At 42.7% G+C, this 144,179-nt stretch overlaps 4 protein-coding genes across 11 annotated transcripts in view; all 4 read right to left on the minus strand.

The window, feature by feature from the left end:
- The window catches only part of LOC122689577 (melanoma-associated antigen B2-like), a 23,208-nt gene extending 21,000 nt beyond the window's left edge, over positions 1-2,208 (minus strand). Inside the window, exon 1 of the mRNA XM_043896156.1 lies at positions 2,009-2,208. The gene's annotated coding sequence lies outside the window, so the exon portion shown is untranslated. The remainder of the gene's footprint in view (positions 1-2,008) is intronic.
- A 29,930-nt stretch (positions 2,209-32,138) lies between these two features.
- LOC122690688 (melanoma-associated antigen D2-like) lies at positions 32,139-87,067 on the minus strand. 7 transcript variants are annotated; one of them, XM_043897590.1, is made up of 8 exons: positions 86,958-87,067; positions 76,475-76,531; positions 73,394-73,499; positions 71,331-71,423; positions 70,323-70,393; positions 46,719-46,889; positions 35,268-35,324; positions 32,139-34,628 (listed from the first exon to the last, which is right to left on the minus strand). In XM_043897590.1, the coding sequence occupies exon 8, from the start codon at positions 34,565-34,567 to the stop codon at positions 32,615-32,617; it is 1,953 nt and encodes a 650-aa protein (XP_043753525.1). In that variant the 5' UTR covers positions 34,568-34,628; positions 35,268-35,324; positions 46,719-46,889; positions 70,323-70,393; positions 71,331-71,423; positions 73,394-73,499; positions 76,475-76,531; positions 86,958-87,067; the 3' UTR covers positions 32,139-32,614. The 7 variants fall into 7 exon arrangements, with proteins under 7 accessions (XP_043753525.1, XP_043753526.1, XP_043753528.1 ...); XM_043897591.1 differs by having other exon boundaries at positions 71,331-71,644; XM_043897593.1 differs by lacking the exons at positions 46,719-46,889; positions 70,323-70,393; positions 71,331-71,423; positions 73,394-73,499.
- Positions 74,273-75,775, minus strand: LOC122690521 (melanoma-associated antigen B1-like). The gene has a single exon (XM_043897458.1). The coding sequence runs from the start codon at positions 75,773-75,775 to the stop codon at positions 74,273-74,275; it is 1,503 nt and encodes a 500-aa protein (XP_043753393.1).
- Positions 87,068-105,714: 18,647 nt separating the features above from the next.
- LOC122690690 (melanoma-associated antigen B2-like) lies at positions 105,715-117,970 on the minus strand. Of its 2 annotated transcripts, XM_043897597.1 has the most exons (4): positions 117,801-117,970; positions 108,169-108,225; positions 107,140-107,529; positions 105,715-107,109 (listed from the first exon to the last, which is right to left on the minus strand). In XM_043897597.1, exons 3-4 carry the CDS (start codon positions 107,467-107,469, stop codon positions 106,180-106,182), a joined length of 1,260 nt encoding a protein of 419 aa, XP_043753532.1. In that variant the 5' UTR covers positions 107,470-107,529; positions 108,169-108,225; positions 117,801-117,970; the 3' UTR covers positions 105,715-106,179. The 2 variants fall into 2 exon arrangements, with proteins under 2 accessions (XP_043753532.1, XP_043753531.1); XM_043897596.1 differs by having other exon boundaries at positions 105,715-107,529; positions 117,801-117,968.
- Between the last annotated feature and the right edge of the window lie 26,209 nt (positions 117,971-144,179).

A 144,179-nucleotide genomic window follows, 5' to 3' on the forward strand; every position in this document is an offset into this window, starting at 1 on the left:
GAGGACAGGACACATTCCATGCCAGCTTCACGTGATTTCTCTCTGATTTACTCACAATCCCAAAGCACAGTCACACCTGGAAAATACTGCAAGTTTGGTTCTCAACCCCCAAAGGAAAGTCCATATCACGTTTGAGTCATACGAATTTTTTGGTTTCCCAGTGCTTTCATAAAATTTATGTTTATAATGTTTATACTATACTATAGGCTATTAAGTGGGCAATAGCATTATGCCTCAGAATGATATAGATATCTTAAAAACACCTCTTTGCTAAAAGAAAAAAGATGCTAACCATTATCTGAGCCTTCAGTGAGTCCATCATGTTTGCTGCTGAGCGTGTGAACACTGCAAGAATTATCAAAATGTGACACAGATATGAAGTGAGCAAACGGTGTTGGAAACATGGAGCCAAAAGACTTGCTGCAAGCAAGGTCGGCTGACAAACTTTTAATTTGTTAAAGAAAAAGAACAAAGAAAAGAAAAGCAGTACCTGTGAAACACAATAAAGCAAAGTGCAACAGAGTGAAGTGTGCCTATAACTGTCAAGGGCAGTTTCCCATCCCAGGCTTTGTCTTTAAACTTTGGGGCCCACCATGCGAGAACCTGGTCCCTGGTCAGGATTACCGCAGCCTCATCCAGCCCGCCATGCCCTCAACTTATAATTACTTCCCACTGAAGGACTTATATTTTCCCAAGGCCCACCACTACCTTGCATCAGGGAACTCACATTTGACTGCTGTCATGTCACCATTTTCTTTACATGACAGCTGCTTCTCAACTCTATAATTTTATGGTCAGTGGCTAGATCTTTTTCTCAGCTCTCCAAGTACTAGCATGGAGTCTTCTATGAGCAGAGGCTCAATTAATGTTTAGGGAATAAATGAGCCTGTGAGCATGAGGATGAATTTCTTAGAATTTAATTCTACATTTTTGAATTAATGAAGCATACACTGTCATTTATAATTTTGTAAAACACAGACTACAAAAGATGAGGAAACCAAATACTGTCCATCTTACTTTCCCTCTATTACTTGATCCCACATATTTCACTGCTTAATTTTTTCATATTTTCAAGGAAATAACATATTGTAATGCCATGTTACCTTGCACCAGCTGACTAAATAACATGGAAGCTTCCCCATTTGTTTAACACAGCAGAAAAACTCTTATCCTTAAGACCGATAAACAACAGTTAAGTGTGACTGATGTCATTCAGACACTTAGATTATTAGCTTTCATTAAGGGGCAACCTTTGAAAAGCAGCAAGAACATAAAAACACAGATTTTTCTCTAAATTCCTCATACAGAACACAGACTCCAAGGAATTATACACACTGTGCACCCTTAGGGATGCCCAGTTCTATACTACTTATAGAACACTGAATACTGTCTTCAGCCACAAAGTACAGAATTTGCCTAGGCTTCATTAGGCCTGGGAAGAATTGCTGGAGGAACACTGGGACATCACTGGCTTGGGCCCTCTCTTCCTCATCTTTCAAAGCTGTGATACCCAGGATCTCCGATAGCTCACAGAAGGGGTGGGGTGGGGGTGGGGCTGAGGGGGAGTGGGTGGGTGTGGGGAGAAGCCTGATGGGGTGTTCTACAGTCCTCATTCACAGCCCCATCTTCACATCTATCAGAGCCTGACAGTCCTCCCTTTACTGAACTGTGTCCACAAGCCTCCAAACAAAGTTTCACCTCTTACAGTTCGGCAGGGGAGAAGTCCAGGAATTGAGCGCATGGGTGCCGCTTTGTGTCGCCATCTTCACTGCCCCATGCCTCGTTAGCACTCGGCGCTCTCCCGGGACTGGACTTAGGGCCTAGGTTTCCTTCATTTACAGAATCAAGTAATCGCTTATTACAGAATGTCTTAGATCAAGATATACGGAAAATCAGCCTAAGAGAATTGTAGGAACCGCCCCCTGCCGATCACAGAGATGAGACTTTGGGCGTACTCTTTGTTACAGGACGGGGGAATGGTCCCTTGAGACCACATTCAGGTCCTCACCTTGCCTTCAGCTCAGTCCTGGGAATCCACTCCTAGCCACACAAATGCACTGAACATCAGTCCGAGCTCTTCCCACCAGCACGGAAGTTTTGCGGAGACACTTCCGGCTATGGCTGCCTTATGCAGGATCTCTGAGGGATGATGACAGGACCAGGGCTCTGTGGGGACCCCGTCATTCACTGTTCAGCGGTCCCTGGGTCATCCTTTAGGGTCCTCACCGTGTCGTCTGTCAGAGCCCGGGACCCTTCGCCCTAGGGACTTGAGTCCTCCAGCCCGCAAACCAAGCCCTCTCCTCTCCGAGTCCCTAGTGGGGAGTCAGGGCACTGCTCTGAGCATCTCTCCTTGACAGGAGGAGCGCCACTCTGTGAGCCTTCCTCCTTGGTGGCAGAGACCCTCTCATTAGCACTGATGGGCCTCATCTTCCCGGTGGTGATGGCCAAGACGCCACCTTCCTAAGAACTGGGGTTTCTATCCTGACAGAAAAATTCCTTTCCTCGCTGAGACCAGACAGAAATGAAGAGGCTTCTCATCTGTATAACTCTGCCTGGAAACTCTGGGGTTAAGAATAGGGGCAGGGGTCTGCAAAGCCTCCTCATTTGTGGGTCTAGTGATACTTCTTTCTTCACTCAGGGGTCTCACCATGATCCTGGCCAGTCCTGGGACCTGACCTTCCAACCTGAGATTCTCCCTCCTCTGAACCAAGGCCATTCTTCTTAGACTCAGATTTTGACCTCACAGAGAACTACAAGGCTTAAGAGGGAATGTCCTGTCTGGGCATTCTAGGCCTGAGGGCAAGTTTGGGCAGGTCTCTGAATGACCTGTATATTAGGGTGGTTGTCTCTCCAGTCCTCACTGATGGGGGCCCAAATTTTGTCTATCTCTTGGATTAAAAGATTCCTGGGGAAAACCACATTCCTGCAAACTCTTGAGCAGTGTCCCTAATGCAAACCTTACAGTTTCATGTCCCAGACTGGACCTGAGATGGGGGAAAATAACACAGAAGGCAGGGGGCAGGATGGGGCATGCTCCCAGAGAAAAATACTGACCACCCTTTGCAAAAGCCAGGGTCAGTCTCTTTTCATGACTTGTTTTAATTGATTTACAGGCATACATTTAAAACATTGTACTGCATGTAATCATGGTTCACAAACACTGTGTTTCATTACAAACTGAAAGTTTATGGTAACCATGCATGGCACCATTTTCCCAACATCATGTGTTCACTTGGGGTCCCTTTTCCACATATTGTTCATTCTTTAAATATTTTAAACTCTTTCCTTATTTTATTTCTTATGGTCCTCTGATAAGTTGTCTTTGTTACTATTGTAACTGTCTTAGATTTGTAAATTAAGATATGTGCAATTTTTAGACATCTTCTAATAAGTGTACAATAAGATTAACAACTTTATAAACACTGGGAATCCCCCAACTTCCTAATGATTTACTTTATAGCAGTTTTCACTTTATTGCAGTGATCTAGAACCCAACTCACCATATCTGAGATATGAGTACAATTTTAAAGGAAAAAAGCCATCCGAGATGGTTTTGTGGTATTCTGATTGAGGTAATCTGACACTGCACAGAGAGACGATCTGACTGTCCCTATCGTCTGTTTCTCTTCCTTATTCCTGTCATTTCCGGAGGTAGCCTTCAAGGCTTTGTGCCTGAAGAAGTGCATTGGAATATATCCAGAGTCCTTACTTTTATCCCAAGATACATTTGAGTGGTAAGGAACACAAGCTCTGCTTTAGGACAAGAGAAGTATAGCAGTGTATGATTTAGAGAAATTCAGAGAGGAGTCTAATTCCAGGCCTCTCAGTCACGAGTGTTCCCCAGCAAGGGCTCACTGCCTGATGCACATGGAAGCCAAGACTATGGAACGGGCTTTGGAGAGAACAACTTTAATCCAAGGTGGAGTAGCAAGAAGACAGGAAGTTGGGCTCTCAAATCTGTCTCCTCAATCCAGAGTTTTGGATAAAATTAAAGGGTTTAGGGGAACTGCAAACTTGGAAGCTAATTGGCTAGTCTTGAATTAGTTCATGTAAGCTATTCATGCTGCTAGAAGCCAAATTGTCCCTATTGAAGGACTTCATACAGTTCTCCCATGGCAACATTCCTACTCTGAGAGTTCCATAGACTGAACCCTCTTGGTTCGGGGTTCATCCTGGAAACTGGCGCTGCTTTATTGCACTTGCATAATGCTGCCTCTAAAAATAACTCAAAAAAGAAAAAAAAACCTCAAGGTTTCATTAATCAATAACCTTTTTTAAGGAGGCAAAACCAGTTTAAACTGGTTAATGCTTTATGTTTCAGTCCCCCCATTTCTTGTTGTACATTCTTCAAGCTTGTGGGAAATCATCTTCATTTTGGTTAGTGATTCTCAAATTCTGTAGAAAATGATAATCCCACGTCCCAAATTTTTGTAACAACAGGACTGGAGTGTTATATAAGCATTGACAAGGTTGGATTAATTGGTATTTAAGAAAGGTGATCATCAGAGGCTTTGTTTCCTTCACATGTGTCTTTACAGGCTATTGCTTTAAATTTGGCATTTTGGTGCCTGGATGGAATTTATTACTACTGGGTCAGCTATCTTGGCTCTTCCTGGCCACTCATCAGTCCTAACTGAGCTCTGCAGTTGACTGACCGACTTCTTCCACTGTAGTGCTCTTTCAAAATTAGTTTACATTTTGGCCAGCAAACAGAGCCTGGACCAACTGCCTTTAACCAATGCTTGCTGCCTCTTCCTAGCCTTCACGGATTGCAGTCGACATCAACCAGCACTCTTATCAGGAACTTGAGGTCTCTGGATGAGGCAGAAATGTTGGCTTCCCCCGGAAAACCCTTGCTTTCATGGGAGCTGTAGGAAGGCCTTCAGGGCTTGTCTTTCTGTGGCTCAGAGTGCTTTGTTCCTTTCTAGGAAGAAAATGGGCAAACTAGAGGCACTGTCCCTTAATTTAGGACCCAATTCCATCTCCTCATTTGGTTTGTGGGAAGAGTTGGCTGTATGAATTCCCTGGAGAAACCACTGAGGAGAATGGACAGTCTCAAGGTGACCAGCTTGGATCTGAGGGTTCACTTAAAGAACCCTGAAAAGTTTTCCATTACATGTGGTTATCAAACTGTAGCTTGAAAGGCACACGTGCTACCCAGCTTCCAAGGAATCTGTCCCGCCAGTTCCAAGACTGGAGCCCATTTGGTCACAGGCTCCTAATGTTTCTGCCACCCCATGTGCTGAGAACAAGCTTGTCTACAAAGAGAGTCCTATGGAAGTTCAGGCTCTGTCTCACTCTCCACATAGAGAAACTTACCTAGTGAGGAGGAGGCTGAGACAGTGATTGCATGACATTGAAGAAAGTGAAAGAGGAAGCTGTCTTAGACTCAGGCAGAGCTGACTTTCAGAGAGCATCTCAGGAGCACACACGTTTAAACACCGATTTCCTCACTTCCTTTCTGCCCATGCTGGGGTTTAATCTTTCTGATAGATGACCAAAATATTTTATCCCTGCAGCAGGGATCACCGACAAGCAAATCTAGATGTCTGGGCAATTTCCAGGGGAAATACATTCACCCCAAGGCCTCTATGCAGCCCATGGCCTTTAGGACCACAACCAATGGCTGTTTTCCTGGTAAAATTTCATTTTTACCACCACACATGCACAAATATATAAAAGTAGCTCAGTACTACCTCCCTGCTATTCTGGCTGATACAGAATAGGACTAGACATTTTAGTATGGAAACACCAGAATGTATCCAATTGTATGAAATTCCTTAGCTGGATTAGGGTGCATTCTTCTGTTGCAGGGAGAGTTTTCCTGTGTTACACTCCCTCATTTTACATTTATGCTGGCACCATAACACGGTAATCAGGGCTGGTTTCATGAAGAATTCTCTCATGTGGAACTCCAAGTATCATAAGAGACTACTACAAACAACTATATGCAAATAAAATGGACAATCTAGAAGAAATGCGCAGATTCTTAGAGAGGTACAATCTTTCAAGACTGAACAAGGAAGAAATAGAGAACGTAAATAGACGATCACAAGTACTGAAACTGAAACAGTGATTTAAAATTTTCCAATAAAATGCCCAGGACCAGATGGCTTCTCAGGTAATTCTATCAAACACTTAGAGATTCTATCAACCTCTTCCAAAAAAAATTACAGAGGAAGGAACACTCCCAAGCACATTCTATGAGACCATCATCACCCTGAGAGCAAAACCAGATAGAGAAGTATACATGAAAAAAAGAAAAGAAAAGAAAATGACAGACCAATATCACTGAAGAACACAGATGGAAAAATCCTGAACGAAATACTAGCGAACCAAAAAAGACAGTCTCTTCAATACATGGTGCCTTGAAAACTGGACAGTTACATGTAAAATAGTGAATTTAGATCATTCTCTAACACCATACACAAAAATAAACTCAAAATGGATCAAAGACTGACACGTAATGCCAGACAGTGTAAAACTCTCAGAGGAAAACCTAGGCAGAACACTGTTTGACATAAGTTGCAGCAGTAATTTTTTCTTTTAGTAAAATGGTTTTTGATCCACCTCCTGGAATAATGAAAATAAAAACAAAAATAAACAGGTGACATTTAATTAAAGTCAACAGCTTCCCCACAGCAAAAGAAACCATAAACAAAAAGAAAACTCACAGAATGAGAGGAAATATTTTCAAACAAAGCAAACAACAGGGGAAAAATCTCCAAATTATATAAATAGCTCATGCACCTCTGTGTCACATAAACAATCCCATCCAAAAATAGGCAGAGTGTATAAACAAACATTCCTTCAAAGAAGACATACAGATGACCAAAAAGCATATGAAAAGATGTTCAGCATCACTAGTTATCAGAGAAATGCAAATGAGAATTACAATGAGGTATCACCTCACACCAGCCAGAATGGTCATCATCCCCAAATCTACAAACAATACATGATGGAGTGTGGAAAAAGGGAAAACTCTTGCCCTCTCGGTGGGAATGCAAATCGACACAGCCACTATGGAGAACATTATGGAAGTTCCTTGAAAAACTAAAGCTAGAGTTACCATATGATTTACCAGTCCCACTCCTGGTACATATCCAGAGAAAACCATGATTCATAAATATACATGCACTCCAATCTTCATTGCAGCTCTATTTACATTAGCCAAGATATGGAAGTAACCTAAATGTCCATCAACAGAGGAATGAAGAAAGCAGATGTCATACACATATACAATGGAATATTATTCAACCATAAGAAAGAATTAATGACATGTGCAGCAACATGGATGGACCTAGGGAATGTCATACTAAGTAAAGTAAGACAGAGAAAGACAAATACCATATGAGATCACTCATAAGTGGAATCTAATTTTAAAAAAAATGACACAAATGAACTTGCTTCCCTGGTGGCTCAGCTAGTAAAGAATCTGCCTGCAATGTGGGAGACCTGGCTTTGATCCCTGGGTTTGGAAGATCCCCTGGAGAAGGGAATGGCTACCCACTCCAGAATCCTGGCCTGGAGAATTCCATGGACTGTAGAGTCCATAGAGTTGCAAAGACTTAGATAAAACAGCAACTTTCATTTCACTTCACAAATAAACTTACTTACAAACTAGAAACTGCCTTATGGATATTGAAAACAAGCTTATGATTACCACTGGAGAAATATGGGGGGAGGGATACTTTAGGAGGCTGAGATAAACCTACACGACTGTCGTGTCTGACTCTGTGACTCCATGGACTGTCGTCCACCAGGACCCTCCGTCCATGGAATTTTCCAGGTCAGAATACTGGAGTGAGTTGCTATTTCCTGCCCTAGGGGATCTTCCTGACCCAGGGGTTGAACCCGCTTCTCTTGTGTCTCCTGCATTGGCAGGTGGATGCTTTAACACGGCGCCACTTGGGAAGCCCACATCTACAACATATATATATATTAACATATATATATATATATATAGCAATAACCAAAAAGCGCCTACTGTATAACACAGGGAATTCTACCCAATGATCTGTAATAATCTGTATGAGAAATGAATCTGAAAATGAGTGAATATGTGTATGTATAACTGAATCACTTTGTTATACACCTGAAACTAACACAACATTTTAAATTAATTATACTCCAATAAAATGAAATAGAAAAATAATACTACCATAACGTCCAGCAATCTGACTCCTGGGCATATATCCTGAGAAAATCATAATTGGAAAAAGGAAAAATCACCCCAATGTAAATTGCAGCAATATTTACAAAACAGATTTATGGTTACCATAGGGGAACTTTGTGGGGAGGGATACATTAGAAACTTGAGATGAACATACACACACAACCAATATAGAAAATAGATAACCGAACAGGACCTCCTATATAACAAAGGGAACTCTACTCAATATTCTGTAATAGCCTATATGGGAAAAGTATCTGGAAAAGATTGAATATATGTGTAACTGAATCACTTTGCTGCACAGCTCAAACTAACACAAGATTGTAAATCAACAAATCTCCAATAAATTAAAAAAAAAAAAGAATATCCATCTGTAACAATACCGCTGTGCTGCCACCTTAGGCAAGGGGGGAAAAACCCCATCACCTCCACAAAGCAATGTTTCCAGTCCAGGAGCAAGGTGTTTTATCTCCCGATTCAGAGGAACCTCATTAATTGCAGGTTTAATAAAGTTTCACCACATTCATCCAATAGCCAACTCCTATTAGCCAATCCTAACACATTAAACAGTCAGACACAGACAAACATAGGCAATTAAATCCAAAGGCCTGGAACCTTAACCCAGTGTTCAGAGCTCTAACCCAATCATTTGAGCACCTCAGTAGCTCTAACCTCTGGCATTGTCCTCTTAGGGTGGGTCTCTAAACCACGACTGTAGCCTTAGGATTCCAATCAGACAGAAGAAACTCTCCTAGGTGGGACTCTAACCCAGAGTGTTGTTGTCGTTCTTCAATCAATCAGTCATGCCTGACTCTGCTTCCCAAAGGACTGCAGCATACCAGGCTTCCTTGTCCTTCACTTTCCCCTCGGGTTTGCTCAAACTCATGTCCATTGAGTCAGTGATGCCATCCAACCGCCTCATCCTCTCTAACACACAGTTCTGATGACATTATTAGACTACAAGCACATTATAATTTCATATAGCACATTTAGTTCCAGGCACATTTTAACAAGTTTACTCACCCCAAAGATGTCTGGTCCAGGAGCTGTTTCCTTCCTTAAAAGTGAAAGGAGCCCAAGAAGCCAGAGGATCCCAGAGCACCATGGCTAGGGAAGAGGAACCCAAGAACAAAGTCTAGACAAACCCAGTATAGGTGGCCACTCAGGGTTGGTGTTGAAGGCCCACCAGGGGCTACAGTGTATCAAGCAGATGGTCACAAGTCCTAAATCTCAACTAGGCTGCCCAAACTCACTGAACATGGGCTCACTGCCCAATGCTCAGAGAAGTCAATACTTATGGCAAGAGCTTTAGAGAAAAGAGCTTTGCTGCAAGGCCAACCAACGCAGGAGGCAAGGTATCAAATCTCTCTTCAATCCAGGAGCCTGGGTGCAATCTAAGGGGTCACAGGAATTTCTAACTTGGAAGCTAATTGGCTAGTCTTGAATTAGTCCATATCAGCAACTCAGGTTACTGAAAGCCAGGTTTTCCTTATTGAAGGACTTCTCACTTCATAAAGTGCCCTCGGGGCAGCATTTCTCTTCTCTGAGTTTTGCAGACTGAAGATCTTGGCTCTGGGGTCATCCTAAGGTCCTCTGTTCCTTTTTGGACACATGTAGTTCTTTCTTTGTATGATGACTCAAGGTGTGATTAATCAACAACCTCAACAATCTATTTTGAGAAGGTAAAACCAGTTTAAGCTGGTCAATTGTTTCACATGCTGTTTCACTAGCCCGCTGAACTCCAGCACATTAACCAAACTCCAAGACCAAGAAAATCACAGTGAACTAAAATGTTGCCTAGCAAGGAGGATCATGTAACATTCACACCAGAGGAGGTAACATAGATTGTGCTTGAGGTAGAACCTTTCCTAGTTGGAAACAACTCAAAGTTCTTAGAATTTTTGTCACTGACCAGTATCTTCCCTCCCAGCTACCCTTTCATCTAAATACCAAGTATTTCCACATATCTCAGTTCAGTTCAGTTGCTCAGTCATGTCCGACTCTTTGCAACCCCATGAATTGCAGCACGCCAGGCCTCCCTGTCCATGTATTTAACTACCAACAAAAAATGGAGATCTTGCCTAGAATTGGCCCAATTACACACAAGAGAAAATAATCAAGTACCTCCTTGAGGAGAGGTCTCTGGCTCCCCCAACCCAGGGTAAAGGTCACCAGTTCAGGAGACTGTGGATTCTCTGAGGCCCTCCATGTGCAGATCTGGCTGTGCTCATCACTCCCACTGTCTCTCGAGCCCACCAGGCAACTTGACTTAAAATGACCGCTCACTGACGGCTCTGCGTTTTCCTAACACTCCAAACCTAGACAGTGTATTAAAAAATGGAGACATCATTTTGCTGAACAGGTCCCTTTAGTCAAAGCTACTGTTTTTCCAGCAGTCGTGTATGGATGTGAGAGTTGGGCCAGAAAGATGGCAGAGCGCTGAAGAATTGATGCTTTCAAACTGTGGTGCTGGAGAAGATTCTTGAGAGTCCCTTGGACAGCAAGGAGACCAAGTCAATCCACCCAAAAGGAAATCAACCCTGAGTATTCACTGGAAGGACTGATTCTGAAGCTGAAGCTCCAATACTTTGGCCACCTGATGCAAAGCGCCAACTCATTGGAAAAGACCCTGATGCTAGGAAAGAAAGATTGGGGGCAGGAGAGGACGGGGCAGCAGAGGACAAGATGGTTGGCAGGCATCACTGACTCAATGGACATGAGCTTGAGAAAACTCTAGGAGACAGTGAAGGGCAGGGAGGACTGTGAGCTACAGTCCACTGGGTCACAAAGAGTCGGACAGGACTGAGCGACTTCACTTTCACTTTCACTTTCAGTGTACTTGATAGGATTGCTTCATGGTAGCTGAGAATATACAGTAATGAATGAATCACTAAAATTTTTTATATCATACACAATTATGGTCATATTTATAATAGAGTACTGATAACATTGTGACTTCAAGAGAAAACACCTGTGATGACAGGCTGATATGGGTTTATGTTTATCCATTTACAAGAGAGAGGTGGGACACAAGAGAGAGGTAGTACAATAATATAGTTCTTTGAAAGTAAATCTTAAAACAGAAAAATGAAAATATTATTACTTTTATATTAAATGTCACTCACCTTCTGCCTATGTAATGGTAGGCTATCCACTTCAATACAAGTCTTGCACGCTATGTTCTACAGGATGATTACTTAGGTGGTGGTGTTGATGACGGTGATGATGACACAGAAGCATCTCATAGAGTCCTTGGTATACAGTTATTGGCTCTTAGCACAAAGACATCACACACATACTCAGCAGATGAGTTGATTACCCATATGGCATGACGATTATTTACTACTCATTGAGTGGAAGTGGATCATCATGAAAGTCTTCATTCCTGACACCTTCTTGCTGAGTAGGCTGAGGAGGAGGAGGAAGAGGAGGGCCTGACCTTGATGAGTGGCACAGATGGAAGACCAGAGGAGGTGGAAGGGAAGGCAGGAGAAGCAGACACACTCAGTGTACCTTTATGGAAATACATTATAATTTTTGTCCAAATATTTTTAGTTTTCATTTCTCTAAAAATGTTTCTGTGTATTATCAGCCATCCTTCCACCACTTGCTTTTGTTTCAGTGCCCAGATCACAGAAGGATCCATGCCATACAAGAGACAGAAGCAGTCTTGAGTCCTCTGAACACTTCTGCCAGATTGTCTAATGTCAACTAGGTTTCTGACACTGCTTCTTCTGCATCTTGTTCCTCATCATCCAGCTCTGGTTCAGAACCACTCATCTCCATCAAGTCATATTCTGTTAATTCCTCTGCCGCTCTCCCAACTTTGCATGCCATATCCACAGTCTCTTTCATGATTTCCTCGACTGACTCTGTCACAAATCCTGTGAAGGCATGCACAACACCTGGACTGTTTTCTTTAGCAGGAATTTATTGATTTGGAATTGCATGTTTTTTCTTTTTTTGGCCACAACAATTGCATCTTCACTCATGGAATCCTTCCAGACTTCATGATGTTCTATCAGGGTTCTCTTCTATACCATTGACAATAGAGTACCCTATGTAAGAAGCCTGAAAGGTCCTTTTGATCCTCTGATCTATAGAGATGGAGCTCTAAGTCCTCTGACTTAGAGATGTTGTGTTTAGAGGAAAGGAGACCACTTTGATTCCTTTGGTGTTGAACTCACGGGGTTCTTGGTGGCCAAGGGCATTATACAATATCAAAAGAATTTTAAAAGGCAGTCCCTTACTGGCAAGGTACTTCCTGAATTCAGGGACAAAGCACTGACAGAAACAATCCCACTCAAGGGTTCATGCTGTCCAGCCTTCTTGTTGTACAACTGAAACACTGGCAGATGGTATTTATTGTTTCCCTTTAAGGCTCAGGGTTAGCAGCTCTAGAGGTTAGGGGAGTCCTGATCATTTGCACAAAACCCTGACGACATTTGCACTAAATCATAAAATGGGCCTATCTCTTTCTGTCTCAAATCCTGGAGCTCAATTCCCTTCCTTACCAATGCATGTACTTTGTGGCATTTCGTTCAGAATGGGGCACTTTGATGTGCCTTAAAACCTGTCCAGACAGGTCTCCTTTCTCCTCAGTGATTTTCTGTTTTAAATCTTATTGGAGTATATTTAATTAACAATGGTGTGTTAGTTTCAGGTATACTGCAAAGTGAAACAGTTATTCATATCCATATATGCATTCTTTTAGAGAGTCTTTGGTCATATGAGTTATCACAGAATATTGAATTTCTGCTCTATACAGTAGATCCTTGTTGGTTATCTACCTTATATACAATAGTGTGTATATGTTTATCCCTCCCTGCCACGTTTTCTCTTGTTTCCTCTTTGGTAACCAGAAGCTTGCCTTTGATATACGTTCAGTCCGTTTCTATTCACTAAAGAAGTTCAGTCGTGTAATTTTTTAAAAAAGAAAACTATATTTCCAGATGAGAACAAGATGGCAGAGGTATAGGTTGATGTGGAGTACATCTCTCTCCACGGATACATCAGGAATACACCTTCAGACACAGAAGTGCATGCAGAACACCAGATGAGAGTGAACAGGAGTACCTGACCATCAGAGAAAATATCTAGAACCATGCAAAACTCGGTAGGAGGAAGGAACTAGGGGGGAAAACAGGAGTGTTAGTAGGACCAGACCTGCCCTCAGCGGGTGGGGGCACTGAAGGAAGGTTTGATTCCAACATCGGGGCAACTGTCTGAGTCAGAGAAGAAACATTAAGGCTGAGAGTGGAACAGCTGATCTGTGGCAGCCTAAATGGAATGAGAACGACAATCCTTGCTGCTGCCACACACACCCCAGACTGGGACACAGGTCCCCTAGAAGGCACAGCGGTTGGGAGCTGGAGTTTAGGGATTGTGGAGCAATCTCATGGCAAGAGCTGCTCTTGACCGTGGAGAGGACAATTGTGGGGATGTGAGAGAGGAGATTGTGGTGGGCAATGCCTGTGGAGGAAAGACAGGCAGCCGTGGAAGCAAGGCGATACTACTGAGTCACATGTAGAGGGTGGCTGCTGCTGCTGCTAAGTCACGTCAGTCATGTCCGACTCTGTGCTACCCCATAGACGGCAGCTCACCAGGCTCCCCGTCCCTGGGATTCTCCAGGCAAGAACACTGGAGTGGGTTTCCATCTCCTTCTCCAATGCATGAAAGTGAAAGGTGAAAGTGAAGTCGCTCAGTGGTTTCCGACTCTTAGCGACCCCATGCACCACAGCCTACCAGGCTCCTCCGTCCATGGGATTTTCCAGGCAAGAGTACTGGAGTGGGATGCCAATTCCTTCTCCGTGTAGAGGGTGGAGCCATCACCATAGCCTCTCTCACCCAACATGCCAGCATCGACAGCTGAAGAATAGAAAGGCTGGCCCATCAAACACCTGACGCACTGGACTACAGAATAGGATCCCACACAGGGTGCCCCTTTAAGTGCCTGACATGCCGATCTACAGAGTAGAGCCCCAGCCCAGCGGGGGGGTGCCCTCTATGTGCCTAATGTGCACAACAGAGAAGGACCACAGCTAAGGGAGCCCTCTAAGTGCCTGAATGGGCAGAGCTACAGAGAAAGACTGGCCAAAGAGGCCTTCTGATCACCAGCTACAAGAGGCTAGAAAGAAGACTCTGATAGGGCCATAACTCCTGCGGCAGAAGCAGTTCGTGTCCCTGCACAATTGGCGCCACCAGGGTCCCCACAACCCAAGGAGCTGCGCCACCTTCACAATCAACCCTCACTGGGCAGAGCTGCCACAGGCACAGAAGTCTTGTGTCTATGCATGTAGGGTTGCTACATTCATGTCCAACTCTTTGCAACCCTGTGGACTGTGGCCTGCCAGGCTTCTCTGCCAGGGAGGGGGGCTCTCCAGGCAAAAATACTGGAGCATATTGGCCAATACTGGTTGCCATACCCTTCTAGAGCACTATATTTCCTGCTGCCCTAGCCACCAACTCCCCTGAGTCCTTGGTGCTGCCAGAACCACTGCGACGCAAGGAGCTGCACCACCTCCACACCCGGCCCTCATTGGGGCAGACCTCAGGCCTCCAGGGCAGCCTCAGGAGTTACCCTAGTGGATGACTCACATGCAGAGGTGGAAATAAAACCACAGGTGAAGCCCAGGGGCAGTGTGGCTAAGGAAGAAGACCCAAAATCTTCCCACCAGCTGTACAAGCTGCAGATGAAATCCACACAATGAACTAGCCAGACTCTGTGTCTCTGGAATATATAAAAGGTCACTGAGAGCTCCCACAAAAGAAAGTGCACTAGTTCTGATAGCTGTGGATATTGGACGCAAGAACACAGAATAGTAGGACCAGATTAGAATCTGAACTGCCCCCAGAGCAGGTCCAGAGACCAGCATAGTGTTGGAGGGCATCCTAGGGAGGTGAGGTGGACTATGAATCCCAGCAAGGGAAAGGACTCTGACAGCAGTGACTCAAGAAAACATTCATTATTCTTATGTTTTGACTTGTTCTGTAGATTCTTTTGGATTTTTTTTCTTTTACTTCCCCCCACCCCCATTGTAGTTTTCAACTTTATTGCCACTATTAAATCTAATTAAGCTTTTGGGTTTTTTTTTTCCAGTTACACTTTTACTGTTGTTATAAACCTCTGCCTCTGCGTTGGGATTTTACAGTTCTGTGGAGTTTTCCTTCTTATTTGCTTTCTTCTTTTTTTTTTTTCTATTTTAATTTTAATTTTTTTTTCTTTTTTTTTTAGTTTAATTTTAATTTTTAAAGCTATTATTATTGATTCTACATGTATGCCTTTGTTTGCTTTTCCCACTGTTCTTTTCTCCTTGCAGTTAATCTTTAATGTATATAAATCTTCTTTTTCTACCTCTATTTAACTTTGCATATCTATTCTTTCTTTCCTTTCCTCTCAACACATTGGTCACTTTTGTTTTCATTGCTTTATTCCCCACTTGCCATCTTGCTTTAGTTCTGTTTTCCAGTTTGTGCTTTAGTAAGCTTGCTTCGTAAATGGTAGATATAATTTTTGGTTTCTTCTGTTTGCTGGGTCAATCTATTGTACTTTATTTTCATTGAACTGTTTTGATTTTGCTTATGGGTTTATATGTATATGTGTATATTCCATTATTTTAATTATTTGCCTGATTTTGTAACAGCCATCTTCCTGGGGTTCATCTTTGGTTTCTTGTTTTTGAGTATTTGTTTTAATCTCATTTAATGCCATAACAAATCACCTGTGGAATCTTTGTTCCTGACAGAGATCAAGCCCGGAACCTTTGGAGTGGGAGTACTGACTCCAAGACCCTAGACAACTGGAGGACTAACCCTGCTGCTGCTGTTGCCGCTAAGTCGCTTCCTCTGTGCGACCCCGTAGCCGGCAGCCCACTACGCTCCCCGGTCCCTGGGATTCTCTGGGCAAGAACACTGGAGTGGGTTGCCATTTCCTTTTCCAATGCATGAAAGTGAAAAGTGAAAATGAAGTCACTCAGTCGTGTCCGACTCTTAGCGACCCATGGACTGCAGCCTACCAGGTTCCTCCATCCATGGGATTTTCCAGGCAAGAGTACTGGGGTGGGGTACCATTGCCTTCTCCAGACTAACCCTAGGGAGTATCAAATAGTGAGAACTCACACAGAAGAAACCACCTGAATACAAGAACCAGCATCACCAAACCACCTGTAGCACCCTGAGCAGGACACCTCATCTAGACAACAAACAAACAAAAAAATACAAACCCAAACATCAGCAGACAGGATTACCAACCTTACTCAGCCTTGCCCATCAGTGGAAAAACAAACAAACAAGAAATCTAAGCACAAAACTCACCATATACAAGGTTACACAAACCTCTGGACCAACATAGGAGGGTATGAATCAAAAGGAAGAAAGAATTCAACCTTGAAGCCTGGGAAAAGGAGACCTCAAACACATTAAGTTAAAAAAAAAGAAAGAAAAAGCAGAGAAATACTACAGAATTGAAGGAACAAAGCAGAAACACAGAAGTCCAAATAAATGAAGAGGAAATTGTCAAACTACCTGAAAAAAATAATTCAGAATAATGAGAGTAAAGATGATCAAAACCCTTGAAAACAACATGGATAAAATTCAAATATCAACCAACAAAGCCCTATAAGAATTAAAGAATTAGCATACTGAAACAAACAACAAAATTACTGAAATTAAAATATGCTGGAAGGAATCAAGAGCAGAATATCTGAAGCAGAACAAGGAATCAGTGAGCTGGAATATAAAATGGTGGAAATACCTTCTGAAGAGCAGAATAAAGTAGAAGGAATGAAAAGAAGTGAGGATAGTCTCAGATACCTCTGGGACAATATCAAACATACCAACAGTCGAATTATAGGGATCCCAGAAGAAGAGAAAAAGAAAGGGTAGGAGAAAAATTTTCAAGAGATTATAGTTGAAAATTTCCCTCACATGGAAACGGAAATAGCCAATCAAGTCCAAGAGGTGTAAAGAGTCCCATACAGGATAAATCCAAGGAGAAACATGCCAAGATACATATTAATCACACTAACAAAGATAAAACAGAAAAAGAGAATATTAAATGCAGTAAGGGAAAAGTAACACGTAACATACAAGGTAAACCCCAAACGTTTAATAGCTGATCTTTCAGCAGAAACGCTGCAGGCCTGACGGGAATGGCAAGATATATTTAAAGTACTGAAACGGGAAAATCTACAACCAAGAGTACTGTACCTGGCAAGGATCTCATTCAAAATTGATGGAGAAATGAAAAGCTTTTCAGACAAGCAAACGTTAAGAGAATTCAGTACCACCAAACCAGCTTTACAACAAGCGTTAAAGGGACTTATACAGTCAAGAAATACAAGAGAAGAAAAAAGATCTACAAAATCAACCCCAAACAATGAAGAAAATGGCAATAGGAACATATATATCAATAATTACCTTAAATGTAAATGGATTAAAGGCTCCAACCAAAAGACACAGACTGGCTGAATGGATACACAAACAAGACCCATATATATGCTGTCTACAAGAAACACACCTCAGACCTAAAGACACATATAGACTGAAAGTGAGAAAATGGAAAATGATTCCATGCAAACGGGAAGCAAAAGAAAGCTAGAGTAGCAATCCTCATGTCAGACCAAATAGACTTTAAAATAATGAAGTTTACAAGAGATAAGAAAGGACACTATATAATGATCAAGGGGTCAATCCAAGAGGAAGACGTAACGATTGTAAATATCTATGCACCCAACATAGGAGCACCTCATACATGAGACAAACACTAACAGACATAAAACGAGAAATTGACAGTAGCACAATCATAGTAGGAGACTTTAACACCCCACTCACACCAATGGACAGATCATCAACAGGAAATTAATAAGGAAGCACAAGTCTTAAATGATAAATTCGATGAGATGGATCTCATTGACATTGTCAGGACATTCCATGCAAATGCAGAAGAATACACCTTCTTCTCAAGGGCACATGGAACATTCTCCAGGATAGACCACATCGTGGTCCAAAAATCAAACCTCAGTAAATTTAGGAAAACTGAAATCATATCAAGCATCTTCTCTGACCACAAAGCTATGAGACTATATATCAATTACAAGAAAAAAGCTGTAAGAAACAATAACACATGGAGATTACACAACACGTAAATATCCAAAAGGTTACTTGAGAAAGCAAAAGAGAAAACAAAACATTTCTAGAAACAAATGACAATGAAAACATGACAACTCAAAACCTATGGGATGCAGCAAAAGTAGTTCTAAGAGGGAAGTTTATAGCAATGCAATCCTACCTCAACAAACAAGAAAAACATCAAACAGACCACCTAACTTTACACCTAGAACAACTGGAAAAGAAGAACAAAAAATTTCCCAACATTAGAAAAAGGAAAGAAATCATAAAGATCAGAGCAGAAATAATTGAAAAAGAATGGAAAGAAACAATAGTAAATGCTAATAAATCTAAAAGCTGGTTCTTTGAGAAGATAAAACTGACAAACCTTTAGCTAGACTCATCAAGAACGAAAGGGAGAAGAATCAAATCAAACAAATTAGAAATGAAAATGAGAGGTTACAACAGATAATGTAGAAATACAAAGGATTATAAGAGGCCATTGAACAACTGTATGGCAATAAAATGGATAACCTGGAAGAAATGGACACATTCTTAGAAAATTCAATCTTCCAAGACTGAAACAGGAAGAAACAGAAATTATGAACCACCCAGTTACAAGCACTGCAATTGAAGCTGTGATAACAAACCTTCCAAAAATCAAAAGCCCAGGACCACATGACTTCACAGGAGAATTGCGTCAAACATTTCGAGAAGAGCTAATGCCTATACTTCTAAAACTCTTTCAAAAAATTGCAGAGCAAAGAACACTTCCAAACTCATTCTCCAAGGCCACTATCACCCTGATACCAAAACCAGAAAAAGACAACACAAAGAAAGAAAACTACAGGCCAATATCAGGGATGAATATAGGTGCAAAAATCCTCAATATAATTTTAGCAAACAGAATTCAGCAACACATCAAAAAGCTCATACACCATGATCAAACTGGGTTTATTTCCGAGAGGCAAGAATTCTTCATTATATGCAAATCAATCAATGTGATACATCATATAAACAAATTGAAAGATAAACACCAATGATAATCTCAAGAGATGCAGAAAAAGCCCTTGACAAAATTCAGCACCCATTTGTGATTAAAACTCGTCAAAAAATGGGCACAGAAGGAACATACCTCAACATAGTAAAGGCCATATATGATAAGTCTACAGCAAATATTACTGTACGTGGTTAAAAACTGAAAGTATTCCCCCTACAATCAGGAACACGGCAAGGGTGTCCACTTTCACCACTATTATTCGACATAGTTCTGGAAGGCCTAGCTCCAGCACTCAGAGAAGACAAAGAAATACAAGGAATCCAGATCAGAAAAGAAGAAGTAAAGCTCTCACTGTTTGCAGATGACATGATACTGTACGTAGAAAACCCTAAAGATACTATCAGAAAATTACGAATACTAATCAGTGAATTTAGCAAAGTTGCAGGATACAAAATCAATACACAGGAATCAGTTGCATTTCTATATACTAACAATGAAAAATCAGAAAGGGAAATCAAGCCATCAATCTCACTTACCATTGCAACAAAAAGAATTAAATATCTAGGAATAAACTTACCTAAGGAGACAAATGACTGTACACAGAAAATAATAAGACACTGATGAGAGAAATCACAGATGACATAAAAAGATGGAGAGACATTCCATGTTCCTGCATAGGAAGAATCAATATTGTGAAAATGACTACATGACCAAACACAACCTACAGATTCAATGTGATACCCATGAAGTCACCAATGGCATTTTTCACAGAACTAGAACAAAACATTTCACAAAGCATATGGAAACATAAAAGACCCCGAAGAGCCAAAGTGGTCTTGAGAAAGAAGTATGGAGATGGAGGAATCCACCTTCCTGACTTCAGATTGTACTACAAAGCTACAGTCATCAAGACAGTATGGTACTGCCACAACAACGGAAATACAGACCAATGGAACAAGATAGAAAGCCCAGCAATAAACCCATGCACCTGTGGGTACCTTGTATTTGACAAAGGATGCAACAATATACAATGGGGCAAAGACAACCTCTTCAATAAATGGTGCTGTGAAAACTGGACAGCTACGTGTAAAAGAATAAAATTAGAACACTTTCTAACACCATAGACAAAGATAAGCTCAAGATGGATTAAAGAACTAAATGTAAGACCAGAAACTATAAAACTCTTAGAAGAAAACATAGGCAGAATTCTCGATGACATAAATCAAAGCAAGATCCTCTATGTCCCACTGCCCGAAGTAAAGGAAATAAAAATAAAAGTAATCAAGTGGGACCTGGTGAAACTCAACAGCTTTTGCACAGCAAAGGAAACTATCAGCAAGGTGAAAAGACAACCCTCAGAATGGGAGAAAATAACAGCAAATGAAACAACTGAGAAAGGATTAATTTTAAAAATACAAAAGCAGCGCACACAACTCTATACCAGAAAAACAAACAACCCAATGAAAAAGTGGAAAAAGACCTAAACAGACATTTCTCCAAAGAAGACATATAGGTGGGTAAGAAACACATGAATAGATGCTCAAAATCACTCATTATTAGAGAAACAGAAATCAAAACTACAATGAGCTATCGCCTCACACTAGTCGGAATGGCCATCAACAAAAAGTCTACAAAAAATAGAGGCTGGAGAGGGTGTGGAGAAAAGCTCTTGCACTGCTGTGGAAATGTAAATTGATACAGCCACTATGAAAGACGATATAAACATTCCTTAAAAACCTAGGAATAAAACCACCATATGACCCAGCAATCCCACTCCCTGGCATAAACCCTGAGGAAACCAAAATTGAAAAGACACATATACCCATTGCTCATTGCAGCACTATCTACAATATCTAGAACATGGAAGCAACCTAGATGTCCATCAACAGATGAATGGATAAAGAAGTTGTGGTACATATACTCAATGGAATATTACTCAGCCATAAAAAGAAACATATTTGAGTCAGTGTTAATGAGGTGGATGAACCTAGAGCCTATTATACAGAGTGAAGTAAGTCAAAGGGAGAAAGATAAATATTTTATTCTAACACATATATACGGAATCTAGAAAAATGGTACTGAAGAATTTATTTACAGGGCAGCAATGGAGACGAACAAAGCTACAGGAGGTGATGGAATTCCAGTTGAGCTATTTCAAATCCTTAAAGATGATGCTGTGAAGGTGCTGCACTCAGTATGCCAGCAAATTTGGAAAACTCACCAGTGGCCACAGGACCAGAAAAGGTCAGTTTTCATTCCAATCCCAAAGAATGCTCAAACTACCACACAGTTGCACTCATCTCACACGCTAGTAAAGTAATGCTCAAAATTCTCCAAGCCAGGCTTCAGCAATACGTGAACCATGAACTTCCATATGTTCAAGCTGGTTTTACAAAAGGCAGAGGAACAAGAGATCAATTTGCCAACATCTGCTGGATATTTGAAAAGCAAGAGAGTTCCAGAAAGACATCTACTTCTGCTTTATTGACTATGCCAAAGCCTTTGACTGTGTGGATCACAATAAAATGTGGAAAATTCTGAAAGAGATGGGAAAACAAGACCCCCTGACCTGCCTCTTGAGAAACCTATATGCAAGTCAGGAAGCAACAGTTAGAAGTGGACATGGAACAACAGACTGGTTCCAAATTGGAAAAGTGGTACATCAAGGCTGTATATTGTCACCCTGCTTCTTTAACTTATATGCAGATTACATCATGAGAAACACTGGGCTGGAAGAAGAACCAGCTGGAATCAAGATTGCCAGGAGAAATATCAATAACCTCTGATATGCAGATGACACCACCCTTATAGCAGAAAGTGAAGAAGAACTGAAGAGCCTCTTGATGAAACTGAAAGAGGAGAGTGAAAAAGCTGGCTTAAAGTTCAACATTCAGAAAACTAAGACCATGGCATCCGGTCCCATCACTTCATGGCAAATAGATGGGGAAACAGTGGAAACAGTGGCTGACTTTCTTTTTCTGGGCTCCAAAATCACTGCAGATGGTGATTGCAGCCATGAAATTAAAAGATGCCCACTCCTTGGAAGGAAAGTTATGACCAACCTAGACATCATATTGAAAAGCAGAGACATGACTTTGTCAAGAAAGGTCCATCTAGTCAAGGCTATGATTTTTCTGGTGGTCATGTACAGATGTGAGATTTGGACTATAAAGAAAGCTGAGCACTGCAGAATTGATGCTTTTGAACTGTGGAGTTGGAGAAAACTCTTGAGAGTCTCTTGGACTTCCAGGAGATCCAACCAGTCTATCCTAAAGGAGAAGAGTCTTGAGTGTTCATTGGTAAGACTGAGTTTGAAGCTGAAAGTCCAATACTTTGGCCACCTGATGCAAAGAGCTGACTCATTTGAAAAGACCCTGATGCCAGGAAAAATTGAGGGCAGGAGGAGAAGGGGGTGACAAGGGATGAGATGGTTGGATGGCATCACTGACTCGATGGACACGGGTTTGGGTGAACTCCAGGAGTTGGTGATGGACAGGGAGTCCTGGCATGCTGCAGTTCATGGAGTTGCAAAGAGTTGGACATGACTGAGCGACCGAACTGAACTGAACTGAATGGAGAAACAGTCATAGAGAATAGACTTATGGGCATGGGGAGAGGGGAGGAGAGGGTGAGATGTATGGAGTGAGTAACATGGAAACTTACATTAATGTGTGCAAAATATATAGCCAATGGGAATTTTCTCTATGTCTCAGGAAGTTAAAATGGGGCTTTGTATCAATCTAGAGGAGTGGGATGAAGAGGAAGATTGGAGTGAGGCTCAAAAGGGAGAGGATATATGTATACCTATGGCTGATTCATGTTGAGGTTGGATAGAAAACAACAAAATTCTGTAAAGAAATTATCCTTCAATTAAAAAAATTATCTTTCCACATGAGTGATGTGATCTCTCTTTTTCTGACTTCACTTAATATGAAAATCTCAAGGATGTCCCGTCTCCACTTTTGCTCAACATGATTTCAGAAATACTAGCTGTAGCAATCAGAGATGAGAAAAATAGAAAGGAATCCAAGTTGGAAAAGAAGTGAAACTGGCACTGGTTGCAGATGACATGATACTAGACATAGAAAAGCCTAAAGATGCTCCCAGAAAACAACTGGAGCTCATCAATGAATTGGTAAATTTGCAGGATACAAAATTAATACCCAGTGATTTTCTTAATGGCATCTGTGAATGCATCTGTTGCCTGTTGATTTTGCGAAAGCTACTTCTCCTATTCTTTTGATAATTTACGTCAATCTTCTTTCTAGTGTTGTCAGGCCATCCCTTGCTGCCATTAAGTTCTCCAGCTCTAGATCCTTCACCCCCGTTTTGCTTTAGGTTGTCATAATGACTTTGGTTTTTCTTCAATCATATTAGAGTCTATAGATATGCCTTGCTTATAGCAATCCTGCACCCACATACAAGCTATATTTTCAATATAAGATAAAAAGATATGTCACAAAAAGCAAAGGTTTTCACACCTGCTGGTGTAGCTGAAGTGATGGCTTCCTAAATTTCATGTTCTTTTTCTTACAGTGGTCCTTATGCTGGATTCATTCATCTTGAAATGGTGGCAACTACAACTGCAGACCCAAACTGTGGTACATAACAAGCAATTCAACTTTTTTGTATAATGTTGTGACTTCCCTCCACTTCTTGAGAGCACTTCCAGCACCACTTGATATGAGTCCTATCATGTTATTCAAGGTTTACAATATCATGGTAAACACAATGAGAACTACCTGAGAACCACTGGTGGTCAGATTTTTGAGATCATAACTTACTACCGAAACTGCTCATCAGGGATTAATAGTGCTATTCACGGTCGATAAGTGTGTGTGGTGTGTGTGTGTGTGCATAACTTTTGATAAATTTAAGCTTTTCATATTTGTGTATATTTTATGGTATTGAGTGATAAAATAGACTAGTCTACATAAATTTTATGCATTCATGATACATTTTTCTTAATCATTTTTTATTGCTAGGCTATGTGATTCACCTGTTTTTTCAAGTCATCCCAAATCTCTGAATCATTTTCAATGTATTTATTGAAAAAAAATTCATCTATATGTGGACCTGCACAGTTCAAATTTGTGTTGTTCAAGGGTCGATTGCATACAAGGAGGTGGCAATGCTGAGCCGTATGATAGTTACATTTGTGATTTTCTGAGGAACCTCCACACTGTTTTCCATAGTGGCTGTGCCAATTTATATTTCCAGCAACTGTGTACAAAGGTTCCCTTTTCTCAACAGCCTTGCCAAAACGTGTTATCACTTGGCTTTTTGATAATAGCTGTGCCAACAGGCATGAGGTGATGTCTTACTGTGGTGTGGATTGTCATCTCCCTGATGGTTAGTGATGCTGAGCTCCTTTTCATATAGCTGCTGGCCATTTGTATGTCTTCTTTGGAAAATGTTTAGGTTCTTTGCTCCTTTTTTTAGTGATTTTCAATTAATTAGTCTGTCATAGAGTTGTCTGAGTTCCTTTTATAAGATATTAATTTATGAGATATATGGCTTGCAAACTTTTTCTCCTATTCCACCTTTTCATTTAGTTGATTGTTTCCATTGCTATACAGAATCTTTTTAATTTGATGTAGTGCCATTTAGTTTTGTTTTCCTTGCCTGTGTTTCTGATCTCAAATTGAGAAACAAAACAAACAAACAAAACTAAAATCCCCAGAACACTGCCAAGACAAATGACAAGGAGTTCTCCCCTATGTTTTCTTCTTCTAAGTGTTTTAAGGTTTCTGGTCTCATTTTCAAGTTTTAAATCCATTTTGCATTTTTTGAGTGATATAAGATATATGATATATATCTTATAAGATATAAGTGATATAAGATATATGACTCCTGTTTAATCCTTTTCATGCAAATATTCAGTTTTCTCGACACTATTGGGTGACTGAGGATACCCTCTTTTTCACTGTGTATTCTTTTTTTTTTTTATTAGTTGGAGGCTAATTACTTCACAACATTTCAGTAGGTTTTGTCATACATTGACATGAATCAGCCATGGAGTTACATGTATTACCCATCCCGATGCCCCCTCCCTCCTCCCTCTCCACCCGATTCCTCTGGGTCTTCCCAGTGCACCAGGCCTGAGCACTTGTCTCATGCATCCCACCTGGGCTGGTGATCTGTTTCACTATAGATAGTATACATGCTGTTCTCCCGAAACATCCCACCCTCGCCTTCTCCCACAGAGTCCAAAAGTCTGTTCTGTACATCTGTGTCTCTTTGTCTGTTTTGCATATAGGGTTATCATTACCATCTTTCTAAATTCCATATATATATGTTAGTATGCTGTAGTGGTCTTTATCTTTCTGGCTTACTTCACTCTGTATAATGGGCTCCAGGTTCATCCATCTCATTAGAACTGATTCAAATGAATTCTTTTCAATGGCTGAGTAATATTCCATGGTGTATATGTACCACAGCTTCCTTAGCCATTCGTCTGCTGATGGGCATCTAGGTTGCTTCCATGTCCTGGCTATTATAAACAGTGCTGCGATGAACATTGGGGTGCACGTGTCTCTTTCAGATCTGGTTTCCTCAGTGTGTATGCCCAGAAGTGGGATTGCTGGGTCATATGGCAGTTCTATTTCCAGTTTTTTAAGAAATCTCCACACGGTTTTCCATAGTGGCTGTACTAGTTTGCAGTCCCACCAACAGTGTAAGAGGGTTCCCTTTTCTCCACACCCTCTCCAGCATTTATTGCTTGTAGACTTTTGGATAGCAGCCATCCTGACTGGCGTGTAATGGTACCTCATTGTGGTTTTGATTCGCATTTCTCTGATAATGAGTGATGTTGAGCATCTTTTCATTCACTGTGTATTCTTAGTGCCTTTGTCAAAGATGACTTGACTTTCTGTGCATGGTTGTATTCCTAGGCTCTATTCTGTTCTATTGGTCTGTGTGTCTATGTATACGCTGGTATCACACTGTCTTGAACAAAGGCAAGAAGTGCCAGGCTTCCACCTTTGCTCGTCTTTCTCAACATTATTTTGTCTATTCAAGGTCTTTTGTGGTTTCAAAAGAATTTTACCATTTCTATTTCTCTGGAAAATTCCAGTGGAATTATGACACACAGTACATTAAGTTTGTAGATCACTTTGGGCAGGATGGATACTTTCACAGTATGGCTTCTTCCAATTCATATACTTGGGGCATCTTTTTATTTGTGTCTTTTCCAACTTCTTCCATCAGTGTCTCGTTGCTTTCAGTGTATAGATATTTCACTTCCTGGATCAAACTTATTTCCAAGTATTTTATTCTTTTTGACACATTTGAAGTAGAACTGTTTTCTTATTTTCTTTTTCAGATAGTTTGTTGCTGGTATTTAGAAACACAACTCATTTTTCTGTGTTATTTTGTGTCCTGCACCTTTCTTGAATGCATTTCTTAGTACTAACAGGACTGAAACTCAAAATACTCACCCCACTGTCACTTCCCCCTACCAGCAATGGTCACAATCGCTCTTGGTACCCAGCTGTACCAGCCCAAGACAGGGGGTGATGCCAAAGAGTCAAATTGCTGTGCTTACACATTTCAAGTGCAGCTGATGTAAATTATATGCTTACCTATGGTACTGCAATTTCTTAATTGGGTTCTAGACCTTCTATAAAGGTATTTTGTTACTTATACAATTTTAAAATCTGGGTTGCTGTGGGGAAACAGGGGCTGGGAATTCCTGTTCCACTGTATTGCAGATGCCACACAATCAAGACCCTTTTCGTTATTTCCTGATATCAACAATTTCACTTAGTCTTCATTCACAATGGTAAGAAACTCCCAATACTCTTGACATGTTATCTTGCTCTGAATCACAAAGAGAGACTCAAGGATTTCCAATTCGTTATAGAAAATACCAAAACTTTTATACTTATACTGAAATGCAGTAATAAATGGGATATACTTTGTTCATAAACACAGATACGGAAGTCAAAGAGACCTTCAATGACAAGGAAGTATATTTCAATACTATGAAAAAGAAAGCCCTAAGCAGAAAGAGATACATCTCCCAGTTACTGAGGTCAAGCAAGAACAAAAAAAGACGTAAAATGTGTTCCCTTAAGCTCCATCTTGGCACTCAATTACTTCAAATACTTCCTTCTCTTTTCAACCTCAAGATGAAGGATCGGTCCTGGATGTCACTATGTGGGAGGAGCAAGAGGACTGAGATCTGGAACGTGCCCTGCTCATGGCAGTAGCACTCTCTCTTAGCTCTCGAGGCCTCTCTACCTCATCCTATGATGGAATTCAGGACCTCCAAGGGCTGACAGCAGGAAGTGGATGCTACAGAACCCCAGCGGTTCTGGGTCGCTATTTCTTTCACTTCTTTGTCAGGGGCTTCACATATATATCAGACAATTCCTACTCTGATCTGAGATAGTCGTCTTTAGACCAAAGGTTTCAAGTCCCTGACAACTATACTGTGACAACAGGGAAAAGAGATGTTCACCTTGAGATCTCTCCCTGGAATCTTCTTATGCCTAATATTCTTGGGGGTGCTTTCCTCAGTCCAGACGTATGGGTGTCCTCCTATAGGCCCTTGCCCCTTTGATTAAAGGCTTCTTGGGAGATGCCACATCCTTGAAAAGCCCCGATCAGTTTCCCTGCTCCAGACCTTGCAGAGAATGAATCGCTGTCCTAGGAGTGATAAGAGATGGGAAATCCATGGCATAAGAAAGGGGGGCCAGGTAGAGACCTGCGAGAGAAACAAAGTGTGGTAACCTGTCCCTTCTCTCCTTCAGCCAGATTTCTCAGGCAACCTCTAATAAATAAACTTTATATTTTAGATCTAACAGAGATTTCTTAATACAAAGAAATGGCTATGTGATGTTCGTTTTGTGAATCCTTGATCTTTTAAGCTTATCTGAAACCTAATATGTAGGCATAGATGATCTTAATACCAGCAAATATTATCTCTTTCTTTCCTCTCTTCATATGTCACACTTGTTATGGCATTATTATTATTATTGCTCTGGCTATGTATTACAATGTAACTGTTTGAACCTAGAGTCTTGCTTCCTTTTGCTTCCAATACATTTCACAATAATGAGAAGAAGGTAATTAAGGGTACAAGGTCAGCTCAGGCTTGCAGGAGTGAGAGGGTGAGCTTTAGAGTAACTCAGATCAGGGGGCTATGCCCATCCCTGTCACTTGAGCAGCCATGGGAAGTTTGTCATGTCATTAAACTCTCTGAGAGAGCCTTGGGCTCTTTAACTCTGAAGGGAGTTTGGCAAGCCCTGCCTGGAAGGACTGGTGGCATGTGGTGGTAACTGTAAAGCATCTGCCACAGTGCCTGGCAGGCACCATATCCCTCCTTTCTCATGACTGGTGGCTGTACTTTCCAACGAAGATCTGGCCTCCCTTAGGCCTGACATAGGGCTTCCCCGGTGGCTCACCAGTAAAGTGTCCGCCTGTGACACAGCAGCTGCAAGAGATGCAGACTCAGTCTCTGGGTCAGGAAATCCCCTGGAGGAGGAAATGGCAACCCACCCCAGAATTCTTCCTTGGGATATCCCATGGACTAAGGAGCCTGGTGGGCCACAGTCCATGGAGTCACAAGAGAGTCCGACATGGCTTAGCAATTCAACAAGAAGGAGGAGGCCTGGTATAAAGATGTGAGGGAGAGCCTTGCCTGACAGTCTTCCCCTGAGCTTTCTAGAACTGACATCAAAGGGCAGGGCATGACTCTCTTTAGTCCCCTCTATTCAGGGATGAGTAGACCCCTCAACCTTCACTTGGACTTCACAATTTGACTTCTGGTGAGGCCTGGGGAATCCCCTCCTTCTTGACCTGAGGCCTACCTCCTCATAGTAAGACCCATACGTCCCTGCGAGCCTGGAGGAGGAGACAGGGTGGCCTTATCTAGCCACCCCTGCCCATAGTCTCACAAGAATGAAAGCTGTGGCAAGCTCCTTGAGGATGACAGACGGTTCCTCTCAGGGTCCCAAGTCAGGGTCCAAAATTTGACTCTTAGCCAAGCCCAAAACTCCCCCCTCTGTTGACATGGGACCGCCACCATCAGACCAAAACCCCAACTTTCCTGCTATTACACAGTCAGAACTGAAGGGGCCCTTGGCCTGACCACTCCACCTGTGGCCTTCTAGTCTGACAGTAGGGAAGATTCTGTGTGGCTATCCTGGTATGTGTGTTTAAACAGTTTTACTGTCCTCACCCTGATTTGGAAATAACCTGGAAATATTCCCTGGTTTGCCTTAAGGCTTCTCCCCTCAGGCCCCCAATTCCCTGAGACCCCCAAGGGAGAAGTGGAATTTGCCTCATCGGGTCACCACAGCTTGTGGTCTTCCGAGGCTAACAGCAGTGGAAGGAATATGTTCTGTCCCCTATTGTTTTGAGACAGATAGTCTTTTCAGTCATCAGGGACCTTACCTTCTGGTACAATCTGGAAATCGTCCTTCTGTTTAGCGTTGGCTGCTCCCATTGACGAGGATGAGGTTCCTTCCCTCCACGAGACGCTCTGGGAGGAAGTGAGTAGGACTCACCACGTCACCAGGCCTAAGTGGCAGAGTCTCAGGCCTGACAGGGACAGTGCCCTCTGTGGATACCTTCCTTCTGGGAGGGATCCTTCGTTGTCAGCCAGTGCCATCAGTTGACTCCTGTTCGGAACTCGGTACCCGACCTCAACTGAATGGGGCCTCCTGCACTAGTCCAAGGACTGTAAGGCCCTGAAGCCATTCGCCTTCAGAAAATGAGGGATAAACCTAGTCTGAAAGTCCTGCCTGTTCCCTCCCAGGGCCCAGTACATTTGCAGGACTTTCTAAGAATTTCTCTGTAGCGGGGTAGTTGCCTGCTGCACTCCTCAGACAAGTTTGTGCCACTCTCATACCTGGCATTTCCACTCTGTCATGAACAGCCAGTCTATGAATGACAGTCCTCACCTCCTTGACACCAACTAGGGAGAAGTCACGGGGCCCTTGAGCTGACCAGCACTTCCCTCTGCTTCCCAGGGCTCACTGAAGATGGGCTAAGTGTAGCCCTGTTGGCTGTTGAGTTGAGGGGCTTTCACGTCCATACCCTGGGTCTTCACTTTGACTCTGCACCCTTCCTGGGGCTGCTCTGCTGATTCCCAAAGTCCCTACTTTCCCGGGACCTGAGTTGAAAGTGATAACCACAGCAGCCCAGATAGTTCTGGACTCCATGGGCTTGCCAACAAGGACAGGTATATCGTTACATGTTCCTACTATGTCGCTGCATCTTTCCATCACCCTCATTCAGGTTTATCACTGTCATTTCTGAGAGACTGATCCTCTCTCCCTTACCAACCTCAGAACTCTGCTCCGAGACCAAGTTTCTTAGGTCTCAGAGGCCTGAAAAATAAGCGAGGCTATGCTTAGTTAGCCTAATAGGTCTGAGATCGCCTGTGACTGAGAGCAGTTGGGAGGGCTGTTCAAGTGAGTCCCCCCATATTCTGGGGTGTTGCTCTCCTCAATCCTCCTACATGGGGTCCTCATCTTGCTTTCTGGGTCTTGGATTAAAGGCTCCTGGGGAAATTCCACATCCCTGCAAACTCTGGAGCCGTACTTGCTCTGCAGTGCTACAGAGAGTGAATGGGTCCTTTTCCCAAGAGTGATAGGAGATGGAGAAGCTACAGCCAAAGGCAGGAGTCCCAGGACAGGTGGTCATCCGTCAGGGAAAAAAAGTACATCAATCTATCTCATCAGCCAGGTGAAGGTTCTCACGTCATTTCTGTTCTGATAGATTTACTTTCTATAGACAAGAGACTGTAGGCATGATATGGAGAGCCCCTGGTCTTCAGAGGTTATCTCACACGGCCAATGCACATGCTAATACTGTCACCGAATATTGTCTCTTTCATTTATCTATGGGTAATGAATAAGGGATACATATTTCTGGTTAAATGCATTTGGAATTCTTACTGCTCTGGCTACACATTCTGATCCAGTAGCTTGAGCACAAGGGCATTCTTTTTTATCACCTAGGACCAATTTTGAAGTATTGAGAAAAACACTGAAATAAAACATACAGGGTGGGGACTTTCCTAGTGGCCCAGTGGCTAGTACCCCAGGCTGTCACTGCAGGGGGCCCAGGTTCGAACCCTGGTCAGGGAAGTAGACCCCACGTGCCGCAAATAAGATCCACCACAGCCAAATAAATAAATAAGTAAAAGGAAATTAAATGTCAAAGATTAAAAGTACTTGTTTAAAAGACAAGACATGGGTATGTCTCAGGACCGTGGATAAAGAACAGTATGTATGCTACAGTAGTTTAGAGCAGGAGTCTAGTCCCAGCTCTTTCATTGACCGGCCTTAAGTATTTTGGCACAAAACCAAACTCTGACTCTACGAGCCTTGGGCTCTCCACTGTGAAGTGAGTTTTATAAACCCTGCCTTGTCAGACTGGTGGAATATATGTATTCATGGAAAGCATCTATCACAGCACCTGCCTCTGTTGTGAAATTACGGGCAATCGCAGTTATTATGATTAACTTGACCTCAGATGTTACATCAGCTGGGTTTCTTTTCTTTTTTTGCATCTATCAGATGTCAGAAACTATGCAGCGTTCTAACTGAAAGAAAAACAAAAGTGACCCCACCTCCCCAATCAGCCAAAATTCTGCTTAGCAATGAAACCAGAGTAATATATTCTCTCCACGCCCTCTTTACCCTGCTTCTTTCTTGCTCTTCTTGAGGTTGAGAGCATCTCAGCCTCTTCCACAGAATGACAGCTTCCCTGGAAACTATAATTGAATGGGCAGACTGGGAGTTTCCTTGACGAAACAGTGCCAGTACAGGCCTGAAAGACTTCTTTGAAGCAGATGCTCAATTAATGTTTGTGTAAAAGAAGAGCCACAAATAAATCATTTGCTATAATTTATATTCTCAAACATTCTTGAAAACCATAAGCAGATCCAAGGATATATCTTATACATTTACAAAATAGGAGACTATAACAGAGAGTAAAGCAAACCAAAAATTGAAGAACTTTCAGCTCTCTATATATCTATGTTCTGAGCTTCTATTAGTGTGGTGTCTTTCACATTTCTAAGGCTATTCTTATCCTAAAGTGATGTTATTCTCATCCGGGATCACAAAAGTGATTTGAGGATTTCCAATATGCATTTCCAAAAACAAAATTCCTACTCATGAATTTGATAAACAGCAAAGTGTGTGTGACCCATGTTATTCAAATACTTGTATCATCAACCTAAATACAACCTAAATCAACTTTTTCAGTTGAAAAAAGAAAGAACTGAAAACTGGGTGGGAGGGGGAAGTCAACAGGACCACAGGATGATGACAGGCTTTTCGAACCACAAAGTGAAGAACAGCCTTCAGACCACACTAGGGGCGAGATGACCGGCTGCATGCGGCCCTAGCGTGGGCACTGGCCGAGACAGAAGGGCCAGCACTGGCTGCAGCAGAAATGCCAGGCATGGCTGAGGCAGGATGCTCAGCCTGGGCTGCAGCAGAAGGGCCATCCCAGACCGAGACAGAAATGCCTGCAGTATCCCAGACAGACGTGCCAGCCCAGCCCGAGGCAGAAGTGCCAACACTGGCTACAGCTCTGGCGCTGGTGCTCTCTACTTCCTCTTCGGAAGACTCCTCAAAATGCTCCAGGAAGGTAGCAGGGACCGTATCATTGACCTTGGCCAAAAACTCCAGGACTTTCATCTTGTTGGATTCCATGAGTGCTTTCCGACCCCACAGGAACTCATAGCGAGGGGGATCGCTGCCTGGCACCTGGCGGTACTCCACGTACTCTTCCCGCACCAGATCTTCTGTGAGGAACTTCCTGGTATCTCCAAAGATGAAGTGCCTTCTTCCATCATAGATGCCCAGAAAATTCAGGATCTTCCAGATCTTCTCCTCAGAGAGGCGGTGGCCATTCAAGTAGATGACACCCAGAAGAGGCATCAGAAGACCATTCTTCGGCAGCCCCCGGTCACCTCTCATAGACTCACTGTCGCTGAGATCTAGGTTGCTCACCAGGATATAGGAGTGACCGTTGGGCCTGACTTCCTTCAGGACCAGGCCAAACACCATCTCTATGTGCTCAGAGGCTCTCCTGAGGATCTCAGGGAATTGCCCCCTGTACCTCTTATTGATTGCCTTCAGCATTTCTGACCTCTTAATGAGCTCCCTCTCCTTATACTTATACAGCATCTTCTGTAGCAACACCTCGACGTTCTTGGTCAGAGGATCTGTGTGAGAGCTCTCAGCAGCAGCTGAGGCCTGGGAGGAATTTTCACCTCCCTGACCTTGGCCCTCGGCACCGACACGAGCTCTTGAGCATGCTGCAGCACCGACACCAGCTCTTGAGCGTGCTGCACCACAGACATCAGCTCTTGAGCGTGCTGCAGCACCGACATCAGCTCTTGAGCGTGCTGCAACGACTTCAGCTCTTGAGCGTGCTGCACCACAGACATCAGCTCTTGAGCATGCTGCAGCACCAACACCAGCTCTTGAGCGTGCTGCACCACAGACATCAGCTATTGAGCGTGCTGCAGCACCGACATCAGCTCTTGAACATGCTGCACCACAGAAATCAGCTCTTGAGCGTGCTGCACCACAGACATTAGCTCTTGAGCGTGCTGCAGCACCAACACCAGCTCTTGAGCGTGCTGCACCACAGACATCAGCTCTTGAGCGTGCTGCAGCACCGACATCAGCTCTTGAGCGTGCTGCACCACAGACATCAGCTCTTGAGCATGCTGCAGCACCGACATCAGCTCTTGAGCGTGCTGCACCACAGACATCAGCTCTTGAGCATGCTGCAGCACCGACATCAGCTCTTGAGCGTGCTGCACCACAGACATCAGCTCTTGAGCGTGCTGCACCACAGACATCAGCTCTTGAGCGTGCTGCACCACAGACATCAGCTCTTGAGCATGCTGCAGCACCGACATCAGCTCTTGAGCGTGCTGCACCACAGACATCAGCTCTTGAGCGTGCTGCACCACAGACATCAGCTCTTGAGCGTGCTGCGGCACCGACACCAGCTCTTGAGCCTGCTGCACCACAGACATCAGCTCTTGAGCGTGCTGCAGCACCGACACCAAATCTTTTGGGTATAGCACCTGCAGCAGCACTGGTGGTGCCTTGGGCTCCCTGAGGCTCCTTCGGGGTGCCAGCAGCTGAGGAGCTTGAGGGAGCACTCTCTAAATCAGGAGGGGAGGAGGAGGTGGTCTCTTCTCCCCTAGAGGTGGTGGCTTGATCATGAAGACCCTGGGTCTCAGCCCGGGCCTGGTGATGTTTCTCATGACCACGAACCTTACTCTTCTGCCTACGGGGCATGATCGCCGTGGACAGGAACTACAGGCAGGAGTCTGGGTCAAAGGACAGGAGATTGGTGCACCTGGAGAATGGAGAATGAGGCGATGTGAGCAACTTAAAATGGGGAGATTCCACCTTGCCTTTATCAAAGGCCGCCTCTGCAGGTGTCCTTGAGGACACTGCCCGAGGAACCCACAAGGCTCTTGTTTTGTGCTCAGCTGTCCCCACAGAATCCCACAGAGGAGGAACAGAGGCCTTCGATTTTCCCTCTGCATCCTCTCAGCCCTGCTTTGGATTTACCGGCATTGCAGTCCTCTCAGCTCATCTTTAGTATTACCATGTCAAGACTTGGCAGAGCCTGGCCACCCTTCCCTCTGCTACTCTGATGCAGACAACTTTAGACCTCCACATCATCCAGAAGCCAAGTGAAGGGATATCTCAGGCCACCTCCCTCTCAAGGCATACCCAGTGCTGAGGGCTCAGTAGGGTTTTTTTCCACCCAGAGTTCACTGGGATCACCATTCATGGTCCATACCTTGGCTCCTTAAAACACTGGGCACGATTCTCTATTTGCTGACTGGTGGCTGCACCTTCAGACTAGACATTTCCCCTCCCCTAGACTTGGTATAAAGCGGTGAAGTAGATGCTCAACCTCACAGCCCTTCCCTGAGATTTCCTGGGCTCAAATCCAAGGGATGGGATAAATGCACTGAGTACTCACTCAGGTTCCTCAATTGGGCTCCTGGCAGAGAAGCTCCTCTTTCTCCTGAATTGATGCCTGTGAGATAGTAAAAGCCAATCAGCCTGTGTCCCAACAGGAGGAAGTAAGATGACCTTATCTTACCAAACACAGTCTTCTAAGAACAGGTGCTATTACAGGCAGGTTGATGTCCCTGTGCTCCCACACAGGATCCCAATTCAAGGTCTATAATATCTTTTTGCTTCTCTTTTCTTCTCTCTCTCTTTTCATAATTAAATTTATTTACTATTAATTGGAGGATAATTGCTTTACAGTATTGTTTTTGTTTCAGCCACACATCAATATGAATCAGCCATAGGTATACTGGATGTCCCCTCCCTCTTGAAGTTTCCTCCTACCTCCCAGCCCATCCCACTCCTCTAAGCTATCACAGAGCACCGGGTTTGAGCTCTCTGTGTCATAGGACTAATTCCCAGTGGCTATCTATTTTACATATGGTAATGTGTGTGTTTTCAATGTTACTCTCTCAGTCTGTCCCTCCCTCTCTTTCCCCCAGTGTCCACAAGCCTGTTCTCTATGTCTGCAAATCCACTGCTGCCCTGCAAATAGGTTCATCAGTACCATCTTTCTAAAAGCCATTTATATGTGTTAATATACAATATTGGCTTTCCTCTTTCTGCCTTAATTCACTCTGCATAGAAAATTAGGACTAAAATTACCACATGGAAAGTGGAGCTAAGATGGCGGAGGAATAGGACGGGGAGACCACTTTCTCACCTACAAATTCATCGAAAGTACATTTGAACGCTGAGCAAACTCCATAATAACTTCTGATCACTAGCAGAGGACATCAGGCGCCCAGAAAAGCAGCCCATTGTCTTTGAAAGGAGGTTGGACATAATAGAAAAGATAAAAAGAGAGACAAAAGAGTTAGGGACGGAGACCCGTCTCGGGAAGGAAGTCTTAATGGAGGAAGTTCTAAACACCAGGAAACCCTCTCCCTTACAGGTATGGGGGAAGTTTTGGAGTCTCAGAGAGCAACCTAACTGGGAGGAAAAATAAATAAAACCCATGGATTACATGCCTAAAAGCAACTTTCAGCATAAAAGTACCCCAGACGCTCGCATCCGCCACCAGCTAGTGGGGGCTGAACGGAGAGGAGCCGGAAGCATTGCTTATGGCAAGAACCGGGCCTGAATGCCCTGTGGGCAATCGGAAGGAGCTAACCTGAGATGGCAACTTAAACTGTGGGATAGCAAGAGAGAGAAAGAAAATTAACCTGCGATAAGCCGTAACTGAAGACATTGCCGGCTGTTGGCAGAACCAAGGAAGGACTGAGCAATTCTGGAGAAGAGCTAACCGGCTGTGGACTGGCCTGTCCCCCGCTGGTGGCAGGGGGCAGTGGGGAGGGGAAAGGGGCAAACCTGGCCCCAGAGACAGCATCCCCTACCAAACTGCAAATAGGTTTCCAGTCTCTAACCAAAGACTTTCTGAGATTCTGGAGGGTTGACACCTGCTGGGAGGGTCGCAGCTAGAGACCAGCTCCCCAGAAGAGACACAAGGGGTGCCGGACAGGCGGAAACTGAGGCTGGGACCGCGGAGGGGAGAAGGTGCACCGCACCCAGGGAGAGTGAGCCCGTCAAGCTCCTGGCTGCCTGAGCTGCTCGGGCTGGGGAAGGCACAAAACGCAGGCGCAACTGTGTCCGCGCTTTTGTGGAGGACCCAAAAACTGGAACCTAAGCAGCTTAGGCCTCAGGAGTGCACGCACCTCAGGGCCTGCTCCCTGTAGAGCAACCTGGAGCCTTAGCACTGTCGATGGGGAAAGCACACACGCCGTGAGCGGGGAGAAACCCAGTGTGGCCGGAAAACCGCGAGTGCTCCCCACACACGCCAGTGATGTGTCTGCAGTGCCCCGCCCCCCTGCCCACAGCACGACTGAACAAGCGAACCTAAACAAGGGACCACCTCCGCCCGTGTGTGTCAGGGCAGAAATTAGACACTGAAGAGACCTGCAAACAGAAGCCAAATAAACAAAAGGGACCGCTTCAGAAGTGACAGGTGCAACAGATTAAAATCCCTGTAGTTAACACTGACTATACTGGAAGGGGTCTATAGATATCGAGAAGTGTAAGCTGGAAAAAGGAGCTATCTGAAACTGAACCGAACCCACACTGCCCGCAACAGCTCCAAAGAAAATCCTAGATATAATTTTACTATTTTTTTAATTAAAAAAATTTTTTTAAATGTTTTTCTTTTCCTTTTTTGGAAATGGCAACCCACTCTAGTATTCTTGCCTGGATAACCCCATGGGGGGAGTAGCACGATAGCCTACAGTCCATGGGGTTGCAAAGAGTCGGACATGACTGAGCGACTTCACTTTCACTGTCTATTACTCCTCTATTACTTCTTAATTTTCATTTGCATAACCCACTAAAACCTTGCAAAAAAAAAGACCCTATTTTTAAAGCAAACTTCATATAGATTTCTTAAATTTTTTGTGTTTTTGTTTTTAATATTTTATTTTTAAGAGTCTAACCTCTACTCTAGATTTTTAATCTTTGTTTTCCAGTGTTTGATATCAATTTTGGACATTGAAGAATCCAATATTCAGTACCCATTTTTACTCAGGAGTGTGATGATTACTCTCTCCCCATTTTGACTCTCCTTTTTCTCTCCCAGATCACCTCTATTTCCTCCATCCCCCTTCTCTTCTCAGTCCAATTCTGTGAATCTCTGTGGGTGTTCTGGGCTACGGAGAACACTTAGGGAACAGAGTACTGCATAGATCTGTCTCTCTCCTCTTGAGTCCCCCTTCTTCTCCTCCTGCTCATCTCTATCTCCTTCCTCCCTCTCCTCTTCTTATTGTAACTCTGTGAACCTCTCTGGGTGTCCCTCATGGTGGAGAATCTTTTCACCATTAACCTAGAAGTTTTATTATCAGTGCTGTACAGTTGGAGAAGTCTTGAGGCTACTGGAAGAATAAGACTGAAATCCAGAGACACGAGACTTAAACCCAAAACCTGAGAACACCAGAGAACTCCTGACTACAGGGAACATTAAGTAATAAGAGATCATCCAAAAGCCTCCATACCTACACTGAAGCCAACCACCACCCAAGAGCCAATAAGATCCAGAGCAAGACATACCACACAAATTCTCCAGCAACGCAGGAACATAGCCCTGAGTGTCGACGTACAGGCTGCCCAAAGTCACGCCAAACCCACAGACCCATCTCACAACTCTCTACTGGACATTCCATGGCACTCCAGAGAGAAGAAATTCAGCTGCACATACCAGAACACCGACGCAAGCTTCCCTAAACAGGAAACCTTGACAAGCCAATCGTCCAACCACACCCACTGGGAGAAACCTCCACAATAAAAAGGAACCACAGACCACCAGAATACAGAAAGGCCACCCCAAACACAGCAATCTAAACAAGATGAAAAGGCAGAGAAATACCCAGCAAGTAAAGAAACATGAAAAATGCCCACCAAGCCAAACAAGAGGAGGAGATAGGGAATCTACCTGAAAAAGGATTTAGAATAATGATAATAAAAATGATCCAAAATCTCGAAAACAGAATGGAGTTACAGATAAATAGCCTGGAGACAAGGATTGAGAAGATGTAAGAAATGTTTCACACGGACCTAGAAGAAATAAAAAAGAGTCAATTAAAAGTGAATAATGCAATAAAGGATATCAAAAACACTCGGGAGGGAATCATCAGTAGAATAACGGAGGCAGAAGATAGGGTAAGTGAGGTAGAAGATAAAGTGGTGGAAATAAGTGAAGCAGAGAGGAAAGAAGAAAAAAGAATCAAAAGAAATGAGGACAACCTCAGGGACGTCTGGGACAATGTGAAACACCCCAACATTCGAATCATAGGAGTCCCAGAAGAAGACGACAAAAAGAAAGGCCATGAGAAAATACTCGAGGAGATAATAGCTGAAAACTTCCCTAAAATGGGGAAGGAAATAGTCACCCAAGTCCAAGAAACCCAGAGAGTCCCAAACAGGATAAACCCAAGGCGAAACACCCCAAGACACATAGTAATCAAATTAACAAAGATCAAACACAAAGAAAAATACTAAAAGCAGCAAGGGAGAAACAACAAATAATACACAAAGGGATTCCCATAAGGATAACAGCTGATCTATCAGTAGAAACTCTTCAGGCCAGAAGGGAATGGCAGGACATACTTAAAGTAATGAAAGAGAGTAATCTACAACCCAGATTACTGTACCCAGCAAGGATCTCATTCAGATATGAAGGAGAATGCAAAAGCTTTAGAGACAAGCAAAGTCTGAGAGAATTCAGCACCACCAAACCAGCTCTTCAGCAAATGCGAAAGGATCTTCTCTAGACAGGAAACACAGAAAGCTTGTATAAATGCGAACCCAAAACAGCAAAGTAAATGGCAACGGGACCATACCTATCAATAATTACCTTAAATGTAAATGGGTTGAATGCCCCAACCAAAAAACTAGGACTGGCTGAATGGATACAAAAACAAGACCCCTATATATGCTGTCTACAAGAGACCCACCTCAAAACAAGGGACACATAAAGACTGAAAGTGAAGGGCTGGAAAAAAATATTTCACACAAACGGAGACCAAAAGAAAGCAGGAGTCGCAATACTCATATCAGATAAAATAGACTTTCAAATAAAGGCTGTGAAAAGAGACAAAGAAGGACACTACATAATGATCAAAGGATCAATCCAAGAAGAAGATATTACAAGTATAAATATATATGCACCCAACATGGAAGCACTGCAATATGTTAGGCAAATACGAATGAGTATGAAAGGGGAAATTAACAATAACACAATAACAGTGGGAGACTTTAATACCCACTCTCATCTATGGATAGATCAACTAAACAGAAAATTAACAAGGAAACACAAACTTTAAATGACACAATGGACCAGCTAGACCTAATTGATATCTATAGGAAATTTCACCCTAAAACAATCAATTTCACATTTTTCTCAAGTGCACACGGAACCTTTTCCAGAACAGATCACATCCTGGGCCATAAATCTAGCTTTGGTAAATTCAAAAAAATTGAAATCTTTCCAGTCATCTTTTCTGACCACAATGCAGTAAGATTAGATCTCAATTACAGGGAAAAAAAAACATTAAAAATTCAGACATATGGAGGCTAAATAACACGCTTCTGAATAACCAACAAATCTTAGAAGAAATCAAAAAAGAAATCAGAATATGCATAGAAATGAATGAAAATGAAAACACAACAACCCAAAACCTATGGGACACTGTAAAAGGAGTGATATGGGGAAGGTTCACAGCAATACAGGCTTACCTGAAGAAACAAGAAAAAAGTTAAATAAACAACCTATGTCTACACCTAAAGCAACTAGAGAAGGAAGAAATGAAGAACCCCAGGGTTAGTAGGATAGAAATCTTAAATATCAGGGCAGAAATAAATGCAAAGAAACTAAAGAGACCATAGCAAAAATCAACAAAGCTAAAACCTGGTTTTTTGAAAAGATAAACAAAATTGACAAACCGTTAGCAAGACTCATTAAGAACCAAAGGGAGAAGAACCAAATCAACAAAATTAGACATGAAAATGGAGAGATCACAACAGACAACACTGAAATACAAAGGATCATAAGAGACTACTACCAGCAGCTCTATGCCAATAAATTGACAACATGGAAGAAATGGACACATTCTTAGAAAAGTATAACTTTCGAAAACTAAACCAGGAAGAAATAGAAGATCTTAACAGAACCATCACAAGCATGGAATCAAAACTGTAATCAGAAATCTTCCAGCAAACAAAAGCCCAGGACCTGATGGCTTCACAGCTGAATGCTACCAAAAATTTAGAGAAGAGCTAACGCCTATCTCACTCCAACACTTCCAGAAAATCGCAGAAGAAGGTAAACTTCCAAGCTCATTCTATGAGGCCACCATCACCCTAATTCCAAAACCAAACATGCCACACAAAAAGAAAACTACAGGCCAATATCACTGATGAACATAGGTGCAAAAATCCTTAACAAAACTCTAGCAAACAGAATCCAACAACATATTAAAAAGATCATACATCATGACCAAGTGGGCTTTATCCCAGGAATGCAAGGATTCTTTAATATCCGCAAATCAATCAATGTAATACACCACATTAACCAATTCAAAGATAAAAACCATATGATTATCTCAATAGATGCAGAAAAAGCCTTTGACAAATTCAACATCCATTTATGATTAAAACTCTCCAGAAAGCAAGAACAGAAGGAACATACCTCAACATAATAAAAGCTATATATGACAAATCCACAGGCAACATTATCCTCCATGGTGAAAAATTGAAAGCATTTCCCCTGAAATCAGGAACAAGACAAGGGTGCCCACTCTCACCACTACTATTCAACATAGTTTTGGAACTTTTGGCCACAGCAATCAGAGAAGAAAAAGAAATTAATGGAATCCAGACAGGAAAAGAAGAATTGAAACTATCACTGTTTGCAGATGACGTGATCCTCTACATAGCAAACCCTAAAGACTCTACCAGAAAATTACTAGAGCTAATCAATGCATATAGTAAAGTTGCAGGATATAAAATTAACACACAGAAATCCCTTGCATTCCTATACACTAACAATGAGAAAACAGAAAGAGAAATTAAGGAAACAATACCATTCACCATTGCAAAAAAAGAATAAAATATTTAGGAATATATCTACCTAAAGAAACTGAAGACCTATACACAGAAAACTATAAAACACTGATGAAAAAAATCAAAGAGGACACAAAGAGATGGAGAAATATACCGTGTTCAGAGATTGGAAGAATCAATATTGTGAAAATGAGTATACTACATTACTTTTCCAACAAAGTCCGTCTGGTCAAGGTTATGGTTTTTCCAGTGGTCATGTACGGATGTGAGAGTTGGACTGTGAAGAAAGCTGAGCACCGAAAAATTGATGCTTTTGAACTGTGGTGTTGGAGAAGACTCTTGAGAGTCCCTTGGACTGCAAGGAGATCCAAGCAGTCCATCCTAAAGGAGATCAGTCCTGGGTGTTCATTGGAAGGACTGATGCTGAAGCTGAAACTCCCAAAACTTTGGCAACCTCAAGCAAAGAGTTGACTCATTGGAAAAGACCCTGATGCTGGGAGGGATTGGGGGCAGGAGGAGAAGGGGACGACAGAGGATGAGATGGCTGGATGGCATCACCGACTAGATGGGCATGAGTTTGAGTAGACTGGGGGAGTTGGTGATGGACAGGGAGTCCTGGCGTGCTGCGATTCATGGGGTCACAAAGAGTCGGACACGACTGAGCGACTGAGCTGAACTGAACTGAACCCAAAGCAAACTATAGATTCAATGCAATCCCTATCAAGCTACCAACGGTATTCTTCACAGAACTAGAACAAATAATTTCACAATTTGTATGGAAATACAAAAAACCTCGAATAGCCAAAGCAATCTTGAGAAAGAAGAACGGAACTAGAGGAATCAACCTGCCTGACTTCAGGCTCTACTACAAAGCCACAGTCATCAAGACAGTATGGTACTGGCACAAAGACAGAAATATAGATCAATGGAACAAAATAGAAAGCCCAGAGAAAAATCCACATACCTATGCACACCTTATCTTTGACAAAGAAGGCAAGAACATACAATGGAAAAAAGACAACCTCTTTAACAAGTGGTGCTGGGAAAACTGGTCAACCACTTCTAAAAGAATGAAGCTAATACACCTTCTAACACCATACACAAAAATAAACTCAAAATGGATAAAGATCTAAGTCTAAGACCAGAAACTATAAAACTCCTAGAGGAAAACATAGGCAAAACACTCTCTGACATAAATCACTGCAAGATCCTCTACGAACCACCTCCCAGAATATTGGAAATAAAAGCAAAAATAAACAAATGGGACCTAATGAAACTTAAAAGCTTTTGCACAACAAAGGAAACTATAAGCAAAGTGAAAAGACAGCCTTCAGAATGGGAGAAAATAATAGCAAATGAAAAAACAGACAAAGGATTAATCTCAAAAATATACAAGCAACTCCTGCAGCTCAATTCCAGAAAAATAAATGACCCAATCAAAAATGGGCCAAAGATCTAAACAGACATTTCTCCAAAGAAGACATACAGATGGCTAACAAACACATGAAAAGATGCTCAACATCACTCATTATCAGCGAAATGCAAATCAAAACCTCCATGAGATACCATTACACGCCAGTCAGAATGGCTGCTATCCAAAAGTCTACAAGCAATAAAGGTTGGAGCAGGTGTGGAGAAAAGGGAGCCCTCTTACACTGTTGGTGGGAATGCAAACTACTACAGCCACTAGTACAGTGTGGAGATTCCTTAAAAACTGGAAATAGAACTGCCATATGACCCAGCAATCCCACTCCTGGGCATACACACCGAGGAAACCAGATCTGAAAGAGACACGTGCACCTCAGTGTTCATCACAGCACTGTTTATAATAGGCAGGACAAGGAAGCAACCTAGATGCCCATCAGCAGATGAATGGATAAGGAAGCTCTGGTACATATACACCATGGACTATTACTCAGCCATTAAAAAGAATTCATTTGAATCAGTTCTAATGAGATGGATGAACCTGGAGCCCATTATACAGAGTGAAGTAAGCCAGAAAGATAAAGATCAATACAGTATACTAACACATATATATGGAATTTAGAAAGATGGTAACGATAACCCTATATGCAAAACAGAAAAAGAGACACAGATGTACAGAACAGAATATTGGACTCTGTGGGAGAAGGCGAGGGTGGGATGTTTCGAGAGAACAGCATCAAAACATGTATATTATCTATGGTGAAACAGATCACCAGCCCAGGTTGGATGCATGAGACAAGTGTTCAGGGCTAGTGCACTGGGACGACCCAGAGGGATGGGATGGGGAGGGAGGTGGGAGGGGGGATCGGGATGGGGAACACATGTAAATCCATGGCTGACTCATTTCAACGTATGACAAAAACCACTACATTACTGTAAAGTAATTAGCCTCCAACTAATCAAAATAAATGAAAAAAAATTAAAAAAATTAATTACCACATGAGCCAAAAATCCCATACTGGGCATGTCCCCTGAGGAAACAGTAACTTAAAAAACACTTCTACTCCAAAGTTCGTTGCAGCACTCTTTACAATAGCTAGGGCATAGAAGCAACCAAGGCCTACATTTGATTTATGACAGGATCGAAGATTACTCAGTGTGCTGACACGCCCCTCGGACCAGGGCAGAGTGCTCAGAGGGGACTTGCTTCCCCTTTAGGCTGCAGTGGGAACCGCCATGTATTCTTGAGGTCTCAAAGGGATGATGACAGGGAGGATGTTGTCTGAATGATGTGGTGCGGAACATCCCCACAGCCCCGAGGTTCTCACCATCCCACCAGGGAACCCGAAACTCTCCCTTCCCAACCTGACGCTCCCCACTTTGACATGGTCTCTCACTTCCCTGAGATGATCTGGGAAGTGTCATGTCAAAATGCCCGATTGCGACTCCATTTCTTATGAGAGGAGCCCCCATCCTCACTCAGCATCACAACCATGAATCGTGTTGGGGACTAGGTCCCTTTGTTGAATTAAGTTTATTCCTTTAGAGCAAGCTTCTCACCTCCCTGATCCCACCACCAGCAAACGATAGGGGGCACCACTGTCGGCCAGCTCCACGTGGGGCCTCCTAGAGCTGAGTGCAGGGGGGCCGCTCAGTGTGGCCCCCATGCGGTTTTGAAGTCTGATAACTGGCCCTCAGGGCCATTATCTAGGACCGACAACTCCTTCGAGGGTAGAATCCGGGCCTACCCCCACAGACCAACGCCTTCACCTGAGACACGTTAGACCGCATTCTGCCGATAGCTGTGAGGGACTCGAAAGAGCCAGGTCACAGGGGTGGGATGTGGCTGGGTCACTTTTCTTAATAGTGGGTTCGCAAAGTCCCTTCAGTTACATTCCAGTCCTCACCTTGGTTCCGGACAAGTCCTGGACACAGAAACACCACCAAAGAGACGCCAAGACTCCCGGTCAAGCTCCTCGCCGTTGAAGCGGAAGTGGACGGGAGCTGCGTACGGTCCTACGTGGGGTCTCCCGGGGATGACGGCAGGGGCAAGGCACTACGGGAACCCTGGTAGCTCAAAATTCATCCGTCCCCGTGTCCTCCTTCTGCAGTGTGTTAGAGCCCGGGACGTCTCCAGCTATGAATCCAAGTCCTCCAGCCCCCAAACAAAGCCCTCGCCTCCCTGAGTCCCTAGTGGGAGGAGTCAGGGCGCTGCTCTGAGCATCTCTGCTTGTCAGGAGGGGCGCCACTCTGTGAGCCTCCCTCGTTGGGGGAGACCCTCTCACTAGCACTGATGGGCCTCATCTTCCTGGTGGTGATGGCCAAGACGCCACCCTTCTAAGAACTGGGGTTTCCATCCTGACAGAAAAAGTCCTTCCCTCGCTGAGACCAGACAGAAATGAAGAGGCTTCTCATCCCTATAACTCTGCCTGGAACCTCTGGGGTTAAGAATAGGGGCAGGGGTCTGCAAAGCCTCCTCATTTGTGGGTCTAGTGATACTTCTTTCTTCACTCAGGGGTCTCACCATGATCCTGGCCAGTCCTGGGACCTGACCTTCCAACCTGAGATTCTCCCTCCTCTGAACCGAGGCCATTCTTCTTAGACTCAGATTTTGACCTCACAGAGAACTACAAGGCTTCTAAGAGGGAATGTCCTGTCTGGGCATTCTAGGCCTGAGGGCAAGTTTAGGCAGGTCTCTGAATGACCTGTATATTAGGGTGGTTGTCTCTCCAGTCCTCACTGATGGGGGCCCAAATTTTGTCTGTCTCTTGGATTAAAAGATTCCTGGGGAAAACCACATCCCTGCAACCTCTTGAGCCGTGTCCCTAATGCAAACCTTACAGTTTCATGTCCCAGACTGGACCTGAGATGGGGAAAATAACACAGAAGGCAGGGGGCAGGATGGGGTGTGCTCCCAGAAAAAAATGCTGACCCATCCTTTCAAAAGCCAGGGTCAGTCTCTTTTCATGACTTGTTTTAATGATTTACAGGCATACATTTAAAACATTGTACTGCATGTAATCATTGTTCACAAATACTGTGTTTTGTTACAAACTGAAAGTTTATGGTAACCATGCACTGAAAGTGTCTATGGCACCATTTTCCCAGCATCATGTATTCACTTGGGGTCCCTTTTCCACATATTGTTCATTTTTTAAATATTTTAAACTCTTTCCTTATTTTTTTTCTTATGGTGCTCTGATCAGTTGTATTTGTTACTATTGTAACTCTACGACATTTGTAAATTAAGATATGTGCATTTTTAAGACATCTTCTAGTAAGCCTATAATAGGATTAACAACTTTTATAAGCACTGGGAATCCCCCAAATTCCTCATGATTTACTTTATGACAGTTTTCACTTTATTGCAGTGATCTAGAACCCAACTCACCATATCTGAGATATGAGTACAATTCTAAAGGAAAAAGCCACCCAAGATGGTTTTGTGGTATTCTGATTGAGGTCATCTGACACTGCACAGAGAAACGATCTGACTGTCCCTGTCATCTGTTTCTCTTCCTTTTTCCTGTCATTTCCTGAGGTAGCCTTCAAGGCTTTGTGCCTAAAGAAGTGCATTGGAAAGAAAAAATAAAAGAAGTGCATTGGAATATATCCAGTGGCCTTACTTTTATCCCAAGATACATTTGAGTGGTAAGGAACACAGCTCTGCTTTAGGACAAGAGTATAACAGCATAGGATCTAGAGTAATTCAAAGAAGAATCTAATTTCAGGCCTATCAGTCACGAGTGTTCCCCAGCAAGGGCTCACTGCCTGATGCACATGGAAGCGAAGATTATGGAATGGGCTTTGGAGAGAACAACTTTAATCCAAGGTGGAGTAGCAAGAAGACAGGAAGTCGGGCTCTCAAATCTGTCTCCTCATTCCAGAGATTGGGGTAAAATTATAGGGTTTAGGGGAACTGCAAACTTGGAAGCTAATTGGCTAGTCTTGAATTAGTTCATGTGAGCTATTCATGCTGCTAGAAGCCAAATTGTCCCTATTGAAGGACTTCATACAGTTCTCCCATGGCAACATTCCTACTCTGAGAGTTGCACAGACTGAACCCTCTTGGTTCAGGGCTCGTCCTGCAAACAGGGGCTCCTTTTTTTCACTTGTACAGTGCTGCCTCTAAAAATAAGTCAAGGTTTGATTAATCAATAACCTGTTTTCAGGAGGAAAAACCAGTTTAAACTGGTCAGTGCTTTATGTTTCAATCCCCCCATTTCTCTTTGTACATTCTTCAAGCTTGTGGGAAACCATCCTCAATTTGGTTAATGAATCTCAAATTGTGTAGAAAATGATAATCCCAGGTCACAGATTTTGTACCAACAGGACTGGAGTGTTATATAAGCACTGACAACGTTGAATTAATTGGTATTTAAGAAAGGTGGTTATCAGAGGCTTTGTTACCTTCACATGTGTCTTTACAGGATATTGCTTTAAATGTGGCATCATGGAGGCTGCATGGAATTTATCACTACTGGGTCAGCTGTCTTGGCTTTTCCTGGACACTCATCAGCCCAACCTGAGCTCTGCAGTTGAATAATCAATTTCTTCTACTGTAGGGCTCTTTCAAAGTTAGTTTACATTTTGGCCAGCAAACAGAGCCTGGACCACCTGCGTTTAACCAATGCTTGCTGCCTCTTCCTAGCCTTCACGGATTGCAGTCGACATCAACCAGCACTCTTATCAGGAACTTGAGGTCTCTGGATGAGGCAGAAATGTTGGCTTCCCCTGGAAAACCCCTGCATTCATGGGAGCTGTAGGAAGGCCTTCAGGGCTTGTCTTTCTGTGGCTCAGAGTGCTTTGTTCCTTTCTAGGAAGAAAATGGGCAAACTAGAGGCACTGTCCCTTAATTTAGGACCCAATTCCATCTCCTAGGTTGGTTTCTGGGAGGAACTGGCTGTATGAATTCCCTGGAGAAACCACTGAGAAGAATGGACAGTCTCAAGGTGACCAGCTTGGATCTGAGGGTTCACTTAAAGAACCCTGAAAAGTTTTCCATTACATGTGGTTATCAAACTGTAGCTTGAAAGGCACACGTACTACCCAGCTTCCAAGGAATCTGTCCCACCAGTTCCAAGACTGGAGCCCATTTGGTCAGAGGCTCCTAATATTTCTGCCACCCCACGTGCTGAGAACAAGCTTGTCTACAAAGAGAGTCCTTTGGAAGTTCAGGCTCTGTCTCACTCTCCACATAGAGAAACTTACCTAGTGATGAGGAGGCTGAGACAGTGATTGCATGACATTGAAGAAAGTGAAAGAGGAAGCTGTCTTAGACTCAGGCAGAGCTGACTTTCAGAGAGCAACTGAGGAGCACACACGTTTAAACACCAATTTCCTCACTTCCTTTCGGTGCATGCTGGGGTTTAATCTTTCTGGTAGATGACTGCGCCACTTGGGAAGCCCACATCTACAACTAACATCTATACATATATGTATATATATATATATGTATATATATATATGTATACATAAATAGCAATAACTGAAAAACACCTACTATATAACACAGGGAACTCTACCCAATAATCTGTAATAATCTGTATGAGAAAAGAATCTGAAAATGAGTGAATATGTGTATGTATAACTGAATCACTTTGTTATACACCTGAAACTAACACATTTTAAATTAATTATACTCCAATAAAATGAAATAGAAAAATAATACAACCATAGCATTCAGCAATCTGACTCCTGGGCATATATCCTGAGAAAATCATAATTCGAAAAAGGAACAATCACCCCAATGTAAATTTCAGCAATGTTTACAATACCCAAGACAGGGGAGCAACCTAAATATCCATCAACAGAGGAGTAGATAAACATGTGGTCCAGAAATACAAAGGAATATTACTCAGCCACATGAAAGAATGCCATTTGCAAGAACATGAATGGACCTAGGGATTGTCATACTAAGTCAAGTAAGTCAAACACAACTCTATCCCTCATCTGTGGAATCTAGTTTTAAACAGTGATAAAATGAACTTATTTACAAAACAGAAAACTTACGGATCCTGAAAATGAACTTATGGATACTAAAGGGGAAATGTAATGGGGGATGGATAAATCAGGAGCTTGGGATGAACTTACACACACCACTATATATAAAAGAGATAACCAATAAGGACGTCCTGCATAGCACAGGGAACTCGAATTGATATTCTGTGATGCCTATATGAGAAAAGAAACAGAAAATGAATTTATATATGTATAACTGAATTACTTTGCTATATGCCTAAAACTAACACAACATTGTAAATCAACTATACTCCAATAAATTTTCAAAAATAGACTACCTGTGCATATATCTGAAGAAAACCATAATTTGAATAGGAACAAGCACCCCCATGTTCACTGCAGCACTGTTTACAATAGCCAAGACATGGAAACCACCTACAGGTCCATCAACAGATGAAAAAGACGTGATACCTAAATACAATGGAAGCATACTCAGCCATAAAATGAATCAAGTATTGCCATTTTTGGCAATATGGACGACCTAGAGATTTTCATACTGAGTGAAGTAAGCCAGACAAAGACAAATACCACAGTATACTGCTCATAGGTGCAATCTAATTTTTTAAAATGACACAGATGGACTTATTTACCAAACAGAAACAGGCTCACACAATTTGAAAACAGATTTATGGTTACCATAGGGGAACTTTGTGAGGAGGGATACATTAGAAACTTCAGATGAACATACACACACACAACCAATATAGAAAATAGATAACCGAACAGGACCTCCTATATAACAAAGGGAACTCTACTCAATATTCTGTAATAGCCTATATGGGGAAAGAATCCAGAAAAGATTGAATATCTGTGTAACTGAATCACTTTGCTGCACAGCTCAAACTAACACAAGACTGTAGATCAACAAATCTCCAATAAATTTAAAAAAAAAAAAAAAGAATATCCATCTGTAACAATACCGCTGTGCTGCCACCTTAGGCAAGGGGGAAAAACCCCATCACCTCCACAAAGCAATGTTTCCAGTCCAGGAGCAAGGTGTTTTATCTCCCGATTCAGAGGATCCTCATTAATTATAGGTTGAAAAAGTTTCACCACATTTATCCAATAGCTAACTCCTATTAGCCAATCCCAACACATTAAACAGTCAGACACAGACAAACATAGGCAATTAAATCCAAAGGCCTGGAACCTTAACCCAGTGTTCAGAGCTCTAACCCAATCATTTGAGCACCTCAGTAGCTCTAACCTCTGGCATTGTCCTCTTAGGTGGGTCTCTAAACCACGACTGTAGCCTTAGGATTCTAATCAGACAGAAGAAACTCTCCTAGGTGGGACTCTAACCCAGAGTGTTGTTGTCGTTCTTCAATCAATCAGTCATGCCTGACTCTGCTTCCCAAAGGACTGCAGCATACCAGGCTTCCTTGTCCTTCACTTTCCCCTCGGGTTTGCTCAAACTCATGTCCATTGAGTCAGTGATGCCATCCAACCGCCTCATCCTCTCTAACACACAGTTCTGATGACATTATTAGACTACAAGCACATTATAATTTCATATAGCACATTTAGTTCCAGGCACATTTTAACAAGTTTACTCACCCCAAAGATGTCTGGTCCAGGAGCTGTTTCCTTCCTTAAAAGTGAAAGGAGCCCAAGAAGCCAGAGGATCCCAGAGCACCATGGCTAGGGAAGAGGAACCCAAGAACAAAGTCTAGACAAACCCAGTATAGGTGGCCACTCAGGGTTGGTGTTGAAGGCCCACCAGGGGCTACAGTGTATCAAGCAGATGGTCACAAGTCCTAAATCTCAACTAGGCTGCCCAAACTCACTGAACATGGGCTCACTGCCCAATGCTCAGAGAAGTCAATACTTATGGCAAGAGCTTTAGAGAAAAGAGCTTTGCTGCAAGGCCAACCAACGCAGGAGGCAAGGTATCAAATCTCTCTTCAATCCAGGAGCCTGGGTGCAATCTAAGGGGTCACAGGAATTTCTAACTTGGAAGCTAATTGGCTAGTCTTGAATTAGTCCATATCCAACTCAGGATACTGAAAGCCAGGTTTTCCTTATTGAAGGACTTCTCACTTTGTAAAAGGCCCTCGGGGCAACATTTCTCTTCTCTGAGTTTTGCAGACGGAAGACCTTGGCTTCGGGCTCATCCTGAGGTCCTGTGTTCCTTCTTGGACACATGTAGTTCTTTCTTTGTATGATGACTCAAGGTGTGATTAATCAACAACCTCAACAATCTATTTTGAGAAGGTAAAACCAGTTTAAGCTTGTCAATTGTTTCACATGCTGTTTCACTAGCCCCTTGAATTACAGCACATTACCCCAACTCCAAGACCAAGAAAATCACAGTGAACTAAAATGTTGCCTAGCAAGGACAATCGAGTAATATTCACACCAGAGGATATAACATAGAATGTGCTTAAGGTAGAATCTTTCCCAGTTGGAAACAACTCAACGTTCTTAGAATTTTTGTCACTGACCAGTATCTTCCCTCCCAGCTACCCTTTCATCTAAATACCAAGTATTTCCACATATCTCAGTTCAGTTCAGTTGCTCAGTCATGTCCGACTCTTTGCAACCCCATGAATTGCAGCACGCCAGGCCTCCCTGTCCATGTATTTAACTACCAACAAAAAATGGAGATCTTGCCTAGAATTGGCCCAATTAAACACAAGAGAAAATAATCAAGTACCTCCTTAAGGAGAGGTCTCTGGCTCCCTCAACCCAGGGTAAAGGTCACCAGTCCAGGAGACTGTGGATTCTCTGAGGCCCTCCATGTGCAGATCTGGCTGTGCTCATCACTCCCACTGTCTCTCGAGCCCACCAGGCAACTTGACTTAAAATGACCGCTCACTGACGGCTCTGCGTTTTCCTAAAGCTCCAAACCTAGACAGTGTATTAAAAAATGGAGACATCATTTTGCTGACAAAGGTCCCTTTAGTCAAAGCTACTGTTTTTCCAGCAGTCATGTATGGATGTGAGAGTTGGGCCAGAAAGATGGCAGAGCGCTGAAGAATTGATGCTTTCAAACTGTGGTGCTGGAGAAGATTCTTGAGAGTCCCTTGGAAGCAAGGAGACCAAGTCAATCCACCCGAAAGGAAATCAACCCTGAGTATTCATTGGAAGGACTGATTCTGAAGCTGAAGCTCCAATACATTGGCCACCTGATGCAAAGAGCCAACTCATTGGAAAAGACCCTGATGCTAGGAAAGAAAGATTGGGGGCAGGAGAGGACAGGGCAGCAGAGGACAAGATGGTTGGCAGGCATCACTGACTCAATGGACATGAGCTTGAGAAAACTCTAGGGGACAGTGAAGGGCAGGGAGGACTGTGAGCTACAGTCCATAGGGTCACAAAGAGTGGGACAAGACTTAATGACTGAACAACAACAAGGCTCCAAACTGCCTCACCGCAGGCCATTTACCCTTGCTTTCAACTCCAACTGCATGCCGTCTTTACCCCTGCTTTTGACATCTTCATTCAGCAGTGCCCAAACTTTTTGGCACCAGGGACTGGGTTTGTAAAAGACAATTTTTCCACAGACTGGGAGTGGGGGATGGTTTTGGGGCAAATCAAGCACATTACATTTATTGTGAACTTGATTTCAAGTCTAAATGTTGGTGCTGATCTCACAGGCGGTACTGGTCCAAGACATGAATGGTGGGGACTGCTGCTTTTGGTCATAGAGAGTATCTCAGCATATCTTTATGTAATAGTACCTCCTAGATTCTAAAATCCAATGGGCAGCGGCTAGATCTTGTTTTGGTGGTGGTTGTTGTTCCATGTTTTGAAAAAACAAAACAAAAAAATAGTCCACAGTACTAGTAAACATTCCAAAAGGCTCATTCTCAGAACTTCCCGGTGATCCAGAGGATAAGACTCCCTGCTCCCACTGCAGGGGGCATGAGTTTGATCCTGGTTGGGGAAGGTCCCTCATGCTGCACATACCCCTGCACCCCAAAAAAGAGCTCCTTCTCAATTACTAATTGGGAAATAAATAAGAGAATAAGCATGTGGCCTAATCCATTAGAATTTGTCTTCAGTTCAGTTCAGTTCAGTTACTCACTCGTGTCCGACTCTTTGTGATCCTATGGAATGCAGCATGCCAGGCCTTTCTGTCCATCACTGACTCCCACAGTTTACTCAAACTCATGTCCATTGAGTCGGTGATGCCATCCAACCATCTCATCCTCTGTCATCCCCTTCTCCTGTCACCTTCAATCTTTCTGAACATCAGGGTCTTTTCAATTGAGTCTGCTCTTCACATCAGGCAGCCAAAATATTGGAGTTTCAGCTTTGGCATCAGTCCTTCCAATGAATATTCAGAACTGATTTCCTTTAGGGTGGACTGGTTAGATCTCCTTGCAGTCCAAGGGACTCTCAAGAATCTTCTCCAACACTACAGTTCAAAAGCATCAATTCTCTACTGCTCAGCTCTCTTTACAGTCCAATTCTCACATCCATACATGACTACTGGAAATACCATAGCTTTGACTAGATGGACCTTTGTTGGCAAAGTAATGTCTCTGCTCTTTAATATGCCGTCTAGGTTGGTCATAACTTTTCTTCCCTGGGCCTTTATTCCCTGGTGACTCAGATGGTAAAGCATCTGCCCGAAATGCGGGATACCCGGGTTGAATCCCTGGGTCAGGCAGATCCCCTGGAGAAGGAAATGCCAACCCACTCCAGTACTCTTGCCTGGAAAATTCCATGGACAGAGGAGCCTGGTAGGCTACAGCCCATGGGGTCACAAAGAGTCGGACACGACTGAGCGACTTCACTTCACTTCAGGTTGGTCATAACTTTTCTTCCCTGAAGCAAGTGTCTTTTAATTTCGTGGCTGCAGTCACCATCTGCAATGATTTTGGAGTCCCCCAAAATGAGTCTGTCAATGTTTCCACTGTTTTCCCATCCATTTGCCATGAAGTGATGAATTTATCGTACATTCCTAAATAATATAAACAAATCCAATTGTATAACATTCATTTTTAGAGGAAAAAGCAACATTCAATGGTATGTGTACACCATATATATATCCATTCATCGATCAAAGGACATTTAGGCTGCTTCCCTGTCTCGGTTATTGGGAAAATGCTGCAACAAATATGGGAATACTAGTATATCTTGGAGAGTCTAAATTTAACTCCTTTGGATAGATACCCAGAAGTGGTTTGCTGAATCATATGGTAATTCAATTTTTAATTTTTTGAGGAACCTCAATACTGTTTTCCACAGTGGCTTTACCCATTGACATTCTCACAGTATAAAAGAGCTCTTTTCTAAATTCTTGCACTTAATCAGCTTACTCTCTACTGGAGAGAGAGCAAGGCAATCAAAATTTCAAATTATTGTTGTGGTAAAAACATTTAACATTAAATCCACCCTTAAAATTTTAGGCACACAGTACAGTACTGTTAAAAACAGGTGCACTGTTTCACAGAGAATCTCTGGTATTTATTCGTTTTGCATAACTGAAACATTTTACCAAGTGGAAAGCAACTGCCCATTTCTCCCGCCTGTGGCCCCTCTGTGTTTCTATGTGTTTAAGGATTTTAGATACCTCATATAAGTGGAAGCATGCAGCATTTGTCCTTCTGTGACTGGCTTAGCTCATTTAGAATAATGTCCCTGTGGTTTCTCCATGTTGTCCCATATAACAAAATTTCTTTCATTTGTAAGGAGAAATTATATCTCATTGTCTGTGTCTACCACATTTTCTTTATCCATTTATCTGTTGGTAGATATTTGGGTTGTTACCATATACTGGCTATTGTAAATAATGGTGCAATGAACACAGGAGTGAAGATGTCTCTTTGAGATACTGATTTCACTTCCTTTGGTGGGTTTGGTTTACACAAAACCCCCATGCAGTCAAAACCCTCTGTATTCTTTTGACCCTGCCCACATGTAACTACTAATAACCTACTGTTGACTGGAAGCCTTACTGATAAACAGTCAATGCATATTTTGTATACTCTAAGTATTTTCTACTGTATACTTATGCTAAAGTAAGCTAGAGACAACGAAATGTTATTAAGAAAATCATAAGAGAAAATATAGTAACGGTACTGTGTTTATCAATACTACAGTAGTACAGCATCCATTTACAAGAATAGTCTGTCAGTACCTACATCTATTTTGTCTTACTGACACAAAAGACTATAGATACAAGACACTATGTATCAAAACTGAAAACTTAATGTGAAAAGAAATTCGTATTTAGTTAAAGGTATAATGAATCAAGCATTGATCAGGAAGAAGAAGAAATATAATTGCTTTATAGTAGCCTAGTGGGGCTTTCATGGTGGCTCAGATGGTAAAGCATCTGCCTCCAATGTGGGAGACCTGGGTTCAGTCCCTGGGTTGGGAAGATGCCCTGGAGAAGGAAATGGTAACCCACTCCAGTATTCTTGCCTGGAGAATCATGGACGGAGGAGCCTGGTAGGCTAGAGTCCACGGGGTCACAAAGAGTCGGACAGGACTGAGCGACTTCACTTTCACTTTCACTTTCAGTGTACTTGATAGGATTGCTTCATGGTAGCTGAGAATATACAGTAATGAATGAATCACTAAAATTTTTTATATCATACACAACTATGGTCATATTTATAATAGAGTACTGATAACATTGTGACTTCAAGAGAAAACACCTGTGATGACAGGCTGATATGTGTTTATGTTTATCCATTTACAAGAGAGAGGTGGGACACAAGAGAGAGGTAGTACAATAATATAGTTCTTTGAAAGTAAATCATAAAACAGAAAAAATGAAAATATTATTACTTTTATATTAAATGTCACTCACCTTCTGCCTATGTAATGGTAGGCTATCCACTTCAATACAAGTCTTGCACGCTATGTTCTACAGGATGATTACTTAGGTGGTGGTGTTGATGACAGTGATGATGACACAAGAGCATCTCATAGAGTCCTTGGCATACAGTTATTGGCTCTTAGCAAAAAGACACTCACACACATACTCAGCAGATGAGTTGATTACCCATATGGCATGACGATTATTTACTACTCATTGAGTGGAAGTGGATGGATCATCATGAAGGTCTTCGTTCCCGACTCCTTCTTGCTGAGTAGGCTGAGGAGGAGGAGGAAGAGGAGGGCCTGACCTTGATGAGTGGCACAGATGGAAGACCAGAGGAGGTGGAAGGGAAGGCAGGAGAAGCAGACACACTCAGTGTACCTTTATGGAAATACATTGTAATTTTTGTCCAAACATTTTTAGTTTTCATTTCTCTAAAAATGTTTCTGTGTATTATCAGCCGTCCTTCCACCACTTGCTTTTGTTTCAGTGCCCAGATCACAGAAGGATCCATGCCATACAAGAGACAGAAGCAGTCTTGAGTCCTCTGAACACTTCTGCCAGATTGTCTAATGTCAACTAGGTTTCTGACACTGCTTCTTCTGCATCTTGTTCCTCATCATCCAGCTCTGGTTCAGAACCACTCATCTCCATCAAGTCATATTCTGTTAATTCCTCTGCTGCTCTCCCAACTTTGCATGCCATATCCACAGTCTCTTTCATGATTTCCTCGACTGACTCTGTCACAAATCCTGTGAAGGCATGCACAACACCTGGACTGTTTTCTTTAGTGGGAATTTATTGTTTTGGGCTTTCGTGTTTTTTTCTTTTTTTGGTCACAACAATCGCATCTTCAGTCATGTAATCCTTCCAGACTTCATGATGTTCTATCAGGGTTCTCTTCTATACCATTGACAATACAGTACCCTATGTAAGAAGCCTGAAAGGTCCTTTTGATCCTCTGATCTATAGAGATGGAGCTCTAAGTCCTCTGACTTAGAGATGCTGTGTTTAGAGGAAAGGAGACCACTTTGATTCCTTTGGTGTTGAACTCATGGGGTTCTTGGTGGCCAAGGGCATTATACAATATCAAAAGAATTTTAAAAGGCAGTCCCTTACTGGCAAGGTACTTCCTGAATTCAGGGACAAAGCACTGACAGAAACAATCCCACTCAAGGGTTCATGCTGTCCAGCCTTCTTGTTGTACAACCGAAACACTGGGAGATGGTGTTTATTGTTTCCCTTTAAGGCTCAGGGTTAGCAGCTCTATAGGTCAGGGGACCTGATCATTTGCACAAAACCCTGATGACATTTGCACAAAATCATAAAATTAGCCTATCTCTTTCTGTCTCAAATCCTGGAGCTCATTTCCCTTCCCTACCAATGGATGTACTTTGGGGCGTTTCATCCAGAATAGGGAATTTCATCTGCCTTAAAACCTGTCTAGACAGATCTCCTTTCTCCTCAGTGATTTTCTTTTTAAAATCTCATTGGAGTATATTTAATTTACAACGGTGTGTTAGTTTCAGGTATACTGCAAAGTGAATCAATTATTCATACCCATATATGCATTCTTTTAGAGAGTCTTTGGTCATATAACTTATCACACAATATTGAGTTTCCTGCTCTATACAGTAGATCCTTGTTGGTTATCTACCTTATATACAATAGTGTGTATATGCTCATCCCAAGCTCCTGATTTATCCCTCCCTGCCACGTTTTCTCTCGTTTCCTCTTTGGTAACCAGAAGCTTGCCTTTGATATCTGTTCAGTCTCTTTCTATTTGCTAAAGAAGTTCATTCGTGTAATTAAAAAAAAAAGAAAACTGTATTTCCAGATGAGAACAAGATGGCAGAGGTATAGGTGGATGTGGAGTACATCTCTCTCCATGGATACATCAGGAATACACCTTCAGACACAGAAGTGCATGCAGAACACCAGATGAGAGTGAACAGGAGTACCTGACCATCAGAAAAAATATCTAGAACCACGCCAAACTTGATAGGAGGAAGGAACTAGGGGGGAAAACAGGAGTGTTAGTAGGACTGGACCTGCCCTCGTCGGGTGGGGGCACTGAAGGAAGGTTTGATCCCAACATCGGGGCAACTGTCTGAGTCAGAGAGGAAACATTAAGGCTGAGAGTGGAACAGCTGATCTGTGGCAGCCTAAATGGAATGAGAACGACAATCCTTGCCACTGCCACACACACCCCGAACTGGGACACAGGTCCCCTAGAAGGCACAATGGCTGGGAGCTGGAGTTTAGGGACTGTGGAGCAATCTCATGGCGAGAGCTGCTCTTGACCGTGGAGAGAACAACTGAGGTGATGTGAGAGAGGAGATTGTGGTGGGCAATGCCTGTGGAGGAAAGACAGGCAGCTGTGGAAGTAAGGCAATACTACTGAGTCACATGTAGAGGGTGGCTGCTGCTGCTGCTAATTCACTTCAGTCATGTCCAACTCTGTGTGGCCCCGTAGACAGCAGCCTGCCAGGTGCACCGTCCCTGGGATTCTCCAGGAAAGAACACTGGAGTGGGTTGCCATTTCCACCTCCAATGCATGAAAGTGAAAAGTAAAACTGAAGTCGCTCATTCGTGTCTGAGTCTTAGAGACCCATGGACCGAAGCCTACCAGGCTCCTCCGTCCATGGGATTTTGCAGGCAAGAGTACTCGGGTGGGGTGACAGTGCCTTCTCTGGACTAACCCTAGTGAGTATCAAATAGTGAGAACTCACACAGAAGAAACCACCTGAATACAAGAACCAGCATCACCAAACCACCTGTAGCACCCTGAGCAGGACACCTCATCTAAACAACAAACAAATCAAAAAGACAAACCCAATCATCAGCAGACAGGATTACCAATCTTACCCAGCCTTGCCCATCAGAGGAAAAACAAACAAACAAGAAATCTAAGCACCAAAACTCACCTTGTAAGGTTACACAAACCACTGGACCAACATAGGAGGGCATGAATCAAAAGGAAGAAAGAATTCAGCCTTGAAGCCTGGGAAAAGGAGACCTCAAACACAATAAGTTAAAAAAAAAAAAGAAAAAGCAGAGAAATACTACAGAAGTGAAGGAACAAAGCAGAAACACAGAAGTCCAAATAAATGAAGAGGAAATAGTCAAACTACCTGAAAAAAATAATTCAGAATAATGAGAGTAAAGATGATCAAAACCCTTGAAAACAAAATGGATAAAATTCAAATATCAACCACAAACCCTATAAGAATCAAAGAGTTAGCATACTGAAACAAACAAGACATTTACTGAAATTAAAATATGCTGGAAGGAATCAAGAGCAGAATATCTGAAGCAGAACAAGGAATCAGTGAGCTGGAAGATAAAATGGTGGAAATACCTTCTGAAGAGCACAATAAAGTAAAAGAAATGAAAAGAACTGAGGATAGTCTCACGGACCTCTGGGACAATATCAAATGTACCAACACTCGAATTATAGGGGTCCCAGAAGAAGAAGAGATAAAGAAAGGGTAGGAGAAAATTTTGCAAGAGATTATATTTGAAAATTTCCCTCACATGGAAAACGAAATAGCCAATCAAGTCCAAGAGGTGTAGAGTCCCATACAGGATAAATTCAAGGAGAAACATGCCAAGATACATACTAATCACACTAACAAAGGTTAAACACACAAAAAAGAATATTAAATGCAATAAGGGAAAAGCAACACGTAACATGCAAGGTAAACCCCATACGTTTAATAGCTGATCCTTCAGCAGAAACTCTGCAGGCCTGATGGGAATGGCAAGAAATATTTAAAGTACTGAAAGGGGAAAATCTACAACCAAGAGTACTGTACCTGGCAAGGATCCCATTCAAGATTGGTGGAGAAATGAAAAGCTTTTCAGACAAGCAAACGTTAAGAGAATTCAGTACCACCAAACCAGCTTTACAACAAGCGTTAAAGGGACTTATACAGTCAAGAAATACAAGAGAAGAAAAAAGGTCTACAAAATCAACCCCAAACAATGAAGAAAATGGCAATAGGAACATATATATCAATAATTACCTTAAATGTAAATGGATTAAAGGCTCCAACCAAAAGACACAGGCTGGCTGAATGGATACACAAACAAGACCTGTATATATGCTGTCTACAAGAAACACACCTCAGACCTAAAGACACATATAGAGTGAAAGTGAGAAAATGGAAAATGATTCCATGCAAACGGGAAGTAAAAGAAAGCTGGAGTAGCAATCCTCATGTCAGACAAAATAGACCTTAAAATAAAGAAGTTTACAAGAGATAAGAAAGGACACTACATAATGATCAAGGGGTCAATCCAAGAGGAAGACGTAACGATTGTAAATATCTATGCACCCAACATAGGAGCACCTCATACATGAGACAAACACTAACAGACATAAAACGAGAAATTGACAGTAACACAATCATAGTAGGAGACTTTAACACCCCACTCACACCAACGGACAGATCATCAACAGGAAATTCATAAGGAAGCACAAGTCTTAAACGACAAATTCGATGAGATGGATCTCATTGACATTGTCAGGACATTCCATGCAAATGCAGAAGAATACACCTTCTTCTCAAGGGCACATGGAACATTCTCCAGGATAGACCACATCGTGGTCCAAAAATCAAACCTCAGTAAATTTAAGAAAACTGAAATCATATCAAGCTTCTTCTCTGGCCACAATGCTATGAGACTAGATATCAATTACAAGAAAAAAACTGTAAGAAACAATAACACATGGAGATTACACAACACGTAAATATCCAACAGGTTACTTAAGAAAGCAAAAGAGAAAACGAAAAATTTCTAGAAACAAATGACAATGAAAACATGACAACTCAAAACCTATGGGATGCAGCAAAAGTAGTTCTAAGAGGGAAGTTTATAGCAATGCAATCCTACCTCAACAAACAAGAAAAACATCAGACAGACAATCTAACTTTACACCTAAAACAACTGGAAAAGAAGAACAAAAAATATCCCGAAATTAGTAAAAGCAAAGAAATCATAAAGATCAGAGCAGAAATAATTGAAAAAGAATGGAAAGAAACAATAGTAAATACTAATAAATCTAAAAGCTGGTTCTTTGAGAAGATAAAACTGACAAACCTTTAGCTAGACTCATCAAGAACGAAAGGGAGAAGAATCAAATCAAACAAATTAGAAATGAAAATGAGAGATTACAACAGATAATGTAGAAATACAAAGGATTATAAGAGGCCATTGAACAACTGTATGGCAATAAAATGGATAACCTGGAAGAAATGGACACATTCTTAGAAAATTCAATCTTCCAAGACTGAAACAGGAAGAAACAGAAATTATGAACCACCCAGTTACAAGCACTGCAATTGAAGCTGTGATAACAAACCTTCCAAAAAACAAAAGCCCAGGACCACATGACTTCACAGGAGAATTGCATCAAACATTTAGAGAAGAGCTAATGCCTAAAACTCTTTCAAAAAATTGCAGAGCAAAGAACACTTCCAAGTTCATCCTACAAGGCCACTATCACCCTGATACCAAACCAGAAAAAGACAACACAAAGAAAGAAAACTACAGGCCAATATCAGGGATGAATATAGGTGCAAAAATCCTCAACATAATTTTAGCAAACACAATTCAGCAACACATCAAAAAGCTCATACACCATGATCAAGCTGGGTTTATTTCCAAGATGCAAGAATTCTTCATTATATGCAAATCAATCAATGTGATACATCATATAAACAAATTGAAAGATAAATACCAATGATAATCTCAAGAGATGCAGAAAAAGCCCTTGACAAAATTCAGCACCCATTTGTGATTAAAACTCGTCAAAAAATGGGCACAGAAGGAAACTACCTCAACATAGTAAAGGCCATATATGATAAGTCTACAGCAAATATTACTGTAAATGGTTAAAAACTGAAAGTATTCCTCCTACGATCAGGAACACGGCAAGGGTGTCCACTTTCACAACTATTATTTGACATAGTTCTGGAAGGCCTAGCTCCAGCACTCAGAGAAGACAAAGAAATACAAGGAATCCAGATCAGAAAAGAAGAAGTAAAGCTCTCACTGTTTGCAGATGACATGATACTGTACGTAGAAAACCCTAAAGATACTATCAGAAAATTATGAATACTAATCAGTGAATTTAGCAAAGTTGCAGGATACAAAATCAATACACAGGAATCAGTTGCATTTCTATATACTAACAATGAAAAATCAGAAAGGGAAATCAAGCCATCAATCCCACTTACCATTGCAACAAAAAGAATTAAATATCTAGGAATAAACTTACCTAAGGAGACAAATGACTGTACACAGAAAATAATAAGACACTGATGAGAGAAATCACAGATGACATAAAAAGATGGAGAGACATTCCATGTTCCTGCATAGGAAGAATCAATATTGTGAAAATGACTACATGACCAAACACAACCTACAGATTCAATGTGATACCCATGAAGTCACCAATGGCATTTTTCACAGAACTAGAACAAAACATTTCACAATGCATATGGAAACATAAAAGACCCCGAAGAGCCAAAGTGGTCTTGAGAAAGAAGTATGGAGATGGAGGAATCAACCTTCCCGATTTCAGGTTATACTACAAAGGTACAGTCATCAAGACAGTATGGTACTGCCACAACAACGGAAATACAGACCAATGGAACAAGATAGAAAGCCCAGCAATAAACCCATGCACCTGTGGGTACCTTGTTTTTGACAAAGGATGCAACAATATACAATGGGGCAAAGACAACCTCTTCAATGAATGGTGCTGTGAAAACTGGACAGCTACGTGTAAAAGAATAAAATTAGAACACTTTCTAACACCATAGACAAAGATAAGCTCAAGATGGATTAAAGAACTAAATGTAAGACCAGAAACTATAAAACTCTTAGAAGTAAACATAGGCAGAATTCTCGATGACATAAATCAAGCAAGGTCCTCTATGTCCCACCTCTCAGAGTAAAGGAAATAAAACATAAAAGTAAACAAGTGGGACCTGGTGAAACTTAACAGCTTTTGCACAGCAAAGGAAACTATCAGCAAGGTGAAAAGACAACCCTCAGAATGGGAGAAAATAACAGCAAATGAAACAACTGAGAAAGGATTAATTTTAAAAATATATAAGCAGCTCACACAACTCAATACCAGAAAAACAAACAACCCAATGGAAAAGTGGAAAAAGACCTAAACAGACATTTCTCCAAAGAAGACATATAGGTGGGTAAGAAACACATGAATAGATGCTCAAAATCAGCCATTATTAGAGAAACGCAAATCAAAACTACAATGAGCTGTCGCCTCACACTAGTCGGAAGGGCCATCATTAAAAAGTCTACAAAAACTAGAGGCTGGAGAGGGTGTGGAGAAAAGGGAATGCTCTTGCACTGCTGGTGGGAATGCAAATTGATACAGCCACTCTGAAAGACGATATAAACATTCCTTAAAAAACTAGGAATAAAACCACCATATGACCCAACAACCCCACTCCCTGGCATATACCCTGAGGAAACCAAAATTGAAAAAGACACATATACCCATTGCTCATTGCAGCACTATCTACAATATCTAGAACATGGAAGCAACCTAGATGTCCATCAACAGATGAATGGATAAAGAAGTTGTGGTACATATACTCAATGGAATATTACTCAGCCATAAAAAGGAACATATTTGAGTCAGTTCTAATGAGGTGGATGAACCTAGAGCCTATTATACAGAGTGAAGTAAGTCAAAAAGACAGAGATAAATATTGTATTCAAAGGCATATATACAGAATCTAGAAAAATGGTACAGAAGAATTTATTTACAGGTCAGCAATGGAGACCAAGAAAGCTAGTGGAGGTGCCGGAATTCCAGTTGAGCTATTTCAAATCCTGAAAGATGATGCTGTGAAGGTGCTGCATTCAGTATGCCAGCAAATTTGGAAAACTCACCAGTGGCCACAGGACCGGAATAGGTCAGTTTTCATTCCAATCCCAAAGAAAGGCAATGCCAAAGAATGCTCAAACTACCACACAATTGCACTCATCTCACACGCTAGTAAAGTAATGCTCAAAATTCTCCAAGCCAGGCTTCAGCAATACATGAACCATGAACTTCCATATGTTCAAGCTGGTTTTACAAAAGGCAGAGGAACAAGAGATCAATTTGCCAACATCTGCTGGATCATCGAAAAGCAAGAGATTTCCAGAAAGACATCTATTTCTGCTTTATTGACTATGCCAAAGCCTTTGACTGTGTGGATCACAATAAACTGTGAAAAACTCTGAATGAGATGGGAATACCAGATCCCCTACCTGCCTCTTGAGAAACCTATATGCAAGTCAGGAAGCAACAGTTAGAACTGGACATGGAACAACAGACTGCTTCCAAATAGGAAAAGTGGTACGTCAAGGCTGTATATTGTCACCCTGTTTATTTAACTTCTATGCAGAGTACCTCATGAGAAACCCTGGGCTGGAAGAAGAACCAGCTGGAATCAAGATTGCCAGGAGAAATATCAATAACCTCTGATATGCAGATGACACCACCCTTATAGCAGAAAGTGAAGAAGAACTGAAGAGCCTCTTGATGAAACTGAAAGAGGAGAGTGAAAAAGTTGGCTTAAAGTTCAACATTCAGAAAACTAAAACCATGGCATCCGGTCCCATCACTTCATGGCAAATAGATGGGGAAACAGTGGCTGACTTCCTTTTTCTGGGCTCCAAAATCACTGCAGATGGTGATTGCAGCCATGAAATTAAAAGACGCCTACTCCTTGGAAGGAAAGTTATGACCAACCTAGACATCATATTAAAAAGCAGAGACATGACTTTGTCAAGAAAGGTCCATCTAGTCAAGGCTATGATTTTTCTGGTGGTCATGTACAGATGTGAGATTTGGACTATAAAGAAAGCTGAGCACTGCAGAATTGATGCTTTTGAACTGTGGTGTTGGAGAAGACTCTTGAGAGTCCCTTGGACTGGCAGGAGATCCAACCAGTCCATCCTAAAGGAGAACAGTCCTGGGTGTTCATTGGTATGACTGAGTTTGAAGCTGAAAGTCCAATACTTTGGCCACCTGATGCAAAGAGCTCATTTGAAAAGACCCTGATGCCGGGAAAAATTGAGGGCAGGAGGAGAAGGTGACAAAGGATGAGATGGTTGGATGGCATCACCGACTCGATGGACACGGGTTTGGGTGAACTCCAGGAGTTGGTGATGGACAGGGAGTCCTGGCATGCTGCAGTTCATGGAGTTGCAAAGAGTTGGACATGACTGAGCGACTGAACTGAACTGAACTGAATGGAGAAACAGTCATAGAGAATAGACTTATGGGCATGGGGAGAGGGGAGGAGAGGGTGAGATGTATGGAGTGAGTAACATGGAAACTTACATTAATGTGTGCAAAATATATAGCCAATGGAAATTTTCTCTGTCTCAGGAAGTTAAAATGGGGCTTTGTATCAATCTAGAGGAGTGGGATGGAGAGGAAGATTGGAGTGAGGCTCAAAAGGGAGGGGATATATGTATACCTATGGCTGATTCATGTTGAGGTTGGATAGAAAACAACAAAATTCTGTAAAGAAATTATCCTTCAATTAAAAAAATTATCTTTCCACATGAGTGGTGTGATCTCTCTTTTTCTGACTTCACTTAATATGAAAATCTCAAGGATGTCCCGTCTCCACTTTTGCGCAACATGATTTCAGAAATACTAGCTGTAGCAATCAGAGATGAGAAAAATAGAAAGGAATCCAAGTTGGAAAAGAAGTGAAGCTGGCACTGGTTGCAGATGACATGATACTAGACATAGAAAAGCCTAAAGATGCTCCCAGAAAACAACTAGAGCTCATCAATGAATTGGTAAATTTGCAGGATACAAAATTAATACCCAGTGATTTTCTTAATGGCATCTGTGAATGCATCTGTTGCCTGTTGATTTTGCGAAAGCTACTTCTCCTATTCTTTTGATAATTTACGTCAAACTTCTTTCTAGTGTTGTCAGGCCATCCCTTGCTGCCATTAAGTTCTCCAGCTCTAGATCCTTCACCCCCGTTTTGCTTTAGGTTGTCATAATGACTTTGATTTTTCTTCAATCATATTAGAGTCTATAGATATGCCTTGCTTATAGCAATCCTGTACCCACATACAAGCTATATTTTCAATATAAGATAAAAAGATATGTCACAAAAAGCAAAGGTTTTCACACCTGCTGGTGTAGCTGAAGTGATAGCTTCCTAAATTTCATGTTCTTTTTCTTACAGTGGTCCTTATGCTGGATTCATTCATCTTGAAATGGTGGCAACTACAACTGCAGACCCAAACTGTGGTACATAACAAGCAATTCAACTTTTTTGCATAATGTCGTGACTTCCCTCCATTTCTTGAGAGCACTTCCAGCACCACTAGGGGCACTTCATATGAGTCCTATCATGTTATTCAAGGTTTACAATATCATGGTAAACACAATGAGAACTACCTGAGAACCACTGGTGGTCAGATTTTTGAGATCATAACTTACTACCGAAACTGCTCATCAGGGATGAATAGTGCTATTCATGGTCCATAAGTTGTGTGTGTGTGTGTGCGCATTACTTTTGATAAATTTAAGCTTTTCATATTTGTGTATATTTTATGGTAGTGAGTGATAAAGTAGACTAGTATCTACATAAATTTTATACATTCATGATACCTTTTTCTTAATCTTTTTTTATTGCTAGGCTATGCGAGTCACCTGTTTTTTCAAGTCATCTCAAATCTCTGAACAGTTTTCAATATATTTATTGAAAAAAAATTCATCTATATGTGGACCTGCACAGTTCAAATTTGTGTTGTTCAAGGGTCGATTGCATACAAGGAGGTGGCAATGCTGAGTTGTACGATAGTTACCTTTGTGATTTTCTGAGGAACCTCCACACTGTTTTCCATAGTGGCTGTGCCAATTTATATTTCCAGCAACTGTGTACAAAGGTTCCCTTTTCTCAACAGCCTTGCCAAAACGTGTTATCACTTGGCTTTTTGATAATAGCTGTGCCAACAGGCATGAGGTGATGTCTTACTGTGGTGTGGATTGTCATCTCCCTGATGGTTAGTGATGCTGAGCTCCTTTTCATATAGCTGCTGGCCATTTGTATGTCTTCTTTGGAAAATGTTTAGGTTCTTTGCTCCTTTTTTTTAGTGATTTTCAATTAATTAGTCTGTCATTGAGTTGTCTGAGTTCCTTTTATAAGATATTAATTTATGAGATATATGGCTTGCAAGCTTTTTCTCCATTCCACCTTTTCATTTAGTTGACTGTTTCCATTGCTATACAGAATCTTATTAATTTGATGTAATGCCATTTAGCTTTGTTTTTCTTGCCTGTGTTTCTGATGTCAAATTGAAAAACAAAACAAAACAAACGAAAAAACAAAATAAAATCCCCGGAACACTGCCAAGACAAATGACAAGGAGTTCTCCCCTATGTTTACTTTTAAGTGTTTTAAGGTTTCTGGTCTCATTTTTAAGTTTTAAATCCAATTTGCATTTTTCGAGTGATGTAAGATACAACTCAAGTTTAATCCTTTTCATGCAAATATTCAGTTTTCTCGACACTATTGGGTGACTGAGGATACCCTCTTTTTCACTGTGTATTCTTAGTGCCTTTGTCAAAGATGACTTGACTTTCTGTGCATGGTTGTATTCCTAGGCTCTATTCTGTTCTACTGGTCTGTGTGTCTATGTATACGCTGGTATCACATGGTCTTGAACAAAGGCAAGATGTGCCAGGCTTCCACCTTTGCTCGTCTTTCTCAACATTATTTTGTCTATTTAAGGTCTTTTGTGGTTTCATAAGAACGTTACCATTTCTATTTCTCTGGAAAATTCCAGTGGAATTATGACACACAGTACATTAAGTCTGTAGATCACTTTGGGCAGGATGGATACTTTCACAGTATGGCTTCTTCCAATTCATATACTTGGGGCATCTTTTTATTTGTGTCTTTTCCAACTTCTTCCATCAGTGTCTTGTTGCTTTCAGTGTATAGATATTTCACTTCCTGGATTAAACTTATTTCAAAGTATTTTATTCTTTTTGACATATTTGAAGTAGAACTGTTTTCTTAAGTTCTTTTTCAGATAGTTTGTTGTTGGTATTTAGAAACACAACTCATTTTTCTGTGTTATTTTGTGTCCTGCACCTTTCTTGAATGCATTTCTTAGTACTAAGAGGACTGAAACTCAAATCATTCACCCCACTGACACTTCCCCCTACCAAGAAATGTCACAATCTCTCTTGGTACCCAGCTGTACCAGCCCGAGACAGGGGGTGATGCCAAAGAGTCAAATTGCTGTGCTTACACATTTCAAGCGCAGCTGATGTAAATTTTATGCTTACCTATGGTACTGCAATTTCTTAATTGGGTTCTAGGCCTTCTATAAAGGTATTTTGTTACTTATACAATTTTAAAATCTGGGTTGCTGTGGGGAAACAGGGGCTGGGAATTCCTGTTCCACTGTATTGCAGATGCCACACACTCAAGACCCTTTTCGTTATTTCCTGATATCAACAATTTCACTGTCTTCATTCCCAATGGTAAGAAACTCCCAATACTCTTGATATGTTATCTTGCTCTGAATCACAAAGAGAGATTCAAAGGTTTCCAATTCGTTATAGAAAATACCAAAACTTTTATACTTATACTGAAATGCAGTAATAAATGGGATATACTTTGTTCATAAACACAGATACGGAAGTCAAACAGACCTTCAATGACAAGGAAGAATATTTCAATACTATGAAAAAGAAAGCCCTAAGCAGAAAAAGATACATTTCCCAGTTACTGAGGTCAAGCAAGAACAAAAAGAGACATAAAATGTGTTCCCTTAAGCTCCATCTTGCCACTCAATTACTTCAAATACTTCCTTTTCTTCTCAACCTCAAGATGAATGATCTGTCCTGGATGTCACTATGTGGGAGGAGCAAGAGGACTGAGATCTGAAACATGCCCTACTCATGGCAGTAGCACTCTCTCTTAGCTCTCGAGGCCTCTCTCTACCTCATCCTATGATGGAATTCAGGACCTCCAAGGGCTGACAGCAGGAAGTGGATGCTACAGAACCCCAGTGGTTCTGGGTCACTATTTCTTTCACTTCTTTGTCAGGGGCTTCACATATATATCGGACAATTCCTACTCTGACCTGAGATAGTCCTCCTTAGACCAAAGGTTTCAAGTCCCTGACAACTGTACTGTGACAAAAGAGAAAAGAGATGTTCACCTTGAGATCTCTCCCTGGAACCTTCTTACGCCTAATATTCTTGGGGGTGCTTTCCTCAGTCCAGACGTATGGGTGTCCTCCTATAGGCACTTGCCCCTTTGATTAAAGGCTTCTTGGGAAATGCCACATCCCTGAAAAGCCCCGATCACTTTCCCTGCTCCAAACTTGCAGAGAATGTATCCCTGTCCTAGGAGCCATAAGAGATGGGGAATCCATGGCGTAGGTAATGGGGCCCAGGTAGAGACCTGCGAGAGAAACAAAGTGTGGTAACCTGTCCCTTCTCTCCTTCAGCCAGATTTCTCAGGCAACCTCTAATAAATAAACTTTATATTTTAGATCAAACAGAGATTTCTTAATACAAAGAAATGGCTATGTGATGATTGTTTTGTGAGTCCTTGATCTTTTAAGCTTATCTGAAACCTCATATGTATGCATAGATGATCTTATTGCCAGAAAATATTATCTCTTACTTTCCTCTCTTCATATGTCACACTCGTTATGGCATTATTATTATTATTGCTCTGGCTATGTATTACAATGTAATTGTTTGAACCTAGAGTCTTCCTTCTTATTGCTTCCAATACATTTCACAGTAATGAGAATAAGAAGGGAATTAAGGGAACAAGGTCAGCTCAGGCTTGCAGGAGTGAGAGGGTGAGCTTTAGAATAACTCAGATCAGGGGGCTATGCCCATCCCTGTCACTTAAGGAGCTATGGGAAGTTTGTCACACCATTAAACTCTCTGAGAGAGCCTTGGGCTCTTTAACTCTGAAGGGAGTTTGGCAAGCCCTGCCTGGAAGGACTGGTGGCATGTGGTGGTAACTGTAAAGCATCTGCCACAGTGCCTGGCAGGCACCATATCCCTCCTTTCTCATGACTGGTGGCTGTACTTTCCAACGAAGATCTGGCCTCCCTTAGGCCTGACATAGGGCTTCCCCGGTGGCTCACCAGTAAAGTGTCCGCCTGTGATACAGCAGCTGCAAGAGATGCAGACTCAGTCTCTGGGTCAGGAAGATCCCCTGGAGGAGGAAATGGCAACCCACCCCAGAATTCTTCCTTGGAATATTCCATGGACTAAGGAGCCTGGTGGGCTACAGTCCATGGAGTCACAAGAGAGTCCGACATGGCTTAGCAATTCAACAAGGAGAAGGAGGCCTGGTATAAAGAAGTGAGGGAGAGCCTTGCCTGACAGTCTTCCCCTGAGCTTTCTAGAACTGACATCAAAGGGCAGGGCATGACTCTCTTTAGTCCCCTCTATTCAGGGATGAGTAGACCCCTCAACTTTCACTTGGACTTCACAATTTGACTTCTGTTGAGGCCTGAGGAATCCCCTCCTTCTTGACCTGAAGCCTACCTCCTTATAGTAAGACCCATATGTCACTGTGAGCCTGGAGGAGGAGACAGGGTGGCCTTATCTAGCCACCCCTGCCCATAGTCTCACAAGAATGAAAGCTGTGGCAAGCTCCTTGAGGATGATAGATGGTTCCTCTCAGGGTCCCAAGTCAGGGTCCAAAATTTGACTCTTAGCCAAGCCCAAAACTCCCCACTCTGTTGACATGGGACCACCACCATCAGACCAAAACCCCAACTTTCCTGCTATTACACAGTCAGAACTGAAGGGGCCCTTGGCCTGACAACTCTACCTGTTGCCTTCTAGTCTGACAGTAGGGAAGATTCTGTGTGGCTATCCTGGTATGTGTGTTTAAACAGTTTTACCGTCCTCACCCTGACTTGGAAATAACCTGGAAATATTGATAAGCTGGAAATATTCCCTGGTTTGCCTTAAGGCTTCTCCCCTCAGGCCCCCAATTCCCCGAGACCCCCAAGGGAGAAGTGGAATTTGCCTCATCGGTCCACCACAGCCTGTGGTCTTCCGAGGCTAACAGCAGTGGAAGGAATATGTTTTGTCCCTATTGTTTTGACACAGATGGTCTTTTCAGTCATCAGGGTCCCTACCTTGGCTTCTGGTGCAATCTGGAAATCGTCCTTCTGCTGAGCTGTGGCTGCTCCCGTTGACCAGGATGAGGTTCCTTCCCTCCACGAGACGCTCTGGGAGGAAGTGAGTAGGACTCACCACGACACCAGGCCTAAGTGGCAGAGTCTCAGGCCTGACAGGGACAGTGCCCTCTGTGGCCACCTTCCTTCTGGGAGGCATCCTTCATTGTCAGCCCATGCCATCAGTTGACTCCTGTTTGGAACTCAGTACCCGACCTCAACTGAATGGCGCCTCCTGCACTAGTCCAAGGACTGTAAGGCCCGAAGCCATTTGCCTACAGAAAATGAGGGATAAACCTAGTCTGAAAGTCCTGCCTGTTCCCCCCAAGGGCCCATTTCATTTGCAGGACTTTCTAAGAATTTCTCTGTAGCGGGGTAGTTGCCTGCTGCACTCCTCAGACAAGAGTGTGCCACTGTCATACCTCGCATTTCCACTCTGATGAACAGCCAGTCTATAAACCAAGGTCCTCACCTCCTTGACACCAACTAGGGAGAAGTCACGGGGCCCTTGAGCTGGCCAGCACTTCCCTCTGCCTCCCAGGGCTCACTGGAGAAGATGGGCTAAGTGTAGCCCTGTTGGCTGTGAGTTGAGGGGCTTCCAGCTCCATACCCTGGGTCTTCACTTTGACTCTGCACCCTTCCTGGGGCTGCTCTATCCTCTGCTGATTCCCAAAGTCCCTACTTTTCAGGGACCTGAGTTGAAAGTGTTAACCACAGCAGCCCACATCGTTCTGGACTTCATGGGCTTGTCAACAAGGACAAGTGTATCTTTACAGGTTCCTACTATGTCGCTGCATCTTTCCATCACCCTCATTCAGGTTTCTCACTGTCAATTCTGAGAGACTGATCCTCTCTCCTCTACCAACCTCAGAACTCTGCACCGAGACCAAGTTTCTTAGCTCTCTGAGAGGCCTGAAGAATAAGCGAGGCTATGCTTAGCCTAACAGGTCTGAGATCCCCTGTGACTGAGAGCAGTTGGGAGGGCTGTTCCAGTGATCAACCCCCATATTCTGGGGTGTTCCTCTCCTCAATCCTCCTACATGGGGTCCTCATCTTGCTTTCTGGGTCTTGGATTAAAGGCTTCTGGGGAAATTCCACATCTCTGCAAACTCTGGAGCCGTGCTTGCTCTGCAGTGCTACAGAGAATGAATGGGTCCTTTTTCCCAGGAATGATAGGAGATGGAGAAGCTACAGCCAAAGGCAGGAGTCCCAGGACAGGTGGTCATCCGTCAGGGAAAAATGGTACATCAATCTATCTCATCAGCCAGGGGAAGGTTCTCACGTCATTTCTGTTCTGATAGATTTACTTTCTATAGACAAGAGACTGTAGGCATGATATGGCGAGCCCCTGGTCTTCAGAGGTTATCTCACATGGCCAATGCACATGCTAATACTGTCACCGAATATTGTCTCTTTCATTTATCTATGAGTAATGAATAAGGGATAGATATTTCTGGTTAATTGTATTTGGTATTCTTACTGCTCTGGCTACACATTCTGATCCACTAGCTTGAGCACAAGGGTATTCTTTTTTATCACTTAGGACAAATTTTGAAGTATTGAGAGAAACACTGAAATAAAACATACAGGGTGGGGACTTTCCTGGTGGTCCAGTGGCAAGTACCCCAGGCTCCCACTGCAGGGGTCCCAGGTTCCATCCCTTGTCAGGGAAGTAGACCCCAAGTGCCGCAAATAATATCCAGCACAGCCAAATAAATAAATAAGAAAAAGGAAATTAAATGTCAAAGATTAAAAGTACTTGTTTAAAAGAAAAGACAAGGGTATGTCTCTGGGTCGGGGAAGAAGAACAGTATGTATGCTACAGTAGTTTCGAGCAGGAGTGTAGTCCCAGCTCTGTCATTTGCCAGCCTTAAGTAGTTTGGCACTAAACCAAACTCTAACTCTATGAGCCTCAGGCTCTCCACTGTGAAGTGAGTTTTATAAACCCTGCCTTGTCAGACTGGTGGAATATATGTATTCATGGAAAGCATCTAACACAGCACCTGTCTCTATTGAGAACTTACGGGCAATCGCAGTTATTACGATTATCTTGACCTCAGATGTTACATCAGCTGGGTTTCTTTTCTTTTTTTGCATCTATCAGATGTCAGAAACTATGCAGCGTTCTAACTGAAAGAAAAACAAAAGTGACCCCACCTCCCCAATCAGCCAAAATTCTGCTTAGCAATGAAACCAAAGTAATATATTCTCTCCACTCCCACTTTACCCTGCTTCTTTCTTGTTCTTCTTGAAATAGAGAGTATCTCAGCCTCTTCTGTACAATAACAGCTTCCCTGGAAACTATAATTGAATGGGCAGACTGGGAGTTTCTTTGACCAAACAGCGCCAGTACAGGCCTGAAAGACTTCCTTGAAGCAGATGCTCAATTAATGTTTGTGTAAAAGAAGAGCCACAAATAAATCATTTGCTATAATTTATATTCTCAAACATTCTTGAAAACCATAAGCAGATCCAAGGATATATCTTATACATTTACAAAAAAGGAGACTATAAAAGAGAGTACAGCAAACCAAAAATTGAAGAACTTTCAGCTCTCTCTCTATGTATCTATGTTCTGAGCTTCTATTAGTGTGGTGACTTTCACATTTCTAAGGCTATTCTTATCCTAAAGTGATGTTATTCTCATCCGGGATCACAAAGGTCATTTGAGGATTTCCAATATGCATTTCCAAAACCAAAATTCCTACTCATAAATTTGACAAACAGCAAAGTGTGTGTGACCCATGTTATTCAAATACTTGTATCATCAACCTAAATACGCTTTCTGTTGAAAAAAGAAAGAACCGAAAACTGGGGGGGGGGGGGGGGGGGCAAGTCAACAGGACCACAGGATGATGATAGGCTTTTCTGACCACAAAGTGAAGAATGGCCTTCAGCCCACACTAGGAGCGAGTTGGACAGCTGGATGCGGCCCTAGCGTGGGCACTGGCCGAGACAGAAGGGCCAGCCCTGGCTGCAGCAGAAATGCCAGGCATGGCTGAGGCAGGATGCTCAGCCTGGGCTACAGCAGAAGGGCCATCCCAGACCGAGAAAGAAATGCCTGCAGTATCCCAAACAGACATGCCAGCCCTGCCCGAGGCAGAAGTGCCAACACTGGCTACAGCTCTGGCGCTGGTGCTCTCTACTACCTCTCTGGAAGACTCCTCAAAATGCTCCAGGAAGGTAGCAGGGACCGTATCATTGACCTTGGCCAAAAACTCCAGGACTTTCATCTTGTTGGATTCCATGAGTGCTCTTGGACCCAAAAGGAACTCATAGCGAGGGGGATCGCTGCCTGGCACCTGGCGGTACTCCACGTACTCTTCCTGCACCAGATCTTCTGTGAGGAACTTCCTGGTATCTCCAAAGATGAAGTGCCTTCTTCCATCATAGATGCCCAGAAAATTCAGGATCTTCCAGATCTTCTCCTCAGAGAGGCGGTGGCCATTCAAGTAGATGACACCCAGAAGAGGCATCAGAAGACCATTCTTCGGCAGCCCCCGGTCACCTCTCATAGACGCACTGTCACTGAGATCTAGGTTGCTCACCAGGATATAGGAGTGACCGTCGGGCCTGACTTCCTTCAGGACCAGGCCAAACACCATCTCTATGTGCTTAGAGGCTCTCCTGAGGATCTCAGGGAATTGCCCCCTGTACCTTTTATTGATTGCCTTCAGCATTTCTGACCTCTTAATGAGCTCCCTCTCCTTATACTTATACAGCATCTTCTGCACCAACACCTGCACCTTCGTGGTCAGAGGATCTGTGTGAGAGCTCTCAGCAGCAGCTGAGGCCTGGGAGGTATTTCCACCTCCCTGACCTTGGCCCTTGGCACCGACACCATCTCTTGCACGTGCTGTGGCACCGACACAAGCCCTTGCACGTGCTGTGGCACCGACACCCGCTCTTGTGCGTGCTGCACCACAGACATCAGCTCTTGAGCGTGCTGCAGCACCGACATCAGCTCTTGAGCGTGCTGCAGCACCGACATCAGCTCTTGAGCGTGCTGCACCACAGACATCAGCTGTTGAGCGTGCTGCACCACAGACATCAGCTCTTGAGCGTGCTGCAGCACCGACATCACCTCTTGAGCGTGCTGCAGCACTGACACCATCTCTTGCACATGCTGCACCACAGACATCAGCTCTTGAGCGTGCTGCAGCACCGACACCAAATCTTTTGGGTATAGCACCTGCAGCAGCACTGGTGGTGCCTTGGGCTCCCTGAGGCTCCTTCGGGTTGCCACCAGCTGAGGAGCTTGAGGGAGCACTCTCTAAATCAGGAGGGGGGGAGGAGGTGGTCTCTTCTCCCCTAGAGGTGGTGGCTTGGTCATTTAGACCCTGGGTCTCAGCCCGGGCCTGGTGATGTTTCTCATGACCACGGACCTTATTCTGCCTACGGGGCATGATGGCCGTGGACAAGAACTACAGGCAGGAGTCTGGGTCAAAGGACAGGAGATTGGTGCACCTGGAGGATGGAGAATGAGGCGATGTGAGCAACTTAAAATGGGGAGATTCCACCTTGCCTTTATCAAAGCCTGCCTCTGCAGGTGTCCTTGAGGACACTGCCTGAGGAAACCACAAGGCTCCTGTTTCGGGCTCAGCTGTCCCCACAGAATCACACAGAGGAGGAACAGAGGCCTTCGATTTTCCCTCTGCATCCTCTCAGCCCTGCTTTGGATTTACCGGCATTGCAGTCCTCTCAGCTCATCTTTAGTATTACCATGTCAAGCCTTGGCAGAGCCTGGGCACCCTGCCTTTTGCTACTCTGATGCAGACAACTTTAGACCTCCACATTTTCCAGAAGCCAAGTGAAGGGATATCTCAGGCCACCTCCCTCTCAGGGGATACCCAGTGCTGAGGGCTCAGTAGGGGTTTTTCCACCCTGAGTTCACTGGGATCACCATTCATGGTCTTTACCTTGGCTCCTTAAAACACTGGACACCATTCTCCATTTGCTGACTAGTGGCTGTACCTTCAGACTAGACATTTCCGCTCCCCTAGACTTGGTATAAAGCGGTGAAGTAGATGCTCAACCTCACAGCCCTTCCCTGAGATTTCCTGGGCTCAAATCCAAGGGATGGGATAAGTGCACTGAATACTCACTCAGGTTTCTCAATTGGGCTCCTGGCAGAGAAGCTCCTCTTTCTCCTGAATTGATGCCTGTGAGATAGTAAAAGCCAATCAGCCTGTGTCCCAACAGGAGGAAGTAAGATGACCTTATCTTACCAAACACAGTCTTCTAAGAACAGGTGCTATTGCAGGCAGGTTGATGTCCCTGTGCTCCCACACAGGATCCCAATTCAAGGTCTATAATATCTTTTTGCTTCTCTTTTCTTCTCTCTCTCTTTTCATAATTAAATTTATTTACTATTAATTGGAGGATAACTGCTTTACAGTATTGTTTTTGTTTCAGCCACACATCAATATGAATCAGCCATAGGTAAACTGTATGTCCCCTCCCTCTTGAAGTTTCCTCCTACCTCCCAGCCCATCCCACTCCTCTAAGCTATCACAGAGCACCGGCTTTGAGCTCTCTGTTTCATAGGACTAATTCCCACTGGTTATCTATTTTACATATGGTAATGTGTGTGTTTTCAATGTTACTCTCTCAGTCTGTCCCTCCCTCTCTTTCCCCCAGTGTCCACAAGCCTGTTCTCTATGTCTGCAAATCCACTGCTGCCCTGCAAATAGGTTCATCAGTACCATCATTTTAAATCCATGTATATGCGTTAATATACAATATTGGCTTTCCTCTTTCTGCCTTAATTCACTCTGCATAGAAAATTAGGACTAAAATTACCACATGGAAAGTGGAGCTAAGATGGCGGAGGAATAGGACAGGGAGACCACTTTCTCACCTACAAATTCATCAAAAGTACATTTGAACGCTGAGCAAACTCCATAAAACAACCTCTGATCGCTAGCAGAGGACATCAGGCGCCCAGAAAAGCAGCCCATTGTCTTCGAAAGGAAGTAGGACAAAATATAAAATATAAAAAGAGAGACAAAAGAGTTAGGGACAGAGACCCGTCTCGGGAAGGAAGTCTTAATAGAAGAAGTTTCTAAACACCAGGAAACACTCTCACTTGCGGGTGTGGGGGATGTTTTCGAGTCTCGGAGAGCAACTTAACTGGGAGGAAAAATAAATAAAACCCATGGATTACATGCCTAAAAGCAACTCCCAGCAGAAAAGTACCCCAGATGCTCGCATCCACCACCAGAAAGGGGGGCTGAACGGAGAGGAGCGGGAAGCATTGCTTATGGCAAGAACCGGGCCTGAATGCCCTGCAGGCAATCGGAGAGAGCTAACCTGAGATGGCAACTTAAACTGTGGGATAGCAAGAGAGAGAGAGAAAATTAACCTGCGAAAAGCCCTAACTGAAGACACTGCCGGCTGTTGACAGAACAAAGGAAGGACTGAGCAATTCCGGAGAAGAGCTAACCGGCTGTGGACTGGCCTGTCCCCCGCCTGAGGCAGGAGGCAGTGGGGAGGGGAAAGGGGCAAACCTGGCCCCAGAGACAGCATCCCCTACCAAACTGCAAATAGGTTTCCAGTCTCTAACCAAAGACTTCCTGAGATTCTGGAGGGTTGACACCTGCTGGGAGGGTCACAGCTAGAGACCAGCTCCCCAGAAGAGACACAAGGCTAGCCGGATAGGTGGAAACTGAGGCTGGATCCACAGAGGGGAGAAGGCGCACCACACCCTGGGAGAGTGCACCCATCAAGCTCCTGGCTGCCTGAGCTACTTGGCAGGGAAGCAGAAAACGCAGGCCGAACAGAGTCTGCGCTTTTGTGGAGTACCCGAAAACTGGAACCTGAGTGGCTTAGGCCTCGGAAGTGCATGCACCTCAGGGCCCGCTCCCTGTAGAGCAACCTGGAGCCTGAGCGGTGTAGATGGGGAACCACACACGCCACGAGTGGGGGCAAACCCAGTGTGGCCGGAAAACCGCGAGTGCTCCCCACACACGCCAGTGATATGTCTGCAGTGCCCCGCCTTCCCCACAGCATGACTGAACAAGCAAACCTAAACAAGAGTCCACCTCCGCCCGTGTGTGTCAGGGCAGAAATTAGACACTGAAGAGACCTGCAAACAGAAGCCAAATAAACAAAGGGAACCACTTCAGAAGTGACAGGTGTAACAGATGAAAATCCCTGTAGTTAACACCAACTATACTGGAAGGGGCCTATAGATATTGAGAAGTGTAAGCTGGAACAAGGAGCTATCTGAAACTGAACCGAACCCACACTGCCTGCAACAGCTCCAAAGAATATCCTAGATATAATTTTACTATTTTTTTAATTAAAAAATTTTTTTAATGTTTTTCTTTTCTTTTTTTGGAAATGGCAACCCACTCCAGTATTCTTGCCTGGAGAATCCCATGGGGGGAGGAGCCTGGGAGGCTACAGTCCATGGGGTTGCAAAGAGTCAGACACGACTGAGCTACTTGACTTTCACTTTCACTTTCTATTACTCCTCTACTGCTCCTTAATTTTCATTTTCATAACCAACTATAACATTGCAAAAAAAGACCCTATTTTTAAAGCAAACTTCACATATATTTCTTAAATTTTTTGTCTTTTTGTTTTTAATATTGTATTTTTAAGAGTCTAACCTCTACTCTAGATTTTTAATGTTTGGTTTTCAGTATTTGATATCAATTTTGGACATTTTAGTATCCAATATTCAGTACCCATTTTTACTCAGGAGTGTGATGATTACTCTCTCCCCCTTTTGACTCTCCTTTTTCTCCCCCAGATCACCTCTATTTCCTCCATCCCCCTTCTCTTCTCAATCCAATTCTGTGAATCTCTGTGGGTGTTCTGGGCTACGGAGAACACTTAGGGAACAGAGTACTGCATAGAGCTGTCTCTCCTGAGTCCCCCTTTTTCTCCTCCTGCTCATCTCTATCTCCTTCCTCCCTCTCCTCTTCTTATTGTAACTCTGTGAACCTCTCTGGGTGTCCCTCACGGTGGAGAATCTTTTCACCATTAACCTAGAAGTTTTATTATCAGTGCTGTACAGTTGGAGAAGTCTTGAGGCTACTGGAAGAATAAGACTGAAATCCAGAGGCAGGAGACTTAAGCCCAAAACCTGAGAACACCTGAAAACTCCTGACTACAGGGAACATTAAGTAATAAGAGACCATCCAATACTCTCCATACCTACTCTGAAACCAACCACCACCCAAGGGCCAATAAGTGCCAGAGCAAGACATACCACACAAATTCTCCAGCAACGCATGGACATAGCCCTGAGTGTCGACATACAGGCTGCCCAAAGTCACACCAAACCCATAGACCCATCTCAAAACTCTCTACTGGACACTCCATGGCACTCCAGAGAGAAGAAATCCAGCTGCACATACCAGAACACCGACGCAAGCTTCCCTAAACAGGAAACCTTGACAAGCAATCGTCCAACCACACCCACTGGGAGAACCTCCACAATAAAAAGGAACCACAGACCACCAGAATACAGAAAGGCCACCCCAAACACAGCAATCTAAACAAGATGAAAAGGCAGAGAAATACCCAGCAAGTAAAGAAACATGAAAAATGCCCACCAAGCCAAACAAGAGGAGGAGATAGGGAATCTACCTGAAAAAGGATTTAGAATAATGATAATAAAAATGATCCAAAATCTCGAAAACAGAATGGAGTTACAGATAAATAGCCTGGAGACAAGGATTGAGAAGATGTAAGAAATGTTTCACACGGACCTAGAAGAAATAAAAAAGAGTCAATTAAAAGTGAATAATGCAATAAATGAGATAAAAAACACTCGGGAGGGAACCATCAGTAGAATAACGGAGGCAGAAGATAGGGTAAGTGAGGTAGAAGATAAAGTGGTGGAAATAAGTGAAGCAAAGAGGAAAAAAGAAAAAAGAATCAAAAGAAATGAGGACAGCCTCAGGGACCTCTGGGACAATGTGAAACACCCCAACATTCGAATCATAGTAGTCCAGAAGACGACAAAAAGAAAGGCCATGAGGAAATACTCGAGGAGATAATAGCTGAAAACTTCCCTAAAATGGGGAAGGAAATAGTCACCCAAGTCCAAGAAACCCAGAGAGTCCCAAACAGGATAAACCCAAGGCGAAACACCCCAAGACACATAGTAATCAAATTAACAAAGATCAAACACAAAGAAAAATACTAAAAGCAGCAAGGGAGAAACAACAAATAATACACAAAGGGATTCCCATAAGGATAACAGCTGATCTATCAGTAGAAACACTTCAGACCAGAAGGGAATGGCTGGACATACTTAAAGTAATGAAAGAGAGTAATCTACAACCCAGATTACTGTACCCAGCAAGGTTCTCATTAAGATATAAAGGAGAATGCAAAAGCTTTACAGATAAGCAAAATCTGCGAGAATTCAGCACCACCAAACCAGCTCTTCAGCAAATGCGAAAGGATCTTCTCTAGACAGGAAACACAGAAAGCTTGTATAAATGCGAACCCAAAACAGCAAAGTAAATGGCAATGAGACCATACCTATCAATAATTACCTTAAATGTAAATGGGTTGAAAGCCCCAACCAAAATACAAAGACTGGCTGAATGGATACAAAAACAAGACCCCTATATACGCTGTCTAAAAGAGACCCACCTCCAAACAAGGGACACATACAGACTGAAACTGAAAGGCTGGAAAAAATATTTTCTCGCAAACAGAGACCAAAGGAAAGCAGGAGTCACAATACTCATATCAGATAAAATAGATAAAATAGACTTTAAAATAAAGGCTTTGAAAAGAGACAAAGAAGGACACTACATAATGATCAAAGGATCAATCCAAGAAGCAGATATTACAAGTATAAATATATATGCACCCAACATGGGAGCACTGCAATATGTCAGGCAAATGTGAATGAGTATGAAAGGGGAAATTAACAATAACACAATAATAGTGGGAGACTTTAATACCCACTCTCATCTATGGATAGATCAACTAAACAGAAAATTAACAAGGAAAAACAAACTTTAAATGACACAATGGACCAGCTAGACCTAATTGATATCTATAGGAAATTTCACCCTAAAACAATCAATTTCACCTTTTTCTCAAGTGCACACAGAACCTTTTCCAGAATAGATCACATCCTGGGCCATAAATCTAGCCTTGGTAAATTAAAAAAAATGAAATCATTCCAGTCATCTTTTCTGACCACAGTGCAGTAAGATTAGATCTCAATTACAGGAAAAAAAAAACATTAAAAATTCAGACATATGGAGGCTAAATAACACGCTTCTGAATAACCAACAAATCTTAGAAGAAATCAAAAAAGAAATCAGAATATGCATAGAAACAAATGAAAATGAAAACACAACAACCAAAAACCTATGGGACACTGTAAAAGCAGTGCTAAGGGGAAGGTTCATAGCAATACAGACTTACCTCAAGAAACAAGAAAAAAGTCAAATAAATAACCTAAATCTACAACTAAAGCAACTAGAGAAGGAAGAAATGAAGAACCCCAGGGTTAGTAGAAGGATAGAAATCTTAAAAATTAGGGCTGAAATAAATGCAAAACAGACAAAAGAGACCATAGCAAAAACCAACAAAGCTAAAAGCTGGTGTTTTGAAAAGATAAACAAAATTGACAAACCGTTAGCAAGACTCATTAAGAACCAAAGGGAGAAGAACCAAATCAACAAAATTAGACATGAAAATGGAGAGATCACAACAGACAACACTGAAATACAAAGGATCATAAGAGACTACTACCAGCAGCTCTATGCCAATAAAATGGACAACTTGGAAGAAATGGACACATTCTTAGAAAAGTATAACTTTTGAAAACTGAACCAGGAAGAAATAGAAGATCTTAACAGAACCATCACAAGCACAGAAATCGAAACTGTAATCAGAAATCTTCCAGCAAACAAAAGCCCAGGACCTGATGGCTTCACAGCTGAATGCTACCAAAAATTTAGAGAAGAGCTAACACCCATCTCACTCCAACACTTCCAGAAAATCGCAGAAGAAGGTAAACTTCCAAGCTCATTCTATGAGGCCACCATCACCCTAATTCCAAAACCAGACAAACATGGCACAAAAAAAGAAAACTACAGGCCAATATCACTGATGAACATAGGTGCAAAATCCTTAACAAAATTCTAGCAAACAGAATCCAACAACATATTAAAAAGATCATACATCATGACCAAGTGGGCTTTATCCCAGGAATGCAAGGATTCTTTAATATCCACAAATCAATCAATGTAATACACCACATTAACCAATTCAAAGATAAAAACCATATGATTATCTCAATAGATGCTGAAAAATCCTTTGACAAATTCAACATCCATTTTTGATAAAAACTCTCCAGAAAGCAGGAATAGAAGGAACATACCTCAACATAATAAAAGCTATATATGACGAATCCACAGGAAATATTAACCTCAATGGTGAAAAATTTAAAGCATTTCCCCTGAAATCAGGAAGAAGACAAGGGTGCTCACTCTCTCCACTACTATTCAACATAGTTTTGGAAGTTCTGGCCACAGCAATCAGAGCAGAAAAAGAAGTAAAAGGAATCCAGATAGGAAAAAACGTAGTGAAACTATCACTGTTTGCAGATGACATGATCCTCTACATAGCAAACCCTAAAGATTCTACCAGAAAATTACTAGAGCTAATCAATGCATATAGTAAAGTTGCAGGATATAAAATTAACACACAGAAATCCCTTGCATTCCTATACACTAACAATGAGAAAACAGAAAGAGAAATTAAGGAAACAATACCATTCACCATTGCAACAAAAAGAGTAAAATACTTAGGTGTATTCTACCTAAAGAAACTGAAGACCTATACATAGAAAACTATAAAACACTGATGAAAAAAATCAAAGAGGACACAAAGAGATGGAGAAATATACCGTGTTCAGAGATTGGAAGAATCAATATTGTGAAAATGAGTATACTACATTACTTTTCCAACAAAGTCCGTCTGGTCAAGGTTATGGTTTTTCCAGTGGTCATGTACGGATGTGAGAGTTGGACTGTGAAGAAAGCTGAGCACCGAAAAATTGATGCTTTTGAACTGTGGTGTTGGAGAAGACTCTTGAGAGTCCCTTGGACTGCAAGGAGATCCAACCTGTCTATTCTAAAGGAGATTAGTCCTGGGTGTTCATTGGACAGACTGATGCTGAAGCTGAAACTCCCAATACTTTGGCCACCTCATGCAAACAGTTGACTCTTGGAAAAGACCCTGATGCTGGGAGGGATTGGGGGCAGGAGGAGAAGGGGACGACAGAGGATGAGATGCCTGGATGGCATTACTGACTTGATGGGCATGAGTTTGAGTAGACTGGGGGAGTTGGTGATGGACAAGGAGTCCTGGCGTGCCGCGATTCATGGGGTCACAAGGAGTCGGACACGACTGAGGAACTGAACTGAAATGAACTGAACCCAGAACAATCTATAGATTCAATTCAATCCCTATCAAGCTACCAACGGTATTCTTCACAGAACTAGAACAAATAATTTCACAATTTGTATGGAAATACAAAAAACCTCGAATAGCCAAAGCAATCTTGAGAAAGAAGAATGAAACTGGAGGAATCAACCTGCCTGACCTCAGGCTCTACTACAAAGCCACAGTCATCAAGACAGTATGGTACTGGCACAAAGACAGAAATATAGATCAATGGAACAAAATAGAAAGCCCAGAGAAAAATCCACATACCTATGGACACCTTATCTTCGACAAAGGAGGCAAGAATATACAATGGAAAAAAGATAACCTCTTTAACAAGTGGTACTGGGAAAACTGGTCAACCACTTCTAATAGAATGAAACTACAACACTTCCTAACACCATATACAAAAATAAACCCAAAATGGATTAAAGGTCCAAATGTAAGACCAGAAACTATAAAACTCCTAGAAGAGAACATAGGAAAAACAGTCTCTGACATAAATCACTGCAAGATCCTCTATGAACCACCTCACAGAATATTGGAAATAAAAGCAAAACTAAACAAATGGAACTTAATTAAACTTAAAAGCTCTTGCACAACAAAGGAAACTATAAGCAAAGTGAAAAGACAGCCTTCAGAATGGGAGAAAATAATAGCAAGTGAAAAAACAAAGGATTAATCTCAAAAATATGCAAGCGACTCCTGCAGCTCAATTCCAGAAAAATAAACGACCCAATCAAAAAATGGGCCAAAGATCTAAACAGACATTTCTCCAAAGAAGACATACAGATGGCTAACAAACACATGAAAAGATGCTCAACATCACTCATTATCAGCGAAATGCAAATCAAAACCTCCATGAGATACCATTACATGCCAGTCAGAATGGCTGCTATCCAAAAGTCTACAAGAAATAAATGCTGGAGAGGGTGTGGAGAAAAGGGAGCCCTCTTACACTGTTGGTGGGAATGCAAACTACTAAAGCCACTAGTACAGTGTGGAGATTCCTTAAAAACTGGAAATAGAACTGCCATATGACCCAGCAATCCCACTCCTGGGCATACACACCGAGGAAACCAGATCTGAAAGAGACACGTGTACCCCAATGTTTATCACAGCACTGTTTATAATAGCCAGCACATGGAAGCAACCTAGATGCCCATCAGCAGACGAATGGATAAGGAAGCTCTGGTACATATACACCATGGAATATTACTCAGCCATTGAAAGAATTCATTTGAATCAGTTCTAATGAGATGGATGAACCTGGAGCCCATTATACAGAGTGAAGTAAGCCAGAAAGATAAAGACCAATACAGTATACTAACACATATATATGGAATTTAGAAAGATGGTAATGATAACCCTATATGCAAAACAGAAAAAGAGACACAGATGTACAGAACAGACTTTTAGACTCTGGGGGAGAAGGCGAGGGTGGGATGTTTCGAGAGAACAGCATCAAAACATGTATATTATCAAGGGTGAAACAGATCACCAGCCCAGGTTGCATGCATGACACAAGTGCTCAGGGCTAGTGCACTGGGACGACACAGAGGGATCGGGTGGAGAGGGAGGTGGGAGGGCGGAATCGGAATGGGGAACACATGTAAATCCATGGCTGATTCATGTCAATGTATGGCAAAAACCACTGCAATACTGTAAAGCAATTAGCCTCCAACTAATAAAATTAAATAGGGAAAAAAAAAGAAAGCTGTGGTACATATACAAAATGTAATATTACTCAGCCATTAAGAAGAATCAATTTCAATCCGTTCTAATGAGGTGGATGAAAGTGGAGCCCATTATTCAGAGTGAAGTAAGCCAGAAAGAAAAACACCAATACAGTATACTAATGCATATATATAGAATTTAGAAAGATGGTAACGATAACCCTATATGCAAGACAGAAAAGGAGACACAGATGTATAGAACAGAATTTTGGGCTGTATGGGAGAAGGCGAGGGTGGGATGATCTGAGAGAATGGCATCGAAACCTGATTATCAATTGTGAAACAGATTGCCAGTCCAGGTTGGATGCATGAGACAAGTGCTCGGGGCTGGTGCACTGGGATGACCCAGAGGGATGGGATGGGGAGGGATGTTCAGGATGGGGAACACATGTAAATCCATGGCTGATTCATGTCAAAGTATGGCAAAAACCACTACATTATGGTAAAGTAATTAGCGTCCAACTAATAAAAATAAATGAAAAAAAATTAAAAAATAAATTACCACATGAGCCAACAATCCGATACTGGGCATATCCCCTGAGGAAACAGAAACTTAAAAAACACTTCTACTCCAAAGTTCGTTGCAGCACTCTTTACAATAGCCAGGACATAGAAGCAATCAAGGCCTACATTTGATTTATGACAGGATCTAAGATTTCTCAGTGTGCTGACCATGCCCCTCAGACGAGGGCGGAGTGGTCAGAGGGGAATTGCTTCCCCTTTAGGCTGCAGTGGGAACGGCCATGTATTCTTGAGGTCTCAAAGGGATGATGACAGGGAGGGAGGATGTGGTCTGAATGATGTGGTGTGGAACATCCCCACAGCCCCTGAGGTTCTCACCATCCCACCAGGGAACGCAAAACTCTCCCTTCCCAGCCTGACGCTCCCCGCTTTCACCTGGTCTCTCACTTCCCTGAGATAATCTGGGAAGCGTCATGTCACAATGCCTGATTGCGACTCCGTTTCTTATGGGAGGAGCCCCCATCCTCACTCAGCGTCACAACCATCAATTGTGTTGGGGACTAGGCCCCTTTTGTTGAACTAGGTTTATTCCTTTAGAGCAAGCTTCTACCTCCCTGATCCCAACTCCAGAAAACGATAGGGGGCACCACTGTCGGCCAGCTCCTCGTGGGGCCTCCTAGAGCTGAGTGCAGGGGGGCCGCTCAGTGTGGCCCCCATGCGGTTTTGAAGTCTGATAACTGGCCCTCAGGGAGGTTATCTACGACCGAGAGCTCCTTCACGGGTAGAACCCGGGCCTACCCCCAGACCAGCAACTTCACCTAAGATACGCTAGACCGCATTCAGCCGATAGCTCTGAGGGACTCGAAAGAGCCAGATAATAGGGGTGGGATGCGGCTGGGTCACTTTTCTTAATAGTGGGTTCGTAAAGACCCTTCAGTTACATTCCGGTCCTCACCTTGGTTCCGGACAAGTCCTGGACACAGAAACACCACCAAAGAGACGCCACGACTCCTGGTCAATCTCCTCGCCATTGAAGCGGAAGTGGATGGGAGCTGCGTACGGTCCTACGTGGGGTCTCCCGGGGATGACGGCAGGGGCCTGGTGCTACGGGAACCCCTGTAGCTCAATATTCATCCGTCCCTGGGTCCTCCTTGCGCAGTGTATTAGAGCCCGGGACGTCTCCAGCTATGAATCCAAGTCTTCCAGCCCCCAAACAAAGCCCTCGCCTCCCTGAGTCCCTAGTGGGAGGAGTCAGGGCGCTGCTCTGAGCATCTCTGCTTGTCAGGAGGGGCGCCACTCTGTGAGCCTCCCTCGTTGGGGGAGACCATCTCACTAGCACTGATGGTCCTCACTTTAAGTCTGGTTATGATCAAGACGTCCCCTCTGCAGATCTGGGGCCTAATCCTGCTAGAGGAGGCCCTGCCCTCCCCGAGATCACACAGGTGGAATGAGGGGACCACTTAGAAGTAGCTCTTCTCATCTCTCAGGGCTAAGAATTTACAGAATTCTGTTTGGCTCCCTCTCCAGGGCTCCCCTCTAACAGTCAGCATTGTCATCTGAGGTCCTGCTTGGGCTCAGGTCCATCCCTCTCTAAAACGGAGGCTGATCCTATTAGACAGAGATCTCACCTCACTGAGACTTGCCAGACTGAAATCAACCTGACATCTGTCCCCAGAGCTTCCCAGGGAGCCCAGCATCAGATATTTTCCAGGGCCTCCTTTTATGGTGTGTGCTACCATGAGTCCACTTTCAGGAACTCATATTGACACATGATAAATCCTGTAACTCCACTCTCTACTTTATGAAGCTTCTTGTCTTACATCAAGGTCCTAGTCTCCTGAGAATTCCACGTTGGAAGTCAGGGTGATCCTCTTGTGATCCTAGTCCATCAGGGCCTCTGAAAACAGACAGTGGGGATGCAACTTGAGTCCTTCTGGATTCCTCCTGCTCAGCATCCTCACTACATCTACCACAGCCAGGGACTACTCCTTCTACTGATCTAAGATTCCTCTTCTTAGTCTTTGGGTGACCCCTGTATTCAGGGGTAATTGTCTCCTCAGCCCTCCTTCATGGAAGTTCCCATATCAGCTTCTGTCCTTTGATTAAAGGCTTCCTGGGAAATGCATATTCCTACACACATTGAGCAGATACCCTCTAGAAAATCTTGGAGAAAAGGGGACTAGGTCCCAAAAGTGATGTTAGATTAGGAAAACGGAGCAGAAATCAAGGAACTCAGGGCAAATGTTATGCTGTCAGAGAAAAAGAGCTGATATATTCCTTGTCTTCAGCCACATTTAGGGGGTCTGCTAAGTCGCTCAGTTGTGTCTGACTCTTTGTGACCACATGGACTGTAGCCCGCCGGGCTCTTCTGTCCATGGGAATTCTCCAGGCAAGAATACTGCAGTGTCTGGCCATACCCTCCTCCAGGGGATTTACCAAATTCAGGAATCGAACCCAGGACTCCCATATTGCAGATGGATTCTTTACTTTCTGAGCCATGAGATTTAGGGTAGTTCTGAAGTATTTATCTCAGCACCTCCCTGTTGGCCCAGTGGTTAAGACTCCGCACTCCCAATGCACAGGGCCTGGGTTCGATCCCTGGTCAGGTAACTGGATTACACATGCCAGAACTAAAAGTTCACGTGCCACAACAAAAAGCATCACATGCTGCAGCTAAAGAGCCTGCATGTGGCATCAAAGATTCTGTGTGTCACAACTGAATGCAGCGCAGCCAAAAATTAACTATTTTTAATTAAAAAATAAAATGTTTACTTTCTATATAGAAGGATAGTGCCAGATAATCTTGTAAGCCCTGGATCACTTGAGGGTGTCTGAATTTGCACATGCAGATGATCATGTGGTTACTGAGCATCATTTCCTTCTCTCCCTTATTCATGCCTCTTAATTATTTTGGTGTTTGTATTGCCTTGGCTATGTATCCCAACCCAGTGTTTTAGTCATAGAGTCCTTCTTTCTATCACTCAAGATACATTTTGGAGTGCTAGAAGACAGTGAATTAACTGCCTCTTGAGCACCTCAGGCCGGGACAAATGGAAGGGTATGTGCTCTGGACAAGTTCAGACCAGCGCTCCTATCCCAGCTCTGTCCCTTATCATTTATGTGGACTTGGGTCCATCCCCAAACTCTGGGAGCCTCAGGTGAAGTGGCTTTTGTACGGCCAGTGGCATGTAGCTAAAGCACCTGGCTTGGTGCCTGGACCACACGGAGACTTTACACAATATCTGTTTCTACTATGATTATGATTATTTTGTTCCCAGAGGATACCACCTACCCTGATGAAGTTTTAAATCCAGGAGATGTCAGAGAATCTGTGCCATTCTTGGACATAGAACACCAAACCAGTCCAAAATGCTGTTTAGAAAGAATCTTTCATTTCCAGTACTAAATCATATTTTGAGCGCGGGGGTAGTTTTGTTTAGGTGAATGAAATTCACTTAATCTAGAATTTGGTTCTTAGACTAACGCTTCCTTCCTTCCAAGCTGCTCTTTCATTTAAACAACTCCTAGATTTGTTTTGCCTTGGAGAAGGAAATTGCAACCCACTCAAGTGTTCTTACCTGGAGAATCCCAGGGATGGTGGAGCCTGATGGGCTTCCATCTATGGGGTCGCACAGAGTCAGACATGACTGAAGTGACTTAGCAGCAGCAGCAGAAGAGACTTGCCTAGTGGCCCAGTAGCTAATTGGCTAAGAATCTGTGCTCCAAATGCAGTGGGCCTGGGTCCCATCCCTGATCAGGGAACTAGACTCCACCCCACACACCATAAGTAAAAATCCTATATGCCACAACTATAACATTCTTCATGCTGTAACTAAAGTACTCTCAGGCTGCAAGGAAGTTCGAGGATCCTGGATGCCAAAGACAAGAGCAAGCATAGACAAATAAGTAAGGAATTTGCCTAAGCTTCATTAGGCCTGGGAAGAATTGCTGGAGGAACACTGGGACATCACTGGCTTGGGCCCTCTCTTCCACATCTTTCAAAGCTGTGATACCCAGGATCTCCGATAGCTCACAGAAGGGGTGGGGTGGGGCTGGGAGTAGGGGTGGGGCTGAGGGGAGGGGGTGGGTGTGGGGAGAAGCCTGATGGGGTATTCTACAGTCCTCATTCACAGTCCACATCTTCATATCTATCAGAGCCTGACAGTCCTCCCTTTACTGAACTGTGTCCACAAGCCTCCAAAGTTTCACCTCTTACAGTTCGGCAGGGGAGAAGTCCGGGAATTGAGCGCATGGGTGCCGCTTTGTGTCGCCATCTTCACTGCCCCATGCCTCGTTAGCACTCGGCGCTCTCCCGGGACTGGACTTAGGGCCTAGGTTTCCTTCATTTACAGAATCAAGTAATCGCTTATCTTACAGAATGTCTTAGATCAAGATATACGGAAAATCAGCCTAAGAGAATTGTAGGAACTGCCCCCTGCCGATCAGAGAGATGAGACTTTGGGCATACTCTTTGTTACAGGACGGGGGAATGGTCCCTTGAGACCACATTCAGGTCCTCACCTTGCCTTCAGCTCAGTCCTGGGAATCCACTCCTAGCCACACAAATGCACTGAACATCAGTCCGAGCTCTTCCCACCAGCACGGAAGTTTTGCAGAGACACTTCCGGCTATGGCTGCCTTATGCAGGATCTCTGAGGGATGATGACAGGACCAGGGCTCTGTGGGGACCCCGTCGTTCACTGTTCAGTGGTCCCTGTTAGGGTCCTGAACATGCCGTCTGTTAGAGTCCGGGACCCTTAGTCTTACGGACTTGAGTCCTCCGGCCCCCAAACCAAGCCCTCACCTCTCCGAGTCCCTAGTGCGGAGTCAGGGCACTGCTCTGAGCATCTCTCCTTGACAGGAGGAGCGCCACTCTGTGAGCCTTCCTCCTTGGTGCCAGAGACCCTCTCATTAGCACTGATGGGCCTCATCTTCCCAGTGGTGATGGCCAAGACACCACCCTCCTAAGAACTGGGGTTTCCTGATAGAAAAAGTCCTTCCCTCGCTGAGACCAGATAGAAATGAAGAGGCTTCTCATCCCTATAACTCTGCCTGGAACCTCTGGGGTTAAGAATAGGGGCAGGGGTCTGCAAAGCCTCCTCATTTGTGGGTCTAGTGATACTTCTTTCTTCACTCAGGGGTCTCACCATGATCCTGGCCAGTCCTGGGACCTGACCTTCCAACCTGAGATTCTCCCTCCTCTGAACCGAGGCCATTCTTCTTAGACTCAGATTTTGACCTCACAGAGAACTACAAGGCTTCTAAGAGGGAATGTCCTGTCTGGGCATTCTAGGCCTGAGGGCAAGTTTAGGCAGGTCTCTGAATGACCTGTATATTAGGGTGGTTGTCTCTCCAGTCCTCACTGATGGGGGCCCAAATTTTGTCTATCTCTTGGATTAAAAGATTCCTGGGGAAAACCACATCCCTGCAACCTCTTGAGCCGTGTCCCTAATGCAAACCTTACAGTTTCATGTCCCAGACTGGACCTGAGATGGGGAAAATAACACAGAAGGCAGGGGGCAGGATGGGGTGTGCTCCCAGAAAAAAATGCTGACCCATCCTTTCAAAAGCCAGGGTCAGTCTCTTTTCATGACTTGTTTTAATGATTTACAGGCATACATTTAAAACATTGTACTGCATGTAATCATTGTTCACAAATACTGTGTTTCGTTACAAACTGAAAGTTTATGGTAACCATGCACTGAAAGTGTCTATGGCACCATTTTCCCAGCATCATGTATTCACTTGGGGTCCCTTTTCCACATATTGTTCATTTTTTAAATATTTTAAACTCTTTCCTTATTTTTTTTCTTATGGTGCTCTGATCAGTTGTATTTGTTACTATTGTAACTGTATGACATTTGTAAATTAAGATATGTGCATTTTTAAGACATCTTCTAGTAAGCCTATAATAGGATTAACAACTTTTATAAGCACTGGGAATCCCCCAAATTCCTCATGATTTACTTTATGACAGTTTTCACTTTATTGCAGTGATCTAGAACCCAACTCACCATATCTGAGATATGAGTACAATTCTAAAGGAAAAAGCCACCCAAGATGGTTTTGTGGTATTCTGATTGAGGTCATCTGACACTGCACAGAGAAACGATCTGACTGTCCCTGTCATCTGTTTCTCTTCCTTTTTCCTGTCATTTCCTGAGGTAGCCTTCAAGGCTTTGTGCCTAAAGTGCATTGGAAAGAAAAAATAAAAGAAGTGCATTGGAATGTATCCAGAGGCCTTACTTTTATCCCAAGATACATTTTGAGTGGTAAGGAACACAGCTCTGCTTTAGGACAAGAGGAGTATAACAGTATAGGATCTAGAGTAATTCAAAGAAGAATCTAATTCCAGGCCTCTCAGTCACGAGTGTTCCCCAGCAAGGGCTCACTGCCTGATGCACATGGAAGCGAAGATTATGGAATGGGCTTTTGAGAGAAAAACTTTAATCCTAGGTGGAGTAGCAAGAAGACAGGAAGTCGGGCTCTCAAATCTGTCTCCTTAATCCAAAGTTTGGGGAAAAATTAAAGGGTTTAGGGGAACTGCAAACTTGGAAGCTAATTGGCTAGTCTTGAATTAGTTCATGTGTGCTATTCATGCTGTTAGAAGCCAAATTTTTTGTCCCTATTGAAGGACTTCATACAGTTCTCCCATGGCAATATTCCTACTCTGAGAGTTGTACAGACTGAACCCTCTTGGTTCCGGGCTCATCCTGGAAACAGGGGCTCCTTTTTTTCACTTGTATAGTGCTGCCTCTAAAGATAACTCAAGGTTTGATTAATCAATAACCTGTTTTAAGGAGGAAAAACCAGTTTAAACTGGTCAGTGCTTTATGTTTCAATCCCCCCATTTCTCTTTGTACATTCTTCAAGCTTGTGGGAAACCATCCTCAATTTGGTTAATGAATCTCAAATTGTGTAGAAAATGATAATCCCAGGTCACAGATTTTGTACCAACAGGACTGGAGTGTTATATAAGCACTGACAACGTTGAATTAATTGGTATTTAAGAAAGGTGGTTATCAGAGGCTTTGTTACCTTCACATGTGTCTTTACAGGATATTGCTTTAAATTTGGCATTTTGGTGGCTGCATGGAATTTATCACTACTGGGTCAGCTGTCTTGGCTTTTCCTGGACACTCATCAGCCCAACCTGAGCTCTGCAGTTGAATGATTAATTTCTTCTACTGTAGGGCTCTTTCAAAATTAGTTTACATTTTGGCCAGCAAACAGAGCCTGGACCACCTGCGTTTAACCAATGCTTGCTGCCTCTTCCTAGCCTTCACGGATTGCAGTCGACATCAACCAGCACTCTTATCAGGAACTTGAGGTCTCTGGATGAGGCAGAAATGTTGGCTTCCCCTGGAAAACCCCTGCATTCATGGGAGCTGTAGGAAGGCCTTCAGGGCTTGTCTTTCTGTGGCTCAGAGTGCTTTGTTCCTTTCTAGGAAGAAAATGGGCAAACTAGAGGCACTGTCCCTTAATTTAGGACCCAATTCCATCTCCTAGGTTGGTTTCTGGGAGGAATTGGCTGTATGAATTCCCTGGAGAAACCACTGAGAAGAATGGACAGTCTCAAAGGTGACCAGCTTGGATCTGAGGGTACACTTAAAGAACCCTGAAAAGTTTTCCATTACATGTGGTTATCAAACTGTAGCTTGAAAGGCACATGTGCTACCCAGCTTCTAAGGAATCGTCCCACCAGTTCCAAGACTGGAGCCCATTTGGTCAGAGGCTCCCAAAATTTCTGCGCCGCCATGTGATGAGGAGAAGCTTGTCCCCAAAGAGAGTCCTATGGAAGTTCAGGCTCTGTCTCACTCTCCACATAGAGAAACTTACCTAGTGAGGAGGAGGCTGAGATAGTGATTGCATGACATTGAAGAAAGTGAAAGAGGAAGCTGTCTTAGACTCAGGCAGAGCTAACTTTCAGAGAGCAACTGAGGAGCACACACGTTTAAACACCAATTTCCTCATTTCCTTTCTGTGCATGCTGGGGTTTAATCTTTCTGGTAGATGACTGCGCCACTTGGGAAGCCCACATCTACAACTAATATAAAATAGCAATAACCAAAAAGCGCCTACTGTATAACACAGGCAACTCTACCCAATAATCTGTAATAATCTGTATGAGAAAAGAATCTGAAAATGAGTGATTATGTGTATGTATAACTGAATCACTTTGTTATACACCTGAAACTAACACAACATTTTAAATTAATTATACTCCAATAAAATGAAATAGAAAAATAATACAACCATAGCATCCAGCAATCTGACTCCTGGGCATATATCCTGAGAAAATCATACTTCGAAAAAGGAACAATCACCCCAATGTAAATTGCAGCAATATTTACAATACCCAAGACATGGGAGCAACCTAAATGTCCATCAACAGAGGAGTAGATAAACATGTGGTCCAGAAATACAAAGAAATATTACTCAGCCATATGAAAGAATGTAATTTGCAGCAATGTTTACTATACCCAAGACAGGGGAGCAACCTAAATGTCCATCAACAGAGGAGTAGATAAACACGTGGTCAGGAAATACAAAGGAATATTACTCAGCCACATGAAAGAATGCCATTTGCATGAACATGAATGGACCTAGGGATTGTCATACTAAGTCAAGTAAGTCAAACACAACTCTATCCCTCATCTGTGGAATCTAGTTTTAAACAGTGATAAAATGAACTTATTTACAAAACAGAAAACTTACGGATCCTGAAAATGAACTTATGGATACTAAAGGGGAAATGTAATGGGGGATGGATAAATCAGGAGCTTGGGATGAACTTACACACACCACTATATATAAAAGAGATAACCAATAAGGACCTCCTGCATAGCACAGGGAACTCGAATTGATATTCTGTGATGCCTATATGAGAAAAGAAACTGAAAATGTATTTATATATGTATAACTGAATTACTTTGCTATATGCCTAAAACTAACACAACATTGTAAATCAACTATACTCCAATAAATTTTCAAAAATAGACTATCTGGTCATATATATGAAGAAAACCATAATTTGAATAGGAACCAGCACCCCCATGTTCACTGCAGCACTGTTTACAAAAACCAAGACATGGAAACCACCTACAGGTCCATCAACAGATAAGAAAGACGTGATAACCTAAATACAATGGAAGGATACTCAGCCATAAAAATTAATCAAATATTGCCATTTTTGGCAATATGGACGACCTAGAGATTTTCATACTGAGTGAAGTAAGTCAGACAAAGACAAATACCACAGTATACTGCTCAGAGGTGCAATCTAATTTTTTAAAATGACACAGATGGACTTATTTACAAAACAGAAACAGACTCACACAATTTGAAAACAGATTTATGGTTACCATAGGGGAACTTTGTGGGGAGGGATACATTAGAAACTTGAGATGAACATACACACCCACAACCAGTACAGAAAATAGATAACTGAACAGGACCTCCTATATAACAAAGGGAACTCTACTCAATATTCTGTAATAGCCTATATGGGAAAAGAATCCAGAAAAGATTGAATATCTGTGTAACTGAATCACTTTGCTGTATACCTCAAACACAAGATTGTAAATCAAGAAATCTCCAATAAACTTAAAAAAATATATATCCATCTGTAACAATACCGCTGTGCTGCCACCTTAGGCAAAGGGGAAAAACCCCATCACCTCCATAAAGCAATGTTTCCAGTCCAGGAGCAAGGTGTTTTATCTCCCGATTCAGAGGATCCTCATTAATTATAGGTTGAAAAAGTTTCGCCACATACATCCAATAGCCAACTCCTATTAGCCAATCCCAACACATAAAAGAGTCAGACACAGACAAACATAGGCAATTAAATCCAAAGGCCTGGAACCTTAACCCAGTGTTCAGCGCTCTAACCCAATCATTTGAGCACCTCAGTAGCTCTAACCTCTGGCATTGTCCTATTAGGGTGGGTCTCTAAACCACGACTGTAGCCTTAGGATTCTAATCAGACAGAAGAAACTCTCCAAGGTGGGACTCTAACCCACAGTGTTGTTGTCGTTCTTCAATCAATCAGTCATGCCTGACTCTGCTTCCCAAAGGACTGCAGCATACCAGGCTTCCCTGTCCTTCACTTTTTCCTTGGGTTTGCTCAAAAAAAAAAAAAAAAAAAAAAAAAGAACTAAATGTAAGACCAGAAACTATAAAACTCTTAGAGGAAAACATAGGCAGAACACTTGATGACATAAATCAAGCAAGATCCTCTATGTCCCACCTCTCGGAGTAAAGGAAATAAAAATAAAAGTAAACAAGTGGGACCTGGTGAAACTTAACAGCTTTTGCACAGCAAAGGAAACTATCAGCAAGGTGAAAAGACAACCCTCAGAATGGGAGAAAATAATAGCAAATGAAACAACTGACAAAGGATTAATTTTATACAAGCAGCTCATATAACTCCATACCAGAAAAACAAACAACCCAATGAAAAAGTGGAAAAAGACCTAAACAGACATTTCTCCAAAGAAGACATATAGGTGGCTAACAAACATGTGAACAGATGCTCAAAATTTCTCATTATTAGAGAAATGCAAATCAAAACTACAATGAGCTATCACCTCACACCAGTCGGAATGGCCATCATCAAAATGTCTACAAACAATAAAGGCTGGAGTGGGTGTGGAGAAAAGGGAATGCTCTTGCACTGTAGGTGGGAATGTAAATTCATACAGCCACTATGAAAGACGATATAAAGATTCCTTTAAACTAGGAATAAAACCACCATATGACCCAGCAATCCCACAACCTGGCATATACCCTGAGGAAACCAAAATTGAGAAAGACACATTGTTCTTTGCAGCACTATTTACAATATCTAGAACATGGAAGCAACCTAGATGTCCATCAACAGATGAATGGATAAAGAAGTTGTGGTACATGTACACAATGGAATATTGCTCATCCATAAAAAGGAACACATTTGAGTCAGTTCTAATAAGGTGGATGAACCTAGAGCCTATTATACAGAGTGAAGTAAGTCAAAAGGAGAAAGATAAATATTGTATTCTAACGCATATATACAGAATCTAGAAAAATGGTACTGAAGAATTTATTTACACGGCAGCAATGGAGACGAACAAAGCTACAGGAGGTGATGGAATTCCAGTTGAGCTATTTCAAATCCTTAAAGATGATGCTGTGAAGGTCCTGCACTCAGTATGCCAGCAAATTTGGAAAACTCAGCAGTGGCCACAGGGCCGGAAAAGGTCAGTTTTCATTTCAATCCCAAAGAAAGCCAATCCCAAAGAATGCTCAAACTACCACACAATTGCACTCATCTCACATGCTAATAAAGTAATGCTCAAAATTCTCCAAGTCAGGCTTCAGCAATATATGAACCATGAACTTCCGTATGTTCAAGCTGGTTTTACAAAAGGCAGAGGAACAAGAGATCAATTTGCCAACATCTGCTGGATCATGGAAAAAGCAAGAGGGTTCCAGAAAAACATCTACTTCTGCTTTATTGACTATGCCAAAGCCTTTGACTGTGTGAATCACAATAAACTGTAGAAAACTCTGAAAGAGATGGGGATAACAGACCCCCTGACCTGCCTCTTGAGAAACCTATATGCAGGTCAGGAAGCAACAGTTAGAACTGGACATGGAACAACAGACTGGTTCCAAATAGGAAAAGTGGTATGTCAAGGCTGTATATTGTCACCCTGCTTCTTTAACTTATATGCAGAGTACATCATGAGAAATGCTGGGCTGGATGAAGCACAAGCTGGAATCAAGATTGCCAGGAGAAATATCAATAACCTCAGATATGCAGAAGACCCCACCCTTATAGCAGAAAGTGAAGAAGAACTGAAGAGCCTCTTGATGAAACTGAAAGAGGAGAGTGAAAAAGTTGGCTTAAAGTTCAACACTCAGAAAACTAAGATCATGGCATCTAGTCCATCACTTCATGTCAAATAGATGGGGAAACAGTGGCTGATTTTATTTTTCTGGGCTCCAAAATCACTGCACATGGTGACTGCAGCCATGAAATTAAAAGAAGCCTACTTCTTGGAAGGAAAGTTATGACCAACCTAGACAGCATATTAAAAAGCAGAGACATGACTTTGTCAACAAAGGTCCGTCTAGCCAAGGCTATGGTTTTTTCTGGTGGTCATGTATGGATGTGAGATTTGGACTATAAAGAAAGCTGAGTACCGAAGAATTGATGCTTTTGAACTGTGGTGTTGGAGAAGACTCTTGAGAGTCCCTTGGACTGCAAGTAGATCCAAACAGTCCATGCTAAACGAGATCAGTCCTGGGCATGCATTAGTAGGATTGACGCTGAAGCTGAAACTCCAATACTTTGGCCACCTGATGCAAAGGGCTGACTCATTTGAAAAGACCCTTATGCTGGGAAAAATTGAGGACAGGAGGAGAAGCGGGTGACAGAGGATGAGATGATTGGATGGCATCACTGACACAATGGACACGGGTTTGGGTGAACTCCAGGAGTTGGTGATGGACAGGGAGGCCTGGCTTGCTGTGGTTCATGGGGTCGCCAAGAGTTGGACATGACTAAGCAACTACACTGAACTGAACTGAATGGAGAAACAGTCATAGAAGATAGCCTTATGGGAAGGGGGAGAGGGGAGGAGAGGGTGAGATGTATGGACTGAGTTACATGGAAACTTACATTAATGTGCGTAAATTATATAGCCAAAGGGAATTTGCTGTATGTCTCAGGAATTAAAATGGGGCTTTGTATCAATCTAGAATGGTTGATTGGGGGGGGAGATTGGAGGGGGGTTCAAAACTGAGGTGATATATGTATACCTATGGCTGATTCATGTTGAGGTTGGACAGAAAACAACAAAATTCTGTAATGAAATTATCTTTCAAGAAAAAAGAAATTATCTTTCAATTAAAAAACCTTATATTTCCACATGAGTGATGTGATCTCCATCTTTTCGTGACTTCAGTTAATATGAAAATCTCAAGGATGTCTACTGTCTCCACTTTTACTCAACATGATATTAGAAATATTAGCTGTAGCAACCAGAGACAAGAAAAAATGAAAGGAATCGAAGTTGGAAAAGAAGTGAAAATGGCACAGTTTGAAGATGATATGATACTAGACGTAGAAAAGCCTAAAGATGCTCCCAGAAAGCTACTAGAGCTCATCAATGAATTGGTACATTTGCAGGATGCAAAATTAATACCCAGTGATTTTCTTAATGGCATCTGGGAATGCATCTGTTGCCTGTTGATTTTACAAAACTGCCTCTCCTATTATTTTGATATTTTACGTCAAACCTCTTTCTAGAGTTGTCAGGCCATCCTTTGCTGCCATTAAATTCTCCAGCTCTAGATCCCTCAACCCCCTTTTGCTTTAGGTTGTCATAATGACTTTGATTTTTCTTCAATCATATTAGAGTCTATAGATATGCCTTGCTTATAGCAATCCTGCACCCACATACAAGCTATATTTTCAATACAAGATAAAAAGATATTTCCCAAAAAGCACAAGGTTTTCTCACCTGCTGGTGTAGCTGAAGTGATGGCTTCTTAAATTTCATGTTCTTTTTCTTACAGTGGTCCTTATGCTGGATTCATTCATCTTGAAATGGTGGCAACTACAACTGCAGACCCAAACTGTGGTACATAACAAGCAATTCAACTTTTTTGCATAATGTCGTGACTTCCCTCCGCTTCTTGAGAGCGCTTCCAGCACCAATAGGGCCACTTGATATGAGTCCTATCATGTTATTCAAGGTTTACAATATCATGGTAAACACAATGAGAACTACGTGAGAACCACTGGTGGTCAGATTTTTGAGATCATAACTTACTACCGAAACTGCTCATCAGGGATGAATAGTGCTATTCACGTTCGATAAGTGTGTGTGTTTGTGTGTGCATAACTTTTTAAAAATTTAAACTTTTCATATTTGTGTATTTTTTATGGTAGTGAGTGATAAAATGGACTAGTATCTACATAAATTTTATACATTCATGATACCTTTCTCTCAATCTTTTTATTTTGCTAGGCATGCGAGTCACCTGTTTTTTCAAGTCATCTCAAATCTCTGAACAGTTTTCAATGTATTTATTGAAAAAAAATTCATCTATATGTGGACCTGCACAGTTCAAATTTATGTTGTTCAAGGGTCAACTGCATACAAGGAGGTGGCAATGCTGAGTTGTACGATAGTTACCTTTGTGATTTTCTGAGGAACCTCCACACTGTTTTCCATAGTGGCTGTGCCAATTTATATTTCCAGCAACTGTGTACATAGGTTCCCTTTTCTCAACAGCTTTGCCAAAACGTGTTATCACTTGGCTTTTTGATAATAGCTGTGCCAACAGGCATGAGGTGATGTCTTACTGTGGTGTGGATTGTCATCTCCCTGATGGTTAGTGATGCTGAGCTCCTTTTCATATAGCTGCTGGCCATTTGTATGTCTTCTTTGGAAAATGTTTAGGTTCTTTGCTCCTTTTTTAGTGATTTTCAATTAATTAGTCTGTCATAGAGTTATCTGAGTTCCTTTTATATGATATTAATTTATGAGATATATGGCTTGCAAACTTTTTCTCCTATTCCACCTTTTCATTTAGTTGATTGTTTCCATTGTTATATAGAATCTTTTTTCTTGTATTTTTTTTCCTTTTTTTCTCTTATTTTCTTTTAAAGTCCTCTATTACTCCTTAATTTTCATTTTGATTTCACTATGACCTTGCAACAAAAAAGAGAGACAGAGAAGCCCTATTTTTAAACCAAACTTGATATATATTCCTAAAATTTTTGTGTTTTCGTTTTTCCTTTTAATATTGTATTTTTAAGAGTCTAACCTCTACTCTAGATTTTTAATCTTTGTTTTTCAGTATGTAATATAAATTTTGGACAGTTAAGAATCCAATATTCAGCTCCCATTTTTATTCAGGAGTGTGATGATTACTCTGTCCCACTTTCGACTCTCCGTTTTCTCCCTCAGATCACCTCTGTTTCCTCCCTCCCCCTTCTCTTCCCAATCCAATTCTGTGAATCTCTGTGGGTGTCTGGGCTATGGAGAACATATTGGGAACAGAGAACTGTGTAGATCTGTCTCTCTCCTTTTGAGTCCCCCTTTTTCTCCTCCTGCTCATTTCTATCTCCCTCCTCCCTCTTCTCTTTTTCATGTAAATCTGTGAACCTCTCTAGGTGTCCCTCAAGGTGGAGAATCTTTTCACCATTAACCTAGAAGTTTTATTATCAGTGCTGTACAGTTGGAGAAGTCTTGAGGCTACTGGAAGAATAAGACTGAAATCCAGAGGCAGGAGACTTAAGCCCAAAACCTGAGAACACCTGAAAACTCCTGACTACAGGGAACATTAAGTAATAAGAGACCATCCAATACTCTCCATACCTACTCTGAAACCAACCACCACCCTAGAGCCAATAAGTTCCAGAGCAAGACATACCACGCAAATTCTTCAGCAACGCAGGAACATAGACCTGAGGGTCGACATACAGGCTGCCCAAAGTCACACCAAACCCACAGGCCCATCCCAAAGCTCATTACTGGACACTCCATTGCACTCCAGAGAGAAGAAATTCAGTTCCATGCACCAGAACACCGACACAAGCTTCCCTAAACAGGAAACCTTGACAAGCCAATCATCCAACCCCACCCACTGGGTGAAACCTCCACAATAAAAAGGAACCACAGACCACCAGAATACAGAAAGCACACTCCAGACACAGCAATCTAAACAAGATGAAAAGGCAGAGAAATACCCAACAGGTAAAGGAACATGAAAAATGCCCACCAAGCCAAACAAAGGAGGAGGAGATAGGGAATCTACCTGAAAAAGAATTTAGACTAATGATAATAAAAAATTATCAAAATCTCGAAAACAGAATGGAGTTACAGATGAATAGCCTGGAGACAAGGATTGAGAAGATGCAAGAAATGTTTAATAAGGACCTAGAAGAAATAAAAAAGAGACAATTAAAAATGAATAATGCAATAAATGAGATAGAAAACACTCTGGAGGGAACCAAGAGTAGAATAACACAGACAGAAGATATGATAAGTGAGGTAGAAGATAAAATGGTGGAAATAAATGAAGCAGAGTTGAAAAAAGAAAAAAGAATCAAAAGAAATGAGGACAATCTCAGGGACCTCTGGGACAATGTGAAACGTCCCAACATTGGAATCATAGGATCCCAGAAGAAGATGACAAAAAGAAAGGCCATGAGAAAATACTCGAGGAGATAATAGCTGAAAACTTCCTTAAAATGGGGAAGGAAATAGCCACCCAAGTCCACGAAACCCAGAGTCCCAAACGGGAAAAACCCAAGGCGAAACACCCCAAGACACATAGTAATCAAATTAACAAAGATCAAACACAAAGAAAAAATATTAAAAGCAGCAAGGGAGAAACAAAAAATAACACACAAAGGGTTTCCCATAAGGATAACAGCTGATCTATCAACAGAAACCCTTCAGGCCAGAAGGAAATGGCAGGACATACTTAAAGTAATGAAAGAGAATAACCTACAACCTAGATTACTGTACCCAGCAAGGATCTCATTCAGATATGAAGGAGAATTCAAAAGCCTTACAGACAAGCAAAAGCTGAGAGAATTCAGCACCACCAAAGAAATGCTAAAGGATCTTCTCTAGACAGGAAACACAGAAAGGCTGTATAAATGTGAACCCAAAACAGCAAAGCAAATGGCAATGGGACCATACCTATCAATAATTACCTTAAATGTAAATGGGTTGAATGCCCCAACCAAAAGACAAAGACTGGCTGAATGGATACAAAAACAAGACCCCTATATATGCTGTCTACAAGAAACCCACCTCAAAACAAGGGACACATACAGACTGAAAGTGAAGGGCTGGAAAAAAATATTTCACGCAAACGGAGACCAAAAGAAAGCAGGAGTTGCAATACTCATATCAGATTAAATAGACTTTAAAATAAAGGCTGTGAAAAGAGACAAAGAAGGACACTACATAATGATCAAAGGATCAATCCAAGAAGAAGGTATAACAATTATAAATATATATGCACCCAACATAGGAGCACTGCAATATGTAAGGCAAACACTAACGAGTATGAAAGAGGAAATTAACAATAACACAATAATAGTGGGAGACGTTAATACCCCACTCATATCTATGGATAGATCAAGTAAACAGAAAATGAACAAGGAAACACAAACTTTAAATGACACAATGGATCAGCTAGACCTAATTGATATCTATAGGACATTACACCCCTAAAGAATCAACTTCACCTTTTTCTCAAATGCACACAGTACCTTCTCCAGATTAGATCACATCCTGGGCCATAAATCTAGCCTTGTTAAATTCAAAAAAATTGAATCATTCCAGTCATCATTTCTGACCACAGTGCAGTAAGATTAGAACTCAATTACAGGACACCAGGCCTAAGTGGCAGAGTCTCAGGCCTGACAGGGACAGTGCCCTCCGTGGCCACCTTCCTTCTGGGAGGCATCCTTTGTTGTCAGCCAGTGCCATCAGTTGACTCCTGTTCGGAACTGGGTACCTGACCTCAACTGAATGGGGCCTCCTGCACTAGTCCAAGGACTGTAAGGCCCTGAAGCTTTTTGCCTTCAGAAAATACGGGAACAACCTAGTCTGAAAGTCCTGCCTGTTCCCTCCTAGGGCCCATTACATTTGCAGGATTTTCTAAGAATTTACCTGTAATGGGGTAGTCATACCTGACATTTCAACTCTTTGATGAAGAGCCAGTCTATAAACCAAGGTCCTCACCTCCTTGACACCCTCCAGGCAGAAGTCTGCAGGCCCCTGAGCTGGCCAGCACTTCCCTCTCTGCCTCCCAGGGCTCACTGGAGAAGATGGGCTAAGTGTAGCCCTGTTGGCTGTGAGTTGAGGGGCTTCCAGCTCCATACCCTGGGTCTTCACTTTGACTCTGCACCCTTCCTGGGGCTGCTCTATCCTCTGCTGATTCCCAAAGTCCCTACTTTTCAGGGACCTGAGTTGAAAGTGTTAACCACAGCAGCCCACATCGTTCTGGACTTCATGGGCTTGTCAACAAGGACAAGTGTATCTTTACAGGTTCCTACTATGTCGCTGCATCTTTCCATCACCCTCATTCAGGTTTCTCACTGTCAATTCTGAGAGACTGATCCTCTCTCCTCTACCAACCTCAGAACTCTGCACCGAGACCAAGTTTCTTAGCTCTCTGAGAGGCCTGAAGAATAAGCGAGGCTATGCTTAGCCTAACAGGTCTGAGATCCCCTGTGACTGAGAGCAGTTGGGAGGGCTGTTCCAGTGATCAACCCCCATATTCTGGGGTGTTCCTCTCCTCAATCCTCCTACATGGGGTCCTCATCTTGCTTTCTGGGTCTTGGATTAAAGGCTCCTGGGGAAATTCCACATCTCTGCAAACTCTGGAGCCGTGCTTGCTCTGCAGTGCTACAGAGAATGAATGGGTCCTTTTTCCCAGGAGTGATAGGAGATGGAGAAGCTACAGCCAAAGGCAGGAGTCCCAGGACAGGTGGTCATCCGTCAGGGAAAAAAAGTACATCAATCTATCTCATCAGCCAGGGGAAGGTTCTCACGTCATTTCTGTTCTGATAGATTTACTTTCTATAGACAAGAGACTGTAGGCATGATATGGAGAGGCCCTGTTCTTCAGAGGTTATCTCACATGGCCAATGCACATGCTAATACTGTCACCGAATATTGTCTCTTTCATTTATCTATGGGTAATGAATAAGGGATACATATTTCTGGTTAAATGCATTTGGAATTCTTACTGCTCTGGCTACACATTCTGATCCAGTAGCTTGAGCACAAGGGCATTCTTTTTTATCACCTAGACAAATTTTGAAGTATTGAGAAAAACACTGAAATAAAACATGCAGGGTGGGGACTTTCCTGGTGGTCCAGTGGCAAGTACCCCAGGCTCCCACTGCAGGGGTCCCAGGTTCCAACCCTTGTCAGGGAAGTAGACCCCAAGTGCCGCAAATAATATCCAGCACAGCCAAATAAATATATAAGGAAAAGGAAATGAAATAACAAATGTTAAAAGTACTTGTTTAAAAGAAAAGACAAGGGCATGTCTCACAGTCGGGGAAGAAGAACAGTATGTATGCTACAGTAGTTTAGAGCTGGAGTCTAGTGTTAGCTCTGTCATTTACCAGCCTTAAGTAGTCTGGCACAAAACCAAACTCTAACTCTATGAGCCTCGGGCTCTCCACTGTGAAGTGAGTTTTATAAACCCTGCCTTGTCAGACTGGTAGAATATATGTATTTATGGAAAGCATTTATCACAGCACCTGTCTCGATTGAGAAATTAGGGCAATGGCAGTTATTATGATTATCTTGACCTCAGATGTTACATCAGCTGGGCTTCTTTTCTTTTTTTGCATCTATCAGATGTCAGAAACTATGCAGCGTTCTAACTGAAAGAAAAACAAGTTACCCCACCTGCCCAATCAGCCAAAATTCTGCTTAGCAATGAAACCAAAGTAATATATTCTCTCTACCCCCTCTTTACTCTGCTTCTTTCTTGTTCTTCTTGAGGTAGAGAGCATCTCAGCCTCCTCCATAGAATGACAGCTTCCCTGGAAACTATAATTGGATGGGCAGACTGAGAGTTTCCTTGACTAAACAGTGCCAATACAGGCATGAAAGACTTCTTAAAAGCAGATGCTCAATTAATGTTTGTGCAAAAGAGGAGCCACAAATAAATCATTTGCTATAATTTATATTCTCAAACATTCTTGAAAACCATAAGCAGATCCAAGTATATATCTTTCATATTTACGAAAAGGGAGACTAAACAGAGAGTAAAGCAAACCAAAAATTGAAGAACTTTCAGCTCTCTCTCTATGTATCTATGTTCTGAGCTTCTATTAGTGTGGTGACTTTCACATTTCTAAGGCTATTCTTATCCTAAAGTGATGTTATTCTCATCCGGGATCACAAGAGGGATTTGAGGATTTCCAATATGCATTTCCAAAAACAAAATTCCTACTCATGAATTTGACAAACAGCAAAGTGTGTGTGACCCATGTTATTCAAATACTTGTATCATCAACCTAAATACGCTTTCTGTTGAAAAAAGAAAGAACTGAAAACTGGGGGGAAAGTCAACAGGAACACAGGCTGATGACAGGCTTTTCTGACCACAAAGTGAAGAATGGCCTTCAGCCCACACTAGGGGTGAGATGACTGGCTGGATGTGGCCCTAGCGTGGGCACGGGCCGAGGCAGAAGAGCCAGCACTGGCTGCAGCAGAAATGCCAGGCATGGCGGAAGCAGGATGCTCAGCCTGGGCTACAGCAGAAGGGCCATCCCAGACCAAGACAGAAATGCCTGCAGTATCCCTGACAGACGTGCCAGCCCTGCCCGAGGCAGAAGTGCCAACGCTGGCTACAGCTCTGGCGCTGGTGCTCTCTACTTCCTCTCTGGAAGACTCCTCAAAATGCTCCAGGAAGGTAGCAGGGACCGTATCATTGACCTTGGCCAAAAACTCCAGGACTTTCATCTTGTTGGATTCCATGAGTGCTCTTGGACCCAAAAGGAACTCATAGCGAGGGGGATCGCTGCCTGGCACCTGGCGGTACTCCACGTACTCTTCCCGCACCAGATCTTCTGTGAGGAACTTCCTGGTATCTCCAAAGATGAAGTGCCTTCTTCCATCATAGACGCCCAGAAAATTCAGGAACTTCCAGATCTGCTCCTCAGAGACGTGGTGGCCATTCATGTAGATGACACCCAGAAGAGGCATCAGAAGACCATTCTTCGGCAGCCCCCGGTCACCTCTCATAGACGCACTGTCACTGAGATCTAGGTTGCTCACCAGGATATAGGAGTGACTGTTGGGCCTGACTTCCTTCAGGACCAGGCCAAACACCATCTCTAGGCGCTCAGAGGCTCTCCTGAGGATCTCAGGGAAGTGCCCCCTGTACCTTTTATTGATTGCCTTCAGCATTTCTGACTTCTTAATGAGCTCCCTCACCTTATACTTATACAGCATCTTCTGTAGCAACACCTCGACCTTCTTGCTCAGAGGATCTCTGTGAGAGCTCTCAGCAGCAGCTGAGGCCTGGGACCCTTGAGCCTTTGAGCGTGCTGTGGCACCGACCCGAGCTCTTGAGCGTGCTGCGGCACCGACACGAGCTCTTGAGCGTGCTGCGGCACCGACACCAGCTCTTGAGCGTGCTGTGACACCGACACGAGCTCTTGAGCGTGCTGCGGCACCGACACCAAATCTTTTGGGTATAGCACCTGTAGCAGCACTGGTCATGCCTTGGGCTCCCTGAGGCCCCATGGGGGTGTCAGCAGCAGACGAGCTTGAGGGAGCACTCTCTAACTTAGGAGGGGAGGAGGAGGTGGTCTCTTCTCCCCTAGATGTGGTGGCTTGATCATGAAGACCCTGGGTCTCAGCCTGCTCCTGGTGATGGTTCTCAAGACCACGGACCTTACTCTTCTCCCTGTGGGGCATGATGGCCGTGGACAGGAACTATAGGCAAGAGTCTGGACAAAGGACAGGATATTGGTGCACCTGGAGGATGGAGAATGAGGCGACATGAGCAACTTAAAATGGGGAGATTCCACCTTGACTTTATCAAAGGCCGCCTCTGCAGGTGTCCTTGAGGACACTGCCTGAGGAACCCACAACGCTCCTCTTTCGTGCTCAGCCTGTCCCCACAGAATCACACAGAGGAGGAACAGAGGCCTTAGATATTCCCTCTGCATCCTCTCAGCCCTGCTTTGGATTTACCGGCATTGCGGTCCTCTCAGCTCATCTTTAGTATTACCATGTCAAGCCTTGGCATAGCCTGGGCACCCTTCCCTCTGCTACTCTGATGCAGACAACTGTAGACCTCCACATCATCCAGAAGCCAAGTGAGGGGATATCTCAGGCCAGCTCCCTCCCAGGGAATACCCAGTGCTGAGGGCTTAGTAGGGCTTTTTCCACCCAGAGTTCACTGGGATCATCATTCATGGTCCTTACCTTGGCTCCTTAAAACATTGGGCACCATTCTCCATTTGCTGACTGGTGGCTGCACCTTCAGACTAGACATTTCCCCTCCCCTAGACTTGGTATAAAGCGGTGAAGTAGATGCTCAACCTCACAGCCCTTCCCTGAGTTTTCCTGGGCTCAAATCCAAGGGATGGGATAAATGCACTGAGTACTCACTCAGGTTCCTCAATTGGGCTCCTGGCAGAGAAGCTCCTCTTTCTCCTGAATTGATGCCTGTGAGATAGTAAAAGCCAATCAGCCTGTGTCCCAACAGGAGGAAGTAAGATGACCTTTTCTTACCAAACACAGTCTTCTAAGAACAGGTGCTATTACAGGCAGGTTGATGTCCCTGTGCTCCCACACAGGATCCCAATTCAAGGTCTATAATATCTTTTTGCTTCTCTTTTCTTCTCTATCTCTTTTTATTTTTTTTTTTTTATTTTTTTTTTCTATCTCTTTTTAAAATTAAATTTTTTTACTATTAATTCAAAGATAATCACTTTACAGTATTGTGTTTCTGTCAGCCACACATCAATATGAATCAGCCATAGGTATACTGGATGTCCCCTCCCTCTTGAAGTTCCCTCCCAGCTCCCAGCCCATCCCACTCCTCTAAGCTATCACAGATCACGGGGTTTGAGCTCTCTGTGTCATAGGACTAATTCCCACTGGTTATCTATTTTACATATGGTAATGTGCGTGTTTTCAATGTTACTCTCTCAGTCTGTCCCTCCCTCTCTTTCCCCCCGTGTCCACGAGTCTGTTCTCTATGTCTGCAAATCTACTGCTGCCCTGCAAATAAGTTCATCAGCATCATCGTTTGAAATCCATGTATATGCGTTAATATACAATATTGGCTTTCCTCTTTCTGACTTAATTCACTCTGCATAGAAAATTAGGACTAAAATTACCACATGGAGAGCAGAGCTGACATGGCAGAGGAATAGGAAGGGGAGACCACTGTCTCACCTACAAATTCATCAAAAGTACATTTGAACGCTGAGCAAACTCCACAAAACAACTTCTGATCACTAGCAGAGGACATCAGGCGCCCAGAAAAGCAGCCTATTGTCCTCGGAAGGAAGTAGGACAAAATATAAGCATTAAAAATAGAGCAAAAGAGATAGGGACGGAGACCCATCCCGGGAAGGAAGTCTTAATAAAGGAAGTTTCTAAACACCAGGAAACCCTCTCACTGGTGGGTCTGGGGGAAGTTTTTGCATCTCAGAGGGCAACCTAACTGGGAGGAAAAATTAATAAAACTCATGGATTACATGCGTAAAAGCAACTCCCAGCAGAAAAGTACCCCAGATGCTCGCATCCACCACCAGCAAGTGGGGGCTGAACGGAGCGGAGCAGGCAGCATTGCTTAGGGTAAGGACCTGGCTTGAATGCCCTGAGGGCAATTGGAGGGAGCTAACCTGAGATGGCAACTTAAACTGTGGGATAGCAAGATAGAGAGAGAAAATTAACCTGTGAAAAGCCCTAACTGAAGACACTGCTGGCTATTGGCAGAACAAAGGAAGGACTGAGCAATTCCGGAGAAGAGCTAACCGGCTGTGGACTGGCCTGTCCCCTGCTGGAGGCAGGAGGCAGGGGGAGGGGAAAGTGGTAAACTCGGCCCCAGAGACGGAATCCCCTATCAAACTGCAAATAGGTTTCCAGTCTCTAACCAAAGACTTCCTGAGATTCTGGATGGTTGACATCTGCCGGGAGGGTCGCAGCTAGAGACCAGCTGCCCAGAAGAGACACGAGGCACACCAGACAGGCGGAAACTGAAGCTGGGACCGCAAAGGGGAGAAGCACACCACACCCGGGGAGAGTGCGCCCGTCAAGCTCCTGGCTGCCTGAGCTGCTCGGGCTGGGGAAGGCACAAAACGCAGGCCCGAGTCTGCGTCTTAGTGGAGTACCTGGAAACTGGAACCTGAGTGGCTTATGCCTCGGAAGTGCACGCACCTCAGGGCCTGCTCCCTGTAGAGCAGCCTGGAGCCTGAGCAGTGTTGACGGGGAAAGCACACATGCTGCGAGTGGGGGCAAATCCAGTGTGGCCGGAACACTGCGAGTGCTCCCCACACACGCCAGTGATGTGTCTGCAGTGCCCCTCCCTCCCCACGGCACTACTGAGCAAGCGAACCTAAACAAGAGACCACCTCCGCCCGCTTGTGTCAGGGCGGAAATTAGACACAGAAGAGCCCTGCAAACAGAAGTGAAATAAACAAAGGGAAGTGCCTCAGAAGTGACAGGTGCAACAGATTAAAATCCCTGTAGTTAACACTGACTATACTGGAAGGAGCCTATAGATATGGAGAAGTGTAAGCTGGAACAAGGTGCTATCTGAAACTGAACCGAAACCACACTGCCCGCAACAGCTGAGAGAAATTCCTAGATACAATTTTACTATTTTTTTAATTAAAAAAAAATTTTTTTAGTTTTTTAAATATTTATCTTTTCTTTTTTTAAAGTGCTCAGTTACGCCTCTATTACTCCTTAATTTTCATTTTCATAACCCACTATAACCTAGCAAAAAAAACACCCTATTTTTAAACCGAAATTCATATATACTTTAATTTTTTGTGTTTTTGTTTTTAATATTGTATTATTAAGAGTCTAACCTCTACTCTAGATTTTTAATCTTTGTTTTTCAGTATTTGATATCAATTTTGGATATTTAAGAATCCAATATTCAGTAAGCATTTTTACTCAGGAGTGTGATGATTACTCTCTCCCACTTTTGACTCTCCTTTTGCTCCCCTGGATCACCTCTATTTCCTCGCTCCCCCTTCTCTTCTCAATCCAATTCTGTGAATCTCTGTGGGTGTTCTGGGCTATGGAGAACACTTAGAGAACAGAGTACTGTGTAGATCTGTCTCTCTTCTCTTGAGTCCCCTCTTTTCTCCTCCTGCTCATCTCTATCTTCTTCACCACCCAAGAGCCAATAAGTTCCAGAGCAAGACATACCACACAAATTCCCCAGCAACGCAGGAACAGACCTGAGCGTCGACATACAGGCTGCCCAAAGTCACATCAAACACATAGACCCATCTCAAACCTCACTACTGGACACTCCATGGCACTCCAGAGAGAAGAAATCCAGCTGCACATACCAGAACACCGACGCAAGCTTCCCTAAACAGGAAACCTTGACAAGCCAATCGTCCAACCACACCCACTGGGAGAAACCTCCACAATAAAAAGGAACCACAGACCACCAGAATACAGAAAGGCCACCCCAAACACAGCATCTAAACAAGACGAAAAGGCAGAAAAATACCAAACAGGTAAAGGAACATGAAAAATGCCCGCCAAGCCAAACAAAAGAGGAGGAGATAGGGAATCTACCTGAAAAAGAATTTAGAATAATGATAATAAAAATGATCCAAAATCTTGAAAACAGAATGGAGCTATAGATAAACAGCCTGGAGACAAGGATTGAGAAGATGCAAGAAATGCCTCGCAAGGACCGAGAAGAAATAAAAAGGAGTCAATTAAAAATGAATATCAATGCAGTAAATGAGATGAAAAGCACTCTGGAGGAAACCATCAGTAGAATAACAGAGGCAGAAGATAGGGTAAGTGAGGTAGAAGATAAAATGGTGGAAATAAATGAAGCAGAGAGGAAAACAGAATCAAAAGACAGGAGGACAACCTCAGGGACCTCTGGGACAATGTGAAATGCCCCAAAATTCGAATCATTGGAGTCCCAGAAGAAGAAGACAAAAAGAAAGGCCATGAGAAAATACTCGAGGAGATAATAGCTGAAAACTTCCCTAAAATGGGGAAGGAAATAGCCACCCAAGTCCAAGAAAGGCAGAGAGTCCCAAACAGGATAAACCCAAGGTGAAACACCCCAAGACACATAGTAATCAAATTAACAAAGATCAAACACAAAGAAAAAATATTAAAAGCAGCAAGGGAGAAACAACAAATAACACACAAAGGGATTCCCATAAGGATAACAGCTGATCTATCAATAGAAACTCTTCAGGCCAGAAGGGAATGGCAGGACATACTTAAAGTAATGAAAGAGAATAACCTACAACCCAGATTACTGTACCCAGCAAGGATCTCATTCAGATATGAAGGAGAATGCAAAAGCCTTACAGACAAGCAAAAGCTGAGAGAATTCAGCACCACCAAACGAGCTCTTCAACAAATGCTAAAGGATCTTCTCTAGACAGGAAACACAGATAGGCTGTATATAAAAGCGAACCCCAAACAGCAAAGTAAATGGCAACGGGAACATACCTATCAATATTTATCTTAAACGTAAATGGGTTGAATGCCCCATCCAAAAGACAAAGACTTGGTGAATGGATACAAAAACAAGACCCCTATATATGCTGTCTACAAGAGACCCACCTCAAAACAAGGGACACATACAGACTGAAAGTGAAGGGCTGGAAGAAAATATTTCACAGAAACGGAGACCAAAAGAAAGCAGGAGTGGTAATACTCATATCAGATTAAATAGACTTTAAAATAAAGGCTGTGAAGAGAGACAAAGAAGGACACTATATAACGATCAAAGGATCAATCCAAGAAGAAGATATAACAAGTATAAATATATATGCACCCAACATGGGAGCACCGCAATATGTAAGGCGAATGAGTATGAAAGGGGAAATTAACAATAACACAATAATAGTGGGAGACTTTAATACCCCACTCATACCTGTGGATAGATCAACTAAACAGAAAATGAACAAGGAAACACAAACTTTAAATGACACAGTGGACCAGCTAGACCTAAGTGATATCTATAGGACATTTCACCCCAAAACAATCAATTTCACATTTTTCTCAAGTGTACACAGAACCTTTTCCAGAATAGATCACATCCTGGGCCATAAATCTAGCCTTGGTAAATTCAAAAAAACTGAAATCATTCCAGTCATCTTATCTGACCACAGTGCAGTAAGATTAGATCTCAATTACAGGAAAAACAAAAAACATTAAAAATTCAGACATATGGAGGCTAAATAACATGCTTCTGAATAACCAACAAATCTTAGAAGAAATCAAAAAAGAAATAAAAATATGCATAGAAATGAATGAAAATGAAAACACAACAACCCAAAACCTATGGGACACTGTAAAAGCAGTGCTAAGGGGAAGGTTCATAGCAATACAGACTTACCTCAAGAAACAAGAAAAAAGTCAAATAAATAACCTAAGTCTACTCCTAAAGCACCTAGAGAAGGAAGAAATGAGGAACCCCAGGGTTAGTAGAAGGCTAGAAATCTTAAAAATCAGGGCAGAAATAAATGCAAAGAAACTAAAGAGACCATAGCAAAAATCAACAAAGCTAAAACCTGGTGTTTTGAAAAGATAAACAAAATTGACAAACCATTAGCAAGACTCATTAAGAACCAAAGGGAGAAGAACCAAATCAACAAAATTAGACATGAAAATGGAGAGATCACAACAGACAACACTGAAATACAAAGGATCATAAGAGACTACTACCAGCAGCTCTATGCCAATAAATTGACAACTTGGAAGAAATGGACACATTCTTAGAAAAGTATAACTTTCCAAAACTGAACCAGGAAGAAATAGAAGATCTTAACAGAACCTTCACAAGCATGGAATCAAAACTGTAATCAGAAATCTTGCAGCAACCAAAAGCCCAGGACCAGATGGCTTCACAGCTGAATTCTACCAAAAATTTAGAGAAGAGCTAACACCTATCTCACTCAAACTCTTCCAGAAAATTGCAGAAGAAGGTAAACTTCTGAACTCATTCTACGAGGCCACCATCACCTTAATTCCAAAAGCAGACAAACATGCCAGAACAAGAGAAAACTACAGGCCAATAACACTGATGAACATAGATGCAAAATCCTTAACAAAATTCTAGCAAACAGAATCCAACAACATATTAAAAAGATCATACATCATGACCAAGTGGGCTTTATCCCAGGAATGCAAGGATTCTTTAATATCCGCAAATCAATCAATGAATTACACCACATTAACCAATTCAAAGATAAAAACCATATGATTATCTCAATAGATGCAGAAAAAGCCTTTGACAAAAGTCAACATCCATTTATGATAAAAACTCTCCAGAAAGCAGAAATAGAAGGAACATACCTCAACATAAGAAAAGCTATATATGACAAATCCACAGGCAACATTATCCTCCATGGTGAAAAATTGAAAGCATTTCCCCTGAAATCAGGAACAAGACAAGGGTGCTCACTCTTACGACTACTATTCAACATTGTTTTGGAAGTTTTGGCCACAGCAGTCACAGCAGAAAAAGAAATAAATGGAATCCAGATAGGAAAAGATGATGTGAAACTATCACTGTTTGCAGATGACATGATCCTCTACAAAGAAAACCCTAAAGAATCTATCAGAAAATGACTAGAGCTATTCAACGAATATAGTAAAGTTGCAGGATATAAAACTAACACACAGAAATCCCTTGAATTCCTATACACTAACAATGAGAAAACAGAAAGAGAAATTAAGGAAACAATACCATTCACCACTGCAACAAACTGAATAAAATACTTAGGAGTATATCTACCTCAAAAACAGAAGAGATATACATAGAAAATTATAAAACACTGATGAAAGAAATCAAAGAGGACACAGAGAGATGGAGAAATATACCGTGTTCAAGGATTGGAAGAATCAATATTGTGAAAATGAATATACTACATTACTTTTCCAACAAAGGTCCATCTGGTCAAGGCTATGGTTTTTTCCAGTGGTCATGTATGGATGTGAGAGTTGGACTGTGAAAAAAGCTGAGAACCAAAAAATTGATGCTTTTGAACTGTGGTGTTGGAGAAGACTCTTGAGAATCCCTTGGACTGCAAGGAGATCCAAGCAGTCCATCCTAAAGGAGATCAGTCCTGGGTGTTCATTGGACGGACTGATGCTGAAGCTGAAACTCCAATGCTTTGGCCACCTCATGTGAAGAGTTGACTCACTGGAAAAGACTCTGATGCTGGGAGGGATTGGGGCCAGGAGGAGAAGGGGACGACAGAGGATGAGATGGCTGGATGGTATCACTGACTCGATGGACATGAGTCTGAATAGACTCTAGGAGTTGGTGATGGACAGAGAGGCCTGGCGTGCTGCAATTCATGGGGTCACAAAGAGTAGGACACGACTGAGCAACGAACTGAACTGAACTGACCTGAACTGAACCAAAAGCATTTTATAGATTCAATGTAATCCCTATCAAGCTACCACCGGTATTCTTCACAGAACTAGAACAAATAATTTCAAATTTGTATGGAAATACAAAAAACCTCGAATAGCCAAAGAAATCTTGAGAAAGATGTATGGAACTGGAGGATCAAACTGCCTGACTTCAGGCTCTACTGGAAAGCCACTGTCATCAAGACAGTATGGTATTGGCACAAAGACAGAAATATAGATCAATGGAACAAAATAGAAAGCCCAGAGATAAATCCAGGTACATATGGACACCTTATCTTTGACAAAGGAAGCAAGAATATACAATGGAAAAAAGGCAACCTCTTTAACAAGTGGTGCTGAGAAAACTGGTCAACCACTTGTAAAAGAATGAAACTAGAACACTTTCTAACACCATACACAAAAATAAACTCAAAATGGATTAAAGGTCTAAATGTAAGACCAGAAACTATAAAACTCCTAGAGGAGAACATAGGCAAAACATTCTCTGACATAAATCACTGCAAGAGCCTCTATGACCCGCCTCCCAGAATCTTGGAAATAAAAGCAAAAATAAACAAATGGGACCTAATGAAACTTAAAAGCTTTTGCACAACAAAGGAAACTATAAACAAGCTGAAAAAACAGTCTTCAGAATGGGAGAAATTAATAGCAAATGAAAAAACAGACAAAGGATTAATCTCAAAAATATGCAAGCGACTCCTGCAGCTCAATTCCAGAAAAATAAATGACCCAATCAAAAAATGGGCCAAAGATCTAAACAGACATTTCTCCAAAAAAGACATACAGATGGCTAACAGACACATGAAAAGATGCTCAACATCACTCATTATCAGAGAAATGCAAATCAAAACCTCCATGAGATACCATTACACGCCAGTCAAAATGAGTGCTATCCAAAATCTACAAGCAATAAGTGATGGAAAGGGTGTGGAGAAAAGGGAGCCCTCTTACGCTGTTGGTGGGAATGCAAACTAGTACAGCCACTAGTACAGTGTGGAGATTCCTTAAAAAACTGGAAATAGAACTGCCATATGACCCAGCAATCCCACTTCTGGGCATACACACCGAGGAAAGCAGAACTGAAAGAAACACGTGTACCCCAATCTTCATCACTGCACTGTTTATAATAGGCAGGACATGGAAGCAACCTACATGCCCATCAGCAGATGAATGGATAAGGAAGCTGTGGTACATATACACAATGGAATATCATTCAGTCATTAAAAAGAAATCATTTGAATCAGTTCTAATGAGGTCGATGAAACTGGAGCCCATTATACAGAGTGAATTAAGCCAGAAAGAAAAACACCAATACAATATACTAACGCATATATATAGAATTTAGAAAGATGGTAATGATAACCCTATATGCAAGACAGAAAAAGAGACACAGATGTATAGAAGAGACTTTCAGATTCTATGGGAGAAGGCGAGTGTGGGATGATCTGAGAGAACAGCATTGAAACACGTATAATATCAAGTGTGAAACACATAGCCAGCCCAGGTTGGATGCATGAGACAAATGCTCGGGGCTGGTGCACTGGGATGACCCAGAGGGATGGGATGGGGAGGGAGAAGGGAGGGGGGTTCAGGATGGGGAACACATGTAAATCCATGACTGATTCATGTCAATATATAGCAAAAACCACTACAATACTGTAAAGTAATTAGCTTCCACTAATAAAAATAAATGAAAAAAAATTAAAAAAATTACCACATAAGCCAACAATCCCACTACTAGGCATAACCCCTGAGGAAACAGTAACTTAAAAAACAATTCTACTCCAAAGTTCGTTGCAGCACTCTTTACAATAGCCAGGACATAGAAGCAACCAAGGCCTACATTTGATTTATGATAGGATCTAAGATTTCTCAGTGTGCTGACCATGCCCCTCAGACCAGGGCAGAGTGGTCAGAGGGGACTTGCATCCCCTTTAGGCTGCAGTGGGAACCGCCATGTATTCTTGATGTCTCAAAGGGATGATGACAGGGAGGATGTGGTCTGAATGATATGGTGTGGAACATCCCCACAGCCCCCGAGGTTCTCACCATCCCACCAGGGAACCTGAAACTCTCCCTTTGCAACCTGACGCTCCCGGTTCTGACATGGTCTCTCACTTCCCTGACATGATCTGGGAATAGTCATGTCAAAATGCCGGATTGTGACTCCATTTCTTATGGGAGGAGCCCACATCCTCACTCAGCGTCACAACCATGAATCGTGTTGGGGACTAGGTCACTTTGTTGAACTAGGTTTATTCTTTAGAGCAAGGTTCTCACCTCCCTGAGAGCACCTCCAGCAAATGGCAGGGGGCACCAACGTCAGCCAGCTCCTCGTGGGGCATCCTAGAGCTGCGTGCACGGGGGCCGCTCAGTGTGGCCCCCATGCGGTGTCGAAGTCTGATAATTTACCCTCAGGGCCATTATCTAGGACCGAGAGCTCCTTCAAGGGTAGAATCCGGGCGTACCCCTACAGACCAACGCCTTCACCTGAGACACGCTAGACCGCATTCCGCCGATAGCTCTGAGGGACTCGAAAGAGCCACATCACAGGGGTGGGATGCGGCTGGGTCACCTTTCTTAATAGTGGGTTCGCAAAGTCCATTCAGTTACATTCCGTTCCTCACCTTGGTTCCGGACAAGTCCTGGACACTGAAACGCCACCGAAGAGACGCCACGACTCCCAGTCAAGCTCCTCGCCTTTGAAGCGGAAGTGGATGGGAGATGCGTACGGTCCTACGTGGGGTCTCCCGGGGATGACGGCAGGGGCAGGGTGCTACGGGAACTCCGGTAGCTCAATATTCATCCGTCCCTGGGTCCTCCTTGCGCAGTGTGTTAGAGCCCGGGACGTCTCCAGCTATGAATCCAAGTCTTCCAGCCCCCAAACAAAGCCCTCGCCTCCCTGAGTCCCTAGTGGGAGGAGTCAGGGCGCTGCTCTGAGCATCTCTGCTTGTCAGGAGGGGCGCCACTCTGTGAGCCTCCCTCGTTGGGGGAGACCATCTCACTAGCACTGATGGTCCTCACTTTAAGTCTGGTTATGATCAAGACGTCCCCCTCTGCAGATCTGGGGCCTAATCCTGCTAGAGGAGGCCCTGCCCTCCCCGAGATCACACAGGTGGAATGAGGGGACCACTTAGAAGTAGCTCTTCTCGTCTCTCAGGGCTAAGAATTTACAGAATTCTGTTTGGCTCCCTCTCCAGGGCTCCCCTCTATCAGTCAGCATTGTCATCTGAGGTCCTGCTTGGGCTCAGGTCCATTCCTCTCTAAAACGGAGGCTGATCCTATTAGACAGAGATCTCACCTCACTGAGACTTGCCAGACTGAAATCAACCTGACATCTGTCCCCAGAGCTTCCCAGGGAGCCCAGCATCAGATATTTTCCAGGGCCTCCTTTTATGGTGTGTGCTACCATGAGTCCACTTTCAGGAACTCATATTGACACATGATAAATCCTGTAACTCCACTCTCTACTTTATGAAGCTTCTTGTCTTACATCAAGGTCCTAGTCTCCTGAGAATTCCACGTTGGAAGTCAGGGTGATCCTCTTGTGATCCTAGTCCATCAGGGCCTCTGAGAACAGACAGTGGGGATGCAATTTGAGTCCTTCCAGATTCCTCCTGCTCAGCATCCTCACTACATCTACCACATGTAGGCACTGCTCCTTCTACTGATCCAAGTTTCCTCTTCTTAGTCTTTCGGTGACCCCTGTATTCAGGGGTGATTGTCTCCTCAGCCCTCCTTCATGGAGGTTCCCATATCAGCCTCTGTCCCTTGATTAAAAGCTTCCTGGGTAATGCATATTCCTACACACATTGAGCAGATACCCTCTAGAAAATCTTGGAGAAAAGGAGACTCGGTCCCAAAAGTGATGTTAGATTAGGAAAACGGAGCAGAAATCAAGGAACTCAGGACAGATATTATGCTGTCAGAGAAAAGAGCTGATATATTCCTCCTCTTCAGCCAGATTTAGGGGGTCTGCTTAGTCGCTCAGTTGTGTCTGACTCTTTGTACCCCATGGACTGTAGCCCACCAGGCTCTTCTGTCCATGAGGATTCTCCAGGCAAGAATACTAAAGTATGTGGCCATACCCTCCTATAGGGGATTTACCAAATTCAGGAATCAAACCCAGGACTCCCACATTGCAGGTGGATTCTTTACTTTCTGAGCCACGAGATTTAGGGTCGTTCTGAAGTATTTACTCTCGGCACCTCCCTGTTGGTCCAGTGGTTAAGACTGCGCACTCTCAACGCACAGGGCCTGGGTTCGATCCCTGGTCAGATAACTGGATTACACATGCCAGAACTAAAAGTTCACGTGCCACAACACAAAAAAGTCGCATGCTGCAGCTAAAGAGCCTGCATGTGGCATCAAAGATTTCCAGTGTCACAACCAAGATGCAGCACAGCCAAAAAATAACTATTTTTAATTAAAAAATAAAATGTTTCCTTTCTACATAGAAGGATAGTGCCAGATAATCTTGTAAGCCCTCGATTACTTGAGGGGTGTCTGAATTTGCACATGCAGATGATCATGTGGTTACTGGGCATTATCTCCTTCTCTCCTGTATTCATGCCTCTTAATTATTTTGGTGTTTGTATTGCCTTGGCTATGTATCCCAACCCAGTGTTTTGCTCACAGAGTCCTTCTTTCTATCACTCAAGATACATTTTGGAGTGCTAGAAGACAGTGAATTAACTGCCTCTTGAGCACCTCAGGCCGGGACAAATGGAAGGGTATGTGCTCTGGACAAGTTCAGACCAGCGCTGTAGTCCCAGCTCTTTCCCTTATCATTTATGTGGACTTGGGTCCATCCCCAAACTCTGGGACCCTCAGGTGAAGTGGCTTTTGTACGGCCAGTGGCATGTAGCTAAAGCACCTGGCTTGGTGCCTGGACCACACTGAGACTTTACACAGTATCTGTTTTTACTATGATTATGATTATTTTGTTCCCAGAGGATACCACCTACCCTGATGAAGTTTTAAATCCAGGTGATGTCAGAGAATCTGTGGCATTCTTGGACATAGAACACCAAACCAGTCCAAAATGCTGTTTAGAAAGAATCTTTCATTTCCAGTACTAAATCATATTTTGAGTGTGGGGGTAGTTTTTTTTAGCCAAATGAAATTCACATAATATAGCGTTTGGTTCTGAGACTAACGCTTCCTTCCTTCCAAGCTGCTCTTTCATTTAAACAACTCCTAGAGACTTGCCTTGGAGAAGGAAATTGCAACCCACTCCAGTGTTCTTTCCTGGAGAATCCCAGGGATGGTGGAGCCTGATGGGCTGCCGTCTATGGGGTCGCACAGAGTCGGACAGGACTGAAGTGACTTAGCAGCAGTAGCAGAGACTGCCTAGTGGCCCAGTAGCTAAGTGGCTAAGAATCTGTGCTCCAAATGCAGTGGGACTGGGTTCCATCCCCGATCCAGGAACTAGACCCCACTCCACACACCACAAGTAAAAGATCCTATATGCCACAACTAAAACATTCCTCATGCTGGAACTAAAGAACTTTCAGGCTGCAAGGAAGTTCGAGGATCCTGGATTTCAAAGACAAGATCAAGCACAGCCAAATAAATAAGTAACCAAATAAAATAAGCCCCTATATTCATCAATTTCACCATCACCTAAAATATACTCATCTCATACACTTTGTGGAATTATCAACACAGCCAAAAATGCTGAATGGAATACCCTTTCAATAACATGAGCTCTGTCTCCACGACTCACAGCAAAGAGTGTCAGCCGACTGGCTTCTGAGTTTCCAGTTTCATTCGACTATTACTTTTATTTCAAAGTTTATCTCCTTGCAGTTGATGTGCATGAAACGTCTAGGTTGAGCACTGTGTTCACATGCACTGGGACAGGAGCACACGGCACATTCCAGCCCCACCCCACGGGGGATTTCTCTCTGGTTTACTCATGTTGCTGTTTAGTCACTCAGTCGTGTCTGACCATTTTCTACCCCATGGACTGAACAGATTGCTCTGTCCACGGGATTCTCCAGGCAAAACTACTGGACTGGGTAGCCATTTCCTCCTCCAGGGGATCTTCCTGACCCAGGGATTGAACCCATGTCTCCTGCATTGGCAGGCAGGTTCTTTACCACTGAGCCACCTGGGAAGCCCCATCATTCCAAAGCAATTGTTCAGGGTAGTTTTCCATTCCAGGCCTAAGTCTCTCAACTTTGAGACCCGCCATCTGAGGGTCTGTCCCTATTCAGTGTTTCCACAGTCTCCCTGGTGGGCTCACCATGTAGCCTAACTTAAAACTACCTTCCACTGCCAGACTTTTATTATCCTAAAGTCTCAAGTGCCTTGCTTCAGTGTATTTACACTAGACTCCTCATGAAAAGCCCTCAATTCCCTCACCTCCATACACCTCATTTTTATTGGGCCCCTAGATCTTAGTTCACCAGCTACTTTATAAGAATACTGCTCTTAGACTCTAAAATTCTATAAGAAGGGGTTGAGTTAATTTTCTTAGCATCCCCAAAACCACTCAGAAGCCTTCCAAAGAGCAGATGCTAAATTGATATTTGAACAATTATAGTGTAAGTGTGCAAGAAGTCAAGTTTACTGGGATTTCACTTCTCCTACATTCTTAAATAAGCGAAGCCAATCCAGGTAAATACACTTCAATTTTACAAAGAAAGACTAAATCGAATAAAACAAACCAAAAAGTGAATACCTCTCAAGATTTTTTTTTTCTGTATCTTATAATCACACAGACTTCACTGTGGAAATATTTCCATTTTGACAAAAAAATCCATATTCCAATATCATGTTGTCTTGTTCTGAATGACAAGAAATGATCCAAGGATTTCAGTCTGTGCTATGTAATACGAAAATTCTTACTTTTCAACTTGATAATCTGTAGTACATGTGGGAGCTATGCCATTAGTATGCTTAGACTCTGAAGCTAAACACATCTTTGATTAAAAGGAACAACATTTAAAAACAGAAAAAAAGAAAAATCTCCAATTTGTGCATATTGTATAGGAACACAAGTACGTTATATGCTGAATTTCCATGAGCCCCACCTTGGCCCTCTGCTAGATGGAAGACTGCCTGCTTTCTTGAAATGCAATGTGAAGTATCTGCTCAGACGTCACCAGGGGTGGGAGCAGCTTTGGTCATGCTCGGGAAAGTGCACTGGCCCTGGCACCATAGGAACCCTGGCTGCAGCTCTGGCTCTGGCTCTCTCTTCTTCAGCTCTCAAAGCCTCTTCGTACCAGGATGCAGAGGCACTGGACTTAGTATCACTGACATTAGCCCCAAACTCCCACATTCTTTTATATATCTACATCTATCATGGAAGCATCCCTTATTACTTTACAAAATTGTACTCATTCCTTTTTATAGCTGTGTAGTACTCCACTCAGTGGATATATCATGTTCCCTCAATTAACATGTGCATGGGCATTTATGTCTTTTCATATGGTTGTGGATGTCTCTTCAGGTAAATTTCTGAAAACACTGAATTACTGGCTCAAATGTAAAAGCATATTTAATTTTCTGACATTACCAAATTGTACTTATGCTCTCATCTCATTCTTTGATATGTAGCTGTCAAAGAATGAGATCAGTACATTCTCTAACACTACATACGAAGGTAAACGGAAAAGGGATTAAAGACCTAGATATAAGAGTGGAAACCATAAGACTCCTAGAAGATAATATTATTTATGTCAAAGAGTGTTCTGCTCATAACAATATTTTTTTGGATCTGTCTCGTAAAGCTAGGGAAATAAAAGCAAAAAGAAATAAATTGGTTGTAATTAAAGTTAAAACGTTTGCACAGCAAAGGAAACCATCGACAAAGTGAAAAGCCAACCTACTATATGGGAGAAAATATTTGCCAATGATATAACCAATAAGGGGTTAATATCCAAAATATATAAACAGTTTATACAACAGTTTAAAAAAAAATCAAGAAAAAGACGGGCAGAAGACTTAAATAGACATTTTTCCAAAGAAGACATACAAATGGCCGAGAGGCACATGAAAAGATATTCAACATCATTATCATCATATGAATGCAACTTAAAACCACAATGAGGTATTTACCTTATACCTATCAGAAGGGCTCTGATCCAAAAGGAACAGAAGTAACAAATGTTGGTGAGCATGTGGAGGAGATCTGTACACTGTTGGTGGGAACGTCAACTGGTGCAGCCACCATGGATAACAGTAAGGAGGTTCCTCCAAATCTAAAAAGAGAACTAGCAAATGACCCAGCCATCCCACTCCTGCGTGTATATTTAAAGAAAAATGGCCCACTCATTTGGATGGTCTCCTTCATCCATTTGGATGGTACTCGACGCTTGTCCGAGTCTGAGGGTCTCCACTGCTCATCTCCCCTCCCCCCATCTACTCTCCGTAGGTGACCCCGCCCCAGTCCAACCTCCCTGTTCACTAAGAGGCACCTGTGTCTGCAGAGCCAGTGTGAGATGAAGAGAGAGCCCTTGCCGGCCACCAGATAATCAGGAGTTTTGGCCGGACCTTTGAGCACACACTGAGACCGTGAGGAGTCAGACAAAAAGCACAGACTATGGCGCTGAAATGGATTAGTAAGGAACTTAGCGATGTGGCCAGTGACCCTCCAGCCCAATATTCTGCAGGTCCAGTTGGGGAGGATACATTTCATTGGCAGACCACAATTATGAAAAAGAACGGCAGCCCATATCAAGGCAGTGTATTCTGCGTGACAATTCATTTCCCTAAAGACTACCCGTTCACACTACCTAAGGTTGCATTTCCAACAGAATTTATCATCCAGACATGAACACTAATGGCAGCACTTGGTTCAATATTCTAAGATCACGGTGGTCTCTTGCTTTCATGATTTCTAAAGTTCTGGTATCCATTTGTTCCCTGCTATGTGATCCAAACCTAGATGATAGCCTCCCCAGTGCCAGAGGTCACAGAGATCTATAAAACAGAAATAAGTACGAAAGAATTTTTCAGGAATGTACTCAGAAGTATGCCATGCAATGCTACCTTAAAGTCAGAAGAGAATAACCTGCATTAAAGCTTGAATAAACTTTAAATTACTGCTAAAAATGAAAAACAAAACCCCACTAATTCAGAAAGATCCACAGACACACACAGTGGAATATTACTCAGTCATAAAAAAGAATGAACTTTTGCCATTTTCAAGAACCTGGATTGATTGGAAGGTATTATGCTAACTGAAACTTGCCAGATAGGGGAAGACAAACACTGTAGAATACCATTTATATGGAGAATTAAAAAATAAAACAGATGAGGGAGATGAATCAGACTCACAGATATAGAGAACAAGCTGGTAGTGGTTACCAGTGGAAAGCAGCAAGGGGGAGGGTAAGGGCAGGGATAGAAGATTAAGAGGTGCAACCTAATATGTATAAAATATATAAGCTACAAGGATATATTGAAAAACAAAGGGAATATAGCCAATATTTTATAATAACTATAAATGGAACATAATCTTTAAAACCTGTGAATCACTTTGTTGCATACCTGAAGCATAAAATATTGTACATCAACTATGAAAATGAAGTGAAAGTGTTAGTTGCTCAGTCTTTTTCAACTCTTTTTGACCCTATGGACTGTAGCCCACCAGGCTCCTCTATCGATGGAATTCTCCAGGTAAGAATTACCCACTGGAGTGGGTAACCATTCCCTTCTCCAGGGGATCTTCCTGACCCAGGGATTGAACCCAGGTCTCCTGCCTTGCGGTCAGATTCTTTGCCATCTGAGCCACCAGGAAGCCCACATCAACTATACTTCACTTTAAAAATATATATTCTCTCAGGAACATTCACATATACAATACAGTATTATTAACTATGTGCTTCCCTGGTGGCTCAGTGGTAAAGAATCTGCCTGTTGATGCAGGAGATGCGGGTTCAATTCCTGGGTCGGGAAGATCCCCTGGAGGAGGACATGGCAACCAAATCCAGTATTCTTGCATGGAAAATTCCAAAGACAGAGGAGGGTGGCAAGCTACAATCCATGGGGTTGCAAAGAGTAGGAAACCACCTGGCGACTTAACAACAACAATTATTAACTACAGTCAACATGTTGTACATTATATCCCTAAGACTTCTCTATTTTGTAAGTGAAAGTCGTGAGTGTTTATGCCATTTGGTCACTTACACCCGTTTCATCCATCCTCCAACCCCCTCTTGTGGCAACCGCCAATCTGCAACATGATAGACCTAGAGATTACCATACTGATGGAAGAGATTCAGACAGAGAAGGAGAAATATTATATGACATATCTTATATGTATAATTTTAAAAGAAATGATACAAATGAACTTCATTACAAAATAGAAAGACTTACAGTCTCAGAGAACAAATTTATGGTTGCCGCTGGGGAAGGATGTGGGACAGGGATAGTCAGGGTATTTGGGATGGATATATACACACACACACACTGCTATATTTAAAATGGATAAGCAACAAGGATGTACTGTATAACACAGGGAACTCTGCTTAGTGTTATGTGGCAGTACTGATGGGAATTTGGGGGAGAGTTGATATGTGGATATGTATGGCTGAGTCCCTTCACTGTTCACCTGAAACTGTCACAATATTGTTAATTTACTATACCGCAACACAAAATAAAAAAGTTAAAATTAAAAAAAAAACAAAACAAACCTGTGCCTCCAGTGCCAGGGGTGTGAGTTCAAACCCTGGTTGGGGAATTAAGATCCCATGTGCCACACAGCAAATCAATCAACAAAATATCATCACAGAAAAAAGTGATGGGGATCCATGAAAGAAATAACTGATAAGCTAGATTTCATTCCCTTTAAACTTCTGCCCTATAAAAATACACCATCAAGAGAACAAGAAGATGAGCCATAGTCTGGGAGAAAATTTTTGCAAAAGACATATCTGATGAAGGCTCTAATCTAAAATATACAAAGGACTCTTAATATTAAGAAGAAGAAGATGGACAAAAGATATGAATAGATACCTCACCAAGGAAGATACACAGATGGCAAACAAGCATATGAAAAGATGCTCCACATCATACACCATTAGGGAACTGCACATTAAAAAAACAAGCAGATACCACGACATGCCTTTCAGAATGGCCAGCACCCAAAGGACTGAGAACACCAAATGCTGCCAAGGATGTGAATCAACAAGAACTCTTATTCCTTGGTGGTGATGATGGAAAATGGGAGAGCCACTTTGGAAGACAGCTTGCAAGTTTCTTAGTAAACTAAACATATTCAACACTGCTGGTAGGAATGTAAATTGGTACAGCCAATTTACAGGGAAAAGAGTGTAGCAGTTCCTCAAAAAATCAAAAATAACACATGATCCTTTCCGCAAAATTCCACTACTATCCAAAGGAATTGAAATCAGGACCTCGAAGAGAGCTCTGCACTCCCATGTTCATTGCAGCACTACTCACAATAGCCAAGAGAGGGAAGCAGCCTAGGTGTCCAGTGACAGATGGATGGATAAAGAAGATGTAAAATACACATACAATGGAATATCATTCAGCCTTAAAAAGAAGCTAACCTCTCCAATTATGACAGCATGGATAAATCTAGAGGACATCATGCTACAGTGAAATAAGCCAGACACGGAAGGACAAATACTGCATGTCATTTATATGAGGAATCTAAAATGGTCAAAGTCAAAAAAACAGAGAGTAGAGTGGTGGTTGCCACAGTCTATGTGAGGGTGAATCAGAAGGAACTGTAGACTTAAAAAACACTCACATTTCCACATTAATCAAAGTTAATATATTTTATAATTTTAAATGTTTAGAATACTTAACTTTGGGTCATATGTATCTAATTTAATATGATAATTTATGAGAGTAACTCTTTATGTTATGCCTTATCTCATTTTCCAAAACCTTTAATATGAGATTTCAACACTCATTTTTTATCTTTGGGGTTTAAGTACATTTTATTAATTGGATATTGATATTATTAATTAATATTAATAATAACATCAATATTAATTTTAAAAAAACATTCACAATCTATGCATGAGACAGGGTGCTCAGGGCTTGTGCACTGGGATAACCCGGAGCGATGGGATGGGGAGGGAGGTGGGAGGGGGGTTCACAAAAGGGAACACATGTACACCCATGGCTGATTCATGTTAATGTACGGCAAAAACCACTACAATATTGTAAAGTAATTAGCCTCCAATTGAAATAAATAAAAGAAAAAAAATCACAACCTAAACGTTGACAGGCATATTCTATTTGGTAGAAACATTTAGGACTTCAACCCAGGAGGCAGCATCTTGAGTAACCCTGAGAGAACTGCTCCAAGGAAGGGAGGGGAGGAGCCAGGTTACATAGAAGTTTTGCAACAAACGGCAGGTAGTCTGAACATCAAAACATTATCATAAATGAAAGTGAAGTCGTTCAGTCATGTCCAACTCTTTGAGACTCCATGGACTGTAGCCCACCAGGCTCCTCTGTCCACGGGATTCTCCAGGCAAGAATACCGGAGTGGGTTGCCAGTTCCTTCTCCAGGGGATCTTCCCGACCCAGGGATCGAACCAAGGTCTCCCGCATCCAGGCAGACGCTTTAACCTCTGAGCTACCAGGGAAGCCCGTCATAAATGAAAGAAAACCAGATAACCCAGGTTAAGGAATGTAGCACTTTTCTATATATTGAAAGATGCAAGAATCGGGGCTCACTGAAATCATTCCTTTGATATGAACTTCACATATCTGGGGCCTGTATCCTGTATTTTTACATCCTGTGTTCCCTCAGGCCTCACCATTCGTGGTGGCTGCAACTGTTGATAACTAACAGTGTTTATTCACTGATACGGCAGGCAGTATTCCAATTCTAAGTATTAATCAAAACTTACAAAGTTTAATTATACAAAATGAATAAGTTCTAGGGATCTACTATATAATATAGAGCTTATAGTTAAGAATACTATATTGTACACTGTCTAAGAGGTCAAATCTCATGGTAAGTGTTCTTATCACACATACAAAACATAAAGGGTGAGAAGGCATCTGTCAAAATGGCCATCATCAAAAAATCTATAAACAATAAATGCTGGAGAGGGTGTGGAGAAAAGGGAACTCTCTTGCATTGTTGGTGGGATTGGAAATTGATACAGCCTCTATGGAGAAGAGTATGAAGTTTCCTTAAGCATTAGGAATAAAACTACCACATGATCTAACAATGCCACTACTGGGCATAAACCCTTAGGAAATGATAAGTGAATAAGACACATGTACCCCAATGTCCATTGCAGCACTAGTTACAATAGATAGGCCACAGAAGCAACCTGGATGCCCATCGACGAATGGATAAAGAAGCCTTGGTACATATATACAATGGAATACTACTCGGTCATAAAAAAGAACATATTTGAGCGAGTCTAATGTAGTGGGTGAACCTAGGGCCTATTATACAGAGTGAAGTGAGTCAGAGAGGGAAATAGAAATATCGTATACTGACACATACATATGGAATCTAGGAGATAGTACTGATGAATGTATTTGAGGGCAGGATGGAGATGCAGACAAAGAGAACAGACTTGTGGACACAGGGGTATAGGAGAGGGTGGGACAAATTGAGAGTAATATTGAAACAGATATGTTACCAAATGGAAAATAGATAGCCAATGGGAATTTGCTGTGCGATGCAGGGAGCTCAAACTGGTGCTCTGTGATAACCTAGAGGGGTGGGAAGGAGTGGGAGGTGGGGGGGATGTTCAAGTGGGAGGGGACATATGTATACCTATGGCCAATTCATGTTGATGTGTGGCAGAAACCAACACAACATTGTAAAGCAACTATACACCGATTAAAAATAAACTTAAAAAAGGATGAGAGGGAAATTTTGGAGGTAATGGATATGTTTATGTCATTAAGTGTGGTGGTCATTTCACAGGAGTAGACTTATCTCCAAACTCATCAATAAATTAAATATCTATAGGTTTTTGCATATCAATCATACCTCAATAAACTGTCTTTTTTTTAAACCAGACTTATTTAGGCCAGGAGTCTTCTTCCATCCCTGTCATTTAGGAACTGTGTGAAACTGAATACCTTTCCAAACTCTGCGAGCCTCAATTTCTTCATCTGTGACATGGGTTTCTGAAGTTCTGTCTCGGGGACTGAGAATAATGCCTGTAAAATGCCTGGCCCATTGCCTGTCCTGTCCTGAGACTGTCAAGGATGCCAGTCCTTACTGTGATCAATTTGTCCCCCAGAGATTCAACCCACTACACTGTGGTTCAAATTTCAACCCAGGTGATGTCACAGAATAAGCAGGGGTCTAGGGCAAAGAACCCTCTATGAGAAAAATCCTGGTTAGCAAGGTAAACTAGTGTTTTCCTGTGAAGAGTAAGTCACTGAAGGTCACCATGAGGTAGACATCCTCAGTGGATGTAACACAGTTCCAAAATATTTCAAGGACCCCAAACTTACCTATCTCTCACTTGCCCCTTTTATAAACCACTCCCGCTTTCATTCATTTACCCACAAGTATCTATTCCTTCCCTATTGTTTGCTAAATCACAGTCAAGATAACTTGATTTGAATTATTAGTTTTTTTTTTGTTTTTGTTTTTTTTAGTGGTGTGGGCTCTGGCTCCCCCAGCAAGAGCAGAGTGTGCCAGTCCAGCAGCTTCAAGGCATCATCCCACTTCAGGGGAGTGCCACTCTGATTTCCAGGAAATGCCATAGAGAGAAATCAACATGAATAAAACATCTAATCTCACAGTGTTTACCTCTACTGGAATAAGAGGACAGGACACATTCCATGCCAGCTTCACGTGATTTCTCTCTGATTTACTCACAATCCCAAAGCACAGTCACACCTGGAAAATACTGCAAGTTTGGTTCTCAACCCCCAAAGGAAAGTCCATATCACGTTTGAGTCATACGAATTTTTTGGTTTCCCAGTGCTTTCATAAAATTTATGTTTATAATGTTTATACTATACTATAGGCTATTAAGTGGGCAATAGCATTATGCCTCAGAATGATATAGATATCTTAAAAACACCTCTTTGCTAAAAGAAAAAAGATGCTAACCATTATCTGAGCCTTCAGTGAGTCCATCATGTTTGCTGCTGAGCGTGTGAACACTGCAAGAATTATCAAAATGTGACACAGATATGAAGTGAGCAAACGGTGTTGGAAACATGGAGCCAAAAGACTTGCTGCAAGCAAGGTCGGCTGACAAACTTTTAATTTGTTAAAGAAAAAGAACAAAGAAAAGAAAAGCAGTACCTGTGAAACACAATAAAGCAAAGTGCAACAGAGTGAAGTGTGCCTATAACTGTCAAGGGCAGTTTCCCATCCCAGGCTTTGTCTTTAAACTTTGGGGCCCACCATGCGAGAACCTGGTCCCTGGTCAGGATTACCGCAGCCTCATCCAGCCCGCCATGCCCTCAACTTATAATTACTTCCCACTGAAGGACTTATATTTTCCCAAGGCCCACCACTACCTTGCATCAGGGAATTCACATTTGACTGCTGTCATGTCACCATTTTCTTTACATGACAGCTGCTTCTCAACTCTATAATTTTATGGTCAGTGGCTAGATCGTTTTCTCAGCTCTCCAAGTACTAGCATGGAGTCTTCTATGAGCAGAGGCTCAATTAATGTTTAGGGAATAAATGAGCCTGTGAGCATGAGGATGAATTTCTTAGAATTTAATTCTACATTTTTGAATTAATGAAGCATACACTGTCATTTATAATTTTGTAAAACACAGACTACAAAAGATGAGGAAACCAAATACTGTCCATCTTACTTTCCCTCTATTACTTGATCCCACATATTTCACTGCTTAATTTTTTCATATTTTCAAGGAAATAACATATTGTAATGCCATGTTACCTTGCACCAGCTGACTAAATAACATGGAAGCTTCCCCATTTGTTTAACACAGCAGAAAAACTCTTATCCTTAAGACCGATAAACAACAGTTAAGTGTGACTGATGTCATTCAGACACTTAGATTATTAGCTTTCATTAAGGGGCAACCTTTGAAAAGCAGCAAGAACATAAAAACACAGATTTTTCTCTAAATTCCTCATACAGAACACAGACTCCAAGGAATTATACACACTGTGCACCCTTAGGGATGCCCAGTTCTATACTACTTATAGAACACTGAATACTGTCTTCAGCCACAAAGTACAGAATTTGCCTAGGCTTCATTAGGCCTGGGAAGAATTGCTGGAGGAACACTGGGACATCACTGGCTTGGGCCCTCTCTTCCTCATCTTTCAAAGCTGTGATACCCAGGATCTCCGATAGCTCACAGAAGGGGTGGGGTGGGGGTGGGGCTGAGGGGGAGTGGGTGGGTGTGGGGAGAAGCCTGATGGGGTGTTCTACAGTCCTCATTCACAGCCCCATCTTCACATCTATCAGAGCCTGACAGTCCTCCCTTTACTGAACTGTGTCCACAAGCCTCCAAACAAAGTTTCACCTCTTACAGTTCGGCAGGGGAGAAGTCCAGGAATTGAGCGCATGGGTGCCGCTTTGTGTCGCCATCTTCACTGCCCCATGCCTCGTTAGCACTCGGCGCTCTCCCGGGACTGGACTTAGGGCCTAGGTTTCCTTCATTTACAGAATCAAGTAATCGCTTATCTTACAGAATGTCTTAGATCAAGATATACGGAAAATCAGCCTAAGAGAATTGTAGGAACCGCCCCCTGCCGATCACAGAGATGAGACTTTGGGCGTACTCTTTGTTACAGGACGGGGGAATGGTCCCTTGAGACCACATTCAGGTCCTCACCTTGCCTTCAGCTCAGTCCTGGGAATCCACTCCTAGCCACACAAATGCACTGAACATCAGTCCGAGCTCTTCCCACCAGCACGGAAGTTTTGCGGAGACACTTCCGGCTATGGCTGCCTTATGCAGGATCTCTGAGGGATGATGACAGGACCAGGGCTCTGTGGGGACCCCGTCATTCACTGTTCAGCGGTCCCTGGGTCATCCTTTAGGGTCCTCACCGTGTCGTCTGTCAGAGCCCGGGACCCTTCGCCCTAGGGACTTGAGTCCTCCAGCCCGCAAACCAAGCCCTCTCCTCTCCGAGTCCCTAGTGGGGAGTCAGGGCACTGCTCTGAGCATCTCTCCTTGACAGGAGGAGCGCCACTCTGTGAGCCTTCCTCCTTGGTGGCAGAGACCCTCTCATTAGCACTGATGGGCCTCATCTTCCCGGTGGTGATGGCCAAGACGCCACCTTCCTAAGAACTGGGGTTTCCATCCTGACAGAAAAATTCCTTTCCTCGCTGAGACCAGACAGAAATGAAGAGGCTTCTCATCTGTATAACTCTGCCTGGAAACTCTGGGGTTAAGAATAGGGGCAGGGGTCTGCAAAGCCTCCTCATTTGTGGGTCTAGTGATACTTCTTTCTTCACTCAGGGGTCTCACCATGATCCTGGCCAGTCCTGGGACCTGACCTTCCAACCTGAGATTCTCCCTCCTCTGAACCGAGGCCATTCTTCTTAGACTCAGATTTTGACCTCACAGAGAACTACAAGGCTTAAGAGGGAATGTCCTGTCTGGGCATTCTAGGCCTGAGGGCAAGTTTGGGCAGGTCTCTGAATGACCTGTATATTAGGGTGGTTGTCTCTCCAGTCCTCACTGATGGGGGCCCAAATTTTGTCTATCTCTTGGATTAAAAGATTCCTGGGGAAAACCACATTCCTGCAAACTCTTGAGCAGTGTCCCTAATGCAAACCTTACAGTTTCATGTCCCAGACTGGACCTGAGATGGGGGAAAATAACACAGAAGGCAGGGGGCAGGATGGGGCATGCTCCCAGAGAAAAATACTGACCACCCTTTGCAAAAGCCAGGGTCAGTCTCTTTTCATGACTTGTTTTAATTGATTTACAGGCATACATTTAAAACATTGTACTGCATGTAATCATGGTTCACAAACACTGTGTTTCATTACAAACTGAAAGTTTATGGTAACCATGCATGGCACCATTTTCCCAACATCATGTGTTCACTTGGGGTCCCTTTTCCACATATTGTTCATTCTTTAAATATTTTAAACTCTTTCCTTATTTTATTTCTTATGGTCCTCTGATAAGTTGTCTTTGTTACTATTGTAACTGTCTTAGATTTGTAAATTAAGATATGTGCAATTTTTAGACATCTTCTAATAAGTGTACAATAAGATTAACAACTTTATAAACACTGGGAATCCCCCAACTTCCTAATGATTTACTTTATAGCAGTTTTCACTTTATTGCAGTGATCTAGAACCCAACTCACCATATCTGAGATATGAGTACAATTTTAAAGGAAAAAAGCCATCCGAGATGGTTTTGTGGTATTCTGATTGAGGTAATCTGACACTGCACAGAGAGACGATCTGACTGTCCCTATCGTCTGTTTCTCTTCCTTATTCCTGTCATTTCCGGAGGTAGCCTTCAAGGCTTTGTGCCTGAAGAAGTGCATTGGAATATATCCAGAGTCCTTACTTTTATCCCAAGATACATTTGAGTGGTAAGGAACACAAGCTCTGCTTTAGGACAAGAGAAGTATAGCAGTGTATGATTTAGAGAAATTCAGAGAGGAGTCTAATTCCAGGCCTCTCAGTCACGAGTGTTCCCCAGCAAGGGCTCACTGCCTGATGCACATGGAAGCCAAGACTATGGAACGGGCTTTGGAGAGAACAACTTTAATCCAAGGTGGAGTAGCAAGAAGACAGGAAGTTGGGCTCTCAAATCTGTCTCCTCAATCCAGAGTTTTGGATAAAATTAAAGGGTTTAGGGGAACTGCAAACTTGGAAGCTAATTGGCTAGTCTTGAATTAGTTCATGTAAGCTATTCATGCTGCTAGAAGCCAAATTGTCCCTATTGAAGGACTTCATACAGTTCTCCCATGGCAACATTCCTACTCTGAGAGTTCCATAGACTGAACCCTCTTGGTTCGGGGTTCATCCTGGAAACTGGCGCTGCTTTATTGCACTTGCATAATGCTGCCTCTAAAAATAACTCAAAAAAGAAAAAAAAAACCTCAAGGTTTCATTAATCAATAACCTTTTTTAAGGAGGCAAAACCAGTTTAAACTGGTTAATGCTTTATGTTTCAGTCCCCCCATTTCTTGTTGTACATTCTTCAAGCTTGTGGGAAATCATCTTCATTTTGGTTAGTGATTCTCAAATTCTGTAGAAAATGATAATCCCAGGTCCCAAATTTTTGTAACAACAGGACTGGAGTGTTATATAAGCATTGACAAGGTTGGATTAATTGGTATTTAAGAAAGGTGATCATCAGAGGCTTTGTTTCCTTCACATGTGTCTTTACAGGCTATTGCTTTAAATTTGGCATTTTGGTGCCTGGATGGAATTTATTACTACTGGGTCAGCTATCTTGGCTCTTCCTGGCCACTCATCAGTCCTAACTGAGCTCTGCAGTTGACTGACCGACTTCTTCCACTGTAGTGCTCTTTCAAAATTAGTTTACATTTTGGCCAGCAAACAGAGCCTGGACCAACTGCCTTTAACCAATGCTTGCTGCCTCTTCCTAGCCTTCACGGATTGCAGTCGACATCAACCAGCACTCTTATCAGGAACTTGAGGTCTCTGGATGAGGCAGAAATGTTGGCTTCCCCCGGAAAACCCTTGCTTTCATGGGAGCTGTAGGAAGGCCTTCAGGGCTTGTCTTTCTGTGGCTCAGAGTGCTTTGTTCCTTTCTAGGAAGAAAATGGGCAAACTAGAGGCACTGTCCCTTAATTTAGGACCCAATTCCATCTCCTCATTTGGTTTGTGGGAAGAGTTGGCTGTATGAATTCCCTGGAGAAACCACTGAGGAGAATGGACAGTCTCAAGGTGACCAGCTTGGATCTGAGGGTTCACTTAAAGAACCCTGAAAAGTTTTCCATTACATGTGGTTATCAAACTGTAGCTTGAAAGGCACACGTGCTACCCAGCTTCCAAGGAATCTGTCCCGCCAGTTCCAAGACTGGAGCCCATTTGGTCACAGGCTCCTAATGTTTCTGCCACCCCATGTGCTGAGAACAAGCTTGTCTACAAGGAGAGTCCTATGGAAGTTCAGGCTCTGTCTCACTCTCCACATAGAGAAACTTACCTAGTGAGGAGGAGGCTGAGACAGTGATTGCATGACATTGAAGAAAGTGAAAGAGGAAGCTGTCTTAGACTCAGGCAGAGCTGACTTTCAGAGAGCATCTCAGGAGCACACACGTTTAAACACCGATTTCCTCACTTCCTTTCTGCCCATGCTGGGGTTTAATCTTTCTGGTAGATGACCAAAATATTTTATCCCTGCAGCAGGGATCACCGACAAGCAAATCTAGATGTCTGGGCAATTTCCAGGGGAAATACATTCACCCCAAGGCCTCTATGCAGCCCATGGCCTTTAGGACCACAACCAATGGCTGTTTTCCTGGTAAAATTTCATTTTTACCACCACACATGCACAAATATATAAAAGTAGCTCAGTACTACCTCCCTGCTATTCTGGCTGATACAGAATAGGACTAGACATTTTAGTATGGAAACACCAGAATGTATCCAATTGTATGAAATTCCTTAGCTGGATTAGGGTGCATTCTTCTGTTGCAGGGAGAGTTTTCCTGTGTTACACTCCCTCATTTTACATTTATGCTGGCACCATAACACGGTAATCAGGGCTGGTTTCATGAAGAATTCTCTCATGTGGAACTCCAAGTATCATAAGAGACTACTACAAACAACTATATGCAAATAAAATGGACAATCTAGAAGAAATGCGCAGATTCTTAGAGAGGTACAATCTTTCAAGACTGAACAAGGAAGAAATAGAGAACGTAAATAGACGATCACAAGTACTGAAACTGAAACAGTGATTTAAAATTTTCCAATAAAATGCCCAGGACCAGATGGCTTCTCAGGTAATTCTATCAAACACTTAGAGATTCTATCAACCTCTTCCAAAAAAAATTACAGAGGAAGGAACACTCCCAAGTACATTCTATGAGACCATCATCACCCTGAGAGCAAAACCAGATAGAGAAGTATACATGAAAAAAAGAAAAGAAAAGAAAATGACAGACCAATATCACTGAAGAACACAGATGGAAAAATCCTGAACGAAATACTAGCGAACCAAAAAAGACAGTCTCTTCAATACATGGTGCCTTGAAAACTGGACAGTTACATGTAAAATAGTGAATTTAGATCATTCTCTAACACCATACACAAAAATAAACTCAAAATGGATCAAAGACTGACACGTAATGCCAGACAGTGTAAAACTCTCAGAGGAAAACCTAGGCAGAACACTGTTTGACATAGTTGCAGCAGTAATTTTTTCTTTTAGTAAAATGGTTTTTGATCCACCTCCTGGAATAATGAAAATAAAAACAAAAATAAACAGGTGACATTTAATTAAAGTCAACAGCTTCCCCACAGCAAAAGAAACCATAAACAAAAAGAAAACTCACAGAATGAGAGGAAATATTTTCAAACAAAGCAAACAACAGGGGAAAAATCTCCAAATTATATAAATAGCTCATGCACCTCTGTGTCACATAAACAATCCCATCCAAAAATAGGCAGAGTGTATAAACAAACATTCCTTCAAAGAAGACATACAGATGACCAAAAAGCATATGAAAAGATGTTCAGCATCACTAGTTATCAGAGAAATGCAAATGAGAATTACAATGAGGTATCACCTCACACCAGCCAGAATGGTCATCATCCCCAAATCTACAAACAATACATGATGGAGTGTGGAAAAAGGGAAAACTCTTGCCCTCTCGGTGGGAATGCAAATCGACACAGCCACTATGGAGAACATTATGGAAGTTCCTTGAAAAACTAAAGCTAGAGTTACCATATGATTTACCAGTCCCACTCCTGGTACATATCCAGAGAAAACCATGATTCATAAATATACATGCACTCCAATCTTCATTGCAGCTCTATTTACATTAGCCAAGATATGGAAGTAACCTAAATGTCCATCAACAGAGGAATGAAGAAAGCAGATGTCATACACATATACAATGGAATATTATTCAACCATAAGAAAGAATTAATGACATGTGCAGCAACATGGATGGACCTAGGGAATGTCATACTAAGTAAAGTAAGACAGAGAAAGACAAATACCATATGAGATCACTCATAAGTGGAATCTAATTTTAAAAAAAATGACACAAATGAACTTGCTTCCCTGGTGGCTCAGCTAGTAAAGAATCTGCCTGCAATGTGGGAGACCTGGCTTTGATCCCTGGGTTTGGAAGATCCCCTGGAGAAGGGAATGGCTACCCACTCCAGAATCCTGGCCTGGAGAATTCCATGGACTGTAGAGTCCATAGAGTTGCAAAGACTTAGATAAAACAGCAACTTTCATTTCACTTCACAAATAAACTTACTTACAAACTAGAAACTGCCTTATGGATATTGAAAACAAGCTTATGATTACCACTGGAGAAATATGGGGGGAGGGATACTTTAGGAGGCTGAGATAAACCTACACGACTGTCGTGTCTGACTCTGTGACTCCATGGACTGTCGTCCACCAGGACCCTCCGTCCATGGAATTTTCCAGGTCAGAATACTGGAGTGAGTTGCTATTTCCTGCCCTAGGGGATCTTCCTGACCCAGGGGTTGAACCCGCTTCTCTTGTGTCTCCTGCATTGGCAGGTGGATGCTTTAACACGGCGCCACTTGGGAAGCCCACATCTACAACATATATATATATTAACATATATATATATATATATATAGCAATAACCAAAAAGCGCCTACTGTATAACACAGGGAATTCTACCCAATGATCTGTAATAATCTGTATGAGAAATGAATCTGAAAATGAGTGAATATGTGTATGTATAACTGAATCACTTTGTTATACACCTGAAACTAACACAACATTTTAAATTAATTATACTCCAATAAAATGAAATAGAAAAATAATACTACCATAACGTCCAGCAATCTGACTCCTGGGCATATATCCTGAGAAAATCATAATTGGAAAAAGGAAAAATCACCCCAATGTAAATTGCAGCAATATTTACAAAACAGATTTATGGTTACCATAGGGGAACTTTGTGGGGAGGGATACATTAGAAACTTGAGATGAACATACACACACAACCAATATAGAAAATAGATAACCGAACAGGACCTCCTATATAACAAAGGGAACTCTACTCAATATTCTGTAATAGCCTATATGGGAAAAGTATCTGGAAAAGATTGAATATATGTGTAACTGAATCACTTTGCTGCACAGCTCAAACTAACACAAGATTGTAAATCAACAAATCTCCAATAAATTAAAAAAAAAAAAAAGAATATCCATCTGTAACAATACCGCTGTGCTGCCACCTTAGGCAAGGGGGGAAAAACCCCATCACCTCCACAAAGCAATGTTTCCAGTCCAGGAGCAAGGTGTTTTATCTCCCGATTCAGAGGAACCTCATTAATTGCAGGTTTAATAAAGTTTCACCACATTCATCCAATAGCCAACTCCTATTAGCCAATCCTAACACATTAAACAGTCAGACACAGACAAACATAGGCAATTAAATCCAAAGGCCTGGAACCTTAACCCAGTGTTCAGAGCTCTAACCCAATCATTTGAGCACCTCAGTAGCTCTAACCTCTGGCATTGTCCTCTTAGGGTGGGTCTCTAAACCACGACTGTAGCCTTAGGATTCCAATCAGACAGAAGAAACTCTCCTAGGTGGGACTCTAACCCAGAGTGTTGTTGTCGTTCTTCAATCAATCAGTCATGCCTGACTCTGCTTCCCAAAGGACTGCAGCATACCAGGCTTCCTTGTCCTTCACTTTCCCCTCGGGTTTGCTCAAACTCATGTCCATTGAGTCAGTGATGCCATCCAACCGCCTCATCCTCTCTAACACACAGTTCTGATGACATTATTAGACTACAAGCACATTATAATTTCATATAGCACATTTAGTTCCAGGCACATTTTAACAAGTTTACTCACCCCAAAGATGTCTGGTCCAGGAGCTGTTTCCTTCCTTAAAAGTGAAAGGAGCCCAAGAAGCCAGAGGATCCCAGAGCACCATGGCTAGGGAAGAGGAACCCAAGAACAAAGTCTAGACAAACCCAGTATAGGTGGCCACTCAGGGTTGGTGTTGAAGGCCCACCAGGGGCTACAGTGTATCAAGCAGATGGTCACAAGTCCTAAATCTCAACTAGGCTGCCCAAACTCACTGAACATGGGCTCACTGCCCAATGCTCAGAGAAGTCAATACTTATGGCAAGAGCTTTAGAGAAAAGAGCTTTGCTGCAAGGCCAACCAACGCAGGAGGCAAGGTATCAAATCTCTCTTCAATCCAGGAGCCTGGGTGCAATCTAAGGGGTCACAGGAATTTCTAACTTGGAAGCTAATTGGCTAGTCTTGAATTAGTCCATATCAGCAACTCAGGTTACTGAAAGCCAGGTTTTCCTTATTGAAGGACTTCTCACTTCATAAAGTGCCCTCGGGGCAGCATTTCTCTTCTCTGAGTTTTGCAGACTGAAGATCTTGGCTCTGGGGTCATCCTAAGGTCCTCTGTTCCTTTTTGGACACATGTAGTTCTTTCTTTGTATGATGACTCAAGGTGTGATTAATCAACAACCTCAACAATCTATTTTGAGAAGGTAAAACCAGTTTAAGCTGGTCAATTGTTTCACATGCTGTTTCACTAGCCCGCTGAACTCCAGCACATTAACCAAACTCCAAGACCAAGAAAATCACAGTGAACTAAAATGTTGCCTAGCAAGGAGGATCATGTAACATTCACACCAGAGGAGGTAACATAGATTGTGCTTGAGGTAGAACCTTTCCTAGTTGGAAACAACTCAAAGTTCTTAGAATTTTTGTCACTGACCAGTATCTTCCCTCCCAGCTACCCTTTCATCTAAATACCAAGTATTTCCACATATCTCAGTTCAGTTCAGTTGCTCAGTCATGTCCGACTCTTTGCAACCCCATGAATTGCAGCACGCCAGGCCTCCCTGTCCATGTATTTAACTACCAACAAAAAATGGAGATCTTGCCTAGAATTGGCCCAATTACACACAAGAGAAAATAATCAAGTACCTCCTTGAGGAGAGGTCTCTGGCTCCCTCAACCCAGGGTAAAGGTCACCAGTTCAGGAGACTGTGGATTCTCTGAGGCCCTCCATGTGCAGATCTGGCTGTGCTCATCACTCCCACTGTCTCTCGAGCCCACCAGGCAACTTGACTTAAAATGACCGCTCACTGACGGCTCTGCGTTTTCCTAACACTCCAAACCTAGACAGTGTATTAAAAAATGGAGACATCATTTTGCTGAACAGGTCCCTTTAGTCAAAGCTACTGTTTTTCCAGCAGTCGTGTATGGATGTGAGAGTTGGGCCAGAAAGATGGCAGAGCGCTGAAGAATTGATGCTTTCAAACTGTGGTGCTGGAGAAGATTCTTGAGAGTCCCTTGGACAGCAAGGAGACCAAGTCAATCCACCCAAAAGGAAATCAACCCTGAGTATTCACTGGAAGGACTGATTCTGAAGCTGAAGCTCCAATACTTTGGCCACCTGATGCAAAGCGCCAACTCATTGGAAAAGACCCTGATGCTAGGAAAGAAAGATTGGGGGCAGGAGAGGACGGGGCAGCAGAGGACAAGATGGTTGGCAGGCATCACTGACTCAATGGACATGAGCTTGAGAAAACTCTAGGAGACAGTGAAGGGCAGGGAGGACTGTGAGCTACAGTCCACTGGGTCACAAAGAGTCGGACAGGACTGAGCGACTTCACTTTCACTTTCACTTTCAGTGTACTTGATAGGATTGCTTCATGGTAGCTGAGAATATACAGTAATGAATGAATCACTAAAATTTTTTATATCATACACAATTATGGTCATATTTATAATAGAGTACTGATAACATTGTGACTTCAAGAGAAAACACCTGTGATGACAGGCTGATATGGGTTTATGTTTATCCATTTACAAGAGAGAGGTGGGACACAAGAGAGAGGTAGTACAATAATATAGTTCTTTGAAAGTAAATCATAAAACAGAAAAATGAAAATATTATTACTTTTATATTAAATGTCACTCACCTTCTGCCTATGTAATGGTAGGCTATCCACTTCAATACAAGTCTTGCACGCTATGTTCTACAGGATGATTGCTTAGGTGGTGGTGTTGATGACGGTGATGATGACACAGAAGCATCTCATAGAGTCCTTGGCATACAGTTATTGGCTCTTAGCACAAAGACATCACACACATACTCAGCAGATGAGTTGATTACCCATATGGTATGACGATTATTTACTACTCATTGAGTGGAAGTGGATCATCATGAAAGTCTTCATTCCTGACACCTTCTTGCTGAGTAGGCTGAGGAGGAGGAGGAAGAGGAGGGCCTGACCTTGATGAGTGGCACAGATGGAAGAACAGAGGAGGTGGAAGGGAAGGCAGGAGAAGCAGACACACTCAGTGTACCTTTATGGAAATACATTATAATTTTTGTCCAAATATTTTTAGTTTTCATTTCTCTAAAAATGTTTCTGTGTATTATCAGCCCTCCTTCCACCACTTGCTTTTGTTTCAGTGCCCAGATCACAGAAGGATCCATGCCATACAAGAGACAGAAGCAGTCTTGAGTCCTCTGAACACTTCTGCCAGATTGTCTAATGTCAATTTGGTTTCTGACACTGCTTCTTCTGCATCTTGTTCCTCATCATCCAGCTCTGGTTCAGAACCACTCATCTCCATCAAGTCATATTCTGTTAATTCCTCTGCTGCTCTCCCAACTTTGCATGCCATATCCACAGTCTCTTTCATGATTTCCTCGACTGACTCTGTCACAAATCCTGTGAAGGCATGCACAACACCTGGACTGTTTTCTTTAGCAGGAATTTATTGATTTGGAATTGCATGTTTTTTCTTTTTTTGGCCACAACAATCGCATCTTCACTCATGGAATCTTTCCAGACTTCATGATGTTCTATCAGGGTTCTCTTCTATACCATTGACAATACAGTACCCTATGTAAGAAGCCTGAAAGGTCCTTTTGATCCTCTGATCTATAGAGATGGAGCTCTAAGTCCTCTGACTTAGAGATGTTGTGTTTAGAGGAAAGGAGACCACTTTGATTCCTTTGGTGTTGAACTCACGGGGTTCTTGGTGGCCAAGGGCATTATACAATATCAAAAGAATTTTAAAAGGCAGTCCCTTACTGGCAAGGTACTTCCTGAATTCAGGGACAAAGCACTGACAGAAACAATCCCACTCAAGGGTTCATGCTGTCCAGCCTTCTTGTTGTACAACTGAAACACTGGCAGATGGTATTTATTGTTTCCCTTTAAGGCTCAGGGTTAGCAGCTCTAGAGGTTAGGGGAGTCCTGATCATTTGCACAAAACCCTGACGACATTTGCACTAAATCATAAAATGGGCCTATCTCTTTCTGTCTCAAATCCTGGAGCTCAATTCCCTTCCTTACCAATGCATGTACTTTGTGGCATTTCGTTCAGAATGGGGCACTTTGATGTGCCTTAAAACCTGTCCAGACAGGTCTCCTTTCTCCTCAGTGATTTTCTGTTTTAAATCTTATTGGAGTATATTTAATTAACAATGGTGTGTTAGTTTCAGGTATACTGCAAAGTGAAACAGTTATTCATATCCATATATGCATTCTTTTAGAGAGTCTTTGGTCATATGAGTTATCACAGAATATTGAATTTCTGCTCTATACAGTAGATCCTTGTTGGTTATCTACCTTATATACAATAGTGTGTATATGTTTATCCCTCCCTGCCACGTTTTCTCTTGTTTCCTCTTTGGTAACCAGAAGCTTGCCTTTGATATACGTTCAGTCCGTTTCTATTCACTAAAGAAGTTCAGTCGTGTAATTTTTTAAAAAAGAAAACTATATTTCCAGATGAGAACAAGATGGCAGAGGTATAGGTTGATGTGGAGTACATCTCTCTCCACGGATACATCAGGAATACACCTTCAGACACAGAAGTGCATGCAGAACACCAGATGAGAGTGAACAGGAGTACCTGACCATCAGAGAAAATATCTAGAACCATGCAAAACTCGGTAGGAGGAAGGAACTAGGGGGGAAAACAGGAGTGTTAGTAGGACCAGACCTGCCCTCAGCGGGTGGGGGCACTGAAGGAAGGTTTGATTCCAACATCGGGGCAACTGTCTGAGTCAGAGAAGAAACATTAAGGCTGAGAGTGGAACAGCTGATCTGTGGCAGCCTAAATGGAATGAGAACGACAATCCTTGCTGCTGCCACACACACCCCAGACTGGGACACAGGTCCCCTAGAAGGCACAGCGGTTGGGAGCTGGAGTTTAGGGATTGTGGAGCAATCTCATGGCAAGAGCTGCTCTTGACCGTGGAGAGGACAATTGTGGGGATGTGAGAGAGGAGATTGTGGTGGGCAATGCCTGTGGAGGAAAGACAGGCAGCCGTGGAAGCAAGGCGATACTACTGAGTCACATGTAGAGGGTGGCTGCTGCTGCTGCTAAGTCACGTCAGTCATGTCTGACTCTGTGCTACCCCATAGACGGCAGCTCACCAGGCTCCCCGTCCCTGGGATTCTCCAGGCAAGAACACTGGAGTGGGTTTCCATCTCCTTCTCCAATGCATGAAAGTGAAAGGTGAAAGTGAAGTCGCTCAGTGGTTTCCGACTCTTAGCGACCCCATGCACCACAGCCTACCAGGCTCCTCCGTCCATGGGATTTTCCAGGCAAGAGTACTGGAGTGGGATGCCAATTCCTTCTCCGTGTAGAGGGTGGAGCCATCACCATAGCCTCTCTCACCCAACATGCCAGCATCGACAGCTGAAGAATAGAAAGGCTGGCCCATCAAACACCTGATGCACTGGACTACAGAATAGGATCCCACACAGGGTGCCCCTTTAAGTGCCTGACATGCCGATCTACAGAGTAGAGCCCCAGCCCAGCGGGGGGGTGCCCTCTATGTGCCTAATGTGCACAACAGAGAAGGACCACAGCTAAGGGAGCCCTCTAAGTGCCTGAATGGGCAGAGCTACAGAGAAAG

This window comes from Cervus elaphus, chromosome X (assembly GCF_910594005.1).
Source record: "Cervus elaphus chromosome X, mCerEla1.1, whole genome shotgun sequence".
Lineage (NCBI taxonomy): Eukaryota > Metazoa > Chordata > Mammalia > Artiodactyla > Cervidae > Cervus > Cervus elaphus.

What these genes read in the sequence shown, in the direction of transcription:
- LOC122690688 (XM_043897593.1), bottom strand. Translation starts at nt 34,567, where the DNA reads ATGCCCCGTAGGCAGAAGAGTAAGGTTCGTGGTCATGAGAAACATCAC.
- LOC122690521 (XM_043897458.1), bottom strand. Translation starts at nt 75,775, where the DNA reads ATGCCCCGTAGGCAGAATAAGGTCCGTGGTCATGAGAAACATCACCAG.
- LOC122690690 (XM_043897596.1), bottom strand. Translation starts at nt 107,469, where the DNA reads ATGCCCCACAGGGAGAAGAGTAAGGTCCGTGGTCTTGAGAACCATCAC.